Genomic DNA, 144,179 nt, shown 5'->3' with positions numbered 1-144,179 from the left:
ATTCTATTTTTGTCCAGTGCGTGCAAGCGCGCACTTGATTGCATCAAGTTTAATTGCATAAAAATAATCGTTAACAAGTGGAACGCTGTCTGACATTTCCATGCATTAAGGTTTTTTGGAAGTTCAGTTTAAAATTTTAATGTGGCGAAGTTTCAATCCGACGTTGGAATAAACAATTCTCTTCTGATAGGAGCGTAGTGTGCGAGTAGTAACGGTAGCATGTACCTAAAGCAGTTATTATTGTATTTATCCGCTAATCCCTTGAAATGTCAGCTTTGTGGCATGTCCACTTCGTTCAGGACATTGGGCCCACATCCTACGTAGTTCGTAAATGAGGCTCGTAATGCTTTGCAGCAATTGAATATTGAATTGTCCATAAGGGCTCTAATCAGCCTACGCAGTTCAAGCTTCTAATCGTACATACATAACCCACAAGTTGCTTCAAATATCAACAAAATATAAATGACGTAGGTTGTTTAGTTTTTGACTAATCCGAAAAAAAGAATTTCGCATCATCTAAGACATCAAGACAGGCCGGCAACAAGCAACATTTTCAATTAACCTACGCACTGAAATGTTTCGGTTAGAATCACGTAAGCCCTCTTCCCAACAAATATAAAATTGAGTCATTTTTTTTTACTTTTCTGAGGGCAGCCAGGCAAGCGTCTGAGCGTTCCGAAGCACGCACCTAAAGAAACAGAAAACGAGGCATTAGCCATTTTAATTCAGCACCTAAACCATTCAAAATTTGCCTGAGCACGGGCACAGTGCACGCTGTACTTCCTATATATATACTTTCCGTAAAAATCTAGTTTTCCGAATGGACCGTGAAAACAAGCCTAATACGTCTTCCAGCGTTTCAAGCTTTAGAAGCATTGCTGTAAAAAACTCGAATTGCAAATAGAAATATAGGTACTCGATCGTTTGTGAGAACAACGTGTATTGTTACTTTATATATATCCCTGATTCGCGGCGATTTGATGAGGCACCAGGGCCGACCAAGCCTCTCCAGTTGTTTGTGTGGGGCGGAAGTGGTTCTGAACCTCCAGAGCATTAAAGTTCTTGGTACCCAGATTAGACATTACGCACGCCCTGTGGTGAAATGTCGTGTCCCGCTCCATGCCCAAGGAAAATATGCCAGAGAGTTTGGTTGTCTTGGCGTCTACTAACTCTTACTTCATTCTCAATTTCAGAGGAAAGCATCACCCTATCTGCCTTTGGTAGGTGTTCGCAAAAATAGTCATCATAGTCACTCATTTATTAAGCCGACCATTATGTATTATTAGGTTCTTCCATAATTTTGCTAGTATGTTTGTAGGCTTTGTATGACGGCACGTGCACAGTTACACGTAGCTGTCATGAACGAAACGAGCCAGTAAATGGTTCAGACAAGCCAAGCAAGTAAAGTGAACATACATGGCAAGAAACTCTCGTAAAGCACCTGAGCTCAGAAGTATAGTCCATCCTTGCGATGGCCGTAAAATGCTGTTACGCTTCCAAATTATTTCCAGAGCGCTCGCGTGGCTACAACCTACTCAAATAACAGAAACGTATCACGTAAAACAACACTCGGCCGTCCTCCGTGACCAGCAGTGTAAAAAAAGAAACAGAAAAATCTTTCAAGATGGCTTCATTTTACAGTTATTTATTTTTTTTGTCACCCTGTATTACTTTATCCACATTTTCTTTATGCTTCTGCATTTTTTAACAATAGTGTGGCAAATTGTAATTCATATATTACCACATAAATATCCCCAAATGAAGCAGCGCTTGACAGGCAGCTGATACAGTGCCACGCCTTTGTAACCAACTCCTTGGAACCTCCAAATTATTTTGTTATACTGGTCACTTCGTTTGAGAGATCGCTCACCGTACTACTCACAATAGATCAGGCTAAGAATATTCAGCACGAAATAAGCTCTAATGTAACGTCGAGACAGATTAGTCAGGTAAATCGCAATTTTTTTTTGCACACTTTGTCCGAGGGTATGTGCGACTGTGAGAGGACCGTATTGCACCAAGGTTAGTGACATGCTCCACGTTCAAAACGCTGGAGTAACGCAAGTTAAAGCTGCACATCGTCAAATCCCAGTCGTCTTCCTCGCCATCAAAATTGTTCGTTCGCTTACATTCGTTCACGTTCGCGTCCTTTCAGGACCTAAATGGCATCTAAGACACTGTCGATTGTCAGTTATGACTATATAAATTCGTCATCAACTGCGACGTATTCATCAGCCTTCACACCCGCTTGTGTGCAAAGCGGGCGTACAAAGTGAGCGGTTCCTGGAGCAGTGCAGGGCAGCTGCAATACTCGCTGACATCGGGACGCTATTCAAGTGCGTCGCTTGTGTAGCCGTTAGCGTTAGCGCAAGCTCAGTGGCGGCTGCGGAGGGCAGTGGCGAGTCGCTATACCTAGCGTTCGTTTTAAATCAAGAAATCAGCCGCCAGGAACGTGTGAATTCCTTCGTTGTACAGACAAATTACTTGTTGGCGTGTCCTTTAAAGGCGTTTGACTGTATTACCAAGCGCACATGACTCACCTATCAACATGGCCTAGTAGAATGTGAGCTGCACGTCGTCACCGCCTGGCGCTCACCGTCCGTTCACGTCTTTGTGGCACTCTGATCGGTACCCCGTAAAGGCAAGCGTGCTTGCTTAACGACTTTTGGAAGATTATAAACAGCGCGCAAAGGACGAGAGACAGTGAAACCACAACATAGCACTCTAGTCTTCGTAAATGCACCAACTCGCCCAGGTCTGGTATCTGCTGCGATTCATACTTTGTCCGCGTATTTGCATCCTTTACAGATCAAAGTGGAACCAGCAATATCTTCGGTAAGTGCTTCAGGTTGGATATATCTGCAAGAATCTCTCAGCTTATGAGGCACTTTTGTCTGGGCAACGAGTTTAGCATGGCTGTGATTGAAGATAAACTTAAGCTGCCAAAACAGACAAGAAAGGTGCCATTGACTGTAGACAGTTTTGCAGATTAAGTTTCTTCACATTTGCAGAAACAAACAACGCTTGTCATGCTTTGTGCGCGATGCCTGAGGGTGAAGGAACACAGGAATGGCTCAATCTTACTTTGCCAAACTTTTACGAAAGTTTCCGCTGATGGTGACCAGTTCGGCATGAGGTATACCGTCGCCTCCCAGATTTTAGCATTGGTTAAATAGCTTCAATCACGATGTGTCCACGGTGGGCGCGCACATACCATGAGAAACTAATATTATAAAAACTCCGCTATAATCTAGATAAGTGAAGTACCAAACAGGAAATTACGACGGTATTGCGCAATTTGATTTACTTCAATGATGCACTGAAACACGGACAAAAATTAGGCCACATTCGCGAGCCTGAGAGAAAATGAAGTTTTTCGTCAAGCTGGGATGAATCTCAGAAAATGGACGTGAAAGAGCGAAGAGATACGCATTATGTGAATCAAGATCCCATTTCGATCTCATCAAGTGAGATCAGCTTCTTAGGAAAGGCATAGAACGCGTGCGACGATACTTCGTTCAAATAAGGCAAGAAGTGTGCTAAGGCCGCGCACAAAGGTTAAAAGCTCACGATACGCGCGGTGTTTCAAATTAGATGTTCGATCCACCACTTTGTCTCGCAGTATTGGCTGTAGAAGCTGAAATTGGCACGCGACATCTGTGGAAAACCAAAATTTTTTGGCATGACCCTCTATATGACCAAGAGAATGACTTATGGAGGAAGTCAGTGACGAGTTAATCAAAGTTTATAGATAGTATACCGACATCGGAAACTGGAATGGGGACACTGACATTTACATTTTCTCCGATGCCTGTGTTATAAGATGTAGCGCCAGCGATATCGTCGCAATCACGCTAGAAATAAGACGAGGCCAGGCGATGCCATGAATGGCGCGGGAGCTTTGCTGGCGCCGGGGACCGAACAAACAAACAAAAAATACATTTGAGATTGACCTCTATAGTACTGGAACAACGTCTCGTTGCCTTTCTCTCTCATGTGCTCTGCAAACATGAAGCCTACATGGCATTGTCATACGAAAGTGAGGACGGAGACTCGAGTTTGAGTATTGCAAATAGCCGGGTCGCTGCAATCAAGGCCGACAATTTCACAAAACTAGTGCGTTTGGGAGCAACAGTGCGCGTGAGAATGGGACGATGCGTCGAATAATCTTAAAAGAGAAATTCAACAGTACCGATGCATTCGTTGAACACAAATTCAACAAACTACGGAATCCTTTTGTGTAAATACAGTGAAGGTGCGTTAGCGGTAATGAAAAGCCGGTTGATCAATTAAATATGGGACTTGTCGCTGCCGAAAAAGCTTTATCTTTGAAACTAACTTGAACCAGAGCGACTAAAACAAGCAGACGCATAGAGACAAATACCACATATGCAGCGATCAAGCAGCGATTTTGGTTGTGCGCATTGTGATAACAGAGGCGAGAGCTATGGAGCAGAAACGAACAATTTCGTAAAAATTTGGGTAACAAGGAACCAGTGGGACCAGATGTTTTTTGGTGGATGTAAAAGGGAAATCCCAAAAAGTGGGGCGTGCAAGTGAAAGCGAAGCTAGTTTTGTCACCAAACAGGACACTGCCAGGCAGTGTAGTATCGCGAAGGCAGTGCTAGGCTAACAGTGTCTCTAAGGGCGACCTGCCACGAGGGATGAATGCGACGAACTGTCACTTGACACATGCTGGACGTTTGAAAGAGCGACTTTCCCACAAGAGAATTATGCGTGCAAACTGGCCCTTATGGTAACAGTATTGGGCTGCTGTGCTGGAAGATAGAGGTTCGACGCCACACAAGGCATCGGCATTGGCGGAAGTGGAAGTTACATAAAGCAGATGAGGGTTAAAGCCTAGGTATTTCGCGTCGTCATGGACAACCGATGGTACAAGGTCAATGACCGTCTCACTCCGAGAAAAAAAAAAGAAAACATGCTACCGGCGCCGAGACTGGTCCTGTTTGATGAAAACAAAGCTGGCTTTACTTAACGATTGAGACCAATAGGCAGTAGGACCTCCTACAGATTACGCAAATGTCAGGCATTTCTTTGAAAGTGCAGATGTTTGCGCTTGTGGGTTCGACAACATGACAAATCATAGCTGAGAAGCACACAGGTGGAGAGAAGAGAGACGAGTGCCATCTTATTTTCCAACAATCACAAAGTAAAATAAAAGTACATTCTAAAATACTCCGTGATGATAGTGTGGTTTTTATGAGAGAATAATCAGCCGTCCAAAGTAATTTGTTCGAAAAGTTATTATTCGGCGCCTATTGCATCTTGAAGTGTTGCAGACATAAATAACATAAGTTGAAGGTGTCAAGAACGATGACCATTGACGTAAATTTGCGAAGATCAAGGCGCATCTACTCGTGCAATAGATTTTTCAGGTGGAAAGGGAAAGCTCGGTGAAAACTTCATGAAAATTGAGACGGCGACCTTACGAAAGTTCGGAAACTAGGGAAAAAGTGACTCAACGTTAGTGGGGAAGATGGCACATCAACTACCCGATGAAGCAACAATAAAAACTGTGATAAGAAGAAAACAAATAAAGAAAGACTAGTCAAGAGACGGTCAAGGGGGGTATAATACTACAAATAAAGGCGCGACCGATGATGCGATCGAACGTCTGTCTTTCAGCGCAGTAGCACAATGCTCTAAACGTTAGGCCACGGTCAGCCGCATGCTTCTATGGTGCCAAAGCTGCTCTTTGAAACGTATGGCGCATTCATCATGTGGATGTTTCTGGCGTTATTTCCTCTTGGCAGCAAGCGCTTTGAGACGCTGTTATAGACTACGTTGCCTTTGGGATTGGCCGTAATGTTCGCTTCGATACCTCCAAAGTAGGTAAAGTTCACCTACATAGCTATTGTAACAAAATATCTTGTAAATACTCCCCTGCGTTATTGCTGCTTCATTCGAACAACATTTTGGCGCACAGACCTGACACCTGACAACCACGACACCGGGCAAAATGTTCCCTCGGAGGCATAGAAACATGGTTGAGCCACGGGAAGGACGCGCCATGGCACAGGGAAGATATATCAGGGAAAAGTTGGAGAAAGGCAGGCAGAGAGAACACTGCCAACAGCGATCATCAAATCGCTGCTTTACTTACAACCGCCATGTTGAAAGGTTATAACCGTCATAGCTTCTCAGTAACTTCACTAGCAACACTTGCAAATAGCATATCTGGTAAATTTATTCTATCATGCCTTCGATTCTGCGTACCATCACCACTTTTCTAAAAGCTGGCGCTTAAACAGAAGCGACGATGATCCTTTCATGCCTGAACTCCTGCATGTCCGTGCTCACGTTTAGCATCGCTTCGAAATCTAGCCAACGCCATTCCACTAACAGGCAAACAGGCATGGGTCTTCTATATATTCATCATGAGACAGTGCTCCCGCCACTAGTATATGAATTAGTGAAGTTCGGTACCCGCCACAGCTTCATCTTCAACAAAGAACTTTTATCCAGGAGACGAGTGGATTTAAGCAGAACTGTCCAGCAGAAGTGTCCAAAAAAGAACAGCGACAGGGGAGTCCGGTTGCCGCATGACGCGTTTCTCGCCGTTTGCCTGCACCACCGCGCCAGGCATATCGGATGTGACGCGCCGGCTTGGTGCCGGCGCCGCCAGATGGCGCCTAGTGTTCTTAAAGAATAAGCGAAAGAGGAGTCACGCCGCAGTGCACGCGTCATACACAATTCGTTTCGACGCTGACAATACATTGTGCCGCTATGTTCGTTCAATGCTGAACGAACTGCCGTCGACAGTCATCGTAACATGGGTCCTCCTGAACTTTTTTGTTTGATCGTCGCATGTTCAGGATTAAGAAAGTTTCCAAACTCTAGTACATAAACATGACGTGGGCTTGGCCAATAAGCGGGCGGTACGTTTAAATTAAATGACATGAGATGCAGAAATTCGAGGTAATATCAGAGTAGTTGCAAAGCGTAGCACGGATGAACGAGACCGCATGCGCATGCGCCGCTTTTCTTTACGTCATAGATGGCGGAATGAAGTGGGCGAATTTATATCATTTCATTGACAGCTTTGCGAAAGCTTCACTTCACATAGATTCCGAAGTGTGCGTTAGATCTGCAAAAATTTATTTGATGGGTTATAATTTATGTTTGGCGTAACAATAAAATGCAGGAAGACAGGGGCCCGGATTAGAGGGCGAATGGGTGTAGCGGATATTTGAGTTGACATTAAGAGGGAAAGCTGAAGCTGCGCAGGTCACGTAGTGCGTAGGGCAGATAACCGTCCGATGCTTTATTACAGTAACAGAATGGGTGCCAAGGGAAGGCAAGCTCAGCCCAGGCCGGCAGATAATTAATTGGTGTAAAGAAATTAGGACATCCGCTGGCATAATTTTGAATCAGCTATAGCGCAATTCAGGGATTAAGATAGATCGCTGGCGGAGACCTTTATCCTGCGGTGTACATAAATATTGGTTGCTGAGAACGATAATAGTGATACTTTTCCCATTTACTTTCTTAAATATAATATTAAGGTTTAACGCTGTAAGCCGGCTGGTAATGAGGGAAAGGAAAGACAGTCCAGGTGGCAGGGAATTATTCAGGGTGGTGGAGATGTGAATGTTTACAGGCCGCTTGGAACAAGAGAGTGGCATTTAAAGATCACATGCACAGGCATTCAGCATGAAATAGAGCTTAACGTGCTGACGAGGATTTTTCGATACCCAAGTATTTAAGTGGCATCGACCCAAGCTGTAGAAATCGCACAGCAGAGTGTACCACAACGGTACGTATTTGTAGTATGGTAGTTTACTCGGAACACAAATTTCTTTCGCGGTTGCTGAATTATTTTGGGCAAGTTTATTACGCCGAGCAGAAACAGAATGAGAAGAAGTATTCATGTACCATACGAGCGTAACAAAAAGTGTGTATTTGTCCTCATTTTCGCACTGATAAGCCCTCGCCATCATAATTTTGATGCACATTTCCTCGCCTGGTTGTCGAAAGACAGGTATCGTACGGACCGCCGTATTGTAAATGACACTATCTTTCTTGTTGCCAAGTGAACAGAATCGAATTATTCGCTGCGTGGTTTTATCCTAAAAGAACTTGTCACCTTCCTGTTATCCTGTTTGCATATTATCATGAAACTTAATTTCTGCGTAGCCTCAGATCGGCCTTATTATAACTCACTCAAAATTTTTCTACCAGTCAAATGAACTGAAATGAGAAACTTCATTGACGACACTGTTTTTTCTCCTTACCTCCGACAGATAAGTCGCTCGTCTCCGAACAAGGTGAGTGCACTGTGACTTCTTTAAAGCAAACAAAATTAGTATCAACTACAGTTTCTAAAATTGTCATCAACTTGCATGGAGGCTCTAAATGCAAATTAATTTGTTGTTTTCATCGCGAACATGAACGAATAGCAGTGAAAGCGTAGGCGCCAGATTCTAATATGCAAATAACAACTACAAAGTGTTTGTCGCAACGGTTACTTTCCTTGCATTTGAACTTATCTCCTGTACAATCCGTGTTTGAACGAGAAATTTAGGCAATAGGGTGCGACGTAAAACTTATTCGTTGTTATTTGTCAAAGTCACGCCCGCGAAGGAACAATGAAATTACATCATGACTCCGAAACCAGCTGTCGCTTCGAAAACGGTGCGGTCATCCGCTTACGAATGTTGAATTTACAAAGATGCTTCATCGCGGGCACATTTACTCATTTGATAAAGCGTTTTCAGAAATATCATTCGCATTCCGCTAACTGGAAGTCGCTCTACGTCGCTATCAGTTATGCGAAGGTATCCTTGCTTAGCTGGCGTCAGCTTTATTATGCGTCACAGTAGGAAAGTGCATCATAATTTCGTAATGTATTCCTGCCAAATTTTTTGACACCCAGTGCTTTGACACCCAGTGCTTGGTATACACACACACGCAGGCACACAAACAACGCGTATGCATAGAACGCGCACACGCATTCTCAGGCGGTCATACATGCAACACACACACAAAGGCACGCACACGCACGCGCACAAACAAGTACACGTAGGCGCACATAGAGCACACACACACTCACACACACCCACGCACACAATACACCCGCGCGCACACAAACATGTACACGCAGGTACACATAGAACACACACACGCACGCACGCAAACACATACACGCAGGCACACAAGCACACATGCACAAAACACACATCCAGCATTTTTTCGCGCACATGCACACAACACACACACAAACGCACGCACACAAACAAGTACATGCAGGCACACATAGAACACACACGCACGAACACACGCCCACGGACACGACGTACATGCACACGTGCACAAACATGTATACACAGGGACACATATAACACACACAGGCTCACACACGCCCACGCACACAACACATACACGGAGGCACACAAACATGTTTACGAAGGCACACATAGAACTTATACACTCACACACACCCACGCACGCAGTACACACACGCACGCACACAAACATGTACAGGCAGGCACACGTACAACATACACGCACAGAAGACGCACACACGCACGTATACAAAGATGTACACGCAGGCACACTTAGAACACACACAAACACGCACGCACAAAACAAATTATCTGGTAAAATAACGCCAAAAAATGCAATGTCCGTCCTATTTGCCGGTAAGCCAGTCTCACGCAGCGCTTGGTTGTGCCCAACGTACCACAACTGTAAAACATTCGAATAACTGCTTGTAAGTAAGCGTGAATTTTGCCAGTAAAACAAATATTGCCTAAGATGAACCTCGGATTGGGCAGAATTTAGAGTGATTTATTAGTGCCGCTTTCTGCAGGTACCGAACAGAGCCGGTAAGTATCTCTGGCCAACATTCCTTTCCATGCTTCTCACCCATTTCTTTGCCCTATCTATATACCCGCTGTACCCACGCCTAATGCTTTCGCCAATCCCTCGGCTGTCGTCTTCTCTTGAGCTTTTCGCCAACAACTTCAACAAATTGACGCTTAACTCATAGCCTTGAAACCGATTAGTAAAACATGACCAAGGAAAGCGCCCGCTACGTTGTCTAAGCAGCAAAATTCTGCTGAGCCTAGGTGTATAGCACTAAAATGAAAACAGCCGTATTATCTTAGCTTGATGCTAAGATCACGCATATTGCCAGTGAAAGTACAAAATAAAGAAAACGGGCTGGCAGATGAAATAGCACACCGTGGTATTAAGTTTGTAAACAGGGATAAGGTGTCTCAGAAAGGCTGGCCAACGTTTCGATAGGAGGACCTATCTTCGTCAAAGGCGGCCTCGTCATCCTCGGCGTGTTAGTATTAAAGGGTCAGTGCAGTGACGTCACGTGTGTTCGTCGTCAGTGGCGGCTGGTCATAAAGGCAGAGTCTGCATGGGTAATGAACGCTAAAAATTATGGGGTTTAACGTGCCAAAACCACTTTCTGATTATGAGGCACGCCGTAGTGGAGGACTCCGGAAATTTCGAACACCTGGGGTTCTTTAACGAGCACCTAAATATAAGCACACGGGAGTTTTCGCATTTCGCCCCCATCGAAATGTGGCCGCCGCGGCCGGGATTCGATCCCGCGACCTCGTGCTCAGCAGCCCAATGCCACAGCCACTGAGCATGGGTAATGAACGCTGTCACCCGACAACTGGGAGCGCCGTTCCCAAGACGAGGGGAAAAAGAGCCGGGGATTGGAATGCGGGGAGATATGAAAAGAAAGAAAAGGATAGAAAAAAACGGAAGGGAACACCAAGAGGGAAAAAAACAGGGAGAGAAAGAACAAGAAAAAAAAAGAAGGCGGCATGGGAGGCCGTTGGGGAAGCGAGATGTTAGGGAGCATTCAGAGGTGTCGTTGGCGGCATGTTCTTGTGCCATTAGAAGAGCTGGTTACGCTGTCAGCGCGCGAGTAGCACAACAGGCCAAAAAAAAAAAAAACTGAGTTGAAAGCGTGACTTTAGTAGCATAGCAGCAATGCGTCGAGTAATATTGAAGTAGTTAGGATGGCGACAAGGAGTCTGGGATGCAATGTATGGCGTATCTGGAAGGCAGCGGCATGGTCTTTGAAGGGCCGTTAGCCCCAATAGCTTAACGTAGGTGTCGTTACGGCAGCATACACAAATGGCGATATCCTGTGTGGCTCAGGCACCGAAAAAGGTACAATGACGTCTGGGACTTGTGAATGTGTTGGTGAGGGTGTTTCATAAACATATAATAGAAAACAGACCAAAAAATATGAGGGGGGGAAACCGAAAGTGGAATAACAAATAGGAGGGTGACGTGCGCTGAAGCGGGCGGGGGCCGGTGTACATGGGAAAATGGGGTGGTACAGTTGATATAAACGTAAAAACATGAAAGAGAATAATAAATAGAGTAGTAGGCAGGAAAAGATTTTCGAAATGGAGGAATAGGTGAGATATAGAATTAAGGTTAGCTGGTGGTATAATGTGTTTTGTGCCTTGGTTGATGATATGAGAATTTCATGTTTAAGTTACCGCTTTTAAAGATTCGAAGATACCACTGCCAAATTAATTCCAGTCGGGTGTAGGCAATTAAACCTGTGTATGAGGTATGATTCCGTATATTTCCTTTCACGAGGTGAACGGAAATTTGTTTGTTGTATATAGAGCCTTGCTTTGTCAAATATATGACCATGTTCATCAAAGTGGTTGTCTACTGCTTTAGGTAAATTCTGTTTTGTGTCCGCGCGGTGACCGTTCAGTCTTGTATGAATTTGTTGTTCAGTCTCATCTATGTATTATTTGCTACAAGTGGCACATTCTTCGCTGTAGACTGTCTTGCTTGATGTCTAGGTGAAAGCCAAATCTACCTTGTGTTCGTAATTTGACGCTGTACTTTTTACTGTAGTAGTAGATTGAATATGTTTGCATGTAGAGCACCTGGGGTGGCCACAGGGACCGGTTCCCAGCTTTTCTTAGTTTGACATGCACAAGAATATATTAAAATTTAGTGTTGTCTGTCGGCTACTCTGGGTGGGTCGGGAAAAATCTTATTAAGTTTTTGGTTGCTGGTGAGAATTGGGTAGTATTTACTGAAGATGTTATTCACGTTTGGTAGTGCGTTTGAGAATTTAGTAGTAAGAAGAGGCGTTGTTGTTTTTGTGATCCTTGGGCGGGGCTTGAGGACCTCGGCTTGATCAAGTTTGGTTGCAGTGGTGTCGGCTTTTTGAAGGTCACTGTTGGGGTGGTTCCTGTTTGATAGGGTTTGTTTAAGGTGATTGAGTCTGTCTATGTAGCCTTGGATTTCAACGCAAATGCGACGCAGTCGTGTGGCTTGGCCTTTATAGATGCCTTGTTTGCCATGTCTGGGATGGTGGCACGTAAATTCTAGGTGCTGTTGTTTGCCTAAAGGTTTCCTATACAGCGTCGTCTTTAGCGCCCCATTGTCAATGTATATTGTTGTGTCCAGAAAGTTTGTGCGCTCAGTTGAGGATTCTGATGTGAATTTTATTGTTGGAATAAAAGAATTTAGAAATGATACATATTTATCGAGGCTGCCCTGACCAAGTCCCTATATTATGAATATGATGTCGATGTGTCGTAGGCATGTGTGGGGCTTGTCAGTGCAGCGCGATAGGAAATCTGTTTCTAGAATTATTATAAATATGTTCTTTCTGGACAAAACATTATACATTGACAATGGGGCGCTAAAGACAACGCTGTATAGGAAACCTTTCGGCAAACAACAGTACCTAGAATATACCAGTCACCATACATTGCCAACACGGCATCTTTAAAGGCCAAGCCACACGACTGCGTCGCATTTGCGTTGAAAACCAAGACTACATAGATAGACTCGATCACCTTAAAGAAACCCTATCAAACAGGAACCACCAAACAGTGACCTTCAAAAACCCTACATCACTGCAACCAAACTTGGTCAAGCCGAGGTCCTCAAGCCCCTCCCGAGGATCACAATAACAACAACGCCTCTTATTAGTACTAAATTCTCAAACGCACTCCCAAACCTGAATAATATCTTCAGTAAATACTACCCAAATCTCACCAGCAACCAGAAACTTAAGATTTTTGTCGACCCGCCCAGAGTAGTCTACAGACGCTACACTAATTTTAAAGATATTCTTCTGCATGCCAAACTAAGAACAAAGACGAAGCTGGGAACCGGTCCCTGTGGCCACCCCAAGTGCTCTACATGCAAACATATTCAATTTACTACTACAGTAAAAAGTACAGCGTCAAATTACGCACACAAGGTAAATCGCTTCCCCAACGCCCTCCCGTGCCCTCCTTCCTTTTTTTTCTTGTTATTTCTCCCGCTATTTTTTCACTCTTGGTGCCCCCCCCCCTCGTTTTTTTTTCTCTTTCCTTTTCTCCCCGCCTTCCCTCTCGCCCGCTCTTGTCCCCTCTTCTTGGGAATGGCGCTCACAGATGTTGGGCGACAGCGCTCATTACCTCTGAAGTCTCTAGCTTTATAACCAGCCGCCACCGACGACGAACGCACGTGACCTCACTGCACTGACCCTTTAATACTAACACGCCGAGGATGACGAGGCCGCCTTTGACGAAGATAGGTCCTCCTATCGAAACGTTGGCCAGCCTTTCTGAGACACCTTATCCCTGTTTACAAATTTTATACCACATATTGCCTATGGTATCCTATGACATTCACTTCGAAGAAACAAAATACACATTTACAATTAAATGATGTTAAGTACCCGGAGTCCGCAACTGCTTTCGGAGTGTGCAAAGTTATAAGGCACACTTTGTTAAAATGATGTGTATCCTTAGTATTGTTTATTTGTTTAAAATAGTCTCAGAGTTAATGCATTCCGTTATAGAGGGTAAGCGCAAGAAAAATACAGCGTATGACACTCGGAAGGTGCAAGAATAATTAATTATAGCAGACTGCAGAATACAGGAAGGTACCCTGCAGAATACTGTACCAGAATGGATAATTGTGCGAGTTGGTTAACGTCGGTGTTTAAAAGATCGCGAAAGAGAAGAAACACGTCGGAAGACGCGCAAAGCACAGAGCTTGTCCCTCGTGTTTTCACCCCTGTCTTTTGACCCTGGTAAGCTGTTTCGAGAAGAAAGAAATGTAGAATACAATACATACCACATACCAAAAGTGCATAGCCGTAAAAGGATCAAAAAAGAAAGAAGTATGAAAACTACATTGCATTCTTGAACTAATGGGACAGAAATTATGATTGGGCATGAGCGAGAGGGTTGACCGAGGGTGGTATACCTACTTCGGGTGGTTACCGGAATTTTTAGGTAATCATGGAGGTTGTCATCACAGGTGTATAAGTCGCTAGAAGAGGGACAGTAAGAGACGCCTATAATTGTTAATATAAAGTGTGGTGTTACATCTAACCATACCAATACCAAATCGGACGCTCTTAATAACAACTGATTCAATCTCCTGGTCTTTTCATGCGCTTCGTGATAGCTAGTAGCACACTATCGCAAATTTTGCATTACGATATTTATGGTCAGCGTGAAATGTGATTGAATGAAAACAAGCGAGAACATTTATTTATTTATTTATTTAGTTGTTTACACGTAAGGCATTGTGTAAAGTGAAGGCATTGTGTAAAGGGGGAAGTATGTTAACATAGCCAAAGGAATTAGGAAGCAAAAAAAGGCATCGCCGACTCTGGGCTACACGATCGAATGCTACTGAAAAGTCCAAAAAGATGCAGTCAGTTTGTCTACTACTGTTCATGTCAAAGTGTAGGCCTCAGCAGAATTCCAGTAGATTGGTATCGCAAGAAAATCCTTGTAGGAAGCTGTGCAGTGTCGGGTAAAAATGTTCCATAAATTTGTTTAGGGCTAACGACACTTTCATGAGGCCAACGATATTTGTTGCGCTGTCCAATTGAGAGCACAGGATGCATCTTTTAGAGAGAAGACAATGGATATTGGCTAAAATAGTAGTTTGGGGGAAAAAAGTATCCCCGCTCATGACTAGCAGGACAATCCCTGAGACAAATATGTTACTGGAGTACACGGTACCAACCATACGTCAGTAGCTGTGAGGAGGACACGATTTATCAAATGACCTCTAAACGTCCTATTCGAATTTAGGAAACACTCACTCGCTCTTCTCCACGTTTTTCGATCCCTTCTATACTCGTCGTGACATCAACAGGGCTGTGCACTCGACGTCACCAGTGTAAAATTTGCAGCACCCTTAAGCTTCGCCTTTAAGAATGGAATACGATAGCATTCAAAGACCCCGTAATGCTTTTCGTGCTTCCCGGCAACTGCAGCTTATCTAACCCTAACGTTTATCGGGAAGCATATTTACAATGGCTAGTAGGTGAAACAGGTGATAACTTTGCAGATGTTTCCGTCGGAGCAGTAGGGACCGTCGAATAGGCCGATCCGCATATATTGAAAATGTATGCGGATTTCAACCGCGCCTTAGTAAATGTATGCGTTGAGCCGCGCCTTAGCAACCACGGTTGAACGCGAGTGGCTGAAAGGGCGTGGGCGACACTCAACAGCCCCGCAACCTCTATACGAATACGCCGCGTCCCCTTAACGCTTCTTACGCTAACCTAACCTAACGCTAACCTAACCTGACGTTAACCTAGCGTAACGTTAACTCAACCTAACGAGGCCGACACAGACAACAATGCTCACGACGTAACCGTTGTTAGAACACACCGCGCCACGCCGGCTGTTACGCTAACCTAACATAACGCAACGTGAAGGTAACCCAAACAAAGGTAACGTTAACTTAACCTAACATAACATAACGTGGCGGAGACGCAAAGACAATCCGCACTGCATAACCGCTGTGAAGCCATGGCACCCTCACACCTTTTACGCTAACCCAACGTAACCTAAGCTAACGTAAACCTAACCTTAACCTTACCTGACCTAACGTGGACGACACGAACAACCAGTAATCCTCACGGAGTGAGATTAGGCAACTGCGTTCAACCGTGGTTTCTAAGGCGCTGTGCGTTTATTTCACTCAAGGGGGACCATTCAAAAATTCTCCTGAGAGGTCCAGGAGAGCAGGCCCGGCCTCTACTACGGCACCTACTGCAACCCCCGGGAAATCTGTATTTTCTATTTTTTGAAGGTAGAGTGCTGTAAGCCGTCACAAAGTTATAATCCTGCATAACTGATTCAGCAGCAGCACCGCACGCAAGAGAAAGTCTCTCCGTCGTACCTTTAGACACAGCGATCACCAAATAGGGTGTCAGTGCCCGTTGGTTCACGTATTTCACCGCGCCGGCAGCCAGCGCCCGAGCGCAAACAAACTCGACCCTCCTCCGCGTGGCCGGCACGCCTAGGGTCAAACGCACGCTACACGTGCAAAGAAACTTCTCCACCGTAGTGCCTAAACAGAGTCATATATGCAAAGAGCAAAGGCCCCCACACTTTCTCTCTCGCATCTGCTCTTATTCGCGCCTGCGCAGGAACGTCGAGTGCCGCGAGAAATGCCACGCCCCGTTGTACCTACTAGCAATTGTAAAAATGCTACCGGAACACAGGCGGCGAACATAAGCAGGAAGGCAAGCTTGATGGTAGAAACGCGGCTTCTAGAGTGGGTAGATCTCCTGTTATTGTTTCACACTTTTAGTATTTCATTCTGAGAAGAGCTAACATAAACGATATGCGCTGTCGGTGTTTACTTTTTTCCCATTACATTTGTTTGGCGGCTGCAGTTCTCGAAATTCCAAGGAACAGCTTCGTAAACAATGAAAGAGAAGGTATGTTCAACTTTATTGGTGGAAGAGTGGTTAGGTTTACATGGATACGAATTTTGTTCGAAATTCTTCCCACATGCGACGCTGGACGAGCGACGATGGCACTGGAATTTCTGCCACACAGGGCCCTTAACGTTCTCGCGTGAAAAGCTTTTGATTGGTCATCATACCGGGGACATCAATTCCAATTGTCTGCTAGGAAGCCGTTTGCCATGGTGCTACACGTTCGCTCTTCCTCGCCGTCTCGCTTGCCTGTGATGTGCAATCAACTGATTTCACATCGTGAAGCGGGTTTTGTGCTGCGCGTGCAGCAGTAACAGCGCGTTGGCGAAAAGTGCGCAGTGTTGGTTAGCGGGAGTTGATGGTGTTCTCAATTAGGCAACGATCGTCAGGTTGGCAGTGACGTAGTATTCGTGCGTATTCTAGAGAACTACGCGACAAGGACGATGAATAGCGACGGTGAGAGAGAAAGTGTGCGGAATTATTTAGAGGCCTTTCACGAAGCAATCTAAACGCATTCGAAACAATAGACGCTTTTCTCGCAAATCTTCGACTGAAAGGATTTGCGACAGCAAGCAGTTTCCTCTTGCACGCGGTGCTGTTGATGTATGAACGGGCATTTGCTAATGAATAGCCGCCTTGGGTGCAGGCTGACATAACGTTAGGATGGAAATTTTGGAATGTTAATTTTGCATCTTGAAGTAAAAAGCGCGAAAACAACACTACAAAGAAGCCCGAGAGACAAAAATTAATGATATAACGAGGCGCAGACACTACGCGCCTTCGTGAAGTCTATGAGCTTGCTTTGTCGGTACACTGTGGCGCCAAATGGCGTGCACGCTGCCTATGAAGGATTTTGCTTCGATGTGTCGGCGGGTGACCTCGGCTTCTTCCTTTTTTTTTGCTTAACAACACGCAAAAGGCGCTTCTTGCAAAACAGAAAGCTCAATGAAGCCAATATATAGTTTATTATTGCAATAACCGAGAAGAGGAACCGTGGGATGCTCGAATTTTATTGCGATAACAATCATGCTTACTCTCCTGGAGTTAGAGAAATTTTGAATTGCAATGAGCTTCTTGATCTTGTTTTTTGTTTTGGTTAAAACCAAGTGGTTTAGACCAACTACACGAGAATCAGTGCTCGTTCTTCGTCTATCCTTGATCTTGTTTTCGTGTCTAATCACCTGTTGCCTTTACTAATAGACTGTGAGACCAGTGATGGCACCTCTGACCATAAACTTGTAGTACTGTCTTTCAGCCTTTCCGCCAATGCTCTAAACCATCCCCGCAAGATGTTGTGTTAAACTTTGCTAGAGCTGGTGATGTTGGGGTTCTAGAATTGCTAGAGGACTTTTATGAGAGATTCTCTGAACTTTATATGCATAAGCAGGGTCCTGATTGTCTGTGGGAGTACTTGTCTAATTTGGTCATGTCGTCTATAAAACTGTATATACCTAAGCGTGTAAAGAAAACTATCAATAGAAGCCCTTGGATGACTAGAGAAATAATACACTTAAAGAGGCTAATAAAACGAAAACGTAAGAATTATCAAAAAAAAATCCTAGCACTCAGACTCGTTCCACCATTCAAGATCTTGGAAGGAATCTTAAGATACTTGTGAAAGAATCCAAACAAAGGTTCTTTGGCATCACAATCCCAAAATTTCATAAAGAAGCACCGGGTAAATTTTGGAGATATATTAATCCATCATCGAATGCTCGCTCCACGGCAAAATCTAATGAGCATCCATCCTTCTTCCGACAGTTTCAATGATTATTTTGCATCTGGGTTCACAGAAGATAACGGGATTATGCCGAGCATTGAAGCTCCATCTGACAGACCGCCTATTGCTGACGTTGAAATTTCTGAATAAGGTGTGCTCCACCTATTGCTTCATTTGAACATAAAGAAAAACCCTGGACCCGATGGCATCCCTAACGAGTTTCTTTATCGCTACGCCGAACGGAATTCTAAATATCTTGCATTATATTTTTCGGTCTTCACTTCATAGCGGTTTTTTACTAAAGGTGTGGTAGCAAGCTAAAGTGATTCCTGTCCTCAAAAGCGGCGGTGCTGACATTTTAGCAAATTATCGCCCTATATCGATTGCTAGTGCCTGCTCAAAGATGCTTGAACATATCATCTCGAAATAACTGTTAAATTATAATAATGAATATAACTTGTTATCTATCCACCAACATGGCTTTAATCGAGGCCTATCCACAACATCTCAGCCCATTGAATTAGCCCATGATCTTTTAGAAACTATTAACTCTCGGGGACACATGGATATTATCTTCATGGACTTTGCGAAGGCATTTGATAAAGTGTCTCACCATAAACTACTAAGAAAAATTGATGTTAAGTTCAAAAATGCTGCTATTACGCAATGGTTCTCATCTTATTTTCTTTCTCGCGAGCAATATGTCGAAATTAGTGTACAAGGTCTCAGATTTCGTGTGTTAAGTCGGGAGTTCCCCAAGGCAGTGTTTTGGGCCCCCTTTTATTGCTCTTATTTATAAATGACTTCCCGAATGAAATACACGTTTCCATCAGGCTCTTTGCGGATGACTGCATTATATACAATAAAACTGATACAGTAGGAGACCAGGCTAAACTACAAGTAAACTTAGAGAAGCTAAAGAAATGGTGTGATGAATGGCAAATGGTGCTAAATCTGTTAGAAACTGTAGTTATGACAATCTGTAGAAAGCTTAATTTCTTAAACTACTCTTATTTTATTCATAATCATGTACTTATAAGATTTGATCAGCATTAGTATCTTGGCATGAATTTCACAAGTGATCTTTGCCGGAACCACGATATAAATTATGTGTGTGCCAAAGCCAACAAGTCACTCTGGTGTCTGAGGCGTAATTTACCATTTGCAGCTCAAGAAACAAAACTTCTAGCTTCTAAAACATTAATTAGACCTATAATTGAATATGCTAAGCTTGTCTGGGACCCTTACACTGCTATAAGTATATCAAAAATCGAACGAATACAGCGTCTGGCAGTAAGATTCATATTCAATAAATATTGGCGGATGGACTCCCCTTCTCCACTTTGTGTACAGGCAGACATACCGACATTACAGGCTAGACCTAAATATGAAAGACTTAAATATATTTACCTAATAATTCATCATGTTCATATTAGGTATACAGACTTTTTTGAAATTCGTTCTGGTGAAAACACTAGACATCGTCATTCAATGTTTATTCGTCCCCCCTGTTATTCATACCGATTGTTTCAAGTATAGCCTTTTTCCAAGAGCTATCAAAGAATGGAACTCCCTGTTGGAAGAAACCGTTTCATCCTCATCAATTGATTTCTTCGCAAAACACATTGCAAATATCCTTACTTTGTAAGTAATATACTTTACTTTGTGTCTTTGTTATTTTCAGCTGTTTATGCTGTTACCTCTTGGTGTTATTAATTTTAATTTATTGTCCCTTTTTGTGTTTCAATGTACAATTTTCCATGTACGAAATATGTGATTTATAATTGTTCGTATTCCTCTCCTGCTATAACCCTTTGTAAGGGCGGGCAGTATCTATAAATAAATAAATAATTAAAATAAATAAATAAATATGGATACTCCAGGCGCATTTCTGCCGTCACCGTGAGGTTCTTTATGAACTCCAAAGGGGATAAAATCGTCGCCGCTCGCCGTATGCTGTATGTGCGAGCGAAAATTGGCGAGGGTGAGGCAGCGATATCGTCTCAATCTCGCGCACGTAAGCAAGGGAAGTGGGGAGGAAGTGCGCCGTCTTCCCTCGCGTGCAACAATCCGGGAGGAGGGTAGCGGGAGCGGTGTGTTCTACGCTTGGCGGCCCGGGCCTGGGCGCGGGCCCTCCCGAGTCGCGTATTATATTTGCCAGTAAGTACAGTGGGGCGTTGGAGAAGTATGGGAGAGGCCTTTGCCCTGCAGTGGACATAACGAGGCTGATGATGATGACAGTGGGGCGTGGCACTTGCGGAGACGCCGGACGTTCGCGCGCATGCGCGAGTAAGAGTGGGTGCGAGAGAGGAAATTTGGAGACATTTGCTCCTTGAATATATGACTCTGCCTAGGCACTACGGAGGAGCTTCTAAGCGTGTGTTGAATGGGTTTGACCCTAGGTGGCCCGGCAGAAGTCGTGGGGTGCGGTAATGCTTAACTTAGCGTCGCATGCTGGCGGCTGTACGTAATTATATGTAATCAATCGAGTTCCTTACTAATTGAAAGAACGTATCACTATATCGCATTATTGATGGCGCCTCCAGGACACGAAAGCGGCAACGGGGACACCAAAGCTAGAAGCAGGAGTGGTCCGTGGGCTGGGACTCGTCGAGGCCTGCTCGTGCCAGGGGTGTATAAAATCGACTGTCCGAGACAGCGTACAGCCAATTTGTTTATGCGAACACCCCCTGGCACACTTCGGCCTCTGCGGCCCCAACCCACGGGCGCCCTGCTTCCAGCTCTGATCCCCCCGCTACCCCTTCGGCGCCCTGGAGTTCCTGCGCCGCCTGCTTTATTGTAACCTCGGGTGCTCTCCTGAGGCCTTCGTTTGCCGGTTACGTGTGGCCTCCTGGAACAGTGCTTGTAAAAAAATCTAATCTATCGTCGCTTCGAAAAAAGCCACCCCCGATTTGTACAACACCAGACAGAATCTTGCCCCTTCAGACGCAGCGATCACCAAATGAGACGTCAGTGCCCACTGCCTCTCTGCGCGGGCAGCCAGCGGTGGGGCGCAAACTCGACCGCACCCCGCAATCCCGCCATTTCTAGGGGACAAACGCATGCAACAAGCGCTAAGAAACATCCTTCGTAGTGCCCAAGCAGAGTCACATATTCAAGGAGCAAACGCCCCCAAATTTTCTCTCTCGCACGCGCTCTTATTCGCGCCTGCGCAGAAACGTAGGTCACTGCGAGAAACGCCGTGCCCCCACTGTAGCTACTAGCAATTGTAAACATGCGCCCGGCTCGCTGTATCTTGAAAGCCACCTGGGACGGGGACAGAGCCCGGCCGCGCGCCGTTTTCGCGGCTTAGTTCACGTTGATGCGAGACAGCACGAAGCTCAATACGCTCGCTGCTGCTAGAAGTAGTTCTCTTGTTTAATTTACGATAGCAGAAGGATACGCCGATCAACAAGTGTTCAGCTGCCATGAGACAAGGGTATGCTGTAAAAAAGCTGCTAAACAGTAAAAATGAAGCTAAAGGAACTGCCGGGGCACTAGTCCATGAAAGATAGAAGACGTTTTTTTGTTTTGCTGTCTGCAGTACAAGCGCTGATATATATATTAGGCTGCCGCTAATGTATCATTTCAAGAGGAATTCTGCATTCAAAGCGCACAGCTTGAAGAAGGCCCGATTGCCCGTCATCTAGATGGTCATTACGGAATATTCTCTCAAGTCACTTGTTGATAAAGTGGTTGCACGAAGTCTTGGCACTCTTCATTCAAAGAGTTGTGTTACAACGAACTGCCTTCTTTTTCATGGGCAATTCTGGGGCACATCGTTCATCCTTGGTGGATGATATGATGATGAGTGGGTCTCTACAAAGGTGCAGTTCTTTCCTATCCCAAAAACACATCATTATTACAGCCAGCAAGTCATCTGCCCAAAGTTCAGGAAGCTGTGCACTAATGCAGACTTCCGTAGCGGCTTTAGTGTTGCGGAAAGGACATTCTTTACTCTTATATAGCTCTGGACGAATAATTTGGATGTTCTTCTGCATCAGTTTGATTAAAAGCTGCTGAAAGGATGTCAACTCTCAGACGTTCTATTGAGCATGGAAAAAACGGTGATCAAAATTGCCTAGTGAACATGACAATAAACGACGTGATGCATAGATAGTGTAGGAGATTGCGCCAATGCGTAAGAGTACGAGTGTCAACGTGGCTAATGGAAACAGAGTAGCTTTGTTGAGAATAAAAACTCAGGAGCTGACCACAGAACTCAGGAAACCTCATGGTAAGCAACCGGAGGCCCTTTTCACGGAGCTGTCTACTAAGGAGTGGGTGACATAAATGATGCTTGCGGTGATGATACCGAATATAATAGCGGAAATGAGTGCCAGAACTTAACTGAGGAGCGCCACCACAAGAAACCCAACTACCAGTGTAGAACACGATGAAGGAAAACGTTGCCCCTCATTTAGGCAGGGTTGTGCAGCAGAGAAAAGAAATCACATTTGACAAATTGGTTGCCCGAACTGAGAATAAAACTGAAAAGAAAGAAAGGAGGAAATCGTTGCAAGGAGTCCCCCCAGTGTTTTTTTTTTATTGAAAGCGACTCTCCTTCATCGAATAACACACCGCCACCCAACCGTCCAGCAGTACCTCCTACATGAATGTTCGATGGTTTTCCCGTCAAACGATCACATTACTGTGTGACACTGTACTTACTCAACATTACATTTATCTAAAAAATTGTTAGTTTAAATGTATTTTCTTTAAATCACACAGTGAGAAAGGATTGGCCAGATTTGCATCGTTTCCTATGAAAAAATCTGCTTTGTTTCCTGCCCAATCCGGTTCACGACCTACCCGCCGCACTAGCCAACGGCAATTGCGTTCTGGTGCTGGGCCTTAGGGCGCAGGTTCGATTGCGGCCGCAATGTCTCCGTTTTCACGGGGCCAAAATATAAGAACGCTCAGCTGCTTAAACTTCCGTAAAGAATAAACAATCCAACATAGTCAAAGTTATTTCGGAGTTCCCCCTCGGTGGCGTGCCTCAGATCGCATCGTGGCTTTAGCACGTAAGAGTGCCGAGTTTAGTCACTTTGGTTTTGCTTTGCGTCCGAATTTCACTCATTGGCAGCGGCGGGCCGTAATCGCCTCTCTCCATTCCGACGGCGTGCGCCTTCTCGCGCGGCCTCTGTTGCCGGTGTCGGGTAAATGGTGAACGGTGCCGTTGCCGGCGCCAGACAAGCGCTCACATCGCAACGGCCCGTCTCAACAAGATTGTAACCGACGCGCAAGATTGCCGAAGGTCGACGGAAGCACCAACTGGTCAGCAGTCCCCACGAGCAAGAGACGTATAAAATAGTGGTGGAAAAGAAAGCAGGGAAGAGATTGGGACGACCGGATCATGTAAGATCACGTGTAGGGATAAAATGTAGATAGATAAGTTTTGGGGAAAAAAATTGAGATGTATACAAGAATGCTAGGATGAAAAAGATGTTTATCACACCTGATTAAATCAAGCAGGCTGTGGGTGATGATTTGTCGCCGCCCTGTTTCAAAAGGGATGCCAATAAACCATCATCATCATCATGTAGTGTGGCCAAGACTCCCGCGCAGCAAAGCGGCACGATTGTAGGTGATTCGCGAGTGTTTTTCACTGCCATACCACGAAGCTGACAAGTGCTGTCGCAATACCGAAGTGGCACGAGTGCTCCACGTAGCGCTTCTGAAAAAAAAACCAAAGTGGCGAAGCGTGTCGGCTGAAGGACGCGCGCTGAGTCTATGTGGTTGTACAGTAGTAATCGGTTGCTTATTGAAATAAATAAAAGAAAAGGAAGCGAAGGAAATAACCGCTGACTAAACTGTAACCGTCTATCACAGTGTGCTGACACCTCAAAAACGGTCAGCGGTTGAGGGTAAGGGAGTAAAAGGAGAGGGAGTGAGGATAACCGAGAGAATAGAGCAAGAAAGAGAACTACTTACACATATACAACTGTGCGCCTAGGTAAAAGGACGCTTAGCCCTGCAGGATTGCGCATGTTCCACAATATTTAATGAGGAGAAAAGCGCGAGTGCGAGCACACGAGTGTATACTGGGGCGCGCGTCAATGACAAAGCGCAGACAATGACAAATTAAATTAAATCAATTTTGAAGTTTTAGGTGCCGAAATCACGATCTAATATTGAAGCACGCCGCAGGGGGCTACTTTGGATTATTTTTTATCCCCCGAGTTCCTTAAGCTCGCCTAAATCTAAGTGCACGAGTGTTCCTGCAATTCACCCCTACAATAAAATCCATCCGCCAAGGGCCGAATCGAACGCGTGACTCCAAAATTAGCCGCGAAACTCCATAACGACTGGGCTGCGGTGGCTGGTATAGCATAAAGGGCGAAGATGGCAAAACAGAAATGAGTCAAAGCGACACAAAGAGGGACACCACCCAGGTTTTCAGCCTTCTCTCGCTCAAGTGTGCCAGGTCGAATCCATCAAATTTTCCTGACACTTTGCTGCACTTACCGTGCATTTTTGATTACGTGGCCTACCGACTTTTGAGAACCACCGCCAAAAAACCGCGAGGTCCTGGGATCGATTCCAGTCCGTGGGGGCCACATTCCGGTGGGAACATAAAGTAACAACGCTCGCACACCGTGCTTTGGGTGCACGTTAAAGAACCCCGAGTGGTCCACACCAATCTATGGCCCGCCGCTACTGCGTCCCTCCTAACCCACTGCGTAGTTTCGTGACGTTAAACATTGTAATGTGTACTCCTTGCATGCAAAAAATTTCACCTCTCTCTAAAGTGTCCAGGTTACGTGAGTCCTTGTGCTGGAGTGTACTATATTGTTGCGATAGCCCATTATATGGACACTCAATGCGCATTTCCGCCGTCGGTGTCTGTGTCGCTGCGATCTTAAGCAAAAAGTCCAAGTGCAATTGCATCGTGGTCGCGCACCGTATGCTGTGTGTGCGAGTGAAAGCATGCGAAGGTGAGCCGATGATGTGGCTCCATCTACCGCGCGCAATGCATGAAGGCGGCGAGGAAGTACGTGTCTTCCATCGCGCGCAAGGCACTGCGGGGGGGGGGGGGGGGGGGGGGGGCGGTGGCGTGAGCTCTACTCTGTTGGCGGCTGCGTATGCATGGTGTCTACCAACCGGCAAAACCGGGAAAACTGGGAATTCTCAGGGATATTGAGTTGTCTGGAAAATTTAGGAGATAACTCGGGGAATTTGTGCTTCTATCAGGGAAGACTATCCGCAATATTTTTGAAAGGGAACGAAAGTCGTGGTAATGCTGGCTCGAGTAACAGAGAGGAATCGTAACGAATGGTCTTTGACGCAGCATCGTTGGCTGAAGGAGTTGCCAGACTAAATTCAACGAGCGACTTTCCGGACGCCAGATAATTCGGAGGGCTTCGCGGCCCCGCTACGTACCCCTTAGGGTCAATGTATAGGATCGTCTGAAATCTCGCATGCAAAAACCCTTCGCCATCAGATTTTCCGGACTTCTTGCCCTGACCGCAGGTCCGAAACGGCATTAGTAAATTTCACAACCGCCGCCATTTTGTTAACCTCGCCGCCTCGAACCGACACACTCGCACGCAGATCCGCTGGAAGCCGTAGCCGCCACAGCGGCAATGCTAAGCCTAGCTGCTTGGAGGTTCGGTATGAAGCTTCATACCGTTCTATGCGTTGTTTTTCATTGAAAGGATTCACCTCTGTAAGCAATGGTACCGACGCCGCCTTTGTGGTCATCGGGATTGGCTTGGAAGTTCGGAAAGCACGGCGCGTTGCATAATGCTCGTTTCCGATAGTCAGGTTCGCCTCATTACAGAAATGTTACGCTGTGAAGCATAACAAGTCTGTGGCAAAGGACAATTGTCACGGGACACCAGCATGTGTTCCGTAACTATACACACACCCGCCATGGTTGCTCAGTGGCTATGGTGTTGGGCTGCTAAGCACGAGGTCGGGCGATCCAATCTCGACCACGGCAGCCGAATTTCAGTGAAGGCGAAATGCGAAAACACCCGTGTACTTAGTTTAGGTGCACGTTAAAGAAACCCGGGTGGTCGAAATTTCCGCTGTCCTCCACTACGTCGTGCCTCATAATCAGAAAGTTGTTTTGGCACGTAAAACCCCATCATTTCTTTCTAACTATACACACGTGCAACCCGCAATCTCCTGTCACAGTACGAGCACCGATATGCCTAATAAGAGTACTGGTTGGCCTTCAGAGCTTTTTCAGGTGTGCCTGTGGCGGTTTGAGCCCTGAAGGGCTGTAAAAGACATGCATCCATCTTTCCGGATGTTTTCGCGGCCCCTAGAGAGTCCGAAAAATTGTACGCAGACTGTACAACTGTCCAAGAGGATGCTTTAAATAGTCCGTGTGGCGAACGCACAGCCGAAGGAGAACACGAAGACAAAGGACCTACGCATTCAGCACTGAACGGGAAAGGAAGCACGCCGCTGCTTTTTTTGAAGGAGCTTGCACTCTAAAAGCAAAGTGTTGGCTGACGCAGAAATGCAGGTGTCCCTCATCCAAGCAAAAAAAACTATTTAGAAACAGTGAAACGCAAGACTGAGCTGTCGTGCGCGGGCTGAGTGTGTGTCCGAACACTTGAGATTGACTTACCAGCTGTTGCGAGAGAATCTCACTTGTGATAAAGTTCGGGGCTAATACCAGTTAGCTTGCTATCAGTTGATAGAAATCACTCGTATTCTAAATATTCTGTATGCATCTCTTTTTTATTCGTATTTGAGAATGTTCGACCCGATTCGCGATATGTTTTACTATTTCTTTCGGAGATATCTTATTCGCTGTGTATTTTACTAACCCATCCGTTCTGTTTTCTTTTTGAATAAAATAAACACAACCCCTTACTATTCAAACCGGATTACGTAGTTGTCTTTAATTTTTTAACATGCTTCTTAGAGAGTGACGCCATTGGGCGACATGATGCAGGGAGCCCGTCTTGACCGGAAACAAAGTTCTAAGTCACTCAAGCAATATTGCAAGGGCACTCTGAGAAAACCTGGAAAACTCAGAGAATTTGGAATTGTCAACTTGGTAGGCACCGTGGTATGGTGCGGCTGAGAGTGACCGCGTGGGCCCTGTATTGAAAGCGATCTGCGGTTGGGACAGAGCTTGGGCGAACCGAGGGCTGGCAGATTCGTGTGCGCTGTGTTCTCGCCGTTTAGGTCACATTAAACCGAGAGGCAGTACGATGGTCAATTTGCTCGCTGCTGCTGCCACACTTCCTCAAGCCAGCGTTTCGGCGCTAGTGTCTGCGGTCATTGAGAGATATGTGTTCACGTTTGCCTTTGCGCGCATGACACCATACTTGTTCATTTAGTTAGCGAGCGAATGCTTACAAGCTTATACGGCTGATGGAACTACTATCCTTCCTTTGTATTGCTGTCTACTAATTTGCTATCGCAAAGGTTGCTTCGCATTTGGGTTGAAGTGCGACTTTTAAAGCTAAGAAACTTTCTTGGCCTCTTCCTCTGACTTTGCCACTGCTGCTGTTGATGTCTGGCACACCAGGTGGGGGGGGGGGGGGGGGTGTAGAGCCTGTGCATCCAAGACAGGAGAGCGGAAGAGAGCAAAGGCGACGAGAGAAACTCGTTTGGACTTTGTACTGCGCGCAATGTACACAACTCCTTCTGCAGCTCCCCGGGCGTTGCCAGATTAACTTTATGACAGTTACAATTATCTATGATCCCCCACAAGAGCATTGCCGAAATTACAGCAGTTACCTTTCCACTAGCATGCAAATACAGAGGGAAGCTAGATAGAATGGTAGAGATGACACACAATGGGTAGCACCAATGCAATCGCAAAACAAGTGAATGGTAGCCTTGCCACTCTTCGCTCGCAGTTCCCATACGGGGGGGTTAGGGACAATGCGACATCAGAAGGCAAGGAAACACTACTATATAGACATGAAAGCGACTGTGGGCAAACTACATAAATCGAAGTTTAAGGTATGGTACGTAGGTTACATTTCTGCTATTTTTGAAAAATAAGCACCATGTGAATTTGTCAAGCGGGCAACTTACGCATAGTGTGCAAATGCAGAGCCGCATTAGAGTTATCCGCTTATATGCAAATTACTATGGCCGTTTTTCAGATCTAAGAACCGGTCCGCTATTCCAAAAATATAATATGCTGCGTGCGGACAGGATATATTATATGAAAATTCTTCTAGAAATCCAAAAGAGAAATCCAAGCGCCCAAAGTGGTCAATGTAACCTCTCCGGATACTCCTTGCGACACAGCTCACGACACACACCAAAAGCAAGGACCAATTACGGGAAACAAACATTTCTCTATCAGTCCACAAAAATAATGAACAGTTACAGTGCATCTGTATCCTTAAACACTTCTTTACAGACACTTAAAGAAAGAATAAGAGATTGGTTAGATAGGGAAGACATATACTTTAAAATTGAATGAATGCGTGTAATAAAATGAAAAATGTTTCTGCCATGAATTACACATTTTCTCTTTTCAGTATTCACACGATTTCATTTAATATCTATTGTTGGGTTTTGTATTAACACAAATGTTTGCATCCACGCACTGTTCCCAGTGTTTTATTACTTTTGGCACACAACTATGATATTTTTTTATGCGCATGTTGTTGCTGTATATTGCTCCATAAATTAGCTGACGTTTATTTCGTGTATAATTGTAAAATTTTAGCATACCATTAGCATCTCATTTGCTTACTTGCACTTCGCCGTTGCTGTACATTATAGCATATATTTGAAGAATCGAATGACCGTGGACTTTCACAGTAACCAACGCTGTTGTAACGCGCAAAATTGTGCATATGTGTGTGACCTGTTGTCAAACCTATCGTTCGTGGGGGCTGAAACCTTTGTCAGGCTTTATGCCTTTAGTCTCAGTCTACCCTCATTTGAATGAAAGAGAAATAAAATTCAATTCAATTCAATTAAAGTGCACCGTTAGATCGAGGCGACACGAGAGGAGCGCTCTCACGTCAAATAGACACTTTTGTGCCCGCCGCGGTTGCATTTCGGCTGTGGCATTGCCCGAGGTCGCGAGTTTGATCCCAACCACGGCTGCCGCATTCCGACTTGGGCGAGAAAAGCTCGTGTACTTACGTTAGAGACACATTCAAGAACACCACGGTATCAAAATTAATCAAAGTCCGCCAGGATGACGTGCCTCGTTATCGAATTGTGGTTTGGCACGTACAGCTCCATATTTCAATTGAAATTAAATTAAATTTAATACTTCTGCCACGACGCGATGTTCCATGCGAGGCAATGAATATGCTCGACCCTCTCAGAGGTTATGAAGTATGGCGCACAACAACGCGTCCACTAAACGCCTCGCCCTGTGTGTTCTGTCTACTACGCAGACAAACAGCAGTGGTGCGCGCAAGGTAACGTTTGACATCAAGTCACCACTCTCGTGTCGGACTAAACGTTGAAGAAATTAATATTCTCCATCAAAATCCCTGCTAATTATAGCCAATGAAGGCAAACAGCAAAAAAGCTTCACTTAGATTGATTTCCACAGTGCGCGAGATCCGCATAATTTTGATTCTGGTTCAATGGGCATCATCGATTTGTCCTCCCAAACTGTCCAGGACTGCCCGAGATGCTGCATACAGAACTCTTATTCGCTGAAAGCACCACCTCGGCAATTCTGTGACTGTCAAGGACGGATAACCGAAGAGGCGTACTGCACTTGCATCTATATAGTTTAGAAATACCAGGTGTTTCCGCGAACGCTTTAGCTAATTCCAAGGCTACGTTCACACGTGGGAAAGCGCAAGCGGGCGGAAAAGCCAAAGCAGCCGGAAAATCTTTTCCGCGCATGTACAAAATGTTCACATTTGTTTCGCCACTGCAGCGGAAATCACTGCCGCTTTCGCCCACATCCATCTAATTTGCGTACGTTTGTCCGCATGGTGGCGCTGTTCATTACACTATTTCAAGACATGCGGTCGTTCATTGACCCATCAGTTACAACAAGCTATCGTTTCGCGCAACTGCGCGTATCGTTTTTAACTTTCGTCTAGCATGGAAAAAAACGAGACATAGTTTCGATAGTTTTAGCTTAGTTAAATTACTTTTCCTAAAAATAGACAATGAACAACGGAAAATGTTAAATTTTACGACCGGATATTTACATGCCAGTGCAGCTTCCGGTGAAGCGGAGAGCGGTTCCGCTTCTCCGTGGCGAAAAGATCGGTCCGAGACCGATTTTTTCGCCGCCTTGTTTTCCGCCCGTTTTCCCGCATAGGCGAGCGGATTTTGTCAAGTTCTTTTCGCTTCCACCTGCTCCGAGACCAAGTGTGAACGTAACCTAAAGATCATCTGAGGCTGATAGCACATTTCTAACCATTAGGCTGGATTCCTGAAAAGGGGGAAGGGGTACATTGTGTGCACAAAAGTCGAAATGTATAGCTGGCCAATTAACAAAACTTCACTAATTACATTTATAACTAATGGCCTAGCTGCACATATTACAATTTACAAATTCGACACAATTTGCCTCATGCTTAATGTCTGTCGAGCTCAGACCAGTATCTGCACTACGATGCGATATGTGCACAGCTGCTCAGCAAGCACGTTAGTGCGTGCACGCACAGAGCTCGTGCCCGCAGTGGAAAGGGAAACCTCGCTTCTCTGACTACGCTTGCCAAGCCGACTGAGCGGGGCGCCACCGTGCGTCCGCTTGTCATTTTTGGATGCAGACGCACCGCGCGTCCATCGCGTCTCCAGAAGTCTTCCAAACAACCGCGCGCATTCGCCGTCGATATCACGAAAGCATGACGGCACCGACTGCAGGATATAAAAAGTTCGTCATTTAGCCGAACGTTTCAACGGTCGTTTCATACCTACAAAAATACGTCAATGTTTCCTTTGAAAAAAATAATAATAAACAATCAGTTCCCTTCCACTCTGTGAAAAAGGATGACCAGCGAAGCTTTGTATGTGGGCCCATTAAAGGCGAACTCCACCTCCGCCGCAGGTCCGCCCGGTTTCGCACTATCTTCGGGATCGGCCCAGGTATGGGGAGTACAACACGCCAGCTTCACTTTTGCCGTGGGTTTGCCCGGTATTGCAATACCTTCTGCATTGGACCACGTTTGGGGAGTGCTGAACGCCTGCTTCTCCTCCGTCGCGGGTCGGCCCGGTATTGCCTTACCTTCAGGATCGGTCCACACTCTAAAAAAAAGTTTACAGCCTTTGGGGCTTATTTTGTTCCACAACAATATTCGTGATCTGCATTGCTTGCGTTTCCTCTCTTGAAAACTCGGCGCTCGCTACTTTCCAGTCGATAATGCTGTGCCAAGCTGACAACGCGCTACGTTTTCGTGACTAGAAAGTACCGGAATCGCAGAAATAAACAAAGGAAATGCGGGCAAGACAGATGACGATTATTCTTTGGGGACCAAATACAACCCAAAGTGTGTAAACTTTTTTAAGTGTGCACGTATGCGAAGTGCTTAACGCCTGCTTCACCTACGTCGCGGGCCGGCCCAGCATTGCTGTACCTTCGGGATTTTGTGTCTACACACGGACACGATCCTGCAGTAACTAGCCCTTAACAGCTTGGTTGTAAAAAAAACAAACAAGAAATTAAATACCTTTTTTCAAACAAATAAGATTTGTCCCCGCCTGAGGCGCCAGAAACACATCTCAACCATCTTAGATTTGTTTCTAGAAACCATCACGGCAAGCGTAGCTAGAACAGTTACGGAGAAATCCAATGACAAAATAATGACCAACCCTTCCTCTACCAGAAAATGGGTGTAAGCGAAGCTTGTCCTCGGTACACCTGACCTTCGTCACGGTTAAGTCACAGGTAACCATGCCGGATTCCTTTGTCCTCCCGCTCCTTCAGCTCGGGATCTTCCCTGTCGGATCGCCTGGGCACGAGGGGCTACTGCTGTATCGGCACACCGACAGTGAGCCCTTTCACGGGCGAGCTCTTGCCGCCGCTCGTCGAAGGTTGCCAGTTCCTCGAGGAAGCGAACAACGCATGGCTGCCCCGTCCGTTTTTGCGACGGACCTGAACGGAAAGAACGGATACCTTTTCCTGCCCTTTCGCTCCCCCGCGGAAGCGAAACGGCTCTGATTGTTTGGGCGCTTTGCGTGAGCGTGCGCCTATGCAGCTGGAAACCTTGCTAATGGCTTACTCTCCGGCACCCCTGTTAATTCATCAAACCGCCCTTTCCCGCAGCTGCTCTGCTCTGAGACCAACATTTTTTTTTTTTGCCTGATTACATCGCCACCAAAACTTGTGAGCCAATACAAGCTTCGCTTGAAAATTGTTCATAAACCTATCGAGAGCCATGGTAAGATTCTTCATAAAGGCTGCTTTATGGCTTGTACACAGATGCAAGGTTTCTTTTAAAAATAGATTTAGCGCAATAAATAAATATGTGTATATATATATATATATATATATATATATATATATATATATATATATATATATATATACATATATATATAACCAACATGTCTGATGACTAGCTGAGGAGGAAGAAAACTGTTTCCCCAAGAGTATGCTTGCCAATTTCATTTGCTGCATCCTGGTGCTCCCTCAATTTCGCGTAAAGATTCGTTTTACCCTTTCTATTTCAAGGGGCGGCAGCAACATCTTGTGGTGCCTTTTCTCAGCAGCGTGTGTGCTCTTCGTAGTCGCCCTTCTGGCCTCATTGCTCGTGGTTCTGAGCGTGGGTGAGTGGCAGACTGTTGCAGTGCACATGCTGCAAATATGTTATGGCATCATTCTTGTTTCCAGCGTTCGTTTTGCCCAGTGAATCCTGGAAACGCATCGTAATTTCAGGTCACTGCTACGACTACAGCAGGGAAAATAATTGCAATGAACGCTACAGGAAAGATAGGACCAGGAAATGTGCTGATTTCCGGCGCAGCGTTTAGTACGTGACCGCTATTGTGGCAGTGATGGAAAATTAAGAGCGAAACCTTAAGCAGCGCATCTACTTGAAAGGAATAATGAGGTATGCGGAGAACTTTGGATATGACAGAAATTGTCGATTAAATGACACAGTCAACTTCTCCGGCACTCAGGTTATCTGACGATGCATGCTAATACATTAGAGCCTTTAGAATGGAATGGCGAGGGAGCTTTATTCGATCCTTGTTTCGTCGTTTTGTCTTGAGCGAAAATATTGCACTCTTTTCTAGCAAGCACTGTGTGTTGCAACTTTACCGTTATGGTTTTTTACGTTTATTTCGTTTTTTATACGTTGTGTATACACTTCTGTGCTTCAAAAATTGTATGATCTAAACCTACTAATGTGACCTCACCCAACACATTTACGGCCGGGTATTCTTTCTTTCTCTTTTCTGTAAATGAAGAACGGAAACCTCAAAACAGCAGAAAATATACTGGCAAGCGGCGAAGTGCCCTAAATGTTTTACTACAGTGCTTGTTTCTACGGAACAGCCTGGGTGACACTTCACAATCCAGTTACTTGCTCCATTCCTCAGTTATAGCGTTCCTGGCCACGAAACGAGGGCCCATCCGCCCGTTGTAGTTCAGTCGTTATGACGTAGAGCTGCCGAGCTCGAGGTTGCGGATTGGATCCTGTCCGCGGCGGCCGCATTTCGATGGGGACGAAATACAGAAATCACTCCAATACTTGGATTTAGGTGTGCGCGTTAAACAACCTCTGGTGGTGGTAAAAATTATTATTCCGGAGTCCCCCACTATTACGCTTCTAATAATAACATGGTCAACCTGGCACAAAAAGCGCAAACATATATTGTCAAAACACGCCAGAAACGCTTGTTTATTTTTCTGAGCAACACCATCACACATACCTTCATTGCTACAGAGCATTAGTAAACTTGGAGCTGTGTCAGGACGTCACGCTATGGTCAAAACAACTATGCGAACAATTCTTTCTTTTGCACTCTAAACGGTGCCCGTTTGTCCAGGGGCTAACACCGTTACACTGCACAGGGAGCTGTAGCTCGGAGGCTGGTATCTGAGTAAGCGTGAAGGGAGAAGCAATTTTTCTCTGCAGCCGCTGCAGCGAATTTCATGAAGGTTGTTACATTCAAAACAAAATGCCAAAGTCTAGTGACAATCGCCGGCAATTTCTTTAATTTAGGCTGTATGTTTCTTGTATGAAATTTGTCGAAAATTGCTATATTTCATTAAGCGAAAGGATCATAGAAAGAAAGGAGGCAGTAGGAAATATAAGCTTTACGGTTCTCTTAAAATTAGGCCCTGGGGAGGCACGCGAAGACCACCCGTGCAAATGATTTATGCGGCCAGGGGGACAGAAAGTGATGTGATAATTATCTCTGTAAGCATACCAATGAAGCAAAATTGAATAATCAACTTTTTATTGACTGCAGCAAGTGTGCATGTTTGTATTCAAAATTTAGAGGCAGTCGTGTTTCTAGAGAGTTTCACTTGGAAGAATTCTAGCATGTTGGCACTCTGAGATATCGGACTCCAAATTTTAATTGTCGTTTGCATGATTACGCGCGCGAGAGAGTCAGGATCGGCGCAAAGCTCTTCCCTACGTGACGCCCCTCCCCCCTCCACCCCGGGTACGTGACTGATTCATATATTTCATTTGTTCCAACTTAAAGGGACAACAAAGAAAAGAGAAAGAAAAAGATTTTACATGTATTACAAAAACAGACAATCTAAATTAGCAAGAAAAAAAGATAACCGCTCTTTATGTGAGAAGAGGCTCAGTAAGCCAGAAAAAAAATATGGAACAAAACACAGGCGGCCGAGCAATCTCGAAGTTTCCGCACCGGCTCACCTTGACGCCATCGATTTTGACACTGTCTGCTAGGGATTAGTTATTTTTTTATTTGTCAGAAAATGGACAGCATTGTATTCTACGAGAGCCAAGCATTCCACTTGGGAAGTTGTTGAAACCTCAACTGAGCGAACGTGGTACTAATGCGAAAACATATTTTCAAATCCCGACGTCACACTGTCGTTCTGTCGCAGGAATTTCGTCGAAGGAAAAACAAATGAACTTTGACTTTTATTTTCTCTTCTAATAACCAACTTACTATCGCGCAGTTAAGGAAAATAGACTTTCGAATGAAATCTTGATGAGGTTAAAGTGATTTATTATTTCTATTTAAGATTTATTCAAGTTGACGGTACTTCTAATTGCAATTCCTACGTTTTATTTCCAGCGCTTTCCAAGTTCTAAATAAGACAGCTGCAGTAAAATGTTATATGGGGACAGTGCACATGACCACTTCAGTATAGGACAACCATTTATTTGTGCTTATTGCTGTAGTTTCGACTATCGCGAATGCTCGTCTTGCCTGTGTGCCTTCGCTGATCGTTCATGTGGGGTGCTGACTTCCCAGGTAGCTTCGAAGAAGTGGGCACCACAGGCGATAACCAAGATCTAGGCGGTGGCGGTGGTCTTGGAAGTGAGGCATCTACGGGAAGAACGATTCCAGTAAGAGTCGCTATACCACCAAGCATAACCACAACAGGTACAACCCCTCTACTATTTAAGGCGAACTAAACATCAACCAACTGCGGTAAATTTGTTCTTTTGATTTCATTCCTAGATTTTGTATTTAGTTTCGTAGCTGGCTTCCTGACCGCTCCTGTTCTCTATGCGGTTTCAGGATCTGAAACTTTATGCGTAATACAGTTTTCTTCATTGGCGTCATTGGCACATATGTGCCTGACGTGTGTATAAACGTAATATCAGTTTGTTCCCAGACTCTGTTAACCAAAAAGCGGTTTATGTTTTATATTCTGCAGAATGCCGTGGCTATAATGGAAGAGAACCTACGTCATCGTGCGATATAGTGGAGTTAAGCCAAGCTAGAGCAAACATACAACATTTCTGATCCATTCGTGCATGCCATTCACTGGAAGTCAGTGATGTACGTACTTTCGTTACCGATCATCTCAAGTAGGCAGAAAAGTTAGGGTGTTATCTCGGCTGTCTTTCTGTGCAAGAAAGCCTTGGTACAAGCTTGAAAGCCAGCATGAAAGCCAGTAACACAAAAGCGTCTCACCATATCACTGGATTGGAATGACATAACTTCAAGCAGCATACGCGCTTTTCGTTTGTAATGGTTCATACCGCGAAGCGATCGGAACGCGCACTAACGTACACGAATGCAGGAACCTGACAAAGGTTTTATTTTAATAGACGCAACGGGGCAAAACAGTTGCAAAAACAATGCAATATGACGTCAAAGTAAGGGAATAGCGTATGCAGACTACGGAAATCAAATGCGCCAAACGAGCAATACGGCCGAATCATACTGCTGGAGTAAAAAAGAGCTTGGTGGAACAAATTATCATCGACATGCTTGGGTCGACGGAATGGCAGCGTAACTATGACAAGGGTAGCATGACCAAGGCAGCATGACGACACCGGAATGACAACAGCATGAAAACCATGCTACGACGTTGGTAGATTGCGTATCTATGCTTGCTTTCTTCTTCTCTCGTGTGTTCCATGGAAACCATATCTACTCATCCGACTCTTCACTTCAAGATCATACAAATAGCACGCCCTATAGGAATCGGTCTAAGCGAAGCTGTGGTGAACCGGCAAGACGAAACGGCGCATCTGAGGCGCGCAACGGACTTACGCGACGAACGCGCCCTGCAACCGCCAGCCCAGGTGGTGGAGAAACGCGACAAAGCCGCCACCACCCGCCACATGATCTTAGCTTTCAGGCACCACAAACTGGTCGCGCGACAACGCGCGTACGTCTCAAAAGTTGGGGTTCAACAACGAACGCGTCGGGCAACTCGGTTACTACACTCGCGGACAACTTTCTGTGGCATTGAGCTTCTGCACATGTATTACAGCGCGAAGTACTTCGCATTGTTTTGAACACGCGTAAACGACGCTCAGCGCCTGGTGCCGACGGACTAACTGATCAGGTCCTCAGGAACGTCGATGCAGCGCAGCTCCCTTCCCTACTCGAGGCCTTCAATGGCGTCTGGCGCAGTGGCATTATTCCTGCTGACTGGAAAGAGGCGATCGTCGTCCCTATTCTCAAGCGCGGCAAAGCTGCCACGAGCGTCAGCTCTTATCGCCCAGTGTCGCTTACTTCTGTAGCCGGCAAAACTCTGGAGGCCATGGCTTTGCGCCGCCTTGAGTGGATTGCCTCCGCCCTCGACGCTTTCGCCCCTGAACAGAGTGGTTTCCGGCGACTGCGCTCAGCAGCTGACTCGCTCGCGGACGTCGTGGCTACGCTAGAGCACGCAGCAAGTCGCCAAGAAGCCGGATATCTCGTGCTGCTCGATGTGCAACGCGCATTTGATGGTCTCCCTCACACCACCATCATTCAAGCCCTCCGTGAGCTACGTGTCACCGGCCGCCTCTTTGACTACATCGCGGCCTTTCTCAGTGACCGCACGCTCAGAGTGCGAGTTGGCGACACGCTCAGTGCCCCTCGCAGCGTGACCTCCGGGGTTCCCCAGGGCAGCGTGATCAGCCCATTTCTTTTTAACTTGGCTCTGGCAAGACTACCTGACTACATCCCCAAGATGACAGCCCACGAAGTCCGCGTGGCGATCTACGCCGATGACATTGCAGTGTTCACGTGCGGGCCCACGGCCCTCGGCTTCCAAGTGCAAGAATCCCTGCAGTCGGCGATCAACGCCATCGATGAATATCTCGCCAGCATAGGGCTCCAGCTCTCGGCGTCAAAAACTGAGGCGTTGTTAGTACACCCCCGTGCTCGTGCACGCTTCGAACTGCCTTGTCTCACGCTGCGCGGAAGCCCCCTCCCGCGGCAGAGAAAAGTGCGCTATCTCGGACTTGACATCGACTGCCGGGTCAACTTTAACGCCGCCGTCTCCCAGCTCTGCAAGAATTCTAAGAAGGTGGCTGGCGCCGCACGCTCCCTGCTCGCCCGTGGTCGTGGTTGTACACCGCAACTTGCGCTTCGAGTTTACAACTCCGTCGCAACAACGCGAGCACTCTATGCGCTTCCCCTCACGAACGCCAGAGCCACCAACTGGAACGCCATCGACATGGAGCACCGCACCGTAATTCGTCAACTTTACGGGCTTCCTCGCAACTCGCAAGTAGGAGCAACTCTCGCCGAAGCGGGAGACTGGCCGCCCTCACTTCGCGCACGGAAGCAAGCGATGAACCACATCGAGCGCCTTCAACGTTCGCCACAGGGACAACGCCTCGTTTGTCGCCTCCACACCCTCGAGGGCTCGGGCATGGGCCAGCGTGCCACCGAGTTCTGCGCACTCGTCGCGTCGACGCCGCAATTCCTACCTCTGCCGGTATTGCCGCACGCCTCCGCGCTACTCGATGTAAACACCACGGTGCCAGGCGTCAAGTCCAAGCGTCGAACAGCTGTTTGTGCTATGCAGCAGGAAACGGCCGCACTGCTACACGAGCGCCTAGGGGGCCGGCTGCTCGTTTACACCGACGGCTCCGTGGCGAGTGATGGTTCTGGTGCTGCAGCGTGCACGGCGCCGGATATTTGCGCTACACGGCAGTGCCGCCTTCGTGTTGTGTGGTCGTCGACGGTGGCCGAGCTTGCGGCGATCGACCTAGCCGCTGATCTCCTGCTTCAACAGCGCAGTGTTGTTTCTGCCGCGATCCTTTCGGACTCGCGCGCGGCACTGTGTATGCTGGCGAAGGATTACCTTGGACCTCCGTTGGTGCAGCGCGTCGGCTCAAAGCTCCGCCATCTCGTCAGCCAGGGCTGCGATTTGGCGTTGCAATGGGTTCCAGCGCACATCGGCCTGCTAGGGAACGAAGCTGCGGACGCTCTCGCAAAGCAGGCTCACTCCCTGCGCTTCCCCCTCGCTACCTCGGTCAGCGGCTTTGACGTGGCCAAAGCAACCATTCTGCGAACGCTTCGTGCGCAGCATCTGGACCAGCGCGTCGCCGCGGGTGCGTCACTTCGACTCCTCCCCCGCGTGGCCTTCTCCCGGGCGGACCGCTCTTTCCTGCTTTGCCTGCGCGTCGGCTGCTACAGGACGGCTGCTAGAACGCACAGGCTGCAGGGAATTGGCGACCCCGCGTGCAGCAACTGCGCCGATTTGGAGACGCTCGACCACTTGCTACTTCGCTGCCCTGCCTTCGATGTGGAGCGCACGGACTTGTGTACAGTCTATCGGCGACTGGGACTGACGATACGGCGACCGCGCTGCTATTCCCTGCAGCCCACTCGTCCATCGTGAAGCACGCTCTTTCGGCACTGCTAGACTACTGTAATGCGACGCACTTGAGAGCGCGGCTCTGAGCCCCGCACTCACATTTTTTTTCCCCTTTGCCACGTCCGACCTGTCTTTCTCTCCTTCATCTTTTTCTTCCCATTCCCCCTTCCCCGTGCAGTGCTGTTGAGGTGTCCTCCTGTGAGAGACAGTTACGGCGCTGCACTCATCTCTTCCGTTTCCTTTCCTAAAATCACTTCACACACAGTACTTCGCCAGCGTTTGACAGTGCTTTTGGTTCCTCGGAAAAGACGCTGTATCGACGCAACTTCTACGTGCGACAGGTTTCGCGTTTGCATAGACGCGGAAGGGAAAAGCCCCAAAATAATTAAACTTTTACATTGAGTGGTGTGTTTTGTCCTATCTAACTACTGCTAATAAGGTGTTTGTTTCCCGAGCTTTACCATGGATGAAAACACAGGTCTCTTTTCAGTAGCACTCTCTCTTGTGCGCGCTTTGCCTCCGTGGCTTTCCCTTCATGGCCACAGAAAATTGTCTGCGGATATAGCTCGGTTACACACGCCTTCAGCGGAGAAAAGTCCATCGCCGAGCACCATGAAAACGGGGAGAAGCCAAATAAAGCGATTCGGTAGAATAAGCGATGACACCAAGACACACCTCCTTCGTTCTACGCGCCTTCTTAAAAAAAATTCTCAGTTCCGGCCGACAGGCGAAGCACCAATTGCGATAGCAAATTAGTTGATAGCTATACGAAGTAAAGATAGTAGCTTTCGCGGCCTTATAAACTTGTAAACAATCGCTTACTATTACTAATTTAACATTGTTAGAATATCTGTGTGTGACTCAACGAGGACGTACAAAGAAACATACACTCAGAAACAGCGCTGCCTTTGTGTGCCTGCTTCTTTCTGCGTGCTTGTTCAACCGCGCTTGCACGTTCTATCATGGATTCAAACCAACTAGCCCGTCCACGTGTTTTAACTAAATTAACCAGCACGATGTCGCGCGCGCACAAATATACATGAACACACATCGCTCGATGACAGCGGAAACTGTCTACGAAAACGCTAGAGCTAGGAATCGCGGCAGCAGCCGCGAGCCAATTGACCTCCGTGCATCTGTTGCTTCAACGCGTACAAAACATCGTAAGCACAGCGCATGCCAAGCCACCAGCACAACACCGGCGCGGGCGTGGCCATTGGCCGCGTCGCAGATCGCTTTCAAGACAATCAAGCGCTGGCGAAGCGTCCCTATGGTGTGCGCGAATGGCGTTTACTACACTGCAGCGTGCACAATTCGCGTGGTCAACGCCATAGTAGACGCCGTGGTTGTCTCCACTCTGTACGGAGCGGTGGGTGAGGAGCACATCGAGACCCCCTGGCAGCCGCCTGAGAAGAACGCCCGTCCTCCCTCGCCCTACCCCTCTGCCTCGCGCGCGACAGGAGAGGGCACACATCCGGGTCGCGTTCCTCGTTCGCGCGCGCGCTATTGAACCGCGTTCGTCGGCCCATCCTCACACACTTTCACTTATACGGAACCTCAAGGTGACGTGACGCCAACGACAGAAACGCCTCTGAAGTGTCCATATAATTGCTATCGCAATGATATGAAGAGCGCGTACACTACAAGCACTGCAGCCACTTGCGGTGTACTCCCTACGTGTATTTAAGTTCTCGAATATTTGCGTCATTATACATTCATGATATATGTTGCAGATTTGTACAAACTAGTTGTAGCCTTTACGCTACTGTGCAATGCTTAAAAACACTGACATGGAACACGTGAACAAATCTGGTCATTTCGGTTCTCGTTTGCGAACAGAAACTCGCGTTTCAAGACGATTTAGACGTCCATTCACGTTCACATTGTCGCTTCCAGCGTTCCTGCTGAGCGTGCTTAGCGTTCGACGGAGCAGAGAGAGAGAGAGAGAAAACGTTTATTCAGTCGGATAGTTGTGCAGGGTAGCAGGATCATATAGAAGCAGAATTTTCCCTAATTGTGGAGGTGGGGGCATCTTCCTTGCATCCCTAGAGCATATGGCTTAGAGTAGCCCTCTAATCTCACACTAGTCAATCGGGAAAAGATTTGGATAAGACATATGAGAGAGAACTAGCGGGTTAGGGAAGGAGCTCGTTTCAAGTCTCCTCCAGGTTGTTTGTTGCTCTTTATTGACCTTCTTGTTTGGGGGCGGAAACTTGCTTCGTCCAGGGCGGAACGCCGTGGGTCACATCGTGAAATGAAATTAGGCTGTCCTTCGCTATCCCAAGGACGCAAGTGCTGCCCACCCGGCCGACTAAATCTCGGGCTGTCCGCTGAGCTGCTTCGTTTCCAGGATTTCCAGAAAGTGCCGGTACCCAGATCAATTAGATATCCCTATCTGGTGAGGTGATCTTACTAGGAACATTAAAACTGGATTGAGCAATGGTGCCCCGGGCAAAATTGTGTATGGCACTCTTGGAGTCGCTGAAGATATCTGCCTGTGAAATTGTAATTGCGAAAGCGATGGCCACCTCCTCAGCCATTACGGATGTGCGTATACGGATGGAGGCAGAAATGACTGCGGAATGTTGACGCCTAATTCCTGCCACTGCGAATTCTCTATTCGGAGCTAGATATTCAGCCGCATTGACGTAGATGGCACCGCCTGCTGTTGATATGCCTTATGGATTGACCTGGCATTCCTCCTACCCTCGAGGTGTATGGAATGCGTATTTTAAAACCTAGTGCTTTGGCGCCCGTTCCTGCATTTCGCGTCGCTGTCGTGCCTCGTCGTAACCAAGGTCATCATCTGCGCGCTGGTCTAGCTGCGCGCGCTCCTGCTGCCATCTCTCGCGCGCGGTGCGAGTCTTGCTCTTTCTCTTGCTCTTCCTCCGCGCAGCGCCGTTGTGGTGACTCTCGCCGCTACCGTCCACTCCACCCTCGCGGTCACTTCTCTCGCTGTCGCGGCACTGCCGCGGAGCCGGCGGCGGGTGCTTTTTGCCGCCTCGCGCGTGATCCACGGCTCTCCGCTCTTCCGTCTCCACGTCGCGTGGCTGTACGGCTCTCAGCCGTGTCTCTCACTTCCCCGTTTGTGTGGCGCGTTCGTCAGTGGCATTTGTCGTCCTTGGCAGTGCTTACACCTGGCTGACCTCTCACCTCCCCTCTTGCCCTGTACTTCCCCTTACCTGGCGCAGTGCCGTTGCGGTGACCGGGAAGACGTTTCGTTCCCTTACTTCTACTTCCCACCCCAACTTTGGGCGGCCACATTGAGGCCTTTCTGTGAGTGAATGAGTGTGTGACCTCTACTCAATACGCCTGTTCTCCACCCGTTTCCTCACCCCACCTAAGAAGAAACATTAAATAATAGTTGCTAGTCTACCCCCCCCTCTCCGCGGCGGTGACCCACTATAAGATGGCCCGTCACGGGAGCGCTGGGTCGATAGCGGCGGATAGCGGTGTGTGCTGCCCAATCCGAAACGCGGAACCGCCTCCTTTCGGCAGTGCCCGTTTTGTATGTGGTTGCCTGTTGTTGAAATAAAGCAGCAGCTGCACTAAAGATCGCATTACCAAGAAGCGTAAGCGTCGGCCAATTTTCGGGGAAGACGTTTAAGTGGGAGTCGTTTCCTGATTGTTGGGGGTACGTATATTGGTTCATTTATTTGTCGTTCTACCTTTTCGTCTAGTTTGGCGAGCACACTTCGCTCTGTTTCAGGTTTAGTGTGCTGCGCCATATGTGTGGTGATGTGGGCCGCGCACAAGTCTTCAAATGTGTTATGAATGCCATGTCAGAGAAACCTTGCTGTAAATGTAGAATGGGGTATCCCTAACGCCGCTCTGAATGCCTGGCTGATTATGCACTCAAGCTTCATTTTTTCTGCAGCATTGAGCTGTAGGTAGGCCACAAAGTAGGTGAAGCGGCTCAGGAAAAAGGCCTGCACTAATGTGCACAGATCCTTCTTCTTCATACTTTTCTCGTATTTGCAATCCCTTTGATTAAACGTGTTGTCTCATGGGCGGTGGCAGAAAGCCTGTAAACGAATTCGGCGTTATTACTATTGTTTTGGAGGAATAGACCCAATACCCTAAGTTTCTGGAGTACTGGTATGGGTTGGCTGCTAACATTAACTGTGATGGGATCTTGATGTTCCCGCCTACCTCCGACCACACATCGAATAACGGGGATTTCAGAATTAGGCTGCCGGTAGATGAGTCCTGCTTGTGCGGCGTAACTTTCTACTCGATCAACCACCAGTTTAAGAGCTGCCTCAATTTCCCCCTCGTTATCTTTATTGGTTCGGAGGGTTCACCAGAGCAGCGTCACGGATCCGTTCCGAGCATTCCCTTCCTTTTTATCTCGTTCATCATTACGTTCCTTCTCCTCTTTCCCGCAATGCTGACCGATCTTCAGGTGTCAACAGAGCGCTAGGCAGCTGGTGAGGTCGGCAGGCTTCCGCCTTCGTTGGCAGCCAATCCCTCTCTCTCACAAACGCAAACCCATGAGCGCGTCGAAACGCTCCTGTGCATCTTTGTCAACTCCCAAACGCACTCTTGACGATGAGCCCTGATCACGTGAAAGCAAGAGAAGATGTTAGCGCTATACAGTTTCAATGTCTCATTTCTAGGGCACCCGGTTTATCAGTGTATCATTATTGCAAGCCGTCAATCCGTCGTGGGAAAGCGCCGCTTCAACGTCGAAGAATTCAGCGGACCGAGTTAGGCAACATTGCCAGAGGAAGCGCTCGAGGCCTTGAAAACGTGCAAGAAACGCTGTGACCGTGCTCATCACGTGACTGGAACTATCCGCCAACCACGTGATATATGCACACCTCTGTGTGATCCTTTTCATTTTTGCTACAGCAACATCTAGCCCCCACCTTATGTGGTCACATGGTTTGGTTCAGGAACAAGAAAATCATTCAGACACTACGCACTGTAGGAATGCTGCAAGCAAAGCCTTAGTAACCAGTCAAGACGAAACGGTGCACTTCATAAGAACGACGCGCAGCGGTCATTGGCGACGAATGTGCACCACGCCCGTCACTTAAGATGCCGCAGGTGCGCGACAAAGCGCCACCACCGGGCACAAAATGCAAACTTTCAGATGCCACAAAGCTACCACTTATCCTATGTCTCGAAATCGCTATGCGGCCGCTAGGCGACATGTTTTCGGATTCTTCTGGGAGAACGAAGCGCTGCGGTGTGCTCAACTTTGGTACAAATGGAAGACTTGCCGTCTTCAATTCATTTTCCTGTCTCACGTTCCTGGCTCAATTACTCGCCTCAGAGATGTTTCCTGAATACTCTTTTCTACGGGGTTTACATCGAAAATGGGAGAGATCAAGACAGCTGGTATTACGTCACCAAAGCTGGTATTACGTCAAAGCTGGTATTACGTCAAAGCTGGTATTACGTCACCAAAGCTGGTATTACGTCACCAAAGCTGGTATTACGTCACCAAAGATTTTCATCGCCGCAGAAAGCACGGAACACAAACGGGTTAAAAGAACCGCATGCGCTAACGTGCAAGGCGCTAGTATGCGGCTAACGTGCCATCATCTCGATGAAGCACAGATTCGGGCACGCTTCTTTTTCTGAGGCATCGGTATGTCCCGCGGTCATCACCTTATGGTGCGCTTGTAATACAGGCTTACATATGAGTTTTTTATGTATAAATAACATCTTATAAGCAAGAAAAGTTTCGTTTGTGTTAGTGCTTGCGCTTCTCTTTTCGTTTTTGCGTCGTGCAGTTTCGGCATGCTATAAAATGTTTTTCGTTTGACCATACGAGACGATAAAAGGATTCGCCACAGCACGAGGCAAACGGAACGGCGCGGTGTGCTTCGATTCCGCGATAACACTGGCCCTTGGTTATGTACCGAAATGTTTATGTCGCGCGAAATAATTACAGCGTGGGCAGGGAATCGATTATGCAAGCGCTTAGAAGCGTTCTGGGTGTGCGACGCGCACTGCACGCGGTGTTTGACCGCAGACCTCTGAGAAATGCAACCGCATTCAAATTTGGCGTAAGACTGGACGTTTGCTGACGCCTCGGTCTTATATCTGAAATGTAAACAACATTTCGTGTGCGTGCTTTAATTACTGCCTTTCATAAAAAAAGTACTACTCATCTGACTGCCCCAAAGCGAAAGTGTGAAACTGTCATACAAATCTTTATAAAACAATGTTTGTCCGGCAAAGCGGTAAGCAGCTGAATAAATAACTAATTAAACTGCGAAGCTTTAAGTGCCAAAACCGAGATTTGATTATAAGGCACGCATAGTGGGGCAACCTCGTTATAGTTTTGTTCACTTGGTTCAGCCAAAGCATGGTGCAGGAGCGTTTTCTTTTGCACTGAGCCCCCATCGGGATGCAGCCGCCGCAGTCGTTACTGAACCCGCGACATGAGCGAGCTGAGCGGCGCAACCCCGTCACCCTGCGCTAACGCGGCTGGTGGTAAGCAGACGACGAACGAGACTATTCAAACGGAAATGATAGCCAAGTTCGGTGGCCTTTGTGCGTCTAAGCCTTCACTCGGGCTATCACAGCCACCACTAAAAATTCCTAAGAACGTGATGTTGAATTCATTCACGATGCGCGCTGGTGGGCTGTTTATCGGCGCAGTGTTAATGTCAATAAAAGAAGAATATCTGTTGCAAGTTAGCGTTATTTGTGCCCCTACCGCTCTATTTTTTTTCACCTAGCTGATCCTATCTACACTAAATTGTGCCTTTGAAACGGCTAGTCTGTAAATTTGTATATTTCATACAACAGGTTCGACACCAAGTGTGACGGAACTCATAGTGACAACTCCTAGAAGTCCAACACGCCCTCGTTATACAAGCCCAAGTCCTGCAAGCCCACGTCCTGCAAGCCCACGTCCTGCAAGCCCACGTCCTGCAAGCCCAAGTCCCACAATCCCAAGTCCTACAAGTCCAAGCACTACGAAAGCACAACGTACGTACAGCGAGGACAAGTGTAGCTATTATAACTTAAATTACCAGTAGTACAACTTGTCCTACTACTATTAACGCTTTTCATTCACACTGGCATGCGCTTCAGTTAGACATAGATAACTGGCGCCCTTTAAGTATGACTTTCCGGTGTGAAGAAAACAAGCTTGCGTCAGTTTTAGGTCTGTTACTTTAACACACGAATCGCAAAACGACTCAAGGCATAATATAACCAAACGTCTCAGCACCACAAGCGATAGGGTTTCATATTGCCATATCGTTTTACTCGCTCCTAATAATGCTGGTGGGCGCGTTCACCTGGTTGTTATTGTTTGAAGTTACAGTTATGAACATATCGCGTTTGTCAATCATAATCTTATGAAACTACCACTGCTAGGAAAATTGGTAAGTAGCAAAGAAAACTTCCGAGTGCCATAAGAATACAATTCATTTTCATTTATTCTATACACTAAAAATAATCTTTTGTTTCTTTGGCAGCGTTTCATTCTACGCGAATAAAAACACACTTACAGAAAAACAATTTGCACCACGATGCATTCATTACACGCATCGGTCGCAAAGGTGGAAAATAGCACGAGCTCAGATGGATTGTTTACAATAGCCTTCAGAAATGTGGTGCTGGTTCTCTTCGACTTCAATGTGGCACTACCCTCTTAAGAAGAATCCCTACGCGGTGCGAGGAGCGTGATCATCAGAGAGAGTGTGAAAGGGCTTAATTTGGGCTACGTAAACGACGTCACTTGCTGTGGCACAACGTAAAAGCAAAGAAGGAGTACTCCTGTGCGCTCAACACGACGGTGAGGGCCAAAAGCACCACAAAGGAACTTACTGAAATGTATGCGCCAACGCGCGAGTGATCGTAGATCCGCGTCTTCCTATCTTTGCGTACTAAAGATGCAAGCTCGGCAGGCTGCCCGGAGTTCCTCTGTCCTGTGCGCATATTTATTGTTCGAGGCAGTATAGCAGAGGAAAGCGAAGTGATACAAGACTAACGTAGGTATGTAGCAGAACATCCCAAACAGAGAAACTCGGGGGTTTCGTGGCGGTTAACATTTGAAAGCACTTCTGTCATAGGGCAGAGCAAGGTTAAAGTCATATAAATTGGGGGAACCATATTTTGCCACATGTCAGGAAAGGTGCACTTCATTCGGGGTCCTTTTCGGATTTGTTTTAATTTCTATGATCATACTTCTAACAACAAACGTTAGTTAGCCTATCAACACGCCGCTGATAAATAAGTAAAGGCTCTCAAATTATCAAATCGGGCAAGGGCAATTTCCTGATCAACATTCTTTGGAGTATACTTATAGACACAAAAAAAAGTTCAGAAGTGTTGTTTACTTTAAGGATGATGACACAATAGCAATTTCTGATGCTACTGGTGAACTGATCCCAGTCGAAAAATGACGTTCCTTCTCAAGTGAGAACAGTCCTAATCAAGTGAGGTTTTTAGCATGGAATTACAGCCTTGCTAAAACATAGGTCTGCGTCGATCACACGACTACCCCTACCCTGCAATGTTTCCATTAACTCGTAATTATCATGGCATCCAAAAGACCATGAAATCCTTAACGCTGTCGTCAACGTCTGGTAGCGAGCTAACCAGTGCCAAAATTTCAAAGGGTACGCCTGGTATTCTTCGACAATACCAACTATTAGTTTTGAAGAAAAACTTAATGAAAGCTCGCTACCATCCGACTGGGAGATCGAGAAGGTGACAATACTTCTTTAATCAGTTGAGGAACAATCTGCGTATAATATTACTGACCCGGCCATATCACTTATCAGAACACCACGTAAAATATCTAAACACATTTTGTTTTCTCTCCTTGCCAACTTTTAAGAATATAACTCATTCAGTGCACGACAATGTAATTTTAGAAAATCATACTTTTGGAATGCACAGCTATTATCCGACACACAGTAACTGAATTTAAATATTGGCAAATGATCCCTTGCTCATTCCAGACCTTTCGAAAGTTTCCGACAAGGTGTGTCACTAACTTCTGCTATATATAATTTCAGCCTGCCTAACAATGACAAAAAGCTTTTAACATGTATATGATACTTCCTCTACAACCTTTCTCAGTTGTTCCAGCAATGATTCTAAGTCTGAGCTCTGTGAGGTACACTTTCGAGTACCGCATAACCCTTGCCTTGGTCTATTTATTTTCCTTGTTTATATAAGCGACTTGCCATATTGTGTTTCTTCTGGCATTCAATTATTCGCTGATTGCGTAATATTCCGCGGGATAACTTCCGGCGATGACGTAATAAAGCCTCAGTCTGATCCTAACACTGTTTTCTGTAGGTTGAAAAAATGGCTAATCAATAAAACGTAATATCATAAGTGAATGTTTGTGTAGCTAAAGAAACGAACGAACTAATTTATTTATATAGTCTAAACAGTATCCTATTTGGAAATGTGTCTTCACATAAGTGCGCCGGTGCCCCGTTGCCTCCAACCTTTCTTCAAATGTGCACATTCGGTATGGGATTAACAGCGCTTACAATACTGGGATACATTCGACTGGGATACTGTGATCTGGGATGCATTCCCAGATCACACTACACTTAAGGTTGTCCTATAAAAACCGTTACCAGGACTAAACTCGGTACGCTGCATCAGTATGGGATCCATGGAAAACGAATTTAACCCACTCATTAGAAATGGTATTAAACAATTCCGTCTGTTTAATTATTACTATCTACGCGGGACCTTGCGGCCAGTATGCCACAAATGAAATTAAGGTAATGAAGCTGACAAAACTAAAGAACTCGCCGTAAAATATCTTGTTCAGAGGTTTTTTTCAGAGGTCGCATCAGCATTGTGATCTGCGCAAGCAACTAACCGTTCCAGCGCGGTACATATTACAGATAAAGCTTGATAAAATTGACGAATCGGTTGTTCCGCAACGAAGGGCGACTTCGTTTTCACATTCACATCTGTCACGTACAGTGCTCAGCGATTCAAACGTGTTAGTCAGACCGCGTGCCTTCCGGCTGTTATGACACCGGCGGGCGCTGGGGAGCCTGAGCTGACGCACTCTGGCATACGACGAGGGCGAGAGCGTTTGTGATGCGTGGCAAGTGCACTTGGCTGACAAAGCGCTCATCCAGTGCTAATCGGGGGTGCAACAAGCACCTGGCTGCCATGCGGTCCAAGTATCGCGTTTTATTCACTGAGCACACTCAACGACTGGAATCGCCTTCCGTCATGAATAGTCGCTTTTGAAAATAACGTCGCTTTCACGAAAGCATTTGCAAACCTTCAATAATAAGGAAACAACTCGTTATGATTGTGATCCTTCCTAGAATAATTCTCATTGACGTGTAGCGCCATTCTGTTTCACATTTATAGCATATTTGGGATGGCTATTCTTGTAACCACTCCCTTCTGTAAAGTCTTCTGAAATTGAAGTTAACTTAAGTAACTAAATAGAAAAAAATATATTCATATTTCCTTCAGCGAGGTTATCGCTCTGAGAGTAGAAAGAGCTGATGAATATGTGCTTGGTAGAACCAGGGCGCGAGACGTGGCGAGACTGACTATTGAGGGAAATGAGCGCCCTTTTAGGAAGCAGCCGTCGTGTGCCTGCACGCCATAAGGAAACGTCGTGGAGGAAAGAGTCCACGGCGTCGGTCGCGCAGCTGGCTGGAACCGCTCAGGTACCCGTGTACCGCACCCTGTAATCAGCAGCTACAACAGTCTGTTTCCGTTGGCGGAGCTGGAATCGGAAATGAAGATCTAATCCGGCACGAACGAACAAGCTCGCTGGGCATAGCGAGAGTCTGAAGGCACTCCACAGGCAGCACGTGGATGGCTTTTTCTAGGTGTATTTAGGAGAAACGTACCACCGCACAGATAGAGCGAGACCTATCACTGGCAGACGCTATTGTAAACACAGCTGCAAGAGATACCGTGATGTCCTTCATGCGATGCGCCGTGAAATTTGGAACGTTGAAAGAGGAACGACAGAGAAGCTTTTGGGCCGTCAGGGTAAAAAATTATGGCGGTATAAAAGCCTCCTTGTAGCATGGTCAGTCATATGATTGGTTTGGTAACATCAGAGTCTCCGCGGCGTTCAAGGGGTGGGGGGGGGGGGGGCTGGCGAGGAGGCACCACGACGTTGCTCGCCGCGGATGTCTAAAGGTTCGGAGACGTAGAGAACGTAAGTGACTGAGCCAATAGGATCTAGGATAGCTAAATAATTACGGTGTAGTTAGGCTGTGTCTGTGTACAGGCACCTACGCTTGTAGTCTACCAAATAGAAATACCGCTCTGGTGACCGAAAAGCTCAGCGGCGAAACAGCCCACTCGAGCAACATATAGCGACCAAATTCAAAGTAAAGCGTGAAGGTCGGGGACTACGTACGCAGAAGGACCGAGCAGATTGGCTTGGGCAAAATTTTCCACCTCTCCGCACAAGAGCCAGACACTCTCGGTTGGTAATGGAGTCATTTTTCTCCGACGGTGAAACAAGGCGACTGGCGTAGGCAGTAACACTATCGTGGCGACGTTTACGTTGCACTGAGATGGCACATGGCCACGGACACGGGGACACCCACGCGGACTTACGTAGGGGCGGAGTGTCACTATGGGCAAGGGTGATTGGGGGGGGGAAGGGAGGAGGTTGTAAGAGGACGCAGTATCGCGGCTTCTGGGGAATCCTACGACAAAGGCACGTCTTTCGCGGTGCAATCAGTGAGAGGCCCTCTCATGATATTAGTATCCTTATAAACGTGGAGTATGTAAGTGCAAGCAGCGCGTATGCACGAGTGCAGAAAGAAAAAGAAATAGAGCAGACAGAAAACATCTCGAACGCCGGACCTTGTGATATCATGCCAACACACTTTGTCCTGTTTAAAATTTGCCTGGTCACATTTTTCGCGATTTTCGAATTTTGAATTGTGCGAATAACAGTCGCAGCCATTTAACCGCCACTACGGCCTACCGGATGGATGTCTAACTTGCGCATGGACTCTATTATCATCGGTAATGTTCACTTTCTGTATACCCACTCGCAGGCCAACCTGGAGGGCTGGGCTTGTTGCTGTGCACTGTACGAGAGGGTTTCACCAAAAGCACGTTCCAGTTTCCACAAGACGGGCTCTGCGCCATTGTCACATTCGAGTCGCTGTACACGAGCTCAGGAAACACGTTGCAGCCGCCTTATAGCGCCGACCTCGAGTATTTTTTGGAGACGGCGAGGCAACACCGCGTCACCGAGTACGCGATCGGAATCGATCACAGGTGAGTGTGTCGTGGTGGTCGCGGTGGCAGCCCGAGAAATGGCGGGGATTTACATGTTCATCTAGCAAATATCCACAACCCCGGAGTTTGCAGTGACAAATAAATATGCGCAGTCCATGAAAGTAGTGAATGAGATGGACCGTTTAGTGACGCTGTCAGCCGACTTCGCAACCACAGTGCACTTTATTGCACCGTAAGAAGAATAGTGTACGTTGTATTTTGAAGTGTTGGTTCTCTGGTAGGCAATGGCGAATACCCAAAATGGCGCCAGCTGGTTACACCAGTCAACACGTAGGCTCGGTGCTCGGGCGTGTATATTGACCCTTTGCGCGTAGCAGTTTGTTCTGGAGAAACGAGATGGCGCTTTCGGCGGCGCGCCACGCGCTGCCTCAGCGACAGCGCGCGAATACGAAACCATTGCCTCTTCTGCCCTGTTTCTGCGCGATCAGCTCTCAGGAATGCAACTGAGTTTTCGCTAACGCACTTTGCTCCAATCATGTTGCAAAGGGCGCAGCGGGGGATTGAAGACAAATGCAGTAGCTGGCTGCAAAAGTAATGACTAACATATCAAGAAATAAAGTGAATCTGTGTGACCAAGTTCGCGGACTGCTGGTGCATACGGACAGCCTGGGTTGCCTGTCATTCGCGATGCACGGCTTTCCCCGAATGTAGAAAAACTTCACTAATCCGACAGCGTTGTATCGCTATCCTCGAAACAAAGGACTTGCAAATCCTTAACGTCGGCAAGACCGAGAGTGCTGCTCGGTACAGTACGACAAAAGGAGTAGCGCCACTTCCTGCCATGTTAAGTTTCGCACACGTTATTTACAAACGTCTGTCCTAACTAGCACGAGAATTTGCGGCCACTCTGTCCCCAACATGTCAAGAATAAATGAATGTGCGCATACTTGAGTAAATGTGCTCAATAATTGCGGGAAGTAAATCATGGACTACACCGACAGCGCAGGAGTGGTCGAAGCTGAATGTTTTCAGACGGTCTACAGGAGTAAGCCAGTTACTAGCGATGATACATCTTTGCTGCAAGCTATTAAAATGTACAGAACAGCTATGTTCTAAGCCTTGTGCGCAGTAAGAAGAAATCTATCGCAACTGAGCGCACCCACGTGGGATTAAGCAGAGGATAATCAGATAGCGCCCACACCGGGCAACTAGTCCAGTCACCCAGTCACCATCTACGATATCTCCCGAAACAGAGGTTTGCCAAGCCGCACAGGTGTCACGCACATCCGTTGTAAACACGCAGACAGCTGAGACAAGCAATGTACGGGTCAGCACGTGATCAAACATGACACATAACACTGAATCGCCGCGAAAAGGGCCAATATTTCTAATGATTATGTAGTTTTCTTTATTCGGCGAGTAGGAAAGGGTGCACCGTGCTTCTTTCCTCCTCCTCTGGCTTGTGCGAGCGGGCGTGGTGCTGCTTGAACGTATTGGCGTCACGCGCGGCGGTACGGTGAGGATGCTTTAGTTCGTTGTCTGAGAAATTTACGGGATGCCAGTGGGTACAAGGTCGTTGAGAAACCACTGTGCAGCCTTTGGGTGCAACAGTATAACTACAACACGCGGAAGTTTCCCTTTGGCTGCGCAAACACGTGACGTGTATCTTCAGCGACGCGGTGTGTGCACACGTACATGTTGTAAACTATTTTGGTTCTGACCGTTTCCACACGAGGCACAGCAGCGGTGTCTGTATATTGGCAGCTTGACTTGGAAAATATTCTCACTACCTTATCACTTGGCCTAGGAACTGAAACACAGTAGGGCTCGCGTATTGGCAACCCAATGCAACCCCGAAACATGTAAGCGCGAATCGTCATCAGATATTTGCGCCACAGAGCGGCATCATTCTCTCGCATTTCGGGCGTACTATGCTATGTCTACGTTAGCGTACTGATGGCGTGGGTCAACACGGCGATCACTGCGGTCGGTAAACCCCAGCTTGATGCATATAAGCTTTGTGGTCTGGCGTAGCCTTATTGTGCTGCCAAGCAATAATACCCAAAGGGGTCCGTATAAAGAGAATGCCATGCCTATTTGCGAGAACGCAATTTTTGTAGAAGGGGTGAGCGTTTCGTAGAGGACGCGCCGAACAAGACCAAACAAATTCCTTGGCTTGATCACCTTGCGGCTCGTAAAGTTGGAATCGCGCTTGTCTACAGTGGTCAATCAGCCGACTTGGTCACCAACTATAGCAAAAAACTATTCAAGGCCATTCCGCCCTACAAATGTGCATGCCCAGTGGAGCTGTAAACGTCGTGCTAATAAATGTTCGCAATCACCGACAGGTCGTTTTCAAAGTGCAGTCGGTCACACACACGACAAATGAAGCCTAACCACGATTCCAGCCTAATCACGAGCTTCGATTCCACGAAGTCTCGGCGGAATCGAGCATCCGCACCAGTGTATGAGCGCATCCGCCGTAGCGTCGCATTAATTATCGCTTCGGGGTCTCGAAGGCTTTCCGCTCGACCCGTCGCTTATGGGCAGCCTCCTCGGCCTGCTCCCCGATGGTTCGCGCCACCAGCCGCTCTCGCTCACGTCTACGGTCCCAAAGTTGGGCTTCGTGAGCAGCTTGTTCTTCGCCTGTACACACTACACGCGGCATCCCCACTACATGCTAACTGCCGATTCGGTTGCTTGCGTAGGCGCGGGAATGCAGCAGATGGCTTGTTAGCAACCACCTGTCGCACCAAATGATGGGTCCGCGCTACGGCCATTAGGCCTCTCTCGGCGCAGCCAAACCGAGCAGCTGGCTATGTCAGGAGCTGGGGTAGCTGACGGAAGCGCATTAAGTTCACACTTCGCGACATCTCGAACGTTACCAATCACCATGAAATTGCTTTCGAACCACAGCCTGTCGCACAAATGGAGCTGTAATGTCTGTCCAGAAATATATATATATATATATATACGACACCGGATGACTCTGCAATGACACCACGCATGGTCATGTCACGGGCTCGGCTTATGCTGTATGCAGATCTATAAAACACAGCAGCTGTCACTGCTGACGCTCGCGCAGTCCGTACCCGCCCACTCGAGCACCATGCTGTACGGCATTCTTGTCATCACTACCAAAAACTATTTTATTCGTTGGCGGAAATCGCGTACAACAAACGGGGTAGGCGCGCAGTGTACCTACGTATAACAAGTTCAATGCTTCTCAAACAAACAAAACAGCGCAACTTAATCCGTAGCAGAACGATAACCACGCTCGTTCACGGTAACGATCGTTAACTATGTTTCTTAACTACTCATTACTGCTAAAGCACAGCTTAGAATTATAGTGAGAATACCGCAGCAAGGTCACATTAGCGAAACTAACTTTAGAAGTACAAAATCCAACTCGAACGCCGATCGCAGGCTTAAATACAACTGTGCACATCGCGCTGGGTGGTCCGTCCGCCTCAACGCCAGCACAAATTGAGGCCATGCCAACTTGAATCGTTTCAGTACGTCTCACAGAACGGTTTACACCGTAGAGGATGCCACCTCAAAGTAAGCAGACCAAGCGAACCCGAAAAAAGAAAAACGCCAGGAAGTGGCGTCGAACGTATGCTTGGCATAGAACACGAAGCGTTCGCCCAAGCCAGCATGCCGACGACACCTAGATGGCGCCGCGCCGCTGCCTATTCAAAGTGGCAGCGCCCATGAAAAAAAAAAATTGTCTTTAACATCGTCATCAAAGACATCGAGATGTACATTGATGTGCCTGAATTGTGGCTAACGTGGCGAAAACACTGGTTACCTTCGTTATCATTGGCCATCTGCGTCACGCGAGATTGCATCCGTACGCTACTAAGACGGAAGCATCCCGAAAAATGGCGAAACAAGGCTAAAAAATTCATCTGTGGGGAAAAGGGTTACGCCCGGCATTGCCTTAGCAAGACACTTGTGGCGCCGTGCTTTATGGAAGCATCGGAAATGCCCGCAGTTTGTCACGAATTCAATTTTGCGATTCTTTTGAATGTGTCGCATATCTATAGACGTGCACTTCTGTGATAGCGTTTTCCTTTCTGTGACGTGGGCCATATCGCAATCACATCACTCTCACCCACTGTCTGTATATAACATAATCGCTGGCCGCCAAGTTGGGATGTGCTTCTTGCCCTTTATATTCTTGAATTATGGGGTTTTACGTGCCAAAACCACTTTCTGATTATGAGGCACGCCATAGTGGGGGACTCCGGAAATTTCGACCACCTGGGGATCTTTAACGTGCACCTAAATCTCAGTACACGGGTGTTTTCGCATTTCGCCTCCATCTAAATGCGGCCGCCATGGCCGGGATTCGATCCCGCGACCTCGTGCTCAGCACCAACACCATAGCCACTGAGCAACCACGGCGGGTTGCCCTTTATATTCTGTCAGTCGGCCACATTAAGTTGCTGCCATGCACTGAAGCATGTTTCAAGTTCAGTCTGCCTCTTCGTTCACGGGAGCCTTGAGACAATTTTGACTGTGAAAGCTGTGGAAATTTGTACCGTTGAAAACAATTTGGATTACTTCGCAAGCGTGTTTTTCAGTTGAAGATCATAGTCGGCACCACACTCTAATTCAAGGCCGGTATAATGTACCGATTGCTTTTCCTCAATAATATTCCTTTGTTATCATAAAATATTTACGGCCGACCAATCGCTATGATCACGTGGACGGAGCACCACTCCAAGCTGCGATAAAATGTGGAAAGGAATAATATTAGGATACAATTATTGCGGCCCAAGAAATCAAGCTTAGTTTCATTAGATCTCAGGTTATACGGATAGATTAATAAAACCAGCTGGAGGAAAATTTCTTCCATTATTAATTTTTAATAAGTTAGGTAAATAAATGTTTTGTTCTTTCCGCGTGGTATCTCTGACTAACTGAAGTGAGAAAAAGAAAGGAAAATAGAATTCAGCTTAACATATTGTACGTTTCTTCTAAAAAGAGCTTTTTAGATGACTTGCTAAAAAACTTAAATGCTAATGGACTCCGAATCGCCTTATCACGACGCGGTCAACGTTTTTTTTGTTTCGAAACAGATCCAATCGTGCTGCTTCTCAGATATGGAGGGGAATGCTTCCTTTCACCTTTTAAATAGTTTAGGTGCGATAGAATTATAGAAATATCGAGTAGATTGAATTAAGGCGCTACGCGCCTGCCTGCGTAAACGGTTTCTCGGGTTGATTTATATAAAACACACAAATTCGTTGGTATTGGACCTCAAACAAAGGAAAAAGATGTTTCGTGCTCGAGAATGTTTTAGTCTGTCCCCCTAGCAAATACATTTTTTTTAAGTACTTCCCTTAAACATTTCCGATTTCACGGAGGCAATAAAGCGGTTAGTTGCTGCAGTATTTTAGAGCTGCTATTCCACTTCGTGTGTTTGCACAAACTCTCTGCTGCATGGGCACAAGAACCTTCCCAACATTTTCGTTTCGTTGCATGTTGTTTAACCGGTTCCGCTTGTTCTTTTGTTGTCTAATTTGCCGCAAATTAGACACCGCTTGGAAAGGCCTTCGTCCAGCAGTGGGCATAAATGAGAAGAGTGATTATCACGCGCTTGCTTGCCGACACTGAAGGTATCGATATGTGAACCAACGACTCATGCAGAAGGATACATCCGGTGTAACGAAGAGCAACGGGAAATGGTCCTGACGTTTTTTGACCTGTACGCGTGGATGATGAGTATTTAACAGCGGTCATTCGTGCTCCACAAGTTAGGCAGTGCAGCGAGCAGCTCTTAAACGCACAGGCTCTACCTTAAAAAACTCACAAAAAGTTGGGTGCATTTATTGGCGACAGCCAATATACATATCACAAACGGCTATATTCACCTAATACCTTCCTTCTGTCTGTAAGTCGACCGGTCGGTTCTCACGAAACACTGCTGAAAAGAGAAATGGAAATATTTAAATCAAGGCAGAGATGGAGCGCATCACTTTGGGTTAAAACAAAAGAATTTTTCAGCAGGTGCTTCGTGGCAGCATGTAGAGGCCGAGTACTAGGATCATTTTTTTTTTTTCTGCAGATTTGCAGGCAGTTCGACGTGCCACTTTGTGCGTGTTTCGCTACGAATGCATGCTTTAAGCATTCGAATGTCTATGCACTACAAGGAAAAGTCCAAGATTTGCTTGCACGAGTCTTGATTCCTCGGTTGACAAGTAGTATACTTGGACAACTTACCACTTAGAATGTCATTGAACGAGGAGTCTAACAAAACATGATGTCGTGTGAACGCATTGTAAATGACGAATACCTGTTTTTAGGCATTCGAGAAACGATCGAGACTGTTCATCATCGTATCTACGGTTGGAAATTTGAATTCGGTAGAGAGGATTTTAAACAAAAGCAAAATATCGTTGCGCTTCTTAAAAGTGAACTCTGACAGGCAAAAGTTGGTAATGTGTGATGCAATATCTTCCGTAAGCAACGTGATAACAGGTGTACCTGAAGGTTCAGTCGTCAGGAACGAATCATTTTCATGTTTTATCGACAATATTCCATCGTTGCTGGTAAATTGTAGGCACCGAAATACGCGGACGACACGGCGTTTATTTTTGTCGCACATAAAACGCGCCAATTGCAGGAGAACAATAAGTAGGAGCTGAAGACAGTCAGGTCCTTGTTTGCAAGTAACCACTCAAGAATTAACGCAATAAACATAATATGCTGTTTATCAGACTAAACGCGACCAGCTAAGCTCCGACATTTTGTGCTCATGCATAGAAAATACACTGTTGCAGCTTCTTCCGTGTTATAAATAATTCGGTATTACACCTGACTCCAATGTGCATGACCCATGTCAGCATCCTATGCTCAAGGTTTGCGAATGCATGTCACGTCTCTTCTACAGGGTCATGAACATTCGAATAGACATCTTGCCCATACTTTTTAACATGCTTTTCTGCGTAGGCTCCCTATTTACGTGCCAGGATTGTCGAGTAAAACCTACGCGCTACATTTGGAACCGGTACCTGCGCCAATCATAGAAAGAAGCAATACAAATCAGCTCATTTCAAAAGTGCAGAGAGTAGCAAACCTGCTTTCATCCAACTTTCGTGCTACTATTAGAATTGCTTGATAAAATAAGCGTATTGCAATGTACACAGAGCATCGTGAAGTAGAACGATACTCCTCTGTGAGCATACTTATCTTACCGGCTCTCAGTACGTAAGCGTTACGATGTACTTGTTGTCAGTATAATTTTTAGCTGCTGTTATTAGAATTTCATACGCAATAACATTAATGCCCGAGTTCATCAAGTCTCCAAGGAAATCGTTTTTGTTTTTAAAAAGCTTTGATGACTCTTAAATTTCTCATGCTTGTTGCCTGTTTGCAGAACTACCTAGGAATTGACCAATTTTTGCTTTGAGTGTCGACGTTGTTATACACGGTGCTCGCCTTGATGGCGATGTCTACAAGCAAGGTTATGTGCATTCTTCGTAATTCCCATCAATGTCAATAAAGTTAAAATGCGGAATGTAGAAAAAAATATATACATATCGTGATAAGTGGTCGAACAAAGTATGTGTCAGGCTAGAGTCATTGTTCCTACAAGGGGCATGAAGAAGGCAAGTCTCCTCGTCGAACTGCTGGCTCCAGCGTGAGACATTCATTTTTTTATAACTGTACATTACAGAAAGCGCTGTGCAGTGCTTGTATATATGCGTTTATCAGAGAAACGATGGGCTGCGTTCGGCTATGGCCATTGCGGCTTGTTTCCTTTGGAAAGGGAAAAGCCTCATAGTTCTTGTGTTTTCTACTACAGTTTTTTTCTCACTTGGTATTATCCAGTTATTACTGGCGCGAAAACGTAATTGGCCATGATGTTATACAAGTAAGCGGCAGTATTAAGATTATGTATGCTTACGGTGCAATTTTCACATGTTTATGGCACTGCTGCGATGCAGTCGCTACTCCAACAACCAAATACTGGCCTTGGGCTCTTATATACATTACGTGTGCTAGCAGACTTTTTTTTTCCATTGAGCCAGCGGCACTTGAAACGTACTGCAGTATGGTTACGATGTCTCAAAATGAGGTGGGAAGGTGACCAAAGGAGAGAGTTCTCCTTAGGAAGACTCTGGTGCCTGAACCCTGTGAAATTTGTTTTCCCGTTTTTGACATTTTTGTGTCTAAACCGCAGATTTGAGCTGCCTATCCCAGCGGCAAGAACACCACACTTTCTGATGTCCGTAAATGCTTTTGCCCATTCATAACGGTGCACCAAAGCTGACACTTTCTTCTCTAGAGAGTAAATATTTCGTCTACCCTCACCAGCGTTTGCAGGAGCGAAGCCAGAATGAGGGCACTTGCGGCTAATGCCAACACCAAACTACATTTGAATACGCTGTGGGACCAGCGAGTCTACCACTATGGCCAAGTAAACACGCCAATGAGACCCGGCGGCCGCAGTCCTGGTGGACTCGTGGTGGAATCAGCGAGAGGCCTAAAGGTCCGTCTCATTATTGCCTACGGCTACAAATGCAGAAAATCCTGCACCTTCTTTTACTTGCGATCGTCACACCCGATTCTAAAAACAATAGAGAAAACGATCGTCTAGATTGCAACAAATGCAAAACAATGGGGTATGATTTCTAAAGCTGCCATCGCTTTTTGTCTCACATCTATAGTCTCAATGTGAAGACAGTAGTCGAAATCGATGTGCCAGGCTTTCATTGCGTCGCGTCTTTCGATGCTTACTAGAAATTTGTGGGTCCGTCAAGAGTGCGTTAAACGTCGTTTCATACTAACTGCGGTAGCCCAATGCCAAGTTTTTTGGAAGTCCCTGTCCAATGTGTTAAATTAGTATTATGCTCGAGTTACCAAGAAAGACTACTGCGACTCGCTGTTATTTGAGTTGGCCGTCATTAGCCAAATACCTCAATGAGTAATCTGCAAATAAATGTTTTGTAGCCGACCCACTGACGTGATGACATTGAACAATGGGCACATTGTACTTAGTGATCATGTGACAATTGGAAAAGTCACTATAGCTGTCCATAGCCTTAAATGCAGCTCATCCTATAAGATGAATAATAATCAGGTGTCGCCTATGTCGTCGATATATCTGCCGTCCTTGTTGGCCTCATTTTTTTTTTTTGTTTGACTTGAGTCAGGCACCTGTTCATCGTTGTTGGAGAAAGCAACGGTGCTTGTACTTAAGAAGCGTGGTAAGAACGAGATACGTAATAGCGGACCCCTACCTCTGCTTCCATTTTTTTCAAGGGGCCTTGAAGACTTCAGCCTAGGCCGCCTGTTGCAGTTTACCGACCAACCTACTGTAATAACAATGTGACAGCACGATTTCAGGAGACGCCGTTTCAACAAAGCAGCTGTTCTTACTCATAAACATTCATACTTAAAAAAAAAATTGAAGACAAAAACACCGCATGAGCATTATACATGGGCTCTAGAAATTTATTTGGCTCAGGTAACCATGATATTGTTCCAGCAGAAATTGGAAAAAAATGGTATCAGGAGCGTCACTCAACTAGCCTTCTGTAAGCCGAACACAGTGACTAAGCGTTAACGGTAATTCTTCAAAGGCATCCTAGCTTTATTACTTTTCTGTACATTTCGCGGACAAATGCCACCGTTAATATTAGCAAGAATGCTTATGTTATTGTTCAAAAACATGGTACCAGTCTATTTTTCAGTGGAAGAAATCCCGCTCATCTAGTGTGATAGTTCGAGTCACTTTCTCGAAGAGCTCACACACTCGACAAATTTCCACAATTTTTACGACAGTCAAAAGAAAAAGTAAATATTTTTTTCCGCCAAAACGCCGATATTTAAACACCACAAGTTATTCAATACGTTTTCAGTGACATAGAGGTAGGTAATGAATAAAAAAAATTAGATGTCTGGTTTATGTATGGCACGATGTGGAACGCGTAAGCTAATCACGCAGATATTAGAGCTGCTTCTATATTGTTGCTCTCGTTTATGAATTTAACTGCATTCTTCCTACTAGATCAATGTGAAGTAACAACAGGGCACACAGCCGAGGCATACACCGATATTCCAGTAGACTGCAAACATGTGGCGGATTAGCGTGAATCATCGACAGTCTCATACCTCTTAATAGTCTACATTTGCTAGGCGTCTATCTTACTAAAAAAAAGGCCTACAGATCCGGAATATCGGTGCATACCTCCTTGTGTACCATTCAACAGCAAGGTACACAGTCGAAGTCACATATGCCAGAGCCATATATGGCGAATGATTACCTGGAATATTGATGCACTGTTGGTTATCAGCCAAATGTCAAAAAAGAAGCTATTGAAATAATGGCGTTCACAAGTGTAACGTATATGCGCAGTGGGCTTAACCGCCAATGAGTGCCGTACTTCACTTGTTCTATGTGTGCTGTCACTAGATGCTAGTTCTGCCCACGCAATTCGCGTCACTGTTGCCCTCTAGATAGCGCTGAACAGTAGTGACGACTGCGATCGCAGTTCCTCCTTCTTTATCGGGGTGCGAGAAAAGCACGAATCCATACCACGTGACTATGTCATTCCATCACGCAGCTGACCTTTACTTGCTCTGCGAGTTTGTCGCTGTCATCTAATTGAGCCCTCTCTCCCTTAATGAACAGATAATTTCGGACTTGATGAACGACAGGAAAGATCCCATGTTGAGACCCAGTTACACGATACTACATTTCCCGCTGCACTCCGAGAAATCCGCCCCCTACGTTGCTGAGGCACTGAGGTAAGAGTCTGGTTGCTGACATATGCTCAACAGCTACACATTTCAACTTTCAGTCATACATAGCGATTGTTCGCAGTCGTACTCAACCGATTTTAATATGCTCACTTAGCCGCCATAGTGTGCATGGTTGCATTCACCACTACTGCTATAAATACAAGCTCCTAAATTTGCAGCTGCCATGATGGTGCAATGAGATACGTATGCAAAATGTGGGCTAACTAGTGATAAAACCATCGGCACAACGCAAAATGAATCGACCAGGGACGCAGTGCTACCCAGCAATCAAAAATTCACTGACCACATTTCCCATAGCGTAGGACAGTGCTTCAATTGTGGTAGTCGAAATAGCATGGCCACCTCTCACACAGGCAGTTTCTAACAGAAATAGCCTTGCATCCACATGTATGTTGAGCGTTTTTGTTTCTCTATGAAAACTACAAGTTCAGTGAAGTTTTTTCGTTTATTTTTGTGCTGCGGAGGTATGCTTGTGGTAATCGATGCAATATGAGTGCGTAGAGCATGTGGAGGCAATTCTAAATTCAGTTCCATTCATTATTTTTTTTACAAATCGCACACTTCTATGGAAAAACTGCGAAACAAACTTGATGGCTCACGTTGTTTCCTATAGTTAAAACAGGGCTGGCATTCCCACTATTATTTCTGGCTTCAGAAAGATACCTGTCGGACAAAACTATGTTACTTCACCGTCAAGTATTAGCTCTTCTGAGCTTGCAATATACGTCACCACTTTGTGTGGAAACTGTGATAGCAACCTGGGAGCTCATCTGGTTTTACCTAGTTTAACCAGATTTCCCCAGTTACGTGACTAGCTATTTGCTTTGCACCACCCTTAGATCTTGCCACAGATAGTTTTGACTCAACTGCATAGCTTGAGTCTTTTTCGTGTTTGACATAAGAGGCTATGTAAAAGTTAAGAATGTTGAGAGGTGCTTTAATTTTACATCATTGCATGGGTTAGCTTAATAAAATTTACATTAGTAAAGACATTATTCCACGGGGTGCTTCTTGATTTATATTTCGCTGAGGAACTTGCGAAGTGCAATTTACTGGAAAACCACACGAATGACAGGCTGAGTGCAATGCTAGACGAAGTACGCATAATTACTTGTACATTGCTGAAACGGAACCGTAAACACAAAATAAAGATAATGTACACGTGAATAAGAACAAGATAGGATGAGAAATTGCAAGTAAAGGGCCACATGATCAAATCAAATCAGGAAGAGTGCAGATGTACAGACACGAAGAGAACGCCATGCTTGTTTCGTGAATGCAATCTGTTATTTAGATAGCGGAACCGATCGCTCACTAACCCATGTCCCTGCCCCGACTGAGACTAAACAAAATACCTCCTGTATTTCCTGTATACCCGTTCATGTTCGAGGAAAAAACTGCAGCTAGTAATTTGCACACCTCATTTAGCGTTTTCTTTCGTATACCATTCGAGTTACTTCCAGTGCTCTGCGCAGAGCAACTTAGTCGGATATGGAAGACCGGCTAGACTTGCTGCAAGTCTTACTGAGTGTTAATTTCTGCCTATCATGGTACCAATGTCGCTATGCCCTTCGTCCGACGCGAATTAATATTCAGAAGTCTTGCATTTCTTTATGCTCAGGAACTCGTCACTCTACCTTCCTTAGTTATGACGGCAATTGCATTCCGTCGGCGTCTCATAATTATACTGCAGCGCTCAGGCGCCACACGCAGCAGCCAGAATGCCGAGACGAAACTGCGCGGTTATTGTGAAGTGAGCGCAGCTTGATAGCGCATGACGTGCTTTTTCGCAGCTCTTAGCACTACGCCTTTAGTTTTTTAGTAAATTTTGGATCTTTGGATAAGACTACGACTTTGGATCTGTGGTTCTTGGGCAGGTGAGCTTGGCAAGCTGCTTGGTGAGGGGAACTAAGCTTAAACGGGGGGTGGAGGGGTCCTGAACAACCGCTCATGCTTGGCGAAACAACATAGTCCGCGGATAGTCTACGCTGCTGTGAACATCTCAGTCAGGTTTTGTTGTCGTGTGCGGCGCTTGAAGCTCGTGAGTGGAGTGCGAAGTCACTTTTCTCTCAAACACTCTCTTTTCAACGGAAGCCGGCTCCTCACTCTTTTATGTGTGCTTTATTTCATAATATAGCAGATTGCCATGCGCAGCTGCTATTGGCCAATAGCTGAGATCAATCAAGAAGGGTGATTGGATTGAAAGTGCGCTTCTTGCTTCTTTTACTGTGTATATTTATTGACGAACTTTAATGAACGTGCTGAAGTAGGCCAAAATCAGCTTTCGAATTTTGATAATAAATACGTACTTCCGGAAGAAGCCGACTGTCGTCTGCTCACGCTCGGCCGCGTAGGAACGGAACTTTGGCGACCCTGCTCATCGGTGTCGTAGCCGTTGGGTCTCGCTGATTTCCACTAGTTTAGACCACAGGCAATCTAGACACCGCGCGTTCCTGGCCGCTGCTGGTTACACGACTTGTTGGGCTTCGCTTCGGAATGATGCATTAATACCGCTTCAAAATGCGCAAGTAGGTGCGAGACAAAACCGGTCCGCACCGCGTCGTACGGCCAGACTGGAGCATATGAGCGCGATTCCGCACTGAAGCCCTGTCGCGCACAAAGCAAGCTCTGCGCACGGCACTTTCGCAGGTAGCTCCGGACTGCTACGCGTAGAAATCGCGGCCGCCGCGGGGGGCCGTGACGAGTCCATTGGTTGAGCGCACTGCTGCTCGCTGAGGAGCAGTGCGCTCCACCACAACCCACTACCCATATTCTAGTGCTCCAGAATATGGGTAGTGGGTTCAGGTGCCGGCGCGCACCATGCGATGCGGTGGCGAGGTCTTGGGTGTAAGCGGTGGCGCTGTTGCATCGTGGGCTGTAGGCTCGGCGCGTCCGCGCGCGTGGCTAGCAGTCCCGCCAAGCTGCCTGTGGCTCTTTGTTGCTTTTTGTGCGGTGCGTTTTGTCTCTTTGTGAGTTCGCGGCGTTAAGACTGTGCTCATGCTGAATCGTCGGCGTCAACGGCATTGTTTTGCTCCCGGTTGCAAAACGGGATACCAGTGGACTAAAGGCGATCAGCCGTCGCTCTTCGCTGTGCCAAAGGATGACAACCGACGCAAGGAGTGGGAAGGCAACCTTCATCGTAAAGATAAGGTTTCGGACGAAACCTGCTCTGGGTGTGAGCTACATTTGGAGCCATCATGCATTGTGAGGGACTTTATACACATCATTGACGGCAAAGAAGTCGGCATCGCGCATGGAAAGCCGGAACATTTACCCGATGCGGTGCCAACTTTGCTGCCGAACGCGCCGAGCTATCTGTCAAAGGAAACACCGCTGCAGAGACCAGCTAGAAAGAGGAAAAGCACACGTACATATCCTAATGAAGCGAAAAGACCACAACGTAATGATTCCGACGATAACAAGGAATCGAGGGGTCCGGACATTGACACTGAGAGTAGCGTGTTGGCAAACGACCAAGACCCTTTTGAAGTTGACGAAGCATCTGTGCCGGACGATTTTTCTAGGCTGGATGTTCCTTCAGAATACTGGAGCTGCCATGGCATACCTGATTACAGTGGGACTGTGTACTGCAAGCTAGGAATGGGCGAAAATCAATGCGTGGAGTCAGAGATAGTGGTGATGCTTTCACGCGATGATGGGCCGGGCGCCGCATATAGTGCGCACCTTAGCGGCCACTTAGGAGAAACGGGACGCATTGCCAGCTGTGAGGGAGGAAACAGACTGCTTCGAAGTGTCCACCTATACTGCCTATGTAAAGGAGCACTGTCCGTTAGCAGCATGCCGCAAAACAGCCTTACCAAAGGACTTCAAGCGCAGTTGACCCTACACGACGGCACATACTTCAGTGAATGATGCGCCGGAAAGGAGCCATCTAATGGTATGCAGATTTCTTTCAAATTATTTATTTCAATGTTGCTTCCAACTTCACAATATAATGCATGTACGATTATTTAACAAGGCCGAAGTTGTGATCATATATTTTTCATCTGTTTTGTTCTACTTCGCAGGACAGGCATGTGTATCCTGCCGCTACCTCAGAAAGGCCTTACTGACGCGGTGTTCAAGGGTAAAGCGGTCAGTTAGAAAGACTGTGCAAAGTATAACGCAGACGTTCAGTGCGACAAAAAACCGGAGGCTATCATCACGAATGAGTGACCTGAAAGATGAGCTCTGCAAGATGCAAGAGAATGCTTCTAAGCCTATGGAAGTGCTCGAGGCAGAGATCTCAGCCCTGGATCCTAAACAGCAAGAAAAGTGTGAGACAATGTTTCTTGGTAGCGAAAAAAAAAGCAGCAAGGGAAATGCGTACAGTAAAGCTTGGATTCTCTAATGCATATTAGTGAAGAGGAAAAGTGCAAAGTTATATGAACAGCTCCGAAATCACAACAATATTTGCCTGCCAAGCAAGAGTACACTAAGGCGCTATTTACAGGCTTACAAAACCACTTTTGGTTCAGCTACAGAGTACTTTGCCAACTGAAGAAAAAAACTCAACGCATGGATAGCTCTAAGCTTCGTGGCGGCCTTTTGTTTCATGCAATCAAATTGTCTGAACACCTAAATGTGACATCATCTGGTCGTATTGAAGGATTGGTTGACTTGGGCCCGTTTACAACTGACGGACAGAATGTTCCATCTGGCCATGGGATGGTCGTAATGTTTGTGCCGTTTACTGGCCGATGGTCGCAAGTTATTGGCACTTTTGCTACTAGTGGCAATGTCAAGGCTGAAATGCTGCGAAAATTCTAATAGAAGCCACAATTGTAGCCGAGGCCAGTGGACTTGAGGTTGATTTCATTACATGTGATGGTGCGTCATGGAATTGTCGTATGCGGAACCTATTGGGAATTGGCGTAAAGAATAGAAGGATTACGTGCAGCCGAGAACACCCTTGGACCCTTCTCGACAGCTGTTTTTCCTATCGGATTTTCCGCATCTACTAAAATGCCTTAGGAACTCTCTACTCAAAGGTGCTCTGAACACTCCAAGTGCTATGGTAAGTGCCCATACTTGTATAATAGCACTTGTGCTAGGAAGCCTTATGAAAGCTGCGTTCTAGCTACTGCGTTATTTGACAGCTCAACATGTGGTATGTTAACTGTTCTAGGTTTCCATTCAGCCTGTAAAACAGGCCTTCAAGCTCGACTCGAGCCAGCTCACTCTAAAGGCAATGCCTGGCTTGACATCTGCACACTTGGAACCTAATGGGCTTGAAAAGATGAGGGTGACACTTGCATCCCAGCTATTTGGAAATCGTGTTATCAATGGCCTACACTTCTATAAGGACAAGTTAGAATCGTCTTGGGGTAACATTGATGCAACAATATCATTCTTCAGGTAAGCAAGCGTTTTTTTAGAAGAATCACAATCTATTCCTAATTGGATTGAAGGGCACTAAGATATTATCGCGAACCATTCAAAGCTCTGTTATTTTTTTTAGCTGCCGTCGGCATGTGGCCTTATCAGTGTCATTGTATCGCGCGGATCATTTATATATGTACTCTCTGTTCGACGGGTAAACGGGTATTCTCTGTTCGACGACCAGCGAGTACGTTTCTAGCTATCGCCAACGCCGAGTAGATTTGCGGGCGCAAGTCAGCCCAATAAAGAGTTCATACGCGTGCTGCATCTACCTGCCAGTCCATTTGTTGCCTGCGGCATTGCCACCACCACGTAACGTTATAGCACTGACAGCAACAGCATTTGTTGATGACTGCTGGACATGTTAACCTCAATTTTCATTTCTCACTTTTCTGCATAACCGCGTTCTTGCTCCTATGCTTATTTAATGTATCGTTGCGACAGCAACGTAATTTGGTTATTGTACCATGTGGTATCCTATGTCTGCACTAAAGTTCGCTTTTCACTTTTACAGAAAGTTCTGTCAGCAGTCTCATAAGGATCATGACGTCTCGGTTTACAGTGCAAGCATTGCGTCCAGGCTCTAATAGTGTACAGCAAATCAAGGACTTCCTGCAGCTGTTACCACGCTGGGAAACGTATGCAAATGGTCCATGATTCATAAGTTTGTCAACAGCAGTTGGCTTTAAGGTCACACTTTCTGCCACCCTCGAACTATTGGACTTCCTGAGTACACAGGACTTTAAGTATTTAATGACATCGCGCTTGAGCCAGGATCCATTGGAGAACTTTTTCGGTATCGTTAGGCAGTCCTGTGGATCTAACGATCACCCTACACCAACCCAATTTATGATTGTAGTGAATTGTCTTTCGTTTTACAATCTAGCGAGCGTAGTGAGATCAGACAACGCCGACAGCAATGAGCCAGTTACTTCCTTGTTGGACGCATATGATCCCAACACTGCAGAGGAAGACATTATAGAGTCGGGCAATCTCTCACTGGCTGAAGGCAAACTACGCCAAATATCTCCGGATCACAGCGGTTATGTTATCGAAAACAGCGAGGACCGGCTAATACACTACATGGCAGGTTATGTAGAGCGCAAGTTCATTGCACGCAGTGACTGTGTCGAATGCAAAAACTTCCTTCTACAGGCGCCAAATGAGGAAAGCCACGACAGTTAGTTTACTGCAATTTGTGACAAAGGAGGGTTGCTCTACCCGTCCCGTGTGCTTTTTTTTTTTTTTTTGACGGCGAGAAGGCTGGAAAACCCTTTCACAACTTTTTTTAGTCAGGGAAACCTTTGCAGTAACAGCATAGTAGATGTTATGGTTCTGGGCAAATCTCAGATATCGTGTGTTGTAGGGTGCAGCCAGCACTGAGAAACGCTCACAGCCAGCATTGTCAAGTTTTATGTTTTCACAAGGCTGCATTTTTGTGTTAAAGCAATCAATGAGTCGCGAGAAGCTCGCAGGAAAAGAAGCTTCATGCTAAGATGGGCAAGTGCTCATATTCGCACGGCTAAATGTACTGTGCAAACAAGAAAACACGGTATTCCTTTGAGAAATTGAAGAATATGTTTCACACTGTGCATAGTTGCAGCGCTGCAATAAAGGAGCACTTTATTTTATAAAAGTTATTTTGTCTTGTCTTGCATTCTTCAGTGTTTATACATCGGCGCCAATTGACCCTTCGTGTTGAAGAAAAAAATATGCATGCATCAGACAAACAATTGAAACAGGGGCATGCATACCACACTTAAGATTGTCGCATTCGCATATAGTTCGCGGTACACACAACGGTCTCTAAGTGAAGCGTTATATTTATTCCAATTTTTTGTTGCCCCGCCCCTCTACTAAAACACTTCCGATGGCTCAAGCTGGAGTACTCTCGGCCACGTTTGTCCACAGCTTCGAGCTGGCCGCTGGATAACCCCGATGATCGATAGAATGTTCACTCCTCTCCCTTTACTCAGCATTTCCTATGGGCGGCGATAATACTACTATGCACTAACGTTGAAATATGGGAGCCGTACCTGCAAAAGAGCACGATCAGCGTTGCGGAACATTAACGGGGCCGCCCGTCCGCACCACGGCGCTATCGGCTGTTGGCTACTACTGCATCTAATTCTCTTGATTCGCCGACAATATATGTGTAGAGCTGCACCTATTTGTAGGACCTGTTTTAAAAGACAGAGCCTTGTTTATTTCTCCGACGATTCTACGCACAGCGCGCAGCTGCGGCACGGCGCGCCGCATTTCATACAACCCATGCTCTGGTGGCGGCATCTGGTATCGACACAAGCCGCCTCACCCGCAGCCGCTCCCTGAACCCACTACCCATATCCTAGAGCACTGTAATTTTGCGTAGATAAACTGCATAGGCTCCCTTTGGGAAGACAGAGTTGCGTTAAGCCACGCCATCTTGGGCTCCAAGGCTATGCGGGAAAGCCATTCCCAGTACGCGTAGGGGCGGCGCTTGCGCGACAGTGCGTGCAGCGTTTTTTTTTTTTTGTTTCGCTTTCTTTTTAGACTTTGTTTCTGACGAGTAAAAGTCCGTAGCTCAGCTGATGATTACAAGCCTAGATATTACGCTTACCTGCCTTACTGTTTCATGATTAGGGGAACTGCAGCGTAACGCATGCGCCGGCGCATGGTGGCACCGTCGTGAGCCTTTGCGATTTCCCTGCGAAGTGTCAAGTATAACGCTAAGTTTTTATAGATAAGCGATAATTCTTATTAGGCAGGGATGTGACAACGGCTCGCGACATCTAAAGGACACGAATGCGCGTATTGAAGGAACAGCGCTGATCCCTCCAACATTCCTCGTGTATAATGTATGGAATTTCAATACGTTCCAGGTGAATGACCCGACGAATTTCAAGCACTCAAGTACATTTTGCATTAACACCCCATGCACCACTATGTCGATTATGAGGATTTCAGTACATCCTTGTACTGTTTTTCATGTTGCTAAGAAATTTAGCCGTCTTATGGGTCTCATATGCAGTAGGCACGTGTTGACTAATGCTGCATAAACAAGTGCAATAAACAAGTGCACTTCTACAGTCGACTTCTAAAGGCCTACTTGCAGAGATAAAAAGAAATATCCGACACTTACAATACCCACAATCGGAACGTTTCCCCGGTGCGACGTCGAGGTTCCGGAGACTTAGCAAAACCAACCATAGCGCCACCTTGGCTGGACTTTTCTCTTCACAGGGTGGAAGTGCTCCGATTTTTCATCCCACGCTGGCGCGCGCCGCGTTCGCTTTCATCTTTCGCTCTGCTTGTTCACTCGTTTACGCCGACGCTCGCTGCAGGATTGGGCACCTAAGAGCTGAGCTCTAAGACAGGACCTTTTCCTTCACACTCCGTCATGCCGCAAGCGCTTAGGTGCGTCCTGTGGCATTTAGTCCAGAATTTAACTGAGAAACTACATGCCAACACATAATTTTCGGTCAGTAGCAGCGAGGAACACGCAACTAGAATATATTGACAATGCCGCTGTCAATTGTTACTTGTCGGCGGGTTCCTACGGAGCAGCAAAGCACTGGAGACAGTCTTGGCCACGTGATGGCGCTCGGCGAATAGCGGCGCTAGAATTTCGGAGGTGGTGCGAGCGGCGCGCGGAAAACAGTGGCGCAACTCGGCCTTCATGAAGGGGGTTCCCTTAACTAAAGGAGAGGAACGTTAGTTTGGCGTCGCCAAAATCGGGAGTTGTAGCGTATACGCGAACATCAAAAATCAAACTTGAACTACCCGTCATGGTGACGTTCAGTAGGCGGAGCGTTGTAGGCACGCCCCACTCAGCCGTAGCCTTTGCAGTGCAATGCATTGAAGTAGCGGCAGCATTTTCGAAGGATGTGTTTGACTGCGAAAAACTCCGCTTCTACTGAACGCACTGAAGTATTTTTGGTGGCAAAGTAGTTTTAAAATAGCACACTTTAACTTCAAATGCATTTGTTCACTTCCATAAAAAGTGTTTCAGGGTTCATTTAATGTAATCTTGGGTGATGACGGTACCGTACTTATCCGAGACTACATCTTATACGATGAAATCATTGTGGCAATGCAAATGCCCGACCTTCGTGTGGTGAGTGACAACTGGTAACGAGCCGTAAACTACTACGAAATCCGCAACAAAACCTGTTGCCATGGTTACTGTGAATCGGAGTTTCCTTCGGGAGAACCAGGAGACCATTAGGTTAATTCAGTTCTGTGTATCATTTCTGCCTTACAGTAACGTAGCGTGTAAGTGAAGCGAGTAATATTAAGTTCTCAAAGCCAGAAAACTAGAAATATAGATTCTGCGAAGATAACATTGCACCATGTTATGTCATTCAGGAGTCATCCGGTGGACGTGTTGGTCTTCATTGCATTCCACGCGGAGGAAGACTCGAACTACATGAATTGCCGCATGGTACCACCGACCATACGCTCCACGCAGCTACTGCATCTTTACAACAAAGCTGAGTACCCTATTCGTTTGGTAAGTGCTCTGAGCACCTCCTATTTGCTATGCACACGGGACTCGCAAGTACCATGCAAACTCAGTAGTAATGAATGTCCCTAGATATATTAAAAATTGTCTTTATTCAATCTTGCATACTGAGCACAGCTTCCCCTTTCAGTTTATCCACCAAGAGGAATGAATGTGATGTGGTCATATAGTAAGCACGGCATTCCGATCGATTACTCGCGTTTACCGCCTCTAATTAACGCTAGGACTCTGAGATGCGCTGTAACGGGATCGCTGTGGGTTAATTTCGAGCACCAGTGGTTCCACAAGGCGCACACGAAGTCGGGAAATTGAGCCCTCTTACCGTTCTGCCTGCGTCGGAGCGCGAGTCACCGCGGCAGGGAATCGAACCGCCAACCTCGCACCGGCCAAATGACGACGTGGCAAATGATTTCACCACGTGGCTCATCGTGATGGTGCCCGCTGTTCATGGCAGGAAGCACTGCACGTCATCACATGGACGCGGAAGCGGAATTATCCGAAAAACGAGGAAAAAAGAATTAAGGCCGTATTCTAGTGTAATGTTTATTGCGGTGCCTATCCGTCAACGTTGAAAAAAAGTGGCTCGTCCCACTGGTATCTCTGAAGCTGTGGCCAGCACGAATGGCTTTCTTTTTATTTCAATGAGTCATTTTCTTATCTGCTTTACTAGGAGCCAGCTGCATCTGGAGAATTGCAAAAAAGAAAAAAGAAAGAACAAGACTCAAAATTACTGGCTCGCGCTGCACTTTTCCAGTTGATGTTCTTCGTTTTTTTTTCTTGAGTAAGAATGCCAGTACTCTAATTGAAACATTGCATCGTTATTACCGTCACAGAACTGATTTGAAATATCAGATTTACTCCATGTCGTGCCACTGGAAGAAAACGTTTCCCGTTCACCCACTGTCGATTAGTCTGTGCCCGCTACACCAAGGTACTGTTATACCTGGTGCAGAAAGGAGCCGCCGCTACCTTCAACGGTCTTGCAAATTCAGTCTTCTATGACTGCCTTCAATTACTGCACTGTGCAGCTGCAGTATCCCAGTGGCTAAGACGCGGGCTCAGTCCGGGTACTTGAATTTACGTGCACTTTGAAGAACTCCAGGTTGTCAATATAGATCCGGAGTCTACCCACTACGGCATGCATCTTAATCAAATGGTGATTCTGGCACGTCAAACCCAATAAATAAAGCTTGCGGCACTCCGCACAACTGATTTACTAAATGAATGTTGCAGCTTCTTTTGGTGTTGCAATAGATTAGGTCTGCTGCTCGCTATTAACACAGCATATCTTAAAGCAATAAAGGTTTTAAGCTGACAACTACACACTATCGTGTTGTTGCGATCAATTGTATGTATAGGTAAGTTTCAACAGCTCTGTGTGTGCGTCTGGATAAGTCCGCATGGCTTTTGGGCATTGCTTCTCGTCGTGGGTGACTATTGTGGACATCTTGAAGAGTACGTTGAGAGTAACTCTGAATAGTAACTCGACCAGTCATGAACGTCAGGACTGCCGACAGCAGAGAACATGCCAGGAACACCAGAATTGGAAATCGTTTCATTGAAATGGCACCACAGTGCCGTCCGGTCAGTCCTAGATAGACAGAGCCACACGAAAGAAGGATATTGTGCACCACTCCCATGGCACGTTGAATTGCCCGCGGTCTGTGCTTCACGCCACAAGCCTGCGGTTCCTTGGCCTTTCTTTCTTTGCGTCTTTGTATACGTTCTTGCTGATCAAGAAAGAAAGATCAAGAAATATCTGATCAAGAAACGCCAATGTATGAAAGCCTCTAACCCTACAGCTAGAATAGAACTGGCAGAACTTTCGAAGTTAGTCAACAAGCGTAAGACAGCTGACATAAGGAAGTGTAATATGGATAGAATTTAACAGGCTCTCAAGAACGGAGGAAGTCTAAAAGCAGTGAAGAAGAAACTAGGAATTGGCAAGAATCAGATGTATTTGTTAAGAGACAAAGCCGGCAATATCATTACGAATATGGATGAGATATTTCAAGTGGCTGAGGAGTTCTCTGCAGATTTATACAGTACCAATGGCACCCACGATGATAATGGAAGAGAGAGTAGTCTAGACGAATTCGAAATCCCACAGGTAACGCCGGAAGAAGTAAAGAAAGCCTTGGGAGCTATGAAAGGGGGAAGGCAGCTGGGGAGGATCAGGCAACAGCAGATTTGTTGAAGGATGATGGGCAGATTGTTCTAGAGAAACTGGCCACCCTGTATACGCAATACCTCATGACTTCGAGCGTACCGGAATCTTGGAGAAACGCTAACATAATCCTAATCCATAAGAAAGGGGACTCCAAAAACTTGAAAAGTTATAGACCGATCAGCTTACTGTCCGTTGCCTACAAAGTATTTACTAAGGTAATTGCAAATAGAATAAGGAACACCTTAGACTTCCGTCAATCAAAAGACCAGGCAGGATTCCGTAAAGGTTACTCAACAATAGACCATATCCACACTATCAATCAGGAGATAGAAAAATGTGCGGAATATAACCAACCTTTATATATAGCTTTCACTGATTACGAGAAAGTGTTTGATTCAGTCGAAACCTCAGCAGTCATGGAGGCATTGAGGAAACACGGTGTAGACGAATCGTATGTAAAAATACTGAAAGATATCTATAGCGGCTCCACAGCCACCGTAGTCTTCCATAAAGAAAGCAACAAAATCCCGATAAAGAAAGGCGTCAGGCAGGGAGATACGATCTCTCTAATGCTATTCACAGCATGTTTACAGGAGGTATTCAGAGAGCTGGACTGGGGAGACTTGGGGATAAGAGTTAATGGAGAATACCTTAGCAACTTGCGATTCGCTGATGATATTGCCTTGCTTAGTAACTCAGGGGACCAACTGCAATGCATGCTCACTGACCTGGAGATGCAAAGCCGAAGGGTGGGTCTAAAAATTAATCTGCAGAAAACTAATGTAATGTTTAACAGTCTCAGAAGAGAACAGCAGTTTACGATAGGTAGTGAGGCACTGGAAGTGGTAAGGGAATACATCTACTTAGGAAAGGTAGTGACTGCGGATCCGGATCATGGGACTGAAATCAAATCAGAAGAATAAGAATGGGCTGGGATGCGTTTGGCAGGCATTCTCAGATCATGAACAGCAGGTTGCCATTATCCCTCAAGAGAAAAGTTTATAACAGCTGTGTCTTACCAGTACTCACGTACGGGGCAGAAACCTGGACGATTACGGAAAGAGTTCTACTTAAATTGAGGATGACGCAACGAGCTATGGAAAGAAGAATGATAGGTGTAACGTTAAGGGATAAGAAAAGAGCAGATTGGGTGAGGGAACAAACGCGAGCTAATGATATCTTAGTTGAAATCAAGCAAAAGAAATGGACATGGGCTGGACACGTAATGAGGAGGGAAGATAACCGATGGTCATTACGAGTTACAGAATGAATTCCAAGGGAAGGGAAGCGTAGCAGAGAACGGCGGAAAGTTAGATGGGCGGATGAGATTAAGAAGTTTGCAGGGACAACATGGCCACAATTAGTACATGACGGGGTAGTTGGATAAGTATGGGAGAGGCCTTTGCCCTGCAGTGGGCGTAACCAGGCTGATGATCATGATGATGATGATACGTTCTTTTTTTCTGGCTTTTCTCTTACACGTCCGCAAATTCCACGTAACTCATTTAGCGCAGTGTCATTCTGTGCTCGTGTTTCTTTATGGCGCCGTTAAAAAAAAAAAAACTGTTAGCAACTCGCGAAACTGTCAGTTTCACTTAAGTAGTGAAGTCGTGATAAAAGTGGTAGACACGGATGCCGTAGCTTGCGTAGGGGAGGCTTCTCTTGATGGCAGGTTTGGTAAACACGCTCCCACGCCGCGACGGTACTGCAAGTCCACCAGAAAGTTGCTTACGAGGTATTTTTGCAACGTTTGTCCGAGCGCGAACAAGGCAGTGATCGACTATCTGCACAATCTTGACATTCCCTTCTGTTCTTCCATACAGCCACACTGACGTGGCCTCCATTTTTTCCTCTTCCGTATCAACATTTATTTTACACATAAAAATTCTACGATCGTGGAAATTACAGATCAAATGAGGCTAGTTCTTGTCATAGCGGTAATATTATATGACAGCATTAGGTTAAGACAGGCGCTTTGAAGCCAAACGGACGATGTTGGAAAGGCATGAACAACCCATTAGTGCCAGGCTGGATTACAGAGTTCCACAGTCGGCGCGCGCAGACGCTGGGGCCAGGTTTCGGTCTAGTAATTTCAGTGTAATACCCTGCGATCCTGGCAAATTATTCAGATCTTCTCGCAAAAGAGATGCTGGCGCAAAGATGGTTGCACCGTGTAATGAATTTCAATTTGGGTTCCTTGAGAATAGAAGAGGGCCTGAAAATAAGTGTAAAGTTTTGCACTTGACAGAGCTTCAGGCCCAGCATACAGACAAATTTTAGTCATACAGTATAGAATTTCACAGAAAATAAAGATATCCGGAAATAAATAAATAAATATATATATATATATATATTTATATATATAATATAAATATATATATATATATTTATCTCTGTGTGTGTGTGTGTGTCTGTGTGTCTGTGTGTGTGTGTGTGTGTGTGTGTGTGTGTGTGTGTGTGTGTGTGTGTGTGTGTGTGTGTGTGTGTGTGTGTGTGTGTGTGTGTGTGTGTGTGTGTGTGTGTGTGTGTGTGTGTGTGTGTGTGTGTGTGTGTGTGTGTGTGTGTGTGTGTGTGTGTGTGTGTGTGTGTGTGTGTGTGTGTGTGTGTGTGTGTGTGTGTGTGTGTGTGTGTGTGTGTGTGTGTGTGTGTGTGTGTGTGTGTGTGTGTGTGTGTGTGTGTGTGTGTGTGTGTGTGTGTGTGTGTGTGTGTGTGTGTGTGTGTGTGTGTGTGTGTGTGTGTGTGTGTGTGTGTGTGTGTGTGTGTGTGTGTGTGTGTGTGTGTGTGTGTGTGTGTGTGTGTGTGTGTGTGTGTGTGTGTGTGTGTGTGTGTGTGTGTGTGTGTGTGTGTGTGTGTGTGTGTGTGTGTGTGTGTGTGTGTGTGTGTGTGTGTGTGTGTGTGTGTGTGTGTGTGTGTGTGTGTGTGTGTGTGTGTGTGTGTGTGTGTGTGTGTGTGTGTGTGTGTGTGTGTGTGTGTGTGTGTGTGTGTGTGTGTGTGTGTGTGTGTGTGTGTGTGTGTGTGTGTGTGTGTGTGTGTGTGTGTGTGTGTGTGTGTGTGTGTGTGTGTGTGTGTGTGTGTGTGTGTGTGTGTGTGTGTGTGTGTGTGTGTGTGTGTGTGTGTGTGTGTGTGTGTGTGTGTGTGTGTGTGTGTGTGTGTGTGTGTGTGTGTGTGTGTGTGTGTGTGTGTGTGTGTGTGTGTGTGTGTGTGTGTGTGTGTGTGTGTGTGTGTGTGTGTGTGTGTGTGTGTGTGTGTAGTACGCCATTCACAGAGTGTATATATACACCAGTGATGCAGCATTACCGTGAGCATTACAAAAGCAAGCGTTCAACTTTAGAATAAAACGGGCAGCTATGAGATTTCCGAACTTCACAGTTACGACGTCAGTCCTATTGGCCGGTTATTTCTGGCCAGAAAACAAAAAGACTTATGTCACCATTTTCGGTTATCTTTCAGGACACGATTATCTCTAGCTTGGCTTCCAAGCAAGCTCAGTGGCCGGCCGCAGTTTCGTTCGCCTTGGCCTTGGGGATGGGCGGCCGTTGGTACGTGCCTAAGAACCCGCCTGCAAACGTCTCGCTCGGTGACGAATGCGCTCACAACCACTATCCAGCTGGCGACCAGATCGTCAGTATTACGAAGGTGGGCAGACTGTATCTCCTTGACTCGTCTACATAATGTGAAGTGACCTATTTTACTGCGGTCTAAGTAACGCATTCGTTACATCAAATATTCGACTGCCCTGAGAAAAAGTGTTTGTGTCGTCGTGACTGCGCTCCATCCAAGCACAAAGTTGTGCTCGTGAATCAAGCCTTTCTTTGTCCTTCGTCTGCTTCCGATCGCCTGCTAGTTCCTGCTAACAATGATGTCCCTATACATGGTACCTGAAGCGATGACGAAACGGCGATGTCCCATACGCGCCAGATATACGCACTTACGGATTTGTTCAGTTGCCATCGTTCTCGTCAGCCTCGCTCTTTACGTACTGTCCGCTGCGTGTTATCAGGCTTAGGTAACAATTGTCTACAGCTTTTGAGAGAGATTTACCTAGAAAATACCGTTTGAGTTGAATGGGAAGGGATGAGGAGCGAGGAGAATGTTGATATCAACAAGGGACTGAGGCAGGGGTGCCCTTTATCCCCGCTGCGGTATATGATGTACATGGTGAGGATGGAGAGGGCGCTAGAAGGAAGTAATATCGGGTTTAATCTCTCATACAAACAGTACAGCAATAGAGCAGCAACTCCCAGGTTTATTTTATGCGTACGGCATTGTGTTGCTAGCTAACAAGCAAAGTGATTTGCAACGTCTGCCCAATATCTGTCGACAGGAAAGCAAGAATTTAGGTTTGAAATTTAGTGCTAGAAAATCCGGCGTTATGGTATTCAATGAAAACAGTGAACAGACAGTGGAGATACAGGGCCAAGAAATTTCTGAGGTAACAGGATATAAACACCCTGGTATATGGATAAACGAAGGCAATGGATATATGGAAACACAGGAAAAACAATAACAGTGAAAGGGAAGAGAAATGCAGCCATAATGAAGCACAGAGCTCTATGGGGATACAATAGGTACGAAGTCCTCCGAGGTATGTGGAAAGCTGTGACGGTTCTAGTACTTACTTTTGGAAATGCAGTTGTTTGATTTAAATCAGGGGTACAATCAAGACTCGACGAGAACCAAAGGTCAGTGGGTCGCCTCGCATTGGACGCTCAAGGGAAAACTACAAGTGAAGCTGTGCAGGGTGATATGGGCTGGACTGGTTTTGAAGTGAGGGAAGCTCGCAGTAAAATTGAGTATGAAGAACGGCTGAGGAATACGGAAGAAAGTGAATGGGCTGGGAGAGCGTTCAGGTATCTGTACATGAAAAACATTAATTCACAGTGGAGGAAAAGGACTAGGAAGCTTACCAGCAAGTATGCGGCCTATAGGGTGGGCAACACAGCAACAAAGACGGTCATGCTGAAAGTCAGAGAGGCTGAAATAATCCTATGGGTGGCGGCAATGGAAAAGAAACCTGCCATGAGTAACTACTTAAGAGGAAAAAATGAAATCAGGAAAGAAACCATTTATGATAACTGAAAGGGGAGCTCATTACTTTTCGAAGCGAGATCGGCATGCCTTAGAAAACGCACCGATAAAGCGAGATATAAGAAGGAAGAAGCAGCATGTACTTGCTGCGGTAAAGCTAGGGAAACGACGGAGCATGTTTTATTAGAATGAGAAGACGTCTACCCAGCGGTCGATTTAGGCACCACTGGCCTCCTTGAGGCCCTTGGGCTCAGCGGGAGCCATGGTAAACCAAACACGTCTGCAGTAGACAATAGTAAGAGGCGATCTGAAGATTAGTGGAGGAAAAGTAGGGGAATAAAGAACGGAGACGTACAAAAGCAAAGTTCGCAAAAGGGGTCAAAACATTTGGCGGTGGCAGTTCATAGTGGGTCTCTTTTCTTTTTTTTATTCTTTCTTTCTTAACTTACGTAGGACTTGAGGCAGTAAATAGCAAGAGCTTGGTGGCGCAACGCACCGCCCCGTTCCAAAGGGGACGCTCCTAACATCCATCCATCCATCCATCTAGGGTGCTTGTATATGCTCCTGCAGAGAGCAGAGTTGCGGATAGGTGCGCCGTTATTTTCCAGCTCTGCAGTGAAGCTACAGCTCGCGCTCAAGATGGAAATGCCACACGGTGTTCCGTTTGCTTTTTGGTCTGCTGGTCGCGAGCTTCATGCAGAAATTGTTCGCAAGCGCTGAGCAAGATGACACTCTTTAATACAGGCGGCGCTCGACCGATTGGCGTAGACGGAGGGGAGCCAACCCCCCAGAATTTTTAGTTTGTATGTACATATATACACGCACATATACAAACACACGCACGAACGGGTGTACATATAAGGAGTAGGACCTCCCTCGATGCCTCGAACTAAAATCCTGGCTGCGCCCGTGCCTAGAACAGCTGAAAAGTTTGCGTTGAAACGCGCATTACCTTGCAGCAAAAAGTGGTACAACGTTTTTCAGCATGCATATGAAGTTTTCTCGCCGAGGCTGGAAGGCAAGAAATGTTTCAGAGGGTGTTTAAAGAAAACTTGACACACCTGTAGTGGACAGTTATGTCAGCACATTTTGGCTGCAGTAATCAGATTAATAATGATTGCCGCCAAGAGAACTATCATGTCTGCACTTATGGCAGTGACCGTTAACCGTGAGGGTCATTCATCGCTAACCGTCGTTCACAGAAGCTGCATGTTTTCGATATATGCGGTGCAGAGACGTAAATTTAAACGCGTTCCAAATGTTTACATGCGCAAATTTTACGCAAGGAATTTATTTACGATTCACACCGCAAACTTAACAGCTGCTTCATAGCAGCAAATCTGCAAGTGGAGAAAGATTCAAGATGCACGAGCTTCCAGATCAAATTTATTTCGTACAAGGGAATGGATGACCAACGAATGGTGCCAGCAGGGGATGATTGCTGCTTCTTGGAGCCTTGGGGGGCAGAATTCGAGGCCACTGGGAAGGCAACATGTTAACAGTAGCAATAGGTTATTTTTAGCGGACTAATCACATAAGAGTACAAACTTGGAAATTAATTATTCACACATTGCAGATTGTAATATGATAGCACATCTTTCTTTATCTCTTCATACTAATCAGGTTAATTTATTATAAAGCAGCGCCTATTAAACGTACCAAAATAATTTCACATTTCTAACGTCGACTAAGGCTGATCGAACAAGCAACATATTGCGGGCAGTAAATGCTGAAGTTATCACAGCTGTCTCATAAGCGGGAACGCACGGTGTTTTCGCTTACTACAAAAAACGAACGCCAGCACATCAAATGATATTACATGAAAAATCAAAATGCAGACAAAACATTTTATGAAAACGGAGTAGAGAGAAGCCAGGGTGCAGCGGGCAAATTGTACCTCCTAGTATTTACTCTGTTTTGAACACACTTTTCTCGAGCCGCATAGTCAGAACAATCGTACAAGCAGCACAGCGAATTGAGCTAGCTGGCAAGTTAACATTCTTGGCGTATATGTGCAGCGGGACATAGGCGTGTCGTCCTTGCTTTGTACCGCGTCTGTGTCGCGCTGCACATATACGCCGAAAATTGCACACGTGAACAACCTCTCATGCCAGCCGGTCACATTTCATCGTGTACAGGAGGGTTACTCGAGATAAATGCTGCTTTAGTGTAAACAAGCCGCACTCACCTCTGTAAACAAGGCGAACGCACCTCGCATATCCTGGTCCCTTTCGGAGTCGGCCGGTCTCCAACGTCCGCAAGGCACCGCGTAAAAAGATTTGTCACCTTCCGTGTGATTTGCGCAGTTTGGTGCACTGTAACTCGCCATACTGGAATACAAGTGTCAAAATTATCTTCTTCGTAGCACTTCACCAAAGTGATTAACTTAACATCCTCGAGTACTCGACCTGAAACCCGGAGCCAATCGTTGCTATACGCACGCTCGACGGTCTGCTGATTGCAATTTCGATGGCATTGACAGAAACGAGTCGGTGCCGCTTCCGTAAAGTTGGATTCGCAGCCGCGCAGTTGAACATTTGACGTCATTTTGCACCCCATGATAGCGCTGGGCGAATAGCGGTGTGAGCGGCACCAGAAAAGTTATGCGCAACTATGCTCCTTGCGGGAGCGTATACACGAACAATTGCTGCATCTAAAACCCCGGAATAATAAAGTAACGACTTCATCTGCACTTTGCCGCTTTCTATCTCTCGCCTGCCACGCCTCCGAAGAGTCAGCTCTCGTACTGGCCGAACCGCGGTTTGTACGTGCTAGCGCGCGCTTTTTTGACCTGTAGCAGACACCGGCGCCAAATCCCGGGTATCAAAGCCGTGCTTCGGCTCGTTTCTGGCGGCGCTTCGATAGAGCTGGCGCCGTTTACGTATTGCGGCGCTGCCTAGCCGATGTTGTACTTATGGATGCAACAACTGAGGAGGCTAGGGGAATAGGATTTCGTTATTCCATCCGGAAGAAGCAACGCGGCTCGCCGAAATATTTGGCTGCACAGGATCGGCGGGCAAACTTGGAAAATGCATGGGACCCGCGCCTTCGTGAGGAAAGTGGTCATTCATCAGAAGTCACTCGTACTTATTCGGAAGATTTGGCGAGAAGCGCGAGCATCTGCAGCTTTTCTTTGCACTAAATAACGTAGTTGTAAATGTTCACTCGCTTCTACGAAAGCCGTGCTTCCTGTTGCCTGAGCTTCGCCGTTCACGCTTCTGGTTCGGCATGCTTTATGATGTTGCGCACTTTGCTTGGCGCACTCGTTTCGTTGTAGTTGAAACCGTTGCGGGGCTCAGACACGGAAGTTGCGCTTCATATGTTAGTTCGATCAGCCATTCAGTGACACGTATTGCATACTGAAGGGACGCGCATTGCTAGACGTACTTCTTTATGTTTTTTTTTTTTTTTAGCGGGACTTCGCTGACGAACTCAAGACTAAAATGGCGGTTCTCATCGCTTGAACCCCCGCTGTCCCTGCTCCTCGCAGTGCAAGTCGAGATTTTATGTAGGGCGCATTGGTGTATGTATTTGTATTAGCGGGGTTAGCAAAGTCGGCAGTTACTGTGCCGAGGCACAGTAACAGCAGCTATACCTTCAGTGCGCCATATCTGTGCGCATAATAAATCAGAATGCAGACTTCGCTTAACACAGACGAAATTATATTGAGTTCAAAAATGTCGTGCAAATCTAAGCTGGTTGAAACATTTTTAACGCGGATAGGTCGGGTAAAATAATATAACAACAATATGAAGCTTTTATTATTTCTATGAAACCTAATACATTGATCAGGCCTGCCGAAGCCACATTGGGCTTGACTGGCAGAGCGTGACAGGCAGCGTACAAACTGTTACAATAGCAAGAAAGAAAGAAGAAAAAAAAAGAAATACAGGAAGCGATAAATGTATATACTGACACGTGTACTTATATTTATCGGGCGACCACGTTTCGCCGCCTAACAAATCTTATCGCACAGCGCGGGACGCGCTTGCATGTGTCCGAATTTTCTGGAAAGTTATCGATGCTTCTATCCGCAGTCTGTTGTCGCCGAACCTTGTGTTATCTGATTTATTCGCCTGACGCGAATGGTGTAGAACTTTGTGGAAGGCACGCGGGTCCCAACGGTTAGTCTGGAACAGTCGACGATTCTGTATAAAAGCCGACGCGCTTGACCCGCTGATCAGATTTTCGACGATCGCCGACTGTGTTCGCCGCTTTCGTTCTGCTATAAGTGTAGCCTGTTTTGTGGGCACAGGTTCGCCCAATAAAATCTAGTTTTGCCTTTCACAGTATTGCTACTGTGTTCTTAACGTCACCACCACGTGACAATACATACAGTGATACTCACATTGTACGCACTTATAATAGGTGTGCGTATATGCACATATACAGGTTTGAGAAGACATCTGGCGCGTACAAGTATCACCATGCCTCATGATTACTTTGCGCGGCACAAAATGAGTAGATGATTATAAATAACAAAATGACTCAAAACCACAAATGCTTCAATGAAAGCTGTGCAGGAACAAACTTTCTGATCACATTTTTAATGAAAGCCACTCTGTAGGCGCAATACAGAAGGAGGTAAGCGAGGTCCATTTCTTTACATGTTATAGCCGCTTAAATCCGCACGTTTTAGTGCTTTCTTGAGCTTGTATTTTGATGTTGACTGCAGCGCGTTACGGGGTAAATAATTAAACAACGCAGCAACATAATATTCGCGCATTCTCTTGCGGTATTTTGTTGCACAACGAGGTATTTGATAACGGCATTTTGGTCTAAGGCTACGGGGAGTTACATATGGTACTTTGTAACGATTGTCCCAGAAATGTCTCAGGGCTATTATGTGCAGTAGAACCGAAGAAAAATCTGGCATGAATTATGCCTTAAAAATGTCGGTGTTGCCTTCAAGACACAAGTCATAACCTATAACTTTTAAAAGGGAGCGCATCAGTGAGTTAATTCTTTTTTGATAACGAAGAGCACAATGTCCGTAGGCAGTAATTCCGTATCGGACAACACTGTAGCACAACGCATGCGCGGTGGTTTTCCTGACTGATATGGGCATGAGGCGACGGATTTTATAAAGTAAGCCAAGCCCTGAGAGAATCCTCTGACAGACATAAGAAACATGCGAATTCCATGACAGATCGTTGTCAAAACGCAAACCGACATATTTTACAGATGATGTGTAGTCGATAGGGGCGCAAGAACATGGATTGCAATGTGAATTATGTCATGTTACTTCCCTAGTTAAGTGTACTCTCTTTGATGGACTTCGAAAGCAGACAAGTTGTGTTTTTAATACGTTAATGTCGATTAAATTTGCGGCGAATAAGTCCATTGCCATCGTTGCTGCTTCTTGTAAATGAGAAGCTGCATCAGAATATTGATTTGCATGAGAAACACACTGTATCGTCTGCCTCCTGAAATATCTTAATGGGGACTGTCTTAGACAGATCATTAACGTAAAGGTTAAATAGGAGAGGGATTAATAATGAACCTTGTGGAAGTCTTTGAACTGAGGCGTACTGAAACTGGTCCGGGAAAAAATTATCCAGAAGTGACAGAAACAAACCACGGAATCCCATCGTAGAAAGCTTTGTTAACAACAAGTCATGGCAGACACTGTCAAATGCCTTACTTACGTCAAGAAACAATGCGCACGCTACCTGGTTAGTTTCGAAACAGAAGATTAGGAAACCGGAAAAATCATCCAAAAGTGCCTGAGCGCATTTGCCTTTTATAAAGCCGTATTGCTGCGGTGATAACATGTTAGTATCAAGGAAGCTATTCATAGTGAGCAGCATATGTTTCTCTAAAATTTGTGCTATGCAAGGTAAAACAGATATGGGGCGGTAGTTTTCCCACTTTGCCTCGAGATCCTTTCTTATAGAGTGGTATAATGATTGCCGTTTTCAGTCTGATTGAAATAACGCCGCATGACAATATAAGATTAATTATTGCTATCAAAACGTCCTTGATGTAGCTGTAGTTTCTTCGAAGCTCGGTGACAGATGCCATCGGCACCTGCGGACTTCTTGAGTTTAAAATTAAAAAGAATTGTTTTCAGGTCGCAATCAGCCAGCAACGGTAGATAAGCCGATTGTAGGTTACTTATTTTTAGTGAGCATGTATCCGGGTGTGGTCTAGAAAAACCTGATATTCTAGAAAAGAAATCATTAGCTATACTCTGGCTATCAGATGAAAAGTGGGAAAGAAAGGAGTTATCATTACGTGGTTTTTTACCAACACCTCGAAGGTCATTTATTAGGGACCAGGTTTTACGGCTGTCAAACCGGGCATTCCTAAACTTGTAGCGAAAGTGATTGCGTTTAGCAAGGCGAATAGCTGCATTAACTCTGTTTCTGCAAAGTTTAAATTTTAACCGAAGTGTGTTGTAGTTAGGGGCTCGGCGACACGGACTCCAAAGCATATCTTTCTTTTATAGCAGCAAGAATTTCTGCTGACATCCAACCATCATTAGCGCGGCGCTGTTTACCCGTATCATTCGAGTGGATTCTCTCCTGCAGTCATTGAAAAGAGCAACGAATTTTTCATGTTTTCGACGGGGGCACGGTTGATAAGAAATATGTGCCAATCATATTATTGGACTTGTCTATAATAACCTTGGATCAGTTATTGAAATTTCTTTCTTGGACGCGCTAGAAGTAATGATTGCAGATGGCTGTGTTAAAGAGGTACAAACGAAGTAGTGATCAGCTAGTTTGGTTTGAACTACTGTGGAATTAATAACTAGATTACATGACCACACATTCATGTGGTCGATACATGAAACCACAAGGCTATCCGCCAAAAATTCCTCGCGTGTGGCACAGCGGATTGTTGTTTCCAGGCCCAACTTTGATATAGTGTCAACGTCATCACTGACAACTGCCTTCGTAGGACAGAGTGTCTATATTTATATCGCCTATCAGGCACACATGATCATCTAGCGAAAGTGATGATAAAGCAGTATCTAGCTCAGACAGACGACCGTGTGTTGAAGCACGGAGGGCGATAAGCTGAAAAAATGGCAACTGACAGCTCAAGAGTGCTCAGGTGAAGCGCTACTGCTTCAGCGTGAACGAAGGAAACAGTTAGTTCCGAAACTGACCACTTATCTTTAACAAAAACAGCGATGCCTCCCCCTTTTCTGACAGGACGTGCGTATGTAAACGTTTGGTAGTCTGGCAGAGTACATTGCACAGTACATTCCAATGGGATGTTTATTTCTGTCAAGACGAAAACGTCAAACAAAGAGCGGACACTTGAGGTTGCAGCGACGAACTGGTCCCAATGTCTCTTAATGCTACGTATATTGACATGGCTTATACGCAAAGCATTTCCTTGTGGCTCAGATGAAAATTTCTTAGCTTCGGAAAAGTGAGTAGTGACAAGAAAGCCGCAACTGTGCATGTTCAAACAATCTTATCAAGATCAGACTTCCTATCTATTCTGAGCAGTGACGCCCCTTCCGATTTCTTTGCAAAAATTCTACCGTTTCTTGTCCAGCAAAATTTATAATTTGTTTCCTTGCTCTTTAACCGTGCCATCCGAAAGAGCTCTCGGTTCTCACGAGTTAAATTATCATTCAAATACAGGCGTGGAAGCACTCCCAAGTGCGCTAGACTAGACAGAGCTCCGCGTGCCTCGAACCATTTCTGCTTCGCAGTGAAGCTCCGCAACTGGACCAGAATAGCGGGTGGGGTGACGCCTTGACTGCGCAAACGGTGAACGGCGGCAACGTCAGCTGCTTTGAAATCAGATATTTTCAATTTCACTGGAAGTTCCGAAATGAAGGAAGTCAAATCTTCAATAGATCTAGTTGGAAGGCCGTGAATTTCAAAATTGCATCGGCGACTGTATTGTTCCAAGTCATTCAGCCCTGTGTTTGCTCTGTCAAGTTGCTCCGCCTGGGTAGTCACCGTCGACGACAGAGAGACAACCCGGCTACGAAGCTCTGTTATTTCTGATTTGGTGGTCGTAACGAAGGATGTTACGGAGTCATATTCAGCGGAGAGAAAATCAACAGATCTCGGCATTTCCTCAACAGCATCTGAAATTCTAGCGCAGGCGTCCCCAAACGTCGACAGCTCACCCACTTTCAGAGCGAGCGTACTGACAGCTGTGCACAACTTGTCAAACCTCTTGTTCACAGACTTCAACTGCTGCGCGATAGTAGTGTCCGCCTGAGCTACGCCTCCAGAAGACTGGCTTTCCGTGCCGCTGTTGCAAGCGGGACAGTGCCACTTCTCGGATTTCGCGAAGACATCTTTGCAAACGTGCCTTCAGCAATCGCACAGCAACTCTTTCCTACGTGAAAGCTCGTATTACAAGAACAGCATGTCAAACATTTCCCATCATCCGGTATAGCGTGAAAACATGAACCACATAGATGAGACACTGCTGTGCAGTCAGCGGTAAACAACACAAAGAATAGGCGGTAAGGTATCAAACTCACCTGCCAACAGCAAAGTACGGTATCAGTATCCTGAAGTGCTTGCCGCTGACTGCAAGCGTCCGTTGAAGGAGCAGGCTTCTTAAGCGGCAGAGGAGACACCAGGTGGCAGAGCAAGGCCTGACGCTCATGACGTGATGAAGGCAGCCCGCGGAGCACAGGAGGACGGTAAAGTGCATGCGCCGAACGCATCCTCAGATGCGCAAAAGAAACCTCTAACGAAAGGGCGCGCAATGACGCAGGCCATTTTCAACGTTCGACGATGATAAAATTGATGTAGGCATGCACACGGCACGCTGACATATCCAGAGTTCTTATTTGTGAAATTGATTGTGAAATTTCACGGCATACATTTTCTTTCGTGCCTAGTATCATTTCTCAAAAAGTTGTGCCATACCAAATTTTAACTGATTCATCTGAGGATCACTGCACCGAAGTACAATTTGAAAGCCGAATCCTTGGGAATTACGGCATCAAGAAATTAACACCGATGCATTAGAAAGCCTTTTTGTAGTACGAGAAAACGCGCCTTTGACAGAATATATTATGGAAGTAGTACACCACCATCGGTTCATATAAAGCCTAGACGCCACGTCTGTACTTTAAGAAAGTAAAAGGCAAATACCCGCATACAAAGCGTATGCTGTTCCAATTTCTCTTGGCGGCGTTGAAGTTCAAATGAAGCTGATCAAAAGGCGCAGTTCGAGAAAAAACGCTCCGTTAGCTCGCTTGAGGGCACCACCTCCACCGTTTGACAACCGCAGAGTCGAAGTGATCGCAGTGGAAGGAGCTTCGACAAAGCAGTGCAACGCGGATACTGGCAGTTATTGGAGTAACTCATTTACGAAGTTCACGTGTCATAAACGCAACAACCAAATCCTCCAGGTGCGCAGTGCGCTGCGCGCCAAAGGAACGACCATTGCGACATGGCCTCCGAGATCTACCACGGCACGCGTTTCTGATAGCGTCCTCGATCACCTTGCCCCGGGGTTGCCCCGAAACTAGAACGGTGCGCTTTGCACCGCGGTGGTGGCGCACTGCGGAGGATCAACATCGAGGACAAAACTGCACCCCGTGCAGGCTGCTTGCAGGCAGCGCTACTTTGCCCCTGGCGCGCAAAACGTGCGCGAACACGCGCGCGCATATTTTATTGTTTGCAGATGCTGAGCATCTGCGGCAAGTGCTCGAACCTTGTCAAACTGCGTGCTCCGACATACCTGGTTGCAAGCAAACACCAATGGATATTATAATTAATCCTGACGACCCGTTCAATGAACCTGTCCACTTTCGGCTGCTATTCACCACATTGTTATTGGACGAGAGGTCGATCAGCATGTCGTCTTCGCTCTCAGACGAACTTGACAAAAGCTCATCGATTGCGGCAGCTAGCAGCGCTTCCTTTCTCATTGCCGACATCTCATTATTCCGTCAACTGCGTTGCAACGGCAGCTATCGGGCCAGAGCGTCCGCAATTCTGCAGTCGGCAGTGCGCGCGCGCGTGGCGCGTCCCACAGTGCTTGCTGGGAATGCACCCCGGCGCACCGCCGATTTTCTCGGTGCGAGACGGGGCAACGGAAAACCGCTCCAACAGGGTGCGCTTCCGGTGATCGAGGATGGTCGGTGCGCACCGGTGCGGTTGATCGAGGATGAAAGTGCGCACCAAGGCGCCCCGGTGTGCACCGGTGCGGGTGATCGAGGACGCTGTAAAAAACGCGCGCGGGGGTAAATCTCTGAGGCCATGGTTGGGAGCATATGCTAGCTGTACCAGGCATAGATGCCGCCACTGTCGGTGCCCATGAGGAGCCGATAGAAGGAGCGCTGGCAAAGGAGGAACATAGAGATGTCGTTAGATTTAGATCATTTAGGGGCTTTAGTGCTATAGCGATCAGGAGTCCAGGGTAGGTAGCAATAAAGAAGGTCCCCTAGGTGCACCTCAGAGTAGCACCGCAGTCAGTAACAGAAAAGGGAGGAAAGCAAGAAAGAGAGCTCGGCATGTAAGAGGCTACATAAACATGCAGGGCGGAAGGGGAAAGGAAAAATGAGTAGATATGGAGGAGCAGTTCAAAAGAGAACAAACAGGGGTGTACGCGGTTACAGAAGCGCATCTAAAAGGCTCGGAACAGCCGCCAGTGATTGAGAATTATATGTTTGGGAAAGGTACGACTCAACTAAGTCGGAATGAAAGGGAGGGGAAATCGAGAGGCTTAACCATCAGGGAGCCAAAGGGAAAAGTAAATTCAAAATGTCAAGAGCATCCTTGGTTACTATGCACAATGAAAATATCACGTAGCTACGTTTGGGTGGATGTCAGATTTTCCTTTTGTTAATTGCTTCTCTTCACCTTGCGGGTTTCTGCAGAACTATTACATCATGCACAACGAAACGAAAGAACATTTTGCAGAGAACGCCTTAGTGCTGTTATTAGTGGTTTCGGGAATGACGCCGAAATTACTCTATTAGGTGACGTGAATGTCCACATACAGGATCTAGATAACGATGCCCACAACAACGGCAAGTCAATGGTACATATTTGTGAGAAGCACAGCCTTGTTGTCGTGAATACAGGACCTGAGTGTGATGGGCAGACCACTTGGGAAGTGGAAAACCGGCAATCCACCATTGATAACTGTCTCATTACGGAGGGAATTTATGATAAGTTGAGAGAAATGGTCATTCATGAGGAAGGGTATACCAGCATAGGGAATGACCCTAAACGCGTCATTTCGAAAATCGGGTATGTAGTTGGGCAAAAGAGCAAGGAGTACAAAATGTAAATAACAAATGCAGTCACAAGAGTAGAGGAAGCACTTGGCAAGTGGCCAAGCAAAGAGTATGAATATAATGAGCTTCTAAGTAAAACAGCGACAGAAATGCGGAAAGAGAAGCAACATGCTCGTTGAAAAGGCGAAAATAAACCGAAAAGGTAGTGGAACAGGGAGATAGTTTTCGCCGAATGACAAAAGGCATCCCGAAAGCACAGGCAGGCAAAAAAGCGCAGTTGCTACGGGATGAAGTAGCCAGAAAATGGGAAGTATCCCTGGTGAGAAATTGCGTGGCTCAATTACAGGTTCAAGCAAAAATAAGCAATGAAAGTGAATGTCGGTTGTCAAGAAATCGCGAAGAAAGGAAGGCCGCGGGTGGAATATTTGCAACAACATAAGCTTATTAGGAAGGAAGTCTGGAACAATCCAACAAGATATCCTGGACAAAGAGAGAAACTGGAAGGGGAAGCGGCCACAAATTACATCCGCAAAATCACAGCCGAATCTTTCCAAGCCAATGAAGAGGAAAAAAGAGCATGAACGATAACCAGATGGAAAAGGAGCTGGTGCTGACAAATTTGAACTGGAAGAAAGCCGAAGAGAAAATTCCTAAGCGCACAGCCACAGGGCTAGACGAGGTTCCCGTTAGGCTGATTAATGAACTAGGATCAAAAAGTAAGGAAGCTCTGTTGTAAGCAGTAAAAAAAATTTAAAGATAGACCAATACCAAACAGTTGGCGACAAAGTAGAATGAATTTATAAACGTAAGGGAGAGAAAGACAGAATTCACTCGTATGCGCCGTTGACCGTTACATCAATAATAAACAGGATAGCAATGCAGGCTACTAAATTAAAGCTGCAAGCACTTTCAGAGAATAATAGCATATCGGGAAAAAATCTGAAAGGCTTCAGAATCCGTAGGTGCCTTGATGATAATTTATTTGTCCTTTATTAACGCTACAGCGTTCAGGAGCGTGTGTCGCAGAAAAGTCGCTGTCGGCGGCGTTGGCCGTGAGCGAAAAATCTTGGAAGGCAATTTATAAATAAAAACAACTTGCAAGACGGGCTAGGTGGGAATCCAACCAGGGTCTCCGGAATGTGACACGGAGACACTACCACTCAGCCACGAGTTCGATGGTTCAAATCGGGACAAAAGCGCCTCTAATGAATGCGGTGTTGCCTTAGAAACGTGCCGTAGAAAGGTATACTGCGGTGTTTATAGGTAATTATGAGCATGTAAATTACAGAAGTTGCAGCTAAACGAGTGGCGAAGTAGGTTTCGGCTACATTGCGGCATCTTGCGGCAAACACAGAACACCCCCTCCTCGCAATGTACGGCGCTGCCCCGACAGGTGGCGCGCCACCCGCCCGCTTCTCCCCTTTGTCTCGTTTGAGCGCATGGGGAACCAGCGCTGGGTAGGCGGCGCGTCGAAAAGAGTGCGTTGCACGCCGCCCTGGCGACAAAGCGCGGCATACTCCAGCCGCTCGACCAGACGACACGTCCACGGCCGTCTCATAGTTCACATGTTTCCGTTTTCGCCCCGCTTCAAGTGGACAGCTTTGTAAAGAAGCTAGCGCCATCAAGCGAAGAAATCACGAAAGAAGCTTTTTAATCTTTGTATGTTTTTCACAGTGTGTCGCGGTGAGCACGTGCGTTTATTTAACGGTTGCGTCAGGTGCCGTTCCCACGCTTGTGTGGCAGCCTGCCTCGCAAACCTAGCAGCTACGGTGCCAGTCTTGCTGCGCTATGGTTTCGGAAGTATTAGTTGGCCTGAAGATATTCCATACTTCTCTGGTTAGACATAAAAAAATTTGATGTTACTTTGCCGCATCAGTCAATGGAGAACAAAGCTTTATCGCATCAGCTGATTCGGGCAAGCAAAGGTTTGAGTGCTCCGCTGCTTGATCCGTAACAAGCCTGGCTACATATAGCACTAATTACATGAATTTACCGGATGCATCTAAGCGCCGAGTCCTCATCCGCATGCGCATTAGAGACATTTAGCTTGTACGCTATTCCGGTAAACGGGAGCGGTTTGGGCGGATTACCGGATGGTCGGGGCGTAAACGTGAGCGGTGAAGCCACCTGGTGTGGTAGAGCTCAACCAGACAAACGCATGGCTAAAACTGCAGTAACTCACCATATCCTGCTTCGCCACTCGTGCAAATTTTTGGCAGCGGCGTAATTGTGAACACGATTACGCCACTGTCGAAAATGTACGCCAGCAGCTAAGCAGAATATAGTAATTAGCTCTGTGTTTGTGTGGTTGAGCTTTGCGCCACCAGCTGGCGCCACCAATCTGGCCGCTCACGTTGACGCCCCCGCTAAACCGGAAAACCGCCCGCGCTTGCCCGAATACCGGACACGCTAAAAGTCTCTATTATTAAAAACACATAGGCGGCTTAGTCGCGCGTGCGCCGGTAGTATGCGCACACAACTCGTAGTACAAGGCACCTTCCCTGCCACATAATTCTTGACAATGAATCGAAACTATTTACCTTTCGTATGATTGGCTTGGTGCGGTGGCATTGGAAGAAGCTTGGCGGCGGTATTGCGAAGGAAAAATGGTTGGTATATATGCCGAATGGTGCATGCTATTGCTCATTTTGTTTCCGACGAAATGCCGACTGCAGATTCTGCTGTTTGGTACTGGCTGCCACAGCTGACCGTCTTCACTATCGAATAAACCAAGCACACGCGAAATTCGATTTAGAAACCAGCCCGAAACCGCTTTACAGGGCGACAAGACGAGAACTTACTCCGCTCGCCTGACTACTTGGATACAACGCCACCTCCGTTCTTGTTCGTAGGGTTTAGATGGAAAGGCGCAGAAGGATACATCCTCCCTCATTCCGCCGTAGTAGTGACACTTGTATACGCAACAGTACCGTCGGCGTCCTTTTGTTTTCCTTCGACTTTCAGCGCACGCAACGCCGCTGCCACTAGCAACTTTCGTCCGCGGGAGCGGCTGCATTGTGCACGTTCTGACCGCCAGGGAGGCGCTGCAGGCGTTGTGAAAACTCCAGCGCTGATTCCCCATTGGGGCCGTGCGGGGACCGGTGCGAGGATGCGCCAGTACCCTTGTGTTTATTAGGTTTTTTCGCTCTTTCCCCTTCCAACTTCCAGCGTGCGTCAGTTGAACCCTCGTGCTTGGGCTCCTCTTTCCGCTCACAGCGCGATTCCTTGGTGCAGCGTCCGATGCAGGACGCCTCTGACGTGATCGCTGCGCCGTAGCGCGTCTGGTGGGAAAGCGTCCCCTGCGATGTGTGCCGTGCTACTGGCGAGGAGTCATGCGTCTGCAATGTGCTCCCAAGCGAGATAGAGGACGATCCCATCGAGGCGTCAGCCCCATGATCGCGTCCGCCTTCATGGCGCGTCTCGGCCCCGCTATGCGTGCCGATCAGGACGTTTGGCTCGCGTAGATCGTTTCTCCCTCCAAGACACCGAGTTCTTTGGTTCGTTCCCCTTGCTCAGGCGCACGTTTCGTCTTTGTGTGAATCAAGAGCATGCCAACCGAATGGGTGAGCGGTGCGAACGGGGTGCGATAACGCTATCGCGTTGCATTCTTGAAGGCGAAGCTTAAGCATCCTCCAAGTTTTTTTGTCATTGAAATATCCAAAAAAGAAAGAAGATCGCTATATGTGGCTTTTTTAGACATTTCCGGACCATATGATAACGTAGGCCGCCACATTTTCTAGCATATTCTGGAAGGGTATTGCTTGGGCGACGATTGTCTACTGCTTTTTAGAGATTTACCTAGAAAATACCGTTTGAGTTGAATGGGAAGGGATGAGAAGCGAGGAGAAAGTTGATATCAACAAGAGACTGAGGCAGGGGTGCCCTTTTTACACACTGCTGATTTTGATATAGATGGTGAAGATGGAGAGGGCGCTAGAAGGAAGTAATATCGGGTTTAATCTCTCATGCAAACAGGCGGGTACAGTAGTAGAGCACCAGTTTCCAGGTTTGTTTTATGCGGACGCCATTGTGTTGCTAGCTAACAAGCAAGGCGATATGCAACGTTTGGCTAATATCTGCGGAGAGGAAGGCGACAATTTAGGTCTGCAATTTAGCGTGAAAATCAGGTGTTATGGTATGCTATGAAAACAGTGAAGAGAAAGTGTCGATACAGGGCCAGGAAATAATTTGGTTAAACGTATATAAATACCTTGGTGTAAGAATAAACGAAGGCACCAAATATATGGAAACATAGGAAAAAACACAAACCCCAATGAGGCAGAGAAGTGCGGCTATAAAGGAACACAGACCGCAATGTGGATACTATAGGTACGAGGTGCTCCGGGGTATATGAAAAGGTTTAATGGCTCCACGACTTACATTTGGAAATGCGGTTCTTTGCTTGAAATAAGGCATACAATCAGTACTCCTTGGCAACCAAAGGTCAGTGGGCCGCCTCGCATTGGGCGCTCACGGGAAGACTACAAGTGAAGCTGTGCAGGATATGTAAGAAAGTAAATAAACTGGGAGAGTGTTCAGTTATGTGTACAGGAAAAACATCGAATCACAGCGGAGAAAAAGAACTAGGAAGCTTACCACCAAGTATACCGCCTGTAGAGTGAGCAACACAGCAACAAAGAACGTCAAGCGGAAAGTCGGAGAGGCTGAAATAATCTCATGGGTGGCGGAAATGGAAAAGAAACCTGCCATGTGTAACTACTTAAGAGGAAAAAACGAAACACGACAGAAACAATTTATGATAACTCAAAGGGAAGCTCATTACTTTTCGAAGCGAGGTCAGGATGGCTTTGAAGACGCACTTCTAAAGCGAGATACAACACGGAGGAAGAAGGATGTGCTTGTTTCGGTAAAGCTAGGGAAACGATGGAGCATGTCTTACTATGATGGGAAGATATCTGTCCAGCGTTCCATTTAGCCACCTCTGGCCTCCTGGAAGCTCTTGGCTTCAGCGATAGCAGGGGAAAAGCAAACATGTCTGGAATAGGGTCTAGTAAGAGGCGACTGAAAGATTGATGGAATTAAAGTAGGGAAACGACAAAGGAAGGAGGCGTAGAAAAAGAAAGTACAAATTTTGGGTTCAGAAACTTTGATGATGGAAGCACTTCGCGTTTTTTTCTTGTGTTTTTCTGTTTGTAACATAGGTAGGACATTAGGCAATAGAATAACAAGAGCTTAGTGGCACAAGCCACCGCCCTGTTCCGAAGGCAGCGCTCATATCGTACGTCCGTCCATCCATCCACACGTATCTCAGGGGTGAAGTAAAGCCTTTCGGTATATTTTAGTGATCCAGGAACTTCAATCGTGGCTGCTGGGTTCAGCTTTGACGTACACGTCATGACACCATTCTCACGACCGTAATTAAAACCAGAATACTGTTGCGACGCAACAGTCGCTTAAAAGGCATGGCGCAAAGCAAGGCGAAAACGGCTATTTGGGCTTGGCATGAGTTGGTTTCCACATTGGTCTCTGGTTGTGCTGCTCTTCCATATACCTTGTAATCAACTCGTTTGTTTGTGTCTCTCCACACGCAGCAAGCCCCTGTTGAACTTTAGCTCAGGTCATTCCCAAGTTCCAGCGCTCGTCCTGTCTCTTGTCACTCCGTCGTCGTTTAGTTCGCACTGTTATCATTATGAATGTATACCAACTCGCCTAACTTTCCGCCCTAATACAGTCATGGTGTAGGTGCTGTGCAAGGACGGAATCAGACTGGCTACGATCATGTTATCGCTTATGCCAGCCGCCTCCTCGCCATGAGAACGCAACTGTTTTATTACCGATTGGCAATCAATTGCTGTTCGGGCAGTTGCCAAGTTTCGTTCTTACCTTACCCCATTCAGACGCCACTTTATCCCGTTGATTGAATAGTCTTTCACCACATCTCTTGGACCTTCATAATCGTAGAAAGTGTACCGATGCAGAAAATATGAGGAATTTTCAATTGTTTAGCGAGTTTTGTCAAGTTTACAAAATTTTGACTCCATGCGAAAACTCGCTGCAGGAACACAAAATATGAGAACACGTACTATTTCGTGTTTTGAAAAGCTTGAAACGCGCTTATCCAGCCACTTGAAAATTATGCCTGGTGCATGACATTGTAAAAAATAATGAAAGAAGTGAACCCGCTACAAACAACGTACTGACACAGAGTAAAAACACCTAGCCGTCTACCTTCCCACTCATTTTGCTAAAATATTCTGCACGTTATTCAAAATTGCCGCACAGTTCCAATAATAAGTGTATCAACATGTATGAAACGCATTTTAAATACCATTACTTTCATCAGTGCTTTTGCTATTGATGCACTCTCCTGCTGTGCACAATTGTGTAGACAGCGTCTCAAAGGGTTGCGGTCGTGCATTTTCCTTAGTAGCCAACGATCACGCTCTCAGCTGGCTTTCATCCTTGAAGGGCCGCAGGGACCGGCTTGGTCCTTGGGCTTTAAGGCTCTAAGAGTTTTCATACTCTGTGATTCACAAGTCCAGACGCCTGCATGAAGACCGTGGATAGTTTGTCGCGTTACCGCGTTGGGAACTCTGACGTGCCTGTCATCGAGAATGCCTCTTGTGCTTTCTCCATGTCACAGCGCCTCCGTATGGCCAACGAGCAATGTCCTGGTGCTTCACTCAAAGCGCTCATCCATCGTTTTGAATCCGCGCTCGACGAAAGAGGAACAACTTTATTTAACCAGGGATTTCGGGCACGTAGGTCCCAGGGTCCCCGCACAGCCCCACTGCACTTCATGTGTGTGAGTTCATGGAGACACTTCTTTACGCTTCTTCGTTCACCTGGATTGTACTTTGTGCAGTAGTAATGCTCATCCCAAAGGCCCGATCTACTCATCATCCCAAAACAGCTCCATTGCACCGTTCTAAATGAACTTCACGACGCACCTATCGCTGGACAATTGGACGTATCTCGAACTTGCGACAAAGTACGTCGCCGCTTCTTCTGGCCTGGTCTGGCACGTTCTGTGCGACGTTACGTCACAGCTTGTGAGCCATCTCAACACCGCAAAAAAGCATCCCTGCTGCCAGTTGGTTACCTGCGTCCACTTGAAATCCCAGTAAAGCCTTTCAGTCGTATCGGCTTATACTCCCTGGGTTCTTTCCCGGTATATGCGTCGGCGAAAAGATGTGTTGCTGTAGCAGTTGACTGCGCGATCAGAAAGGCCCTTATGTGCGCTCTCCCATTCAGCTGCGCAACGAATGTGACAAAGTTCCTGTTACACGACCTCATCTTGATGCATAGGGCTCCACGTCAACTGCTCACAGACTGAGGCCGTATCATCTTGTTCAAGGTCATCGATTACAGCATGCGCGTAGGCGATATCGAGCATCAGATTACGAATTCCTACCATCCACGAGCCAAACGCTGACCACCCGATTGAACCGCTTCTTACAGACATGATGGCGAAATAAGTTTCCGCCGGTCACCGCAATTGGCACCTCGCTCTACCTTACATTACCTTCGCCTGTTATTGTTCTTGCCTTGACATTGCGGGCTATTCCCCGTCCTACCTCTTGTATGGCCGTAAACCCACGCTACAGGTACACACCTTGCTTCCATGGATTACAACCTCGACAAGTGAATATGTCCTTGATGCCGTCGCTCGCGCTGACCATGTTTGACAACTTGCACGCGCTCACCTATCAGTGTTACAAGAAAACCAGAAACGTCGGTATGACCTCTGTACCTGTGACGTTAACGTGCTAGTGCTGCTTTGGCCGCCTTCCAGTCGAGTAGGCCTTTTCGAGAAACTCCTGTCCTGTTAGAAAGGCCCATATAGCGTGGTTCGCCAAGTCACTGATGTCAACTACGAAATCGTTCCAGCCAGCCTCGCAGCGTCCTCCGCTCAGACCGCCAGTGATATCGTCCACGTCGCCAGGCTCAACAGCTCTCTGCTGACCACAGATATCTAACGGCACTGGGACGCCAGGTGTTGTCTTGCGACGCAATTGATGTTGAAGCTACATGGTGCAAAGGAAGACGAAGACGGGCATCTGGGCTTGGCCCGAGCTGGCTTTCAGCTTGGTCTGCGCTGCCCTGCTCTTGTAAATACCTTGTAATTAGTTCCTTTGTTTGTGTCTCCCCGCACGTAAAATTATGAAACATTGTTATGCGTTCAAAAACACAAAATCATCGAATCAATTATGTAGCTCGTATGAAGGAACCTAGTAATGAAGTTGTTGCGGGTTGGTAAAGTACAGCGTTACTCTAAACGTTTCAATGGTTATCTGACGCCTGTACGTAGTTCTTCTGAAGACCTGTGCAGCCGAGAACAGCTTGAAGTAAACCAAACTGCTGCATTCAGATTCCTGAAACGACACACGGCCATGTGTGAGGCCAGGTGGTGGGGGATTTGAAATTAACTACACGAGTGTTCTTGCCTCCGCTCTCATGCAACTGATGCGGTCGTGGAAGGTAAACGAAGCCGCAACATTGTGTTCCGCAGAAGTACACACTGAGCCATCACGACAGGTAAGATTCGATCGGGGTGCTGAGGCTTTCGTTTGGAGTGGAATATCCTGCTTCTATAAGTCCTGATGTCTCGTGTGTTTTAAGGTAAAGATTAGTAAGCAAAAAAATACGTCCACTGCATTTAATGCTGTGGCTGACATCAATCTGCTATTTACCAAGAAGCGAACTTAACTTTCCAGCAGAGTTATGGTGCGAGTGTCGCAGCACGATTCTTTGAGGCACGCACACGATTTCAAATAGAAGATTTTATGGAGTCTTAATCGGGTGGTGTTACTCTCTGTCGCACAAGCACAATACGTGGCCTCCATTTAGCCTCGACTGGTTTGAGTATCGTGGCGCGAAAAGAGCGACAACGTTGAAACACACGTCGACAGGACGGGTGCCCGTCATGTCGACGTGTACAAATGTCATGCCAACTAGCTCAAACAAAAGCTCTGCGTCAAACTTGCGCTGCTGGATTCAGCAACTGTGTGGCGCAGTACACACGGGCTGACTAGTGCAAGAAGCTCGACGTCATCGGCTTTGCGCAGGCTTCATTAGCAACTTGCTCTTGTGATGTCACCTACAATGCCCGACTTCTTTTGCTACATTGCGCAGATGGTGGTTTAAGAGTGCCTGGCGCATTGGTGCCCGATGAGCTTTTACTACGTTTAAATCAACTTTCAGAGGTGCAAATCTGCGGATCTATAAGAGAGGTGACACCTTCTTTCTGCCAATTTTTCTACTAAATATGTTAGTACCCACAATTGTTGCCTTCCTTATACTTTCCGCTGAGATTCTGTTCAACAAAAACCATGATTTTTGGAAGGAAAAGAATATCTTGCATCTTTTTTGCTGAAGCATTGGTCACCAACACTGGCCCTGTAGCTGGTGGAACGCACTACAGATAGCAGTGTAGTTACTGTACTTATCTTCAATAGTGTGAAATGTCGTTCCTCTGCTCGCACAGGCCTGCTCGAACCGGGGATTCAACAGCACGTTCTACCACGACGCAACCTATGAAGCCTCTGTCGCGTATGACAGCTCCCAGAACTGGCTTTTTACATACGATAGCGCCGTTTCGCTTCGATCTAAGGTGAGAACATTGTCCATGTCGTCAAGGCTTGTCTTTTCTCAGTTATATTTCTCTATTGTATGGGTGCACGTGCCCATGAGCGTCCATGAGAGTGTGGTGTGTGTTTGTGTTAGTGGAAGTAGCCTGGAAGGATGCTGCCAAAAACGTGGCTATGATGTGTTCGTGGCAAATATGAATGTTTGGTAAAATGAGTACAGTTCTATGGTAAGAATCCGACCGTGACAAAAAATATTAGTAGCGTTTACGTCATCTTCTAAGGTTCAGTCAGTTGCTCAGTTTGTCATGCATTCTTCCAACAAAGCACATCCGGGAGTACAGTAGGAGCATCTAACATTGTATCATGTACCGGCACAACTGCTTGCACCCAAGCAATGTTTAGGAGGAGGCTTTAGGGCTGGGGCTTCCACTTGAGTATATGTGAACGAAGAAATCGTTTTATTTGCCACGGGGGGGGGGGGGGGGGGGGGGACGCCAATCCACGTAATTTGGTGTAGTTTGTTAGATTTGAAATTATTATGGGAAAGTATAGCAACTGTGCAAAAAGATTTTATCTTTATGCCACCAATGTTTTATACCTAAAGCTACAAATATGAGAATTAAAAAAAATAAGACTATCAAATTGATAACTGTGCCAATCAGCAACGAGAAACGCCGTCACATTTCTGCAAACAGCACCTAACAGGTGCGCGATAGGCTCCGTCGACTACGGCCGCTCGAGCACAAGTTGGATTCGACGCTCTTGGTTTCTAGCTGGAATCAACAGCACTCGACGAACGGACACCGAGAAGTTTTCCAAAGGCTGGCCCTCGTTTTACCACGATTCTGAGACTTTGAAGTGTTCGACGTGCTGCAGGGTGAGCTAAGTCTAAGGTTCCACATAGCGGCGAGAAGCCACCGACGGCGGCGGAGGCCCAGCTCGGAGACTACAATGGAGACCGTAGAAGCTGCGGAGATCGATCCCGAAGAATTGAACGTGCCAGGGCAATGGTACGTTAGAAAGAAGAAAGGGAAAGCGGGCCCCCTTGTGAACAACGTGCACGCCATATGGAATGGCGTCGAGCGGCCGAGAAGCTCTCAGGGAGGAAGATGGCGGCTAAGTCGATTAAAAGGCAATTTGCCCGACTGGGAAGCCCTGCTGCGGAGCGAGGACCCTACTCCACAGCAACACGCCATCCGCCTGGCGGAAGAAGCCGCGAAGAGTCAAGACCTCTTTGCTTGCTTCTAATCGCGGTGGTCCCGGCCCCTGTCCCCAAGGCCTGTGTCCCGGGGACAGAGGGCCTTCTTATCCGGCGGTACAATAAAGTTGCTATCATCATCATCAACAGTACCTAAAAAGAAACGTAAATTGGAGAAAATTCCTGCAATATTGAACTTTTACCAAACCCATCTTAGTATTGTAACACTTATACTTAGGCTGTAAATTGATATAGCAAACTTCCCTGCTTCGGCTCCTCAGAAGATGCAGTTTACAGAAAGGCGATATCTATATTTATAGCAGAATTACGGATTTGTATACTTCATGCTTCTATTCTTTAAACTTCACAATTTTCTCCAATTGTCCTCAAATATTTTAGACAATAGATCGGAATACAGCTTGATCGATTCACTATAACTTAACTTGCTCTCTCAAATGCAACAAAATTAATTTAAATCAATACACCGGCCCTCTCATCAGACTTCTTTACATTCATTTGCTACTCATTCATTGCTACTAATGCGGGTCCTTATTTAAAAATTTCCAGTGTTTATTATTAACTCACCCAGAAACGTACTCTCCTCATTGCAATTAGTATTATAAAATAGTGTTAGCACGGAGCTGTGGCTGAGTGTTACCTTCCCCGCGATCAATTATTTTGTACGTGCTGCCAAACGCCCCACTCCCCACCACCATGTGCATGCACGGTGTGGATTAGCGTGGGCGCAGTGTGCTGGCAGATTGCGAATGAACGGCTACGGTAAATGTAGATATATTCTAACCCAAGCACCCTGCTCTAATTGTCTGCGACGCTGAATGGCGTTTACAGCTACGCAGTTGTGGGCGAAGCAGGACGAAGGAAACGCATAGAAAAGAAGCATCACGGAATGTCGGACCAATATTTGGTGACGATGCGTTTCACTTTGCATTGTTCTTGTCATCAGTTCCGCAGAGTGCACCATCACAGCGATAATGCGGATCCCGCGGTGTCTGAGCCCATGACGCCAATGACCATGGGTGCAAAAATGGGAAAATCGCTTGGATCGTTACAAAATGGGGCCCTGTTTAAGAATTTGTTGAGGCATGCTAAAAGTGCAGAAAAACACCAAAACGGTACCACGCTGGTCTAGCTAGTTCATTGTAGAAGGTTTGGGAAACCACGAAAAGAAAAAGAAAAGGGGGATTTCCGCGCCCAAGTCATGTCTTTTGTAGTCTTTGTCCACGTTTTTCTGAACTGTCTTTCGCGCTCTACAAGCGAAGGATACCTGTAAGTCGAGGTCACTACGCCTGGCGAAAGGGGTGGGCTCCATGTATAACAAGAATGTATAACGAACACTATACGATCAGATAACTTCACATTGTTGATCCAAAATATCGCGAAACAGACACAGATAAGGCATTTTGTAATTAGTCCATTTCATTTTCTTTGTACCTAATCCAGTTAACTCCTTCAGCCATTTGACTTTGGGTAGGTCGTCGCCACGCCACGCCATCGCTATCACTATTGGCCATTGGGCGTCATGAATTATATGCATGAATTTAGACTGGACAATGACGTGGATTGTTATAAGGTATGCCCCTACAGGTTTACTAAACAAGTGGTAGTTTATTTGGAGTTTGCCTGATGCAAACCACCCGCCGTGGTTGCTCAGTGGCTATGGTGTTGGGCTGCTGAGCACAAGGTCGCAGGATCGAATCACGGCCACGGCGGCCGCATTTCGATGGGGGCGAAATGCGAAAACACCCGTGTACTTAGATTTAGGTGCACGTTAAAGAACCCCAGGTAGTCGAAATTTCCGGAGTCCTCCACTACGGCGTGCCTCATAATCAGAAAGTGGTTTTGGCACGTAAAACCCCATAATTAATTATTATGCAAACCAGGGAGGAGTTCATGAACAGTTGAACACAGAAGCTTACTGACTGGGACGAGCGACGTGAAAAGAAAGGAAATTCCGGCAGAATCCATCTTTCGACGACTGCCGAAAATAATGCAATTCGCATTCCAGCTGTGTAGCAACGAACCGTGTCGCTGAAGGTACCTTTATTTGCTGCTTATACAGGAGAGGGATTCGGTTGAGGGAGTTCGTCGCATTTAATACACGCATGCGCTACAGCGCCACCGCAGGCTGTAATGCGCACACTTCCACACTCCACAAAGATAGCGTCACTAAACGCGCCCTCCCTGCGCCAGCCTGTTTCCTTCTTTATATGAATATGCACATAGAATTAGCGCTCGGCGTATCTGACTACAACTGAACCACGGCGCGATTAAGTAGGCGCCCATTGCAGGTGTGAAACGTTCTGTTGTCAGGTAGAAGACCACTTCTATCTCACTTTCGTTAGTCTGGCGGGCACCTATGGAGTCCGCTCGTAGCAACTGAAAAGCGGCATGATAGAGGTCCAAAAGCAGCAGTCCATGAAAGCGCCTGAAGTATCCAAGAACGGTAAGTGCAGCAAAAATGGACTACAGCGGCCGCTGGGAAAAAGGAAGTAACCGCCGAAAGTCAGCGCCAGCACTAGGGCGCAGTTAAACTGGCGCAGGAACGAATCAAGGTGGAATAGCGCTTCGTGAAGAGCTGGCTGAGTAGCAACAAAGGCCATGCGGAGAATTCACAAATTCATGGAGGAAAATGACTTCTCTCTGTGTGTGGGTCCCTTTCTCTATGTGTCGAAATTATTAGACTCGTAGAGCAAAATAGCTACGCAAAGTAAACATCACTACACAGCAGGCATGGAATTATCCGAGCTTCTATTCGGGTAACAAAATATATGGAGGCGTGGCACAGTTGTCCCTTTAAGTCTGCATCGTGTAGGTCAGGGAAGTGCCCTTTTTGTCTCGCTGATTGGAAGGAGCGCAACGCACTCTGTGCAACTAAAAGTTCCCCGGAATCTACAGCAGCGACCTGTCCCGCTCGTCATTTCCGCCTTCACAGCGACAAAATGCTCAATCAGGTCCTGATGGTTTCCATCCAAGAGCACAAACCCACTGCGGGTAGTTGGCTATATAGCGGGACGGAAATATCCTACCAATGCAAACAAGCTCTTTGAGGTGAGTTCCGCCTGTTCATGAACGTGGTTCCCATATTATGGCGCATACCCACAATGAAGGACCGGCCATGAAGCGCGCAGGTGTACTGATTATGATGATGATTTCTTTCTACGGCACATGTCTGCAATGAGGGATTGACCAAAAGGCGGGCGGTTTATATCGTACAAACGCCAACCAGCTCTTTGGGATGATTGCCACGCGTTGACGATTATGATGCTTTTCACACTATGACAAGCACCCACAAGGCAATGGGGCAAGAAGCGTGCTTGCATGTTGATTATAAGGATGATTTCGCATCGGCGAAGAAGCCGCCGGTTCATCTTTTTACCTTCTGTTCTCTCTCACTCCTCTTCTTTCTTTTATTAATTATTGACTTGGACATGTTTGATTTCGACCTTTTATTTTTGTATTGTTTTTTTGTATTTTCTTTCTAAAATCAGGTATGTGTGTCTTACCTCCGTATCAACCTTCGCCCCCTCCTGTCTGCAGTGTACAACTGTACCTTCAGAATAAAGTAAATAAATAATCGCGTGACGAATTATCATTCCGACCCACAACCGCCCAGACCCTCCCCGTAGTGCATACCTTGTCTTACATTCCTTACAGAGTTCTTCCTCGGAATTTCAAGAATGACAGCTAATAAACAAATGGCATGAAACAAAACACCGACAGTGCATATCTTTTGCGTTTTTGTGACATGGACGTACGTCTCAAGGACGTCTCGACGGGGCCCGCGTTAGGGGCATTCAAGACTGCAGCAGCAGCAGCAGCGGAAAGTCGAAGAAAGAGGCAAAAAAAGCTTTGATTTAAAATGAATAATTAACCCAGTAAACACCAGCGTGACCATATGGTCACGTTTGACTGCACAGTGGATTTCAATTATTTAATTTGACAAAACGGCACCAAAATCGCCTTTGACATGCCGTTAGACAGATGAGAGTTCCCTTTATGGATATCAAGTGGCAGCAGGTGGCAGTCGTTTTGTGGGAGCCCCTCGCAAAGGCGGGAATAAGTGTTGCTGTGCGAGTAGCGTCACCATGCATCACTCCAAGGGGTAACGTGTTTTTTTTTTTCCCTACTTGTTTAAGCAATAGTCGGATATGCTTACCTCCATATTGCTCTTTAAATATGTGACTTTCGATGATCATTTGTGAAAGATTAATGTTTGATTTATCCATGAACGAGCGTGTTATCTTGCGCGTTGCCATATGGTCACGCTGAGCCTTTAGGCTACCTAAGTGTTTGTTTTTTTTAAACTGCATTCTCATCTCTTGCACGGCTTCTGGCGCGTTCCCACAGTGGTTACTTCTTATTTTAGTGTCTGAATACGTTGATGTTGGAATAAATAGCGAAGATACACGAAGAAGACGATGACGACGTGTCAGGGATTTATATCGACCCGCGAGAGGGTAGCACCTATTCGGATGAAGAGTCGGCCGATGAAGACTCAGGCGGGCTCATTGACAATCTAATCGGGCGGCAGCTATGAGCCGGCGCTGAAACTGTTTTCTCTGACGGACGCCGCATTGGTGGATCCGACTCGCACGATGACGACCCCGGCAGGCAAGGTGACGGAACATGAGAGGTTTCTTCTGCTGTAGCTGATGCGGCCATTTCTGCGATATTATCCACTGCTTCTAAGTAGACGAACGGTGATCTCCAGAAAAGCCTTGGCATATTTCCCTACCCAAACATTGCTGCTTACAGGGACTTTTCACCTGTTGAGTTCGAAATCTTTTTTGACAAGGCCGTCGTGGAGCTGCTAGTCGAACAAACAAGAAAGTAGGCGTTATTTTTCAATATGCCCGATCCGGAGGTTACCAAAAAAGAATTAGGTTTTCTTGGAGTGCTCGTTTTGTCCGGCTATAACCGCTTGCCAGGGAAAAAGTGCTATTGGGACAGCGCCTTGGATATGTGCAACACGATGGCCTAAATTGCTATGCGAAGAAATCGCTTCGTACAGATAATGCGATTACTGCACTGTGCGAAATGCAAGCCTAAAGCTTAGTGACAAGTTGGCAAAGTCACGTCCATTGATGGCACTATTGAAAGCAAGGTTTCTGGAGCACTTTCAACCTGTGCGTCACCTGAGCTATGACAAAAGTATGATTGAGTATTATGATCGTCATGGCTGTAAACAGTTCATACGCGGAAAGCCTATCCGCTTCGGGTATAAAGTATGGTGCCTAAATGCCAGGAACGGATACCTTGTAAACTTCAAAGTGCATCAAGGCAAGCAGGGCATCCCGGAAGATCTGAAAAATATGAAAAGGACTACGCCACTTCTTCAAATGGTGGATATACTCGCAGCAGAGACGCACGACGTTCCTTTCTTTTTCTATTTTGATAATTTATTCACAGGCATGCCGCTACTCAGGCATTTCAAGGCACAGGGCTACGAAGGCACGGGCACAGTGAAGCAGAACCATTTTCGCAAAGAGTGTCCTATCGCTCGACCACAATTCGTCAAGCGCCAACCTCGCGGGCATGAAGAGCCCGTGCTGAGCGACAATAGGATAATTGTTGACCGCTGGATGGACAATTCTGTAGTAACGATCATAAGCACCATTCATGGCGCAGAGCCAGTGTCATCTGCAGACAGCTACTCTCGTGTTCAGAAGAAGCAAATCAAGGTGGCCCGCAAAAACACTGTTGCTCGGTACGAGTTTTATGGGTGGTATGGACCAGATGGATGCAAATGTAGGCGCCAACAGGATTGTAATCCATGGCAAAAAGTGGTGGTGGCCAATTTCGACTTGACTTTGTGATGTATCTATCAGCAACACTTGGAGGCTGATTCGTAGAACAGGGTTCAACGTCACGCAGGTGGAATTCCGCAGGCAAATTGCACAAAGCTACGTCATGCCATGGGACAATAAGCATAGAGGACCTGGTCAACGCAGAATTCCAAGGACTGGTGATGTCCTGTATGGTACACGGTATGACCAAGTGGCCCACTTTGTTGCACCAATACATAATGACAAGAGGTGGAGGTGTGCATGAGATAATTGCAACAGCGCAGTGCACACACAATGCACAAAGTGTGACGACGGCATATGTATTCCATGATTTAAACCATATCACGCTAAATAAGTTCTCGCCTATTCGCTATGTATGTTTTTGTGATGTTTCTTGGCTTGAAATAAATGTTTTTCACTTCGCGTATTTTGCTGTAGCGTAAGGGCCCAGTGTGACCATATGGTCACGGGCTATATTTCAAAAACTAATTAGGCAAGAGCAATAATTTTTTGCATGTGAATTATTAGTATAAAGGTAAGTTAATATATTAGATTTATTTCAAGATAGCAAGAAAAAAAAAAGAAAACGGTCCCTAATGGGTTAAAAGTCCTCATAACGACTGTTGCAGTGCGCAGCACGAGTGCGTGAGAGCGCGCGCGCCAGTTTCTTCTGCACTTAAGACGCAGCAATAAAAGGAGGAAATTTATAGGCTTTCATTAACCACTTCACATACATCACAAAATTGGCAGTGGATATGCAATAATAATAATAATAATAATAATAATAATAATAATAATAATAATAATAATAATAATAGATATTCTACCGCATTTTACAGTGAAGCCGTTAGCTCCTCGTTGGTGGGCATTTTTTCGTGGTGGCTATTGCATTGGGCTGCTGAACCCGAGGTCGCGGGATCGAATCCCGGCCACGGCGGCCGCATTTCATCATCATGATCATCAGCCTGGTTACACCCACTGCAGGGCAAAAGCCTCTCCCATACTTCTCCAACAACCCCGGTCGTGTACTAATTGTGGCCATGTCGTCCCTGCAAACTTCCTAATCTCATCCGCCCACCTAACTTTCTGCCGCCCCCTGCTACGCATCCCTTCCCTTGCAAACCATTCCGTAACCCTTAAGGACCATCGGTTGTCTTCCCTCCTCATTACATGTCCTGCCCATGCCCATTTCTTTTTCTTGATTTCAACTAAGATGTCATTCACTCGCGCTTGTTCCCTCACCCAATCTGCTCTTTTCTTATCCCTTAACGTTACACCTATCATTCTTCTTTCCGTAGCTCGTTGCGTCGTTCTCAGTTTAAGTAGAACCTTCTTCGTAAGCCTCCAGGTTTCTGCCCCGTACGTGAGCACTGGTAATACACAGCTGTTATATACTTTTCTCTTGAGGGATAGTGGCAACCTGCTGTTCATAAATTCAGAAGGCCTGCCAAACGCACCCCAGCCCACTCTTATTCTTCTGATTGTTTCAGTCTCATAATCCGGATCCGCAGTCACTACCTGTCCTAAGTAGATGTATTCCTTTACCATTTCCAGTGCCTAGCTACTTACCGTAAACTGCTGTTCTCTTCCGAGGCTGTTAAACATTACTTTAGTTTTCTGCAGATTAATTTTTAGACCCACCCTTTGGTTTTGCCTCTCCAGGTCAGTGAGCATGCATTGCAGTTGGTCCTCTGAGTTAGTAAGCAAGGCAATATCATCAGCTAATCACAAGTTACTAAGTATTCTCCATTAACTCCTATCCCCAATTCTTTCCAATCTATGCGCTTCCCAATCCATGGCCGCATTTCGATGGGGGCCGAATGCGAAGACACCCGTGTACTTAGATTTAGGTGCACGTTAACAAACTCCAGGCAGTCGAAAATTCCGGAGTCGACTACTACGGCGTGCCTCATAATCAGGAAATGGGTTTGGCACGTAAAACCCCATAATATAATTTTTAATTTTTTCGCGTCCATGTCCGTTGTCAAAGAATGTGGGCCGATCGCGGAGGTTCTGCAATACCGGGCCGACCCGCGGCGAAGCTGAAGCAGGCTTTGTTCTTTGAAATCACGCATACAACATACAGAACAGCATTCGTTTCCATAAAAAACAAGCACAGAACAAGCATCCAAACCATATAATTGATGCTCCTGTTAAAATGCGAAGCGCGTAGTGCTCCCCGCGTACGTTTCCCCTGTAAAGATTATACTGCTGCACAGTGTGCCGCGGCGACCGCAGCTTGCGACTGGGGGAGTGACGTCACTAGACTTTCGCATATGAAAAAAAACCAGCCTTGGAACTGTTTTCATTGTTGCAGTACTGCTACGGGCAGGCAGCGCTTAGTTAGGGCTCGCGTGGAGCCGCGTGAATACGAGGTGCGGCAGTGGGAAAAAAAGTGACAATGAGATCAGTGGCGGCAGGCTTTCAAAATTGTCATTACTCCCATTACTACCATTACTCTAAATTACTATTGCTACAATTATATTAAAGCAATAAAGCATTGAATACGCCCCTAAGCGTGGTTTTCAACATCTTTACTGGACATCCGCTTTCGCAGGGCCAGGATGCCGATTCAATTTTTATAATGTCAGATGAAGAGCACTCTTACAAAGCCATTCAATAAGAACTGTTGCCGTTGACGTAGTGAACACGTCTGTTTGATATGTGCTTATTGTATTAGCTGCTTAGCTAACGTAATCAGTAAGACAATGGGTTCCTTAATTCAGCAGAATATTTATTAGTGCTTTCTGTAAGACATAACCGTTCCGTTTCTTGAGCTCTAATACTAGAACAAGTGGACATTTATTGCACGAAAATTCTAAATACATGACTGACTAATTAAAACATTAATTCATCCACATTATAACTCGCTGCCTTAAGACACATATTGTGTTTCACGATTTGGATCCGTTGATTATGCGGGGCAAAATATCTTCGCACGAATTGTGAGGCGGGTATCAGCTTCGAGACGCGAGTTTACTAATTTTCCCCCATGTGGCGTTGGAACTTCATTGGAGATGAACTGGAGCCAAATTGTTCCAGTTCGTTTGTTTTGCATGGCTTATCAACTCATATACCTTATATAGACCATATAAAAGTAGATATTCCCGTAAGATTGATGGCGATTACCGCATAACTGCTGCTAGCTTTAAAATTATTTCCAAATTGACGTGCATTGACAACTCCCCGGCTTCAATTCATCATGTTCAATATGCGCTTCCGTGTAATAATGAAATTATTAGTTCAAGTGATTTAGTCAAACTTGGTTCCGTAGTCGATGTGCACTTCAATTCCTGTGTCAAGTAATGCTCGCCTCTCTGAGTAATGCAGCTTCATTCATTAAGAGCCCAAGGAAAACCACTTGCCAAACTTAATTTTTGTTTGGTGCGCAATCATTTTTTTCACATTGCAATTGCATTTCTAAGTTTTATGACTTTCGCTTTAATATTTAGAAATCTGGAGGACGCTTACGCTTTGCCTTTATGAGTGAAACGCAATGCCATTCAAAGATCCCTGACCTCTTCTCACGCTTCCAAGCAACTGTAGCTTATGTAACCGTAATTTTTACCAGGAAGCGCTAGCGGCGAACGCTATGCACAAAGGCGAGCTTTCTCGTAAAAATGCCGCCTCTTGCGTGAGCTGATCCTGGAGGCAGTGCACAGCCGAATGAAGAAAATTGCATCATTTTAAGGTTTCTGTTATTGTTTACCAATTAAAACATTTAGGTGTGAGGACATTTAACATAAAAGACATGCGCTGTCGGCGTTTTGTTTCATGACATTTGTTTCACGGCAGTCATTCTCGAAACTGCGAGGAATAACTTTGTGAAGCAGGAATGCGAAGGTTGTGGGATCGTTCCCCACCAACGGCAAGTTGTTTTTTTATCCACTTTCATTTCCATTAATTTATCGTTTCTTTATTTCATTTATTAAGCACAAGCAATTTCTCCTATGTTGTCCTTGGTCTCAGTCTTTGTTGGCTTCTTCTGATTTGCCAAGAATGGAAGACAAGGTATGAGCAATTTCTGGGATCGAATGTCGGGACAATATAACCAGCATATACCAGATGTCATATAGCAAGGCATCACATATACATATACCTAGACATATACAAAATGTTTCGCACACGGGAATCCGAGGAGACACCGGATTTTTTGTGACACGGTGCCCTTAACACTATCGTATAGAAAACCAAAGAGAAAGAGAGAGATAAAGACGTGGGCCTTTACAGGGGAAACACGGTACATGTCATCAGAAGCTTCCTATGGTTTGGAACTTAAAACAAAAAAGTTTACTTTGAATGGTCAAATGAAGCATTACGAAAGCCCGTTTAGCCCTTTCGTGGCAAGATTGTAATTTAAGAGGCCATTCACTGTCTGAAAGGTGTTTCCAATATTCAAGTGCGTGACATTTTTTCAGCACGTAGCTCAAAATAGCTTTCATGTTGTTTTCCGAAACAAACGCCGTGCTAATATAACAATTGATACAAATGAACACGTGATAGTTTACGACAGATGCAGTTGCACGAGTGTAGAGCATTCAGCAGTTAGTTAAATGTTGGTTGTAACATCGCACATATGATGGTGGCCTCACTTGTTAAGGCCTTTGATTTCCTGCACTATAATCTGTTGCATGGTATGTACCGGCGACATTTTTGCTACACGTTCTTAACATATCACGAGAATGGACCTGCCTTCAGCTGGTTCCGGAATGCGGGTTGCCCTTTTTAATGTCACGGCTCCTGTTGTCTTGCAGCGCAACATACTCTATACATCATCTTTGGCATTTCTCGTTTTCTCCCAGTCTGCAATTAAATCAAGTATAAGGCGCCTATAGTTATACGGGCCTTCATGAAAAATATATTTTTGTACATCTACAAGTATTTACTGTAACATTGTTTGGTTTTTGTTGAATGTTAAGACAAGACTATTGTGATTATTGTCAGTGCCAAAAAAGGAACTTGAAGAAATAATACCTATTATGTGATCGATATTCTCTCTATGTATGTGCTACCACCAAGGAGTTCTTTTAGCCCATAAAAACGTTTTGCAGCAGTATTGGTCCGACATTATCATATCTGCGTTGACGTAGTAGTTCTGCGGAAACCCCCTAGGTGTAGAGAAGTAATTAATAAGGGGAAATGAGACGTCCACCGAAACGTAGCTAAGTGCTCCGAAGGAAACCCATACGGGTTTCTCTAAAAAAAGCCTCGCAGTGGAACAAAGATTCGTCCTGGTACGGGACTCGAACCCGGGACCACTGCCTTTCCGGGGCAGCCAATGAGTTTCCTTTGTAGCACTTAGCTATGATTGGGTGGACGTCTCATTTACCCTTATTAATTACTTTTCTCCACCTTGCGGGTTCCCGCAGAACTATTCCGTCAAACTCTTGTCTTTGCCTCGAGTTGTTGAAAAATTTGACTTCGCCCTGCCATCTGCTATCCACCTGGTTAGCTCAGATGGTAGAGCGGCTGTCCAGGAAAGGCGGTGGTCCCGGGTTCGAGTCCCGGACCAGGACGAATTTTTCTTCCACTGCGATGCTTTCCTTTAGAGAAACCCTTATTGGTTTCCTTTGCAGCACTCAGCTACGTTTGGGTGGACGTCTCATTTCCCCTTATTATTATCTGAGTTGAGTACAAGCAAATCTTGCCGGTATACACATAGGCCCAGCGAACTTTACAAAGTACGCATGCATTCACTTTGACGTAACACTGTAAATATGCAGTGTTTATGCAATGTCATGTATTCCTCACTTCAAGCATACTTTTTGACCCTTACACGTACAAAACTGCTTCTCGAAGAAAGTACTCAGCACGACTAAAAATAAACAAACTCTTTCTTGAAGTACTTACTATCTCTAGTATTTCTCCAATTTTAATTATGAATAAATCAAATACATTATGCAGCTCAGAAAGAAAACTACAATGTGGTGTTCTTGGCAAGACGTTTCTAAGAAAAATGACATACTGAATTAAACAAATAAAATGGTGCTGTGCTTTAAGCATTAGACTGCGCACTCACTAATGGCTTAGGGGTTAGAATTGTGCTCTCTCCTACATGTGATTTAAACCAAATCCAGTTTTTAGTAAATTAAAAGATCTAGTATTACCGTGCTGGCTCACAAGAAAGTCTTATAAACCAAGGTTGGCTTGATGAGACTTTCGGTAACGTATAAGAATTGGTGCAAGAAGGAAATGGCAACATGCTATAGCCGTTAACTTCGGTTGTCGTTGCGCTCACAGTAAAGGTTTGTGTAGAGTCAGTGATTTAAATCAGAATATAAGTACTTATTTATTATTCTTTTTATTATTAGTTGGGCAGTGTTTTATAAGTATCCTAGTCGTGCAACGACATCGATATAAAATTTCGTAGATACAATTGTTACTGTGTTTCATAAAGCAATTTTCTTTACGTTATTGTTTGCCACTAACATCACTAAATCTTCAAAGAACGAAAAATGCAAAATGTCGACATAATTTATTATATGTAATGATATAACTACATTACAATAAATAATAACGTATGATTATAATAATATAACGTACGTGTGTATTATATGAACTAGTATAGCTATATTGTGTAAACTGTTACTTCGTTCAGCCAATATTTGGAAATGTGCTATCTGGTTCTGCTGTAAATAGGCAAACGTTAATAATCCCAAGTGAATTATGCCAGGTCTTTTCTTGAATAAATATGCAGTCTTCTAGCTCAAAGTGCAAGTTTGGGCTTCTTGCATTCACGTCAATTTACCACTGGAAGCACAACAAACTTCATCCAACTCGGCGTTGCAGTTGGCGTACAAACCAAGTTGATGAATCTATGTATTTGTATTCATCGACCGAACTAAAAATTGAAGCTCTCTCTTTGTGCCGTATTGTCACTAGACATTGTTTTATGTGCAGTTATGCAAGAGCAAGCGGATAGCGGTGGATGTCGACTACACCTTGGCTGCCGTCAACATTCAGTTTGAAGACTCCATGAACAACTGCGGCTTCGGAGTTTATCCCCGGCTCACCATGTTGAAGGCCGTGGCCGGCTTTCTAACACGAAATTACACGTCGGCCGCCAAAGAGGGCGCGTGCATGGCGCTTGGCTAGTAGCAGACCTGTGCATTACATCGTTCATCGTTCATCTCCTTTCGTGACATTTTACTTATTCAAACAACATGTCAAAAAATAAAGCATATACATTGTTTCATAAATAAATTTTACGTGGAGAAATTGGCTACCTGGATACCTATAGTAAACTACGATAGCGTTAGGTTAAACAGGCAGATAAAAATGAGGCGAGGCCAAACTGGGCCAATCCTGTCAGCTGTGCAGTGCAGCATTTCGAACCACTACATAGCTGGCACAAGAAAGGATGGGGGAAATGGCGCGCTAAGCTTTTATAAGCAAAGTTTTGTAATGCAGTGTGCCTCACACGCCAAACATCTCAATGCGCGAGCGGGCAAACTTGGGTAGTTAGGTTAGTTACTTGACCTATGCAAGTGGATACGGCCTAATCGGTAGAGAAATAGCTGTTGTAGTTGTGAAAGCCGGTTCAGATGCCAACATCTGACCCTTATTTTTACTGAAGCCCAAACCAGCCAAGGCAGGAACCTATATAAGTGCCTTAAAATTTCAAATTTTAAAGTGCCTGGTAAGACGCAAAAAATCATCATCATCATCATCAGCCTGGTTACGCCCACTGCAGGGCAAAGTCCTCTCCCATACTTCACCAACTACCCCGGTCGTGTAATAATTGTGGCCATGTCGTCCTTGCAAACTTCTTAATGTCATCCGCCCACCTAACCTTCTGCCGCCCTCTGCTACGCTTCCCTTCCCTTGGTATCCAGTCCGTAACCCTTAATGACCATCGGTTATCTTCCCTCCTCATTACATGTGCGGCCCATGCCCATTTCTGTTTCTTGATTTCAACTAAGATGTCATTAACCCGCGTTTGCTCCCTCACCCAATCTGCTCTTTTCTTATCCCTTAACGTAACACCCATCATTCTTTCCATAGCTCGTTGCGTCTTCCTCAATTTAAGCAGAACTCTCTTCGTCAGCCTCCAGGTTTCTGCCCCATACGTGAGTAATGGTAAGACACAGCTGTTGTACAGTTTTCTCTTGAGGGATAGTGGCAACCTGCTGTTCATAATTTCAGAATGCCTGCCAAACGCACCCCAGCCCTTCTAATTCTTCTGGTTATTTCGGTCTCATGATCCGGATCCGTGGTCACTACCTGCCCTAAGTAGATGTATTCCCTTACCACTTCCAGTGCCTCGCTACCTATCGTAAACTGCTGTTCTCTTCCGAGACTGTTAAACATTACTTTAGTTTTCCGCAGATTAATTTTCAGACCCAACCTTCTACTTTGCCTCTCCAGGTCAGTGAGCATGCACTTCAATTGGTCTCCTGAGTTACTAAGCAAGGCAATATCATCAGCGAATCTCAAGTTGCTAAGGTATTCTCCATCAACATTTATCCCCAATTCTTCCCACTCCAAGTCTCTGAATACCTCCTGTAAACAGGCTGTGAATAGCATTGGAGAGATCGTATCTCCCTGTCTGGCGCCTTTCTTTATTGGAGGGAGGAGGAGGAATAAACTTTTATTGTAGAACCAGCACTTTAAAATGGCCGGGCCTAAGCCTCCCACGAAGGGACGTCGAGGGCTTGCCTCGCCGCCGCCTCGCGGGCCTGCTGGGTCGCCCAGGTTTGGTCGTCGAGGGCGGAGCTCCGCAGAGCCTCATGCAACCTCGACGAGAGAGTCGTGGTGTTAGTCTGGGTGTACTGTGCTGGGCACTCCCATAGCATATGCGGAAGTGTAGCCGGGTGAATTCCACAGCACCGGCAGTAGGGGGTAGTGTAGACGTCCGGAAATATAAGGTTGAGGCGGGCGGGTGAAGGGTACGTGTTTTTTTGTAGTAGACGCAGGGTGGTAGCCTGCGCCCGGCTGAACTTTGGGTGAGGCGGGGGGAAGATTCGGCGACTGAGGTAAAATGCCTTAACGAGATCGTTATAAGTTGTCAAACTGTCACTGGTGCCCAACTAATCTCCAGTGACTCCGGCGCGGTTGACTAGGCCTCGCGCAATGGAGTGGGTGACCTCGTTGAGATTGGGGAGGTGTGGGTGGACAGGGCCGGCATGGGCCGGGATCCATGTTAGGGAGATTATGCTGTCTTTAGAGTGTGGAGCCTGGCAGAGGATGCGAAGAGCTTGGGGAGAAATACGGCCTTTGCTGAAGTTAGTAACGGCTGAGCGGCAGTCACACACTATGGTGTGACAGGTGGTATCTAAAGTGGCCAGGGCGATGGCCACTTCTTCAGCCGTCTCCGCAGGGGGGGGGGAGTGACGCTGCAGGCGTGGTGTAGGACTCCATCGCGTGTAGCGACGGCCACAAATCGTGTGCCATGGGAGTATTGGGCTGCATCAACAAATGTGACGCCAGGTACATGGGCAAGCGCTTTTATGATAGCTCCGGCCCGAGCTTGGCGCCGGGCCCTGTTATATTCAGGGTGCATATTTCTAGGGATAGGGTGTATGTAGATCCAGCTACGGATGTCGTTCGGGATCGGTTGTTTGGGGCCCTGTTGCTGATGGTAGGTGAAGCCAAGCGTGGACAGAATAAAGCGCCCCGTTTCAGTAAGGGTGAGCCGTTAAGCTGAGAGCGTTGTTGGGCTTCAATGAGTTCGGAAAGGTTGTTGTGAACTCCCAGTTGGTTGAAGAGTTCAGTGCTGGTGCAATGTGGGAGACCAAGTGCTTGCTTGTAGACCCCTCGTATGAGGGTGTCGAGCTTGTTTTGCTCAGCCCGGTACCAGTTGAGGTACTCAGCAACGTAGGTAATGTGGCATATGACAAAGGATTGGACGAGTCGGAGAAGGCTTTCTTTGAGTCCTCCACGTCGGTTAGATATACGTTTAAGAAGTCGTAGGGTGTTTTGACATTGGGTACAGATCTTGTTGAGAGCCAAGGCGTTGGAGCCGTTGGTAGAGATGGTGAGACCGAGAACCCGGATACTAGGGACGTGTGGGATAGGACTGCCATCTTGAAGGCGTAGGGTGATGGCGTCACAGGGTCGGTGATCAGATTGGTGTTTGGGAGGGCGACCCCGCTAAATGGGCTTGTATAGCAGAAGCTCCGATTTAGCCGGCGAACAGCGCAGTCCGGTCCCTTGGAGATAGGCTTCAACCATGTCAATCGCCGTTTGGAGGGCTGATTCCATTTGACCATCACTGCCTCGGTACGACCAGATGGTGATGTCGTCGGCGTAGATGGTATGGTTGATATTGTCGACTTGCTGTAGTTGCTTGGCAAGGCCAATCATGACTAAGTTAAAGAGCATGGGAGAGATAACTGAACCTTGCGGGGTGCCTTTGCTGCCAAGGGGAAGCTGGTCTGATCGTAAATCCCCGGCCGAGAGGGTAGCCGTGCGATTGGAGAGAAAGTCACGGATGTAATTGTAGGCTCGCTCTCCCAGGTGGAGGTTGGAGACCTGGTCAAGGATAGCTGCATGTAAAACGTTATCAAAGGCTTGAGTGAGGTCGAGTCTGAGAATGGCTTTCATGTTACGGGAACGATCGTTTAGCACTTGATGTTTGAGCTGCAACATAGCGTCTTGAGTAGAAAGGTGAGGGCGAAATCCAATGATGGTTTGGGGATAGAGAGAGTTGTCCTCGAGGTGACTGTTGATGCGTGCTAAGGAGGCGTGTTCCATCACCTTGCCTACGCATGAAGTGGGGGAGATGGGCCTTAAGTTATTGAGGCTAGATGGTTTGCCAGGCTTTGGGATTAGGATAGCGTTGGCAGTCTTCCAGGAGGCTGGAAGGGCACCACTGCGACAGCAATCGTTGATGTAGTCAGTCAGATGGGACACGGACTCGTCATCGAGATTGCGAAGGCTTTTGTTAGTGATCCCGTCTGGCCCTGGAGCAGAACGACCGTTAAGCTTGCGTAGAGCGGCATGTATTTCAAATACGCTGAAATCGACGTCTAGTGTAGGGTTGGGGCTACCAATGTAATTGCTGTGTAGACTGACTTGTCCCCTGGAGATATATCTGGTGCAGAGGTAGTCAAGCACCTGTTGTGGACCTTGCTTAAGGGTCTCCGTATAAAGGAGCTTCTGCAGCCGATCCTGTTGGGTGGTGCGGGTGGTGGTATTATCAAGCAGATGTTTGAGGAGTTTCCACGAGGAAGGGCGATGAAGTTGTCCATCCACCGTGTTACACAGCTCAGTCCATTGTTGCCGGCTGAGGGTTTGACAATGCTCCTCGATGGCTGTGTTCAGTTTGGAAATCTTACTTCTGAGGCGACGGTTTAGGCGCTGCCCCTTCCATCGAGCTAGGATGGAGGCTTTAGCCTCCAGAAGATGGGCGAGGCGGCTATCCATGCGTTCAACTGAGGCATCTGTAGTTACCACCCGAGTGGCCGTTTGAACATCAGTAGGTAGCGCTTGCATCCAGGTGTTAATGTCGGTAATGCCTTCTGCTGAGGTAGAACCTATGCGTATTTTTTGAAAAACATCCCAGTCGGTAATGGTGAATTCTTTAGTGAGGGCAGGGGCGGCAGCGAGTTGGGGTAAAGAGAGAGCAAGGATATAACGGTCGCTGCCCAGGTCTTGCTGGGTATTGGTCCAGTGTGCATTGTTGATATGTTTGATGAAGGTGAGGTCGGGGGTAGAGTCCCGGGTAGTGGAAGTACCGAGGCGTGTAGGAAAGGAGGGATCCGTGATCAGCGTAAGGCCTAAGTCGTGGTAATCTTGCCAGAGGTTGCGAGCTGCAGCTTCCGTGCGAACGTAGCCCCAGCCTGTATGGGCGAGGAATTCGTTGCTTTTTTTATGGATGACTACGGTGGCTGTGGAGCCACTATAAATATCTTTCAGTATTTTTCCATATGGCTCATCTACACCCTGATTCCGCAATGCAACCATGAGTGCTGAGGTTTCGACTGAATCAAACGCTTTTTCGTAATCAATGAAAGCTACATATAAGGGTTGGTTATATTCCGCACATTTCTCTATCACCTGATTGATAGTGTGAATATGGTCTATTGTTGAGTAGCCTTTACGGAATCTTGCCTGGTCCTTTGGTTGGCAGAAGTGTAAGGTGTTCCTGATTCTATTTGCGATTACCTTATTAAACACTTTGTAGGCAACGGACAGTAAGCCGATCGGTCTATAATTTTCAAGTCTTTGGCGTCCCCTTTCTTATGGATTAGGATTATGTTAGCGTTCTTCCAAGATTCCGGCACGCTCGAGGTTATGAGGCATTGTGTATATAGGGTGGCCAGTCTTTCTAGAACAATGTTCCCTCCATCTTTCAACAAATCTGCTATTACCTGATCCTCCCCAGCTGCCTTCCCCCTTTGCATAGCTCCCAAGGCGTTATTTACTTCTTCCGGCGTTACTTGTGGGAATTCAAATTCTTTCAGACTATTCTCTCTCACATTATCCTCGTGGGTGCTGCTGGTACTGTATAAATCTCCATAGAACTCTTCAGCCACTTGAACTATCTCATCCATATTAGTAACGATATTGCCGGCTTTGTCTCTTAACACATACATCTGATTATTGCCTATTCTTAGTTTTTTTCTTCACTGCTTTTAGGCTTCCTCTGTTCCTGAGAGCATGTTCAATTCTATTCACATTATAGTTCCTTATGTCCGCTGTCTTACGCTTGTTGATTAACTTAGAACGTTCTGCCAGTTCTATTCTAGCTGGAGGGTTAGAGGCTTTCATACATTGGCGTTTCTTGATCAGACCTTTCGTCTCCTGCGATAGCTTATTGGTATCCTCTCTAACAGAGTTACCACTGACGTCTATTGCAAACTCCTTAATGATGCCCAGAAGATTGTCGTGCATGGTTTCAACACTAAGGTCCTCTTCCTGAGTTAAAGCCGAGTACCTGTTCTGTAGCTTGATCCTGAATTCCTCTTCTTTCCCTCTTACCGCTAACTCATTGATTGGCTTCTGATGTACCAGTTTCTTCCGTTCCCTCCTCAAGTCTCGGCTAATTCGAGTTCTTACCCTCTTATGGTCACTGCAGCGCACCTTGCCGAGCACGTCCACATCTTGTACGATGCCAGGGTTAGCGCAAATTAGGAAGTCTATTTCATTTCTAGTCTCGCCATTTGGGCTCCTCCACGTGCACTTTCGTCTAACCCGCTTGCGGAGGAAGGTATTCATTATGTGCATATTATTCTGTTCTGCAAATTCTACTAATAACTCTCCCCTGCTATTCCTAGAGCCTATGTCATATTCCCCCACTGACTTGTCTCCAGCCTGCTTCTTGCCTACCTTGGCATTGAAGTCGCCCATCAGTATTGTCACGTGGTAGTGACGTTAAAGAACACAGTCGCAGTACTGTGAAAGACAAAACTAGCTTTTATTGGGCGAACCTGTGCCCACAAAACAGGCTACACTTAAAGCACAACGATAGCGGCGAACACAGTCGGCGATCGTCGAAAATCTGATCAGCGGGTCAAGCGCGTCGGCTTTTATAGAGCAGTCGTCGAATGTTCCAGACTAATCGTTTGGACCCGCGTGCCTTCCACAAAGTTCTACACCATTCGCGTTACGCGATGAAATTAGATAACACAAGGTGCGGCGACAACCGACAGCCGGGTAGAAGCATCGATAACTTTCCAGAAACGTCGGATACATGCAGGCGCTTCCGTCGCTGTGCGATTACAGTTGGTAAGCGGCGAAACGTGGTCGCCCGATAAAGATAAGTACACGTGTCAATACCCCCCTCTTAAAAAGCATCGTCCCGATGCTACAAATATAAGAGAGCGAAACACAAAAGGACACTTATTAAACATAATTAACAAAACAACGAAAAGAAATCAAGTCCAAAGGTCAGTTACGCGAAGTCCCAAAGTTCGTCAACGCTGGTGGTACGGCTTGAGTCGCACAACGTGGACAATTTCAGGTCGTGAGCGGCGCCGCTGTGACAGCGAAATGCCGTCTGGCACGACCTCATAGTCCAGTGCGCCAATACGTCGGATGATCTTGTACGGTCCGAAATAGCGACGCAAGAGCTTCTCGCTCAGTCCTCGTCGGCGTATAGGGGTCCAAACCCAAACACGGTCACCGGGCTGGTACTCGACAAAGCGCCGTCGGAGGTTGTAGTGTCGGTTGTCGGTCCTCTGCTGGTTCTTGATCCGCAGGCGGGCGAGCTGTCGGGCTTCTTCGGCGCGCTGGAGATAGCTAGCGACGTCAAGATTTTCCTCGTCAGTGACGTGCGGCAGCATGGCGTCGAGCGTCGTCGTCGGATTCCTGCCGTAGACCAGCTTGAACGGCGTGATCTGTGTTGTTTCTTGCACCGCCGTGTTGTACGCAAAGGTTACGTACGGCAGGACCGCGTCCCACGTCTTGTGTTCGACGTCGACGTACATTGCTAGCATGTCGGCGAGGGTCTTGTTTAGGCGCTCCGTGAGACCATTCGTCTGCGGATGGTAGGCAGTTGTCCTCCAGTGGCTTGTCTGGCTGTACTGCAGAATGGCTTGGGTGAGCTCTGCTGTAAAAGCCGTTCCTCTGTCGGTGATGAGGACTTCTGGGGCTCCATGTCGCAGCAGGATGTTTTCGACGAAAAATTTCGCCACTTCGGCTGCGCTGCCTTTTGGTAGAGCTTTAGTTTCAGCAAAGCGGGTGAGATAGTCCGTCGCCACGACGATCCACTTATTCCCGGATGTTGACATCGGAAACGGCCCCAACAAATCCATCCCAATCTGCTGGAATGGTCGGCGAGGAGGTTCGATCGGCTGTAGTAATCCTGCTGGCCTTGTCGGTGGTGTCTTGCGTCGTTGACAATCTCGGCATGTCTTGACGTAACGGGCGACGTCGGCGATCAGACGCGGCCAGTAATAGCTTTCCTGTATTCTCGACAGCGTCCGGGAGAATCCAAGGTGCCCAGCGGTTGGATCGTCGTGTAGGGCGTGCAGTATCTCTGGACGCAGCGCTGACGGTACGACAAGAAGGTAGCTGGCGCGGACTGGTGAGAAGTTCTTCTTCACGAGTAGACTGTTTTGAAGCGTGAAGGAAGATAATCCGCGCTTAAATGCCCTGGGGACAACGTCGGTGTGCCCTTCCAAATAATCGACGAGGCCTTTAAGCTCCGGGTCCGCTCGTTGTTGTTCGGCGAAGTCTTCCGCGCTTATTATTCCAAGGAAGGCGTCGTCATCCTCGTCATCTTGCGGCGGCGGGTCAATGGGGGCGCGTGATAGGCAATCGGCGTCTGAGTGTTTTCGTCCGGACTTGTATGTTACAGTGATGTCGTATTCTTGCAGTCTGAGGCTCCACCGTGCCAGCCGTCCTGAGGGATCCTTTAAATTCGCTAGCCAACACAAGGCGTGATGGTCGCTGACGACTTTGAATGGCCTGCCATATAGGTAAGGGCGAAATTTCGCTGTAGCCCAAACGATGGCGAGGCATTCCTTTTCGGTTGTAGAATAATTGCCTTCCGCTTTTGACAACGACCGGCTAGCGTAAGCTATCACGTGTTCATGTCCATCTTTTCTCTGGACTAGGAGGGCGCCGAGGCCTAGGCTACTGGCGTCAGTGTGTATTTCGGTATCGGCGTGCTCGTCGAAGTGCGCAAGTACGGGCGGCGACTGCATGCGTCGTTTGAGTTCTTGAAATGCGCCGGCCTGCGGCGTTTCCCACTTGAACTCGACGTCACATTTAGTTAGCTTTGTCAGCGGCTCAGCGATGCGTGAAAAGTTCTTGACAAATCGCCTGTAGTAGGCACACATGCCAAGAAATCTACGCACTGCCTTCTTGTCGATGGGCCGTGGGAACTTTGCTATGGCAGCTGTCTTCTGCGGGTCAGGGCGGACTCCAGATTTGCTGATGACATGGCCTAAAAATAGAAGCTCCTCGTAAGCAAAGCGGCACTTTTCCGGCTTCAGAGTAAGTCCTGATGACCTGATGGCCTCTAGTACTGTTTCAAGCCGCCTAAGGTGAACGTCGAAATTTCCGGCGAAGACGACGACGTCATCCAAGTATACGAGACAGGTCTGCCACTTCAATCCTGCTAAAACCGTGTCCATCACGCGCTGGAACGTTGCTGGCGCCGAGCACAGTCCGAATGGCATAACCTTGAACTCGTAGAGGCCGTCTGGGGTGATGAAGGCGGTCTTTTCGCGATCTCTTTCGTCGACTTCTATTTGCCAATAGCCAGACTTGAGGTCCGTCGACGAGAAGTATTTAGCGTTGCAGAGCCGATCCAATGCGTCGTCTATCCGTGGGAGGGGGTATACGTCCTTCTTCGTGATCTTGTTCAGACGACGATAATCGACGCAGAAACGTAGGGTTCCGTCCTTTTTCTTCACCAGGACAACCGGGGATGCCCACGGGCTTTTCGACGGCTGGATGATGTCGTCGCGCAGCATTTCGTCGACTTGTTCTCTTATAGCTTCACGTTCTCGCGGCGAAACTCGGTAAGGGCTCTGACGGAGTGGTCGAGCGCACTCCTCGGTGATTATGCGATGCTTGGCGACTGGTGTTTGTCGAATCCTCGATGACGTCGAAAAGCAGCCTTTGTATCGTCGGAGCAGACTTCTGAGCATCTGTTGCTTAATCATAGGCAGATTTGGATTAATGTCGTAGTCTGGTTCGGGAACCATGGTCGTCGGGGTAGACGCGGCGGAATCCGAGAGGACAAACGCATTACTTGTTTCCAGAATTTCCTCGATGTACGCGATCGTCGTGCCCTTGTTGATGTGCTTGAACTCCTGGCTGAAGTTTGTCAGCAACACTTCAGTTTTCCCTCCATGCAGTCGAGCGATCCCTCTTGCGACGCAAATTTCACGGTCTAGCAGTAGACGTTGGTCGCCTTCGATGACGCCTTCTACGTCAGCGGGTGTTTCGGTGCTGACCGAAATAACAATGCTGGAGCGAGGCGGGATGCTCACTTGATCTTCGAGCACACTCAGGGCGTGGTGACTACGAGGGCTCTCCGGCGGCATTGCTTTATCTTCCGACAGCGTTATTGACTTCGACTTCAGGTTGATGATTGCGCCGTGTTGGTCCAGGAAGTCTATACCGAGAATGACGTCTCGTGAACACTGTTGGAGGATAACGAAGGCGGCAGGGTAAGTCCGGTCATGAATGGTTATTCTTGCCGTGCAGATCCCAGTCGGCGTGATGAGGTGTCCTCCAGCGGTGCGAATCTGAGGGCCTTCCCACGCGGTCTTAACTTTCTTCAACTGGGCGGCGATGTGTCCACTCATTACGGAGTAATCGGCCCCTGTGTCGACTAAGGCAGTGACTGCGTGGCCGTCGAGAAGTACGTCGAGGTCGGTTGTTCTTTGTCTGGCATTGCAGTTAGGTCTTGGCGTTGGATCACGGCTGCGTCGTGTTGAACTGAAGCTGGAACGTCGTGTTGTCAAGTCGTCTTTCGTCGTCGTATTCTCTGCTTCCAGACTTCGTCGGGACGGCGGCGTGTCGTTATGTCGTCGAGTTAGTTTCTTCGGCGTCTTCGTCGGCGGCGGAGGATCTTCGTCAGTTCGACGAACAGCAACCGCACCTCCATCGGTTGCTGCTTTTAGTTTTCCGGATATGGGCTCGCAGAGCGGCCCCGGGCTGGGCCGGTGTATGGTCGGCGCTGCGGCGACAGGTAGCGGCCTGGTGACGGCGAACGGGACGGTCGTCGAGCGTTCCACTGAGTGGCGGCGAGGTAGTCGGCGATATCGCGAGGTCGTTCGCCAATCTGTGGTCGCGGCGCGTTAACGGCGAACCCTCGGAGTCCCATCTCCCGGTATGGGCATCGGCGGTAGATGTGCCCGGCTTCTCCGCAGTGATAGCAAAGCGGGCGGTGGTCGGGGGCGCGCCAAACGTCAGTCTTCCTCGCGTAGGTTCGCTGGGCGACGGGTGGGCGTGCTGGCGGCGGCGGCGGTGGACGACGGATTTGCGGCGTTACAGGGCCCTGGCGTTGTCGCGGAGGGGGACCTTGACGGCGGGCGACGGCGGCGTATGTCATCGCTTGCGGCTGAGGCTGCGGCGATTCAGGGGCTACTCCGAGTTGCTGTTGGAGCTCTTCGCGTACGACGTCGGCAATCGAAGCCACTTGAGGCTGTGAGGACGGGAACAGCCTCTGTAGCTCCTCCCGCACGACCGCTCGGATAGTCTCGCGCAGGTCGTCGGTGGCCAGTGACTGAACTCCGGCGTAGCTTGTTGAATTCGTGCGCCGGTTGAATTGCCGGTTCCGCATTTCCAGTGTCTTCTCGATGCTAGTGGCCTCGCGAAGAAACTCGTCGACAGTCTTCGGTGGGCTTCGTACCATACCGGCGAAAAGTTCCTCCTTTACACCACGCATCAGGAGCCGGACTTTCTTTTCCTCCGACATCTCCGGGTCGGCGTGGCGGAATAGGCGGCTCATTTCTTCTGTAAAAATCGCGGTCGTCTCATTAGGCAGCTGCACTCGGGTTTCCAGCAGCGCTTGGGCTCGCTCTCGGCGTACGACGCTTGTGAAGGTCTGCAGGAAGCCGCCTCGGAAAAGGTCCCACGTCGTCAAGGTGGCCTCTCGATTCTCGAACCACGTCCTGGCGGCGTCCTCCAAGGCGAAATAGACATGACGCAGCTTGTCATCGCCGTTCCAGTTGTTAAATGCGGCGACCCTCTCATACGTCTCGAGCCAGGTTTCCGGGTCCTCGAATGTTGAACCGCGGAACGTGGGGGGCTCCCTGGGCTGCTGCAGCACGACGGGGGATGCTGGGGCTGCCATTGGGGTGGACTTGGTGGCAATCTTTCTGCTCGTCTCAGGTAGAAGTCCGTGCTCTGGGGGCAGTCCTTGCAGTCGGCGGCTAGCACGCTGGTCTTGGGCGACGTTGGTTTTGTCCTCGGGCTTCGGGCTTGGATCGCGGCTTTGCGGGGGCGTTCGGTACATGAACGCACAAGCACCTCCACCAGATGTCACGTGGTAGTGACGTTAAAGAACACAGTCGCAGTACTGTGAAAGACAAAACTAGCTTTTATTGGGCGAACCTGTGCCCACAAAACAGGCTACACTTAAAGCACAACGATAGCGGCGAACACAGTCGGCGATCGTCGAAAATCTGATCAGCGGGTCAAGCGCGTCGGCTTTTATAGAGCAGTCGTCGAATGTTCCAGACTAATCGTTTGGACCCGCGTGCCTTCCACAAAGTTCTACACCATTCGCGTTACGCGATGAAATTAGATAACACAAGGTGCGGCGACAACCGACAGCCGGGTAGAAGCATCGATAACTTTCCAGAAACGTCGGATACATGCAGGCGCTTCCGTCGCTGTGCGATTACAGTTGGTAAGCGGCGAAACGTGGTCGCCCGATAAAGATAAGTACACGTGTCAGTATAGTATATTTTGTTTTCACTTTACCCATTGCCGATTGCACGTCTTCATAGAAGCTTTCGACTTCCTTGTCATCATGACTGGATGTAGGGGCGTAGACCTGTTCTACCTGCAATTTGTACTTCTTATTGAGTTTCAGAACAAGACCTGCCGCCCTCTCGTAAATTCCTGTATGTTACCAGCTATAGCCTTATTAATCAGGAATCCGACTCCTAGTTCTCGTCTCTCCGCTAAGCCCCGGTAGCACAGTACGCGTCCGCTTTTTAGCACTGTGTATGCTTCTTTTGTCCTCCTAACCTCACTAAGCCCTATTATATTCCATTTACTGCCCTCTAATTCCTCCAATAAGACTGCTAGACTCGCCTTACTAGATAACGTTCTAACGTTAAACGTTACCAGGTTCAAATTCCAATGGCGGCCTGTTAGATCAGAATACATCACATTAAAACAATGTAGTCAACTACCCTGATTGCCATAACCAGGCTGAACAGTGTGTTACCAAACAAGAGAATCTTACATGTGGTTGTTTTAGTGTACTGGCAGGATGTAGGTGTGCCTTGATTTGACAGATCCAGTGCTGTACTGCAACGAAGGTAAATTTCGCTGCGGATATACAACAAAATGACAAGCGTTTCTTCTGCCAGCGAACATGCATAGTCCTCTTTGAATGAATAGCTTGCCTCTGATTGGCGGTTACCTAGCAACTAAGCTCTAGATTGGGCGTCGGGAAATTGGTTTGACCATTTGTGTGATGTAGGCTGTAAGTCGGCATGTATCACTCTCAACATAACCTTAATATTACACACTGCTTTCTTCAAATATAACAAAATGATAATACGGGTATATGCAAAATTCCATAAGTAGTCTGTCCCACGCGTCTTATTTACGCTTAACAATTAGGATGCATGCATTTCCGCTAGTAGCAGAGTTAAAGGTGAGACACACTTAAGGCTTGGATGGTACGGGGACACAAGTCGGCAGGCATGATGTAATTGATAAACGTGTTCACACCTCATTTACAATTTAAGCCTGAGGTGGGCCATCTTGGTTGCGTCAATCAAGGTTTGGGACGAAGAGTACAAGCAGAGTTTCATTTCTCCTATTTATTCCTGTCATTTGTGTGTATAATTGTTGTCTGGACCACAGCTGTATTTCAGCTTCATTGACATCCTCCTCAGTTGTAAACGGCAGCGACATATTCACTTCCTCTTGAAGTAAAGTTATCCTTTGGCTTTGTCCAATCAATTCTGTAACAGTCTGGAGCTGCCGTTTTATAATACATGGTACTCGAAGAACAAGAAGGTGTCTGAAAAGCTTTGTCTCAAAAAAGCCAACAGTTATTCTATTGCCAAATCAATATATCAACCATTAGCTCACTACAACAAAGATTATGAATATTGTAGACATGCCCAGAATTGTAGTTAAGAAAAACTGTGCAAAGATTCCGCAATTTATTTAAGCAGTTGTAATGTTTTCTTACGTCTAAATATGAGTCCATTCAAATATTCAACCAGAAATGTAATCATATGTAAGTTTTTCATAAATTCGTCCGCATACAAGAATAATGTAATTGAAACATATAAAATGTAAACAAGAGACAGATTCAAAATAACATGGAAGCTTGAACTGAGTAACCGTGGTCAAACAGGACATGTCACTGGAGTGAATGTTTTGATGAGGGGACTGGTCTTCGTCAGGGCATAATTTGCGCAAATGAAGACATGTTTGATAGACAAAGCGTTGACTCCAGTGATAATTCTCGTCCAACCATTGTTAATCTCTACAAAACACGAATTTCAATAACAGCATTGAACAGACAACCAATTTAATTGCATAATAGCAAACCTGGTGCTAGAGTACCGCATATGTGGATATTTTAAGGCGAAGACAAGAATATCTTCTATAGTTATACTTGGTTAGGCTTACAAATGAGAGTTACAAGCAGTTATTGCAACTGTTTTGCTATCTAATGATGACGCTTGAGTGGTGCTGGCAGGTACAGGATTATGGCCCACTGAATTTCTGTAAAGGAAGTGTACGAATGTTGTACAGGGTGTTTTCAAATAAGATCAGCTTGGTCATATCTTGCAAATTTACTTCTTACAGATTTTAAACTGGAACACACTATAGCTCTGACTATTCGACAATATTTCAAGTAAATAGAGTAGCTCTACCACAGCACCGCTTTCTGCTAACTGCAAGGTCAGTTTCATACCTTATTAGTCTTAACATTTGTATACTTACATGGCAAATATTTGCCTTAAGAACATAGTATGAGAGTGACTGAAATTATTTTGATCTTTACCCTGTAAAAATAAGTTTCTCACAGATTCAGGTGAAATTTTTTTTTGCCTTTCGAAAAGCACTACAATCCACTTTTTCAACAATGTTTTGCTTTGCCTATGATGTCGGCATCTTCAAATGTTTAGCAGCTCTAAACGGGCGCTTCATTTTGTTTCTTAAGCTGCATAGGGTTTTGTGAAACCAAGGTTTTTATACCTTAAATCGGAATGATAATTTGGGTATATCAACACGTGCGACTTCAAGAACTTTTTTAGGTAGACACCAATTTTTATTCACCAATATTTATTGTCAAGCACAACAGATGTAAACTGTTCGCTTGTTTAAACAATATTAAATGATGAAGCTTCTTACAGCGGTTATGACAGAGGCCCCTGCGCTAAAGAACAAGAATAGTGGTTCGTCCTTTGTTGAACAGGCTTGCTCGCACAGTTTCCAGATTTCTACTAGGCAAGATAATTATCTTTTAAATGTGAGCTTACTCACAAGGAGTCCAATAGTTCCTTTGGTAACTAAGTTCGAATTTGTGTTCCAGTATTTCAACCAATTTATGAATGATAACCTCAAGTGCTTAGTGCATTTTATTTATTTTTATTATTTATTTTAATACCCTAAAGGCCCATGCGGGCATTACATAGGGGGGGATTCTCATAATATACAACACTACTATACAACTTATACAACTTATAAATATACAACACAGTTTATAAACGGCTGAAGACAGAAATAAGCAAGTTAAGAAGCCAGGTACAAGTTATTAAGAGAAAAAATGGCTAGGAACAGGATCTGGAAAATCGCACATGTAGCAAATTCCACAAGGCAAAAAGAAAAGAAAAAAAAGAAAAGAACAGCACTTTCAGAAGTTGCAAAACATGGCATCTAACATTTCACGGAACGATACGGCCGGCACGCAAAAAAAAGAAAAAAAAGAAAAAGAAGAAAAAAACAAAGACGGACATCATTTTAAGTTAGAATGTTCTAAGTATGACCAAAGAGCTGTTTGAAATGACGATGTTTCAGCGATAGCCGCAATGCTAGAAGGAAGCGAATTCCACTCTTCGATAGCCAGGACGAAAGGTGAGTATTTGAATCGTTCTGTTCGAGCGAAAATGGGTTTAGTCTTCTTCATATGATCTACACGAGCCGATGTGTGCGGCGCCGGGAGAAGATGTCAACTTGCAAATGGAGTGTTATTGTGGTAGAGAGTGTGGAAAAAGGATAAACGGCTAAATTTTCTGCGCATGGCCAGAGTCGGGAGATGGAGCGATATCTTCAGTGATGTTACACTTTGATGCCGAGAGTAACGGGAAAGGATGAATCGTGCAGCCTTGTTTTGTATAGATTCCAACATGTTAATAAGATAAGTATAATGAGGGTTCCAGATCACAGACGCGTATTCTATCACAGGCCTGATTAGCATGTTGAATGCGTGAAGTTTTGTATCCTGGTTGGCTTGGTGTAGTCGGTGTTTAAGAAGACCAAGTTTTTTCAAGGCTTTTGTAGTAATCAGTTCAATATGAGTGCTCCAGGAGAAATTAGAGGTAAGATTTACACCCAGGTATTTTACCGACGCTGCAATTTCAATGATAGTATTATTAACTGTGTAGGCATTAGGACTTGTGTTAGCAGCGGAAGAAAACTGGAGATGTTTAGTTTTGTCTGCATTAATAACCATTTGCCACCTGGCGCACCAATGAGTTAGTTCATCAAGGTCAGTCTGGAGAGCAATGATGTCTTGTGAGAACAATGATCATGTGAGAACTCGACAAATAAATTCCGTTTTCTTCAATATTTTGTGCTAATACTATTCCATGGTCCCTCCAAGCAGAAGCAAGAAAATTCCGTTGTGGATTTACTTAAAATGCATTTCATGAAAAACATAAAGGGCACATCGTAATACTCCTGGGAGTACTAATTAACAATATACTCACCCAGCTGGATACACATCTCTGTGGCCTAGAGGCGTAGATTCAATACCGGCTAGGTAAGGGTGAACAGAGTGCAAACATATTCACGAGTTATATATAGTTCTTGGAATGTTTCAGATTTCAGCAAAACCTGAAAAAGTGGGCCTGCATCATGGGCGTAACCAAGGTTGTTTAAGTAGCCTCTCATGTCGCTCCGAATAATATTGCTGTGAGAGTATATAGCTCTTCACAACTTCCTCAGAAGCTGTCAACTTGCGTGAATGTGTATATAGCATGTGAAACATTTTCTTCTTCAAGTGCTAGCTGGAAGAGGACCTGAAAAAAAAACCACTATTTCCCAACAGATTACCTATCCACAGCAATAAAATTTTTATCCCAACTTAGCCTTATCCAGAATTTAAATATAGGGCACCTCAAAAAATGTTTCCCCGTGAGAGTGTCTGATCTCAAAGTGCCCCTCTAATTATATGCCAGAATATGCTTGATTCACACGAGAATTAGCCCAATATAGGTATTTCAACATGGCTGCAGTTGTCCCCATAATGCACTCACCCAGCCTCTTGAAAAAAAAAAAAACGTTCCGGGGTACAGCCTTGGCCACCATCCAAATACAGCTTAAAAAAGCAGCATCACCAGCTTTATAAAGCATGCATCCAGGTAAGTTTACTGCCACAAATCAGAAGCACTTATAAGGATCCTACTTGTTGCATAAAATCAGAGTTAGAGATTTCTGTAACAAGTTCCTTAAGTTTCTAGAGCGTGAAAACTGTTCAAATGGCTGCCTAAGCAACCTTTACATTTAGCAGCATTTAGAATACACTAAATATAGGTGGCGATTCTGCATGTCCCGATTAACTCGCCCTTAAAAAAAAGCACCAACTAGCACCTGATGTTACCACTGATGTCTCTGGACAAGTTCTGCATGATGGTGTTGATTCTGAGAGAACAACTTTGCAGTCCAACAAAAGAGTACGCAGTGTGCATACAGTGCAGAAGTTTTACAGAAAAAGAAAACCATTGCCTTTCTACGATGCAGTTTTTTGTGATATATATAAGTTTCCTCGATTATATTTGGGAACCTTATGTTTGTTAACTATTCAAAAACTATTTCATTTATTATTTACCTGGTGCTGTCAGTGAAGGAACTGTCCGATGTCTGCGTGATGGGCTTGTCGGTAAATGCTTTGTATTTTAGCAAAAAAAAAAAGGTGTCCCCGTTTAGTCAGAAAGTGGAAGCACCGAGTGCGATAGCAAATGAGCAGACAGCTATACGATGTAAGGATAGTAGTTTTATTGGCTGTGTAAACGTATAAGCATTCGCTTACTAACTGAATTACCAATGATATAATATGTAAACGCGACTGAACCAGGACGTAGCGCTTTCTCTGTGTGTTTGTTTCTTTCTACGTCCTCGTTTAGCCGCGTCGCGCTTACACATTCTATCATGGATTCAAACCAACTAACCCGCCAACGTGTTTTAACGAAATTAACAAGCACGGTGTCACACCCGCACAGGTAAGCATGAACACATCATCCTCGATGAGTGCAGAAACTCGCTGTCAAAATGCTGGAGTGAGGAATCGCGGCTGCAGGAGCACTCGAAATGACGTTCCTGAATATCTCGCTTCAACGCGAACCAAACGTTGAAACACAGCGCATACAAAATTACCGACACAACGTGCACTCTGCAAACATCGCTGATCACTTCGAAGATGAGGCCCGCACCGGCACGCACTTTGGCCACGTCGCAGATGACTTTCGAGATACGGCGCCCGCAGGGCCGCGCCATAAGCAGAAGCCACCGGAGAACTGCTCCCCTCCCCTACGTCGCCTCAGCCCCGTGTCCCGCGCGCGACAGGAGAGGGCGCGCCCGCCCGGCCCGCCTTAAAACCCCTTAAGCTTCGTAAGTTAGTGCGATGCCTTGAAGAACGCCGCCTTCTCCTCGCACGCCCTGGCCGAGGCCGAGGCCGCGTTGCTATTGGCCTAATAGCATCACGTGGGCCCTCGCGCCGTGCATCAGCGCCATTTTTGCTCGAGAAGCGTATACGGAGTGGCGAGGAGCGCATGTTGGCGCTGTTGCTACGCTCGAGCAGTGTAAGTCCGCGCCATGCATGACACTTGCATGGCCAGTGGACCAATATTCGGCGAGTCGGCGGATAGATTTATCAATTTGCTCCAGCGTTACGGCTTACGCTGACCGGGGAGACCCAAGTCAAACCTGACAGCTCTCGGAGTGCTCATCGCTCTCGACGTTGACTTTCAAGCGGCATTCTGGTTTGTGGTCAGAACACGAAATCTAGGATGGACACGGGCAGTTACAATTTCACCCAGTACCTTTATGACGGTATTCCTGAAGAACTACCTGCGCGTAATGTCAAGCGCGAATTACGCCAAGTATTGGAGGGACTTCAAGTCTGTCGTCTTTAACAACTCAGGGCCAGCCACCAGCGATGAACACATTGCGAAAGCAGCTGCCATGGAGTCTACATACTGACGTGGCTGGCCAGTGCCTACAATGAGCAGCCAAAGTCTGCTGAGCTGTTTCTTATTGGGCAAATCGAACGACACACGCAGCCATTGTCGCCTGAAGACTGGATTAAAGAGCTGAATGCCAAGATGGAACTCGACTCAACACTGAATAGCAGTGATATAGTGATTACACATGATGTCGGTTACCTGCAAGTGATTGGTAGCATCTTCGCGAACTACAGTAACAAAGACCTTCTGTGTCATTTGTCTTAGCATATTATTCAGCAGTATGCGACTGTTGCCAGCTATTGGCTGGTACAAGCACGGCTCGGAAGTGGCGAAAGGTTCATCTTCTACCGCCCCTTCTGTGCCACTAATGTCGAGGTGTCCTACAAGGCACTTGTTCTGTCCTTGTACGTCGTTTCGCGGTTACACGCCTATGACGTTTACTCTATCACTGACGTTTTTGACAGCTTTAAGGTTAACGTTTCATAAAAAGTCAAAGCCTCCAGCTGGCTCGATGGGGGAAGCAAACGAATGCTCGGCCACAAGGTGTCAGTGCTGGCGAACCATTTGTGGCCGGCGCCAAAATTTAAGCGCAACGACACGCTCGAAACCGTTTACTTTGATTTCCCTGATAACGAGAAGTCTTACGGAGACTACTGGGTGAAATCACGGCTGTTAGTGCAATGCATAGCAGCGCTATGCATTGCAGCACAAACATAGGTATTGAAAAGCAAATAACTGGTCATGGAGAAACTAAAAAAAAATAATAACAAGTATAGGTTTAAACTGAGTGCATTATTACGTAATCTTGCTAAGAAAAAATCGCTTAATGACATCACTTGAATGCTGAAAGGGGTCAAAGAATTCTTTGTTTACATGAGTCGCTATGCCAGGGAATTGCCAGGTGATTATACTCTGGAGAAGCAGTCAAATGTGGGTTTGATAAGGCTAATCTAATTGATCGCATCCGAAATCTCGCCGCCGTGATCTGTGCTGTCACTGGTAGAATAGGAAGAACAAGGCCGGATAGTGATGCATGTGCCACTGAATCCGCAGTTTCATTAAAAACAAACCTTTATGACCAGGCGCCCAAATCAAATGATCACATTACACATGGGCAGGAACTAGTAAGTGGAAGAGTTTTAGCATGGGTGACTCATTAGTAGCGGTAAGGCAAGAGCATACAGAAAGGGAGTCAGTAAGAATAGCAGTCGTTGTAATCATTTGGTCTAATTTACGTAAAGCTAGGGATTACTGCTAAGAACTCGGCCAGAAAAATAGGCACAAAATCGCGCAATCTTAAAAAAAAAGACCAGTCGCGTGCAGGACAAAATATTCCAATGCCAGCTTTTTCCTCGCACTGTGAGGCATCTGTTGCAATGATAATATTTGTGTCTCGGGTGCTTAGGTGGTCTTGCAACATGGCGTTTAAGATGCGTAAGGGAGTAGTTTCACTTGGTTTGGGAAAATGTCATCGAACTTGATCTCTGGGTAATTCGAATGCGTATTATTAGGAAACACATTAGGAATTTGCACATTTAGTGGTTCAAGTAATCTTTGCACAAATGTAATATGTGGTCTATGAAACCTGGGCCAATGAACAGAAAAAAATAATTCTGGACTGGAGGTGAAAATAACTTGAGAACGGTTTCATGGTGATTCATATAGCCTTAAGAAGGTCTGAACAGTGAGAAGGTGAAATCGGCATAATATGGGTGGCATTCTTGCTTCCAGGTATAATACGGCATTTGCAACATATTTTGGAAGGCCTAAGCACAGACGTAGTGCCTCGCGTTCTAACAAAACTAGCGGTCGAAGCTTGTATGATGGAACACCTGAGAATAAACAAATCCTAATTCTAACACTGGACGAACGCAAATTTTATGTACCATTAAGAGTGATTTTGTTCATACACCTGTTCTTTGATTGCTTAACTTGCGCAAAATGCCCATTGTACGAGCTCCTCTTGTCGTAATATATTCAATATACGGCCGCCAGTCAAGATTTCCCTTGCGAATAACTCCAAGGTACTTTAGTGACTCTACTTGTGGGATATCTTTGAGATGATAGTTAAGCGATATGTATACTGGGTCTTTAACTGGAAAAACAAGCATAGCACACTTATTAGCATTCAGGTCTAAGTGAAAGCTATCCAGCCAGTGTTCCAGTTCTCCTAGGTACGACTGCAATATTTCGGAAAGAGAGTCACTAGCCATACCAAAAAAGGCAATGTCATCAGCATAAACGTGGGTACTGACACCTGGGTGAACGGATATTCTGCTCAGTAAAATATTAAACAATACTGGTTAGAGTACCAATCCCTGAGGCACACCTCTTGTTTGCTTATGTATACTAGAAGAATAGCCGCTTCGAAAACAATAGAATTCCCTGTCTTTTAAAAATTCATGCACCCATGCTTCATTACAGCCTGGAAAACAATGGCTCTGTAACCGATTTGTTAAAATCGTGCGTTCAATGCTGTCATAGGTTTTACATATATCTAAGGTAACTAAAGCCGCGGATTGCTTTTTCTGTCTTGCGATGTTAGCTCGACTTTCAATGTCTACATGCTCGTGCCATATTGAATAGCCAGATCGAAATGCAATTTGGCAAGGACTCAACAATTGATTTTCGACAATAAACTCTATTATGTGTGGGAGAAGCACTCTTTGAATAAGTTTCACTATGTTTGATGTTAACGCAATTGGTCTGATATTGTCGATAGGTTACCCTGCCCCTTGCTTTTTGAGTAACGGAATAATTTTGACGATCTTCCCTTCTTGTTGAATCCATGCATTGCTAACAGAGTAGTCTACCAAGTTCAGAAACTATCGTGGAGCCTCTTGAAAGAAAATCTTTAGCATTGCATTTGTTATTCCGTCCGGGCCAGGCGCTGTAGTTGGCAACCGTAACATAACTTGTGCTACTTCCGAATAGGATATTTCTTTGTAGTCCGAGAATGCAAGAGCAAAAACAGAAGTGTGTAGGCGCGTTGTGAACCGGCTCCCCAAACCTTTAGCCAATAGCTCTAAGGATTCCTGCATATCCTACGAGGTAGAGATGATTGAGTCTACATTAACGCTCATTGGAAGTCTGTTTTTTAAACGAAGGTAATGGAATAAAGCACGTTTGTTTTTAGATTTAGAAAGATAATCGACATCGTTTTTATCGTACTGATCTTTTGCGTGTTTAATAGTACGTTTGAAGGTTGCGGAAACAAATTGATAATCTTTCCAGTTTTGTGGGTTCTGATGATGTAGAAGTTTTTTCCAAGCAGCTTTCCTTCTTCGATAAACTCGCATGCCCTCACTGTTCCACCAAGGACAAGATGGGGAACGCTTAGCTGTCTGAATTACAAATTCAGACTTTTGTCGGGACATCTGTAACGCTGAACAAATATTCAAGGCAATTTCTTTGTTATTACTATTAGTTAAAGATGCAATGGTGGAGTGCAAGCAGTCTAATTTTTTTGCAATTCACAAATATTCTGCCTTGTCGTTCAACTGATGTTAAAGGGCATTCAATTTCAAAGTATACCGGGAGATGATGACTGTTTGTACCGAAATCAATCGTAGTCCAAGATGTCACGGCAACACTTATGCTAGAAAACATCAAATCTAACACTGAGTGAGATTGCCCACAGAGAAATGTAGGTCGTTTGACATTAAGGCATGAACGATATTTATCTATGATTCAATTCCGTAGACATGTCCCACATGCATCTGTTTTGTAACCCCATGACACGCGATGCCAGTTGAAGTCACCAGTAAGGACGACTTCGTTTTTGCAGCTGGCAAGCGCACTATCCAAGTGGTATGTACTGTGTACGCCCGTAGAGAAATGAGCATATATAATCGAAAATGAACGGTAGCTTGGGATGCTAAGGTGCACTGCCAAAGTTTCACATTTTGGAGACATTAACCTGAAAGCTATTTTCGCATTATGACATAATTTAGATGTTGATAAAATCATTAAACCACATCCTAGTGAACGGCGATCTAATCGAAAAGATCGAAAATCTTTAAAATAAACATTTTTCTAAGGAGTAAGCCAGGTTTCTTGTAAGATTATGACGTCAGGATTAAGTTCAGCTGTTAAGCAATTTAAGCCTGCTGAAGCAGCTAACAAGGAATGACAGTTCCACTGTAGCACTTTTAAAAATGCTATGGTGATGATCAAATCGATACGTCGACCTGCGCGGAAGAGCCATCTTTGTCTTCAACTTTCGAGCAGTCAGCGCCCACGAGGGCCGACTCATGCTTCCTCCTTTTCGTTCTCCATAGGTGAGTTTGCACCGACGACGGGGCCGAGCCGTCATAACAGCCATAAAATTCATCCAGATGGGCACAGAGCCATGTACGCAAAGAGCACTATGACAAAAAAAAAAACAACGTCATGGAAGGTAAAATTCTTGTTCTCTATTCCACAAAGAGCTGCACTGTATCTATTGGACTGTGTTCTGTTTCAATAGTACCCTACAGTAGAATCAAAGCTACGAGGCCCGGCAGCGCAGGTTCTTGTTCAGCGAGATGTAGTGCGAGGGTTCGGAAGTCATAGCTTGAATAAATGGCCTTGACAAGTGGTCTCGTCGCCAGGTGTCTGCTTGGAAGCTTCTTTGCAGGTATTCGGCGCGGTTTCCCCTCAATTTTCCTTCGCTTCTGAATAAAATATCTATTGAGGTAACATGTAACTGAAAATAAGGTTCTGCACTTGTTAGAGTGGAAACGCGCAGAGATAAAAATAAATCAAAGGCAGTGCTGCCAGATAGGCATAAAAGATATCCGGAACCACACCTCGGGCTTGTGAAAAGACAGTGTGCAGACAGCATTAGCTGCTCTGAACATCTCGGCCGGATATTGCTGTGGTGCGCGGTCCATCATCCCAAGCGCAGCGCAAAGTCATATTTTTCAAACACTTTCGTTTCAAACGAGGCCTTCTCCTCACCCTCTTTGAAGTTGACGGCACCTTGCATATGTCCTCATGCGCAAGGTTCCCATAGGCGGCCGCCATTTAATGGTTTGGGTTTTTGGACAAGTGCGCTTCTTCCTAATGCTGCTGTGTATATTTGTTGAAGCCGTTTAATAAACGGGCTGGAGTAAGCGATAATCTGCTTTCGAATTTCTATACGAATTACGTATTTCGGGATGAAGCCTTGTATGTTCATGCTCCATCGCAGCCACCCACGTAAGAATTAAACTTTGGTCACCCTGCTTATCTTTGTGGTAGATGCTGGGTCCCGCTAATTTCGATTCGTTTAAACGCTCAACAAGCCTCGAACCACGCCAAACTTAAGGTCAGACCGCATGCATGCTTGCCAGCGCGCGCTCACTCCTGGCCACTTCTTGTTATACACTTTGGTAGACATCGCTTCGTACTGATTTATTGCAAGCGCTTCAATATGCGCAAGTTAGATGGGGCTGCTATCCCTCGGTTAGTCGGGCCCAGGTCAAGCCGGTCTGCACCATGTAGCACGGCCAGACGTGAGCGTGGGCGCGCATCCCAGCCCTGTTATGCGCAAAGCAAACCTTGCGCATACACACAGCAGTTGCATGTAGCTGCGGTCTGATACGAATGGCCTCCATGAATGCTCGTGCTGGCAGGTTTTGCTCCAGCCATCCGATTTCGCGCGTTCCACAGCAAGAAAGCATAATGGGGCGCGCACCTGGTTGGCCCGAGATGGCGCTGTAAGCCGAGGGCTGCTAAAGCGCCTTGTAAATTTGCAAGTAGCGACACCCTCCTTCCGGTGGCGCTCTCCTATTCGATTCTGAAATTTCGGGTTGCGATTTTCTTCATCGCTGGGGCGCGCAAGCGGCTCAAATAGGTGCGCCTCCATCGAATAATGCGGCCCATCGGCGGTACCCAAGAAGAAAGAGCGTGCCGTGCACCAGCTGCGCGTGCAGCTGCCGCACGGTGTTGCGTACTCCAGGGTAGCGTATCTTACTGCTGCCGAGTGGTAGTGACGCCTGTTTATCGAAGCTCGACCGACGTTACTATTGAGTATCGTGACGTTGTCGGCGGGCTGCACGCATCCGGTAGACTATGGCGACCAGGCAAGGACGAGACGATTTCTAGTGCGAAACTTGCAGGGTTTATTCAAAGGTTGGTGAAAGATGATAAGAAGAAACTGAAGCGATAAAAAAGTACATTTCAGAGCCCCTTAAATTGACTTTCTAAAATCGTGTCATGTGACAAGCACAGGGTCTGGTTTGTGGATGGCCGTCCCGCCTCCGTAGATACCAAGCCTGCAACAAGGAAAGAGCGTTGCGCCTCCGTATATACCAAGCCCGTAGCAAGGAAAGCGCGTCCCGCCTCCGTATATACGAAGCCGCAAGTCCGGGATTGTAGACGGTTATCCTTCTCTTTTGCGCGTTGCTGGTTCGCGGTAGTTCTCCTGTAGAGCTTGAAAGTTCGAGTAAAGGGTATCTCTAACGTCGCACACCCACAAAAGGGGCCTGTAAACACTGCGGGGTGTCCGCAAGACCGGCATACACTCGAGACAACCCTGGCGAATTAGGAAGTCACACTTCACGGGGGATGAGGCATCGTGGTCTAGAATCAATTTTGCACGGGGTGCTAGACGTCAACCGTAATACCACCTCCGGCGGGTAAGAAGTTCCCGACGCGTAGGGGCCAGCAGCCACTGTGCGGGGGATCGGCGTTTCAGTAGCAGAATTCCCCTCAGGGGTGACGAACCCTTGGTTCGTGGCTGGTAGATTCCTGGGAGTCGTTCACCAGTCCTCGTGGCGCTCTTGTCTTTTTTCCCTGGTCCGGTCTGGTGAAACTAGACTCGCAAACAGGTCTCACAAGGTTTCGTCTCCTGTTTGGGCAAGCAATCAGCCAAGAACAGTGGTGGACCCAGGACCACAATGCAGCGAGCCCAAGGCCACCCTCTTCCAAGACACACCAGGCTTTAAAGAAAAAAGAAAACACGCTACTCTTTTCCCATTCCTTTCACGCGTTCTCCCCACCCCCGCGAACTCTAAAAACAACCATTTCTTGAAAGCGTTAAGACGTGGTTATTAAAATAAGCTAACAATCGACTACAACTTCGCGAAAAAGAAACGTATGAACGAACGTAAATGTACCACGGAAACCCGAGTGAGCATGAGGCTTTCGTTACTCCAGGGGAAACGACTCGGACCGTCGGCATTGCCTTTATGTTTCCCCTTGTTGTAGCGAATATCGAAGGTCTACTGCTGAAGAGCAAAGCTCCAACGCAAAAGACGGCCGTTTTTCGCAGACATGGACTGCAACCGTATGAGGGGGCAGTGGTCAGTCTCTATGGTGAACCTTGAACCAGCGATATAGCAAGCTAGCTTCTGCACAGCCCATACTACACAGGCCTATTCCTTTTCTGATGCACTGTACGCTTCCTCACGAACCGGCAGCTTTCTACTGGAGTACAGTACGGGGTGTTCGTTTTTGTCATCTCTATTTTGACGAAGCACTACCCCCATACCTCCGTCGCTGGCATCACATTAAAGAATGAATGGCTTGGAGTAGGCGTGTGCGTTCAATTCTGGCTGACTCGTTAGTGCTTTTTTCAGCATGCTAAAAGCCTTTTCTTTTTCGTTATCCCACTTTACCATTTGCGGTTCTGTTTTTCTGAGAGCATCTGTTAAAGAACTTGCAATGTCACAATAACGCGGGATATATCTTTGGTAATAACCACGGAATGACCTGATGTCCCGCTTGGTGCGTGGTTGCGGGAAGTTGTCTATTGCGGTCAGTTTAACCTCGGGAAGCCGACGATGGCCTTGCCCTATCACATGAGCTAGATAAGCTACCTCCGAGAGCCCCAAATGGCAATTGGGAGCCTTGACAGTTAAGTTGGCCTCTCGTAGACGACACAATACCATTCGCAGGTGTTGCATATGGTCCGCCCATGATGAAAGAAAAGAGTGCTATGTCACCGAGATACTGAAGTGCAAAGTCCTCCATTCCCCGTAGCACCTGCTCCATAAGGCTAGAGAAACAATAGGGAGCATTATTCAATCCAACGCAGAGGAGCTGAAGAGGAGCCGAAGAGGAGCCGGGAAAACCGCGCGATACCGCTTCAATGCGGTGCAGCGCCGAGAGAGCTTTGATGCGTGCTGCCTCACCGAAACCGCTTCTTGTGCACGGAAAGTTTCTCAAAACGTTAAACGTGGAGATGCTGCGGGTATACAATAATACATAGCAAAAATTTAAACTGTGCCACGTGAGGCAGAAGAACGCACTTGGATATGACGGTAGACACTGGTTTCTATGTGAGAGAGGTCAGGTCACAAGCAAGGAAGATCCCCTAATCACTGGGCTTGCCAGGTGTAGTGTGAAAGTCTTGAAATGTCATGAACTGCGCTTCCAGAATCACTTTCGACCCATGCTTGTCATAGCAAAAGTCGTTAACAACTATCTCACTCTTCGAATGAACGCAGCAAGTATCTCCAACCGTTGATTTTAAAACAGTTAGGGAAAATGGCTGCGTGAAACTGTGGGCCTTCACGTGGCGGTGGTAGTTGCCCGCCCATGTGCATACTTCAGTATAAAATGGGCTGTTTTGATGGCTCCTGAAAAACTTATTGTTTGCCACAGGCCTTCAGATCATGCACTCTGTTTTGCAGTTGTTGTAGAGGGTGCGTAGCACTCATGAAAAGGCATTTCAACTGGAACATGAAAGTTCCAGCAGGGAATGCACTAAAGCTGTCGAGTGGATCATGTCTGATCAAATCATGCGCTAAGTGAACGAAGCCATGAACATTGTATGACAGCTTTGTTTTTCCGTATAAACTTTTGAATGAATAAACAAACAAACACAAGGAGCGCTTGACGTAGTGTTTGTACGTCGCACGATTGCTTGTTCTGGCGAGAACTCTTAACTGCAACGTGAAGCACAAGGAAGTGCTCATATCTCTTTTGATCTAGAACGTCTCTCAAGTACAAGTGGACCCAAGTACAATAGAAATGATCGACTTTGAGTCACCTTCCAATATCCCAGATATGCCAAAAGACCACAGTAGGCGTGCACACTCCCGGTAGCAGAAATTATAGGTTAGATAATCGCTTTGAGATTTATTTAAGAGGTGAAGAAGGCAAGGGGAAGGATTTACTGCCCTTTATGGACAAAAGCAGCACGTTTTTTGTAACGCCAATACAAACTGGATGCATATAGTCTTATGGGAACTGAGGGACAAGCCCCACAGGCAAAGAAGCAAGGTGAGTCTCTTTTCCCGACGGGCTTATTGAGTTTTTTGAGCGAAAGATAGAACTATTCGTAGAGGTGCATCTGTCTCAAGAAAATGGCAGTCGAGAACGGCGGCACCATATGTCACTGCTTGGCTGCTGCTGATGATGATGACGTAGCCGTGACAGGTGGTGCCACTGTTTTGTTGCAGTGACATCGCGAGCTGCCTGTAGCCTATTGGACAGGTTAAGCCGTCACCCCTGCACGTCCAGAAACAATTTCAAGAGAGACAACGCAGCCGCACTCTGCTGCCGAGGTGAAATAAAGCGAATTCAAAGTCGAGAACACCATTGACTTCCCGAGTCAAATGCGTGACAAACAGCTACTCTCTCGTCCTGAAGCAGCACACGTTCCAACACGTTAAGCGATAAGATATCATTCTTTGCATTTATGCTATAAAGGCATGCGGGCGATTTCGCGAAAAACCGTTTCTAAGGTAAAAAGTGTCTAGCTTAAGTTTTCCAAAAAAACTACCCGTACTGGCATAATAATTGGACAGCTGTTGCTGTACAGGCTTTCCATATATGCGCCTCTAGCCACGTAACTTCAGTGCTGGGTATGTGTTGCTATGTTGGTGTACACTGCCTAATAATAACTACGTTGGGTACTGTGCTCAGGCGCCGTACCAACAGAACACCACTGCTTGATGGACCTATATGAATTCAAAAACAACAGAGCTATCGGAATAAAACTATATACAAGCAGCGGCGACACACCGCTTTAACAAGTTGGCTATGGTGTGAAATTTTTGTTATTAGCAGAAGTGATTGCTTCAGACTAAAGTAAGCGAAACTGACGTAGCACACGTATTGGAGACTAAGACATTTGCAGTTGCTTCGACACCAATCTACGCAAAAGCCAACATTCTTATTTCTTTTTGAATGATGTATAAAAGGCGATAATGGCAACGCAATCAGTTTATAGCGATTATATTGAGCTTTTGCGTCCACGAGGCGTCTGTGACGTCTGCGAACACTTTCGTTGCCATCTGCGGCCTCTCGCTGGCTATCGTTGGCGCTGCAGCGGCATCGCTGCCCAGGCATGTTTTAGCGGGTTGGCTAGAACGGTCTTGTGCGTTCGTCGGTGCTCTTTGTCGCCGTCACTTTGACGCCCGCATTGCGACCGTCCACAGTGCAGGGCTGCTTTTTCGGCCGACGGACGGCTGGTGGTCGAGACTTTGCTTTGGAGTGGACCGCCAAGGCGACGTCCCATTCGGCTGCCACCCGCGGCATCGTCGGTGTTTGAACCATTCGCCGAGGAGTCACCGCTGCGGAACAGTCCGCCGTCTGCAGCCGAGGCGTCTCCGAGGAGCTCGTCATCGCGGAGGCTACGGCCGCGCCGCCGTCTTGTGGGGTAACGGAGGAATGGGAATGGCCGCTCAAAGTGTGGACCACCATGACTGGGGTTTTGGCGACTGCGACTGGCAGCGCTACGCCGCGCGGGTGCAGCGGCGACACGCCGGCGGACGTCCTGCCTTCGGCGGCTGTGGGCGCCGCGGGTGTTCGCGCCCTGGACGCTCGTCCGCTGCGCGCCATTTCCGCGAGGCCCTCTCCGTCGTACGCCTTGTCGCTAGTCATGTTGTAGATTCTGTAGAACTGGTACAGC

At 46.5% G+C, this 144,179-nt stretch overlaps 1 protein-coding gene across 1 annotated transcript; it reads left to right on the top strand.

Moving 5' to 3' along the window:
* The first annotated feature begins 51,562 nt into the window (after positions 1-51,562).
* On the top strand, positions 51,563-114,513 carry LOC129386601 (uncharacterized). Its single transcript, XM_055074686.2, has 7 exons — positions 51,563-51,780; positions 60,070-60,244; positions 62,390-62,505; positions 72,250-72,394; positions 78,027-78,212; positions 100,235-100,360; positions 114,243-114,513. Exons 2-7 carry the CDS (start codon positions 60,092-60,094, stop codon positions 114,435-114,437), a joined length of 921 nt encoding a protein of 306 aa, XP_054930661.1. The 5' UTR covers positions 51,563-51,780; positions 60,070-60,091; the 3' UTR covers positions 114,438-114,513.
* Positions 114,514-144,179: the final 29,666 nt, after the last annotated feature.

This window comes from Dermacentor andersoni, chromosome 4, assembly GCF_023375885.2.
Source record: "Dermacentor andersoni chromosome 4, qqDerAnde1_hic_scaffold, whole genome shotgun sequence".
NCBI classification, from domain to species: Eukaryota; Metazoa; Arthropoda; class Arachnida; order Ixodida; family Ixodidae; genus Dermacentor; species Dermacentor andersoni.
This window is presented reverse-complemented; position numbering and strand designations above follow the sequence as displayed.

What these genes read in the sequence shown, in the direction of transcription:
- LOC129386601 (XM_055074686.2), top strand. Translation starts at nt 60,092, where the DNA reads ATGAGGGCACTTGCGGCTAATGCCAACACCAAACTACATTTGAATACG. An exon ending in TACGTTGCTGAGGCACTGAG is followed by an intron (nt 62,506 to 72,249) that starts GTAAGAGTCTGG and finishes TATGTCATTCAG; the next exon opens with GAGTCATCCGGTGGACGTGT. An exon ending in AGATCGTCAGTATTACGAAG is followed by an intron (nt 78,213 to 100,234) that starts GTGGGCAGACTG and finishes CTGCTCGCACAG; the next exon opens with GCCTGCTCGAACCGGGGATT.